General features: G+C 50.6%; 6 protein-coding genes, 3 long non-coding RNA genes and 1 pseudogene across 17 annotated transcripts; 3 read left to right on the top strand and 7 right to left on the bottom strand.

The window, feature by feature from the left end:
* Nucleotides 1–4,987: 4,987 nt before the first annotated feature.
* Nucleotides 4,988–8,587, bottom strand: LOC120683091 (sphingolipid delta(4)-desaturase DES1-like). Its single transcript, XM_039965108.1, has 2 exons — nucleotides 8,115–8,587; nucleotides 4,988–5,977 (listed from the first exon to the last, which is right to left on the bottom strand). The coding sequence occupies exons 1-2, from the start codon at nucleotides 8,268–8,270 to the stop codon at nucleotides 5,156–5,158; spliced, it is 978 nt and encodes a 325-aa protein (XP_039821042.1). The 5' UTR covers nucleotides 8,271–8,587; the 3' UTR covers nucleotides 4,988–5,155.
* Nucleotides 8,588–26,333: 17,746 nt separating this feature from the next.
* LOC120683394 (expansin-B17-like) lies at nucleotides 26,334–30,784 on the bottom strand. Of its 2 annotated transcripts, none has more exons than XM_039965473.1 (4): nucleotides 30,254–30,784; nucleotides 29,213–29,519; nucleotides 28,251–28,407; nucleotides 26,334–27,163 (listed from the first exon to the last, which is right to left on the bottom strand). In XM_039965473.1, the coding sequence occupies exons 1-4, from the start codon at nucleotides 30,432–30,434 to the stop codon at nucleotides 26,960–26,962; spliced, it is 849 nt and encodes a 282-aa protein (XP_039821407.1). In that variant the 5' UTR covers nucleotides 30,435–30,784; the 3' UTR covers nucleotides 26,334–26,959. The 2 variants fall into 2 exon arrangements, with proteins under 2 accessions (XP_039821407.1, XP_039821408.1); XM_039965474.1 differs by having other exon boundaries at nucleotides 28,251–28,380; nucleotides 30,254–30,781.
* Nucleotides 30,785–33,710: 2,926 nt separating this feature from the next.
* LOC120681522 lies at nucleotides 33,711–34,629 on the top strand. Its single transcript, XR_005677905.1, has 2 exons — nucleotides 33,711–33,874; nucleotides 34,253–34,629. It is a non-coding gene; the product is annotated as an uncharacterized LOC120681522 (long non-coding RNA).
* Nucleotides 34,630–35,159: 530 nt separating this feature from the next.
* LOC120681519 (probable polyol transporter 4) lies at nucleotides 35,160–39,560 on the top strand. Of its 2 annotated transcripts, XM_039963035.1 has the most exons (3): nucleotides 35,160–35,298; nucleotides 35,376–35,589; nucleotides 37,782–39,493. In XM_039963035.1, exons 1-3 carry the CDS (start codon nucleotides 35,293–35,295, stop codon nucleotides 39,182–39,184), a joined length of 1,623 nt encoding a protein of 540 aa, XP_039818969.1. In that variant the 5' UTR covers nucleotides 35,160–35,292; the 3' UTR covers nucleotides 39,185–39,493. The 2 variants fall into 2 exon arrangements, with proteins under 2 accessions (XP_039818969.1, XP_039818970.1); XM_039963036.1 differs by lacking the exons at nucleotides 35,160–35,298; nucleotides 35,376–35,589 and adding an exon at nucleotides 36,440–37,305 and having other exon boundaries at nucleotides 37,782–39,560.
* A 54-nt stretch (nucleotides 39,561–39,614) lies between these two features.
* LOC120681520 lies at nucleotides 39,615–41,349 on the bottom strand (annotated as a pseudogene).
* Nucleotides 41,350–42,911: 1,562 nt separating this feature from the next.
* LOC120682715 (lanC-like protein GCL2) lies at nucleotides 42,912–45,849 on the bottom strand. Of its 2 annotated transcripts, none has more exons than XM_039964712.1 (6): nucleotides 45,551–45,846; nucleotides 45,283–45,467; nucleotides 45,090–45,201; nucleotides 44,181–44,297; nucleotides 43,777–44,088; nucleotides 42,912–43,531 (listed from the first exon to the last, which is right to left on the bottom strand). In XM_039964712.1, exons 1-6 carry the CDS (start codon nucleotides 45,731–45,733, stop codon nucleotides 43,193–43,195), a joined length of 1,248 nt encoding a protein of 415 aa, XP_039820646.1. In that variant the 5' UTR covers nucleotides 45,734–45,846; the 3' UTR covers nucleotides 42,912–43,192. The 2 variants fall into 2 exon arrangements, with proteins under 2 accessions (XP_039820646.1, XP_039820647.1); XM_039964713.1 differs by having other exon boundaries at nucleotides 43,063–43,531; nucleotides 45,563–45,849.
* A 13,103-nt stretch (nucleotides 45,850–58,952) lies between these two features.
* Nucleotides 58,953–74,837, bottom strand: LOC120681656 (RNA polymerase II C-terminal domain phosphatase-like 1). Of its 6 annotated transcripts, XM_039963244.1 has the most exons (18): nucleotides 74,167–74,300; nucleotides 73,535–73,772; nucleotides 72,597–73,076; nucleotides 71,851–72,061; nucleotides 71,526–71,683; nucleotides 71,362–71,432; nucleotides 71,124–71,229; nucleotides 70,954–71,040; nucleotides 62,764–63,327; nucleotides 62,599–62,665; nucleotides 61,792–61,922; nucleotides 61,661–61,714; nucleotides 61,323–61,419; nucleotides 60,649–60,854; nucleotides 60,493–60,573; nucleotides 60,171–60,236; nucleotides 59,708–59,781; nucleotides 58,953–59,540 (listed from the first exon to the last, which is right to left on the bottom strand). In XM_039963244.1, exons 2-18 carry the CDS (start codon nucleotides 73,613–73,615, stop codon nucleotides 59,435–59,437), a joined length of 2,640 nt encoding a protein of 879 aa, XP_039819178.1. In that variant the 5' UTR covers nucleotides 73,616–73,772; nucleotides 74,167–74,300; the 3' UTR covers nucleotides 58,953–59,434. The 6 variants fall into 6 exon arrangements, 5 of the variants coding, with proteins under 5 accessions (XP_039819178.1, XP_039819176.1, XP_039819177.1 ...); XR_005677994.1 differs by lacking the exon at nucleotides 73,535–73,772 and having other exon boundaries at nucleotides 60,513–60,573; nucleotides 74,167–74,836; XM_039963242.1 differs by lacking the exon at nucleotides 73,535–73,772 and having other exon boundaries at nucleotides 74,167–74,836.
* A 5,238-nt stretch (nucleotides 74,838–80,075) lies between these two features.
* On the bottom strand, nucleotides 80,076–85,780 carry LOC120681840 (WD repeat-containing protein 44-like). Its single transcript, XM_039963479.1, has 7 exons — nucleotides 84,047–85,780; nucleotides 82,603–82,693; nucleotides 82,357–82,514; nucleotides 82,224–82,275; nucleotides 82,054–82,136; nucleotides 81,864–81,957; nucleotides 80,076–81,242 (listed from the first exon to the last, which is right to left on the bottom strand). The coding sequence occupies exons 1-7, from the start codon at nucleotides 85,358–85,360 to the stop codon at nucleotides 80,686–80,688; spliced, it is 2,349 nt and encodes a 782-aa protein (XP_039819413.1). The 5' UTR covers nucleotides 85,361–85,780; the 3' UTR covers nucleotides 80,076–80,685.
* A 506-nt stretch (nucleotides 85,781–86,286) lies between these two features.
* On the bottom strand, nucleotides 86,287–88,826 carry LOC120682874. Its single transcript, XR_005678626.1, has 2 exons — nucleotides 88,752–88,826; nucleotides 86,287–86,748 (listed from the first exon to the last, which is right to left on the bottom strand). It is a non-coding gene; the product is annotated as an uncharacterized LOC120682874 (long non-coding RNA).
* Nucleotides 88,827–101,527: 12,701 nt separating this feature from the next.
* Nucleotides 101,528–103,497, top strand: LOC120682752. The gene is made up of 2 exons (XR_005678595.1): nucleotides 101,528–102,583; nucleotides 103,205–103,497. It is a non-coding gene; the product is annotated as an uncharacterized LOC120682752 (long non-coding RNA).
* The last annotated feature ends 953 nt before the right edge of the window (nucleotides 103,498–104,450 follow it).

Here is a 104,450-nt window from a genome sequence, read left to right as displayed (position 1 = left end):
CAGTCTAACATGAATCTTTAGGGTCGTTTGGCAGGGCTCCAGCTCCGGCTCCCTGAACGGCTCCGGCTCCTGCTGGAGCCCTACCAAATATTCTGGAAGTGAAGCGGTTCCATACTGTAGTATGTGAGAAGATAAAGCACCGGTTTTGCCTGCGAAAAAGTGGAACCGGTGGAGCCATAAAAACCAGCTCCACCTGCTCCAGCTCCGACTCCACCTTTTTTGCAAGGAGCCGGAGCCCTCCCAAACAGAGCCTTACATAGTGTATTTCCTTCAAATATGGAATCCTGACACCTCAGCAAAAGCTTTAAAGAAGGAAATTAGCACCTCAGCGAAAGATTGGTAGCTCAAGAACTGGAGAGATGGCGGATACGTGCAGCCATTTTCTTTTGCGAGACGTGTGCAGTCATTTGATAAGCTCAAAAAAAGCAGCATTCAGGACTGAAAGCAAAAATCGAATGCAGAAGCTTTGAGCAGCACATATGTCTGCAAATAAAGCGAGTTAAGATGTTGACAAAAGCTAGAGTGCGAGAGCACTCCACCATCGTGTCACGACCCAAAATTTATAAACGTGCTTACCAAATAATCAAGAGCATCATGAGTGCATAATGTAGCATCATGTGCATGTGTTGCATGTTTTATTTAATATTTGTGCTTGCTTGTAATGAATGCTTGTGAAGAAAGTTTGAATTTTGCTATAGAACTGTGCCCCCAAAATTTTTATTCAAATACTAGATTTCAAATGTCGAATTTAAATATTTTTTTGGAATTTTAGAACCTTTGAACCGAGCCACAAAATTCTTGGAAAACTTGAAAACAACTGTTTTGTTTATTTTACTGCGACCAATCTACAAAATATTTTTGGGTGATTCTTGTTGCAAAATATTTTTGGTGATTTTATCTAGCTTCAGTAAAACTTTCGTGAATTTTTGAGCCCAGGAACACCTTGTTTTGAATTTCAAACTTCAACCGTCGTTCCACCTCGCCCGGGCACACCGGTCATCCCCTCCATCCGCCTTCACCGCGCCTAGGGGTGGTAATGGGCCATGGCCCTAGTGGCCTCTTCACAGCCCAATAAAGCCCTTAAATTTTTTAGTTCAAAAATACATATGTTTATAGCCCGGCCCTTTTAGGGCCCGATCCTTAGATTTTCTAGTTCAAAATGTTGGGCCCTTTACCACCCCTAACCGCGCCTCTTCGCTCCCTGGTTGGGCAGCAGGGGCGGCGGCGCCCCACCGCTGGCCGCTGGCTGGGCCAGCGTGGCCTGGACGCCACAGCGCCGAGCCCCCTCCTCGCCTTTATAAGCCGGCCGACCGTTGTGCCCAAACCCTAGCCCCATTTGTCCCCAAACCTCCATAGCCACCGCCACCCCCGAGCTCCGTCGCCTCCGCGATTCGCCGCCCTCGGTGAGCCCCTCGCCGATTCCTCGCGGGAGCAGCTTCTCCTCCCTCCCCTCCATCAATTTGGGCCCTCAACCGGCCTTCTCACATGCTGTGCAGGGCCCCCGGCGGAGCTCGCCGTCGGCCGCCGCCCCTCTCCGTCGCACTACCCCTTCGCCGGCGTTCCCCGCCGTCTAGGATGCCGGTGAGCTTTGCCTTCGCCGGGAACATCCCCTGCGCCCGCGTCCTCGCCGCCCCGCCTCCTTGCGCCGCCACTCGGCCGCTGCCGGCGCGCGTGCCCGCGCGACGCGCGTGCCCTAGCCTGGTCAAGGCAAGCCAGTGGCCTTGACCTGGGCTTGGGGAGCCCCCTGTGCCCACCTGTCGGTGGCCGGGGTGCCTGCTGTGTGTGGATCTAGTCTTTTTGAGGAAGTTGTGTTGTGCTGAGATCTCATAAAATGTGTATAAATTCATATATATCTCCAAAAATTATGAAACTTGATTTTTTCGATTCTCCTTGCTTAGATCTATCATGGAAAAATATTGTTTTGCATGTTACTTTCCTGTATATTTACTTATGATTTATTGTTGGAAGAGTGAATAAAATGCTTATTTAATTATTTACTGCTCTAAAAATGTCAAAATAATTTTTTTTAGAATCCTTTTGAACTGATATTTCCATTAGTGCCACTTTTTTTTCATGCACCTTTACTTTTTAATAGAGTTTGAGTATGTTTTCTTGCTTGCTTTCTGAAAGCTATTTTAGTATATAACTTCTTACTTAAAATGTTAAAACTAGTTCTGTTAGCTTCATTTACATGTTTAGTATCTATGGTAATTTTCTAAGATTTCTTAAATAAAGTTTACATGTGTTTTATGAATTATCTTGATTAGTGTAGCTGAATCTTGCCATGCTTGTACTTAATTCTAGAAAAATGTTTTCATTGCAAATCCAACTCTCATGAGTTTTTTTTTGATGTCCTATGTATGTTAAATTTGTTTCATGGTTTATGCTTGCTGTTAGAATTTGTTTGTCAATTCTTACTTATGGTTTTCTTGTTTAAGTGCTAGATGAGCGTGATTGGTGTTGTTTATGTTGGTGTTGTGCATCATCACATGTGGTACTACTCTTTATTCATGACATATCATTTCATGAACCAACCATAGCATCACACTAATTCATGCATCTCATTCATGCATTATAGTGACCCGACCGTCAGAGAACGAGCCCGTTGAGCCCACCGAGTCCGTCGAACCCGAGCCCGGTGTTGAGTTTGTGGTTGAGCCCGAAGAAACTCAAGGCAAGCAGCTAAGCATGATTCCTTGCACTTATTTAATTTTGAGTAATTTAGTTATTTCAATTGGGTATTTATGGGATTTGTATATTATGTTATCTATTGCATTCTTTTACCTATATTTATGCATTACCCTTCCTTGAGATTATTTTATCCTTGTCCTTGTCACATGTTAGTTAATTAAATACTCAACTTGATTAGATGCTTAGCTATGCTTAGAATGGATCTATGACTTGTAAGGAAAACTCTTGGAATAGGATCACACTATACCCACTTGGTTACACTTGATCGCACATGTTTGGTTTAGGTCATGTTGGAAAGGTTGGGATGGTTATGTTGGAAAGTTGGTTTCGTGGTTTGGGCGCAAGAATAGGGCCTAGAGAAAGGAGTCTCGGAGGCATAGTCCGCTTGAACCGATTAAGGACCGTCCGTGGATGACCTCGACTTTGAGCATTTTTATCGTGCTACCACATATCCTAAATAATAATATAGATGAGCCAATTACCTTCTTTGACTTGGTCTTTGAGGCCCGGTCCCAGATGCGTGGCTAAGGGGCTATGTAGGGAGGCTTAGGGGTGTCCCCGGTGGGCTATGTTGATAGGTTTAGTTGTGTCCTCGGTGGACCTAAGTTACTCCACGGGCAAGCTGGGCGTACCCTCAACGGTTGAGTCTTGTTGGAAACGGTTGACGCGAGTACCTCTTTATCCAACTTTGGCCGGTTGGGTGAGTCGCATGGTCCTTGCGTCGTGTGGATAAAGTAGTACACCCTTGCAAGGTTTAAATCAATTCGAATTGCTGCGCTCTCGGATATGAGCACGCTCTTTGTCCGACGAATTCTTCGTAGAAAGTCTCGTTTATGTTGGAAATGGTTTATGGCACCTTTATGATGAATTATTTTATTCTTGTTGTAAATAATTGAAATTTGTGGTGGGTTGGGCAAGCTTAATTAATTTTGCTAGAGAGCTAAATGTTGGTTAGGATGCTCATGCTTGTGCAATAATAACTTAACCTTAAAGCCTCTTTGAGCCTCTTGCATGATCCTTGATTATCTAATTTGCGTAAGTCTTGCGAGTACCTTTGTACTCATCTTGATTTTATTTTAAAACTAAGTTGCAGGTGATCCTGAGGTTGTGTTCGGTTGATGTGGCCGCAATGGTGCCCTTGAGCAAGACGCCATTGTTTTGTTACGCTTTTATCGATTTATCCGTTGCGTATGTGAGAGCATGTTGAAACACTAAACTTTAGTTTCCTATCTCTTTTATGTCAATCGTGAGCCCAAGGCTTGTAATTGGAACCTTTAATTTCAGATTTGAACTATCCTTGTCATGAACTTGTAATCCCTAATGTTGAATTCTTGTAATGACTAAAATTGCATCTTTATGGTTCATTGATGATGTATCTATTGTAAACGGTACGTGTGTTCAATCCTGGGTACGTGGCAAACACGTACTGGGACTACCGGATTTGATATTATTTTGGACAAATGATATGTCGGTTGATTGTGTCTTTAGATGTGGGTTAACATGTGGCATGCTCTCGAGCGAGCACATGTTAGCTCTCATCTGGTTAACATGTGGCATGCTCTCGAGCGAGCACATGTTAGCTCTCATCTTTATGATAATGACCGATGATTTGCCTAAAATAGTGTCAAATTGAGCGGTTCTTACACATTGTGAGCAGCCGCACCCAAACATCGCGGGCACGATAGCGCCAGTCCGGAGCCCTCCTGCGCACCTCAGCGGACAGGGCGAGGAGGCGACAGACGCACAGCTTGGATGATCACTCATCTTTCCTGGATCACAGCAAGGAAGAGCTTTTACAATGTTTAATCACAGACAATGATATTACGATTCAGAATGGTGTGATGGATGCATTTCTCACAGTTCATACTGCAATGGCTGCAACTGTACTTGCATCTAATCCTATGATGAATCTTTACAGCATGTCTACTGCACTTGCATCCAGCTCAATGCTGAATCTTTACAACATGTTCCTTTACAAGTTTCATCAAATTATTCCAATTTTGAACTCCAGAAAGTCTACATGTGTACATCTGTCAAGTTTCGATGAGCAATTCGAACTCTTCATCACCCACCGTCCCACCGTCAGAACGTGGGCACCCAATAACAGTACCCTTTGGCCCTCAGGATTGGCTGCACTCACGTTGGTTGCACTGCCAGGTGCCAGCAGCCGCGATCAGCAAGCAGGCTGCCGCAGGATCGCAAGTTCGCAACTCACGGAGCGAGCGAGGGGAAAGGAGTGCACGATGCATCAGGTTTTAAAGAACCGTGGCCATCTTGTAATTCACCATACATCAAGTGACACACAATGGAAAGTATACCTCTGGAACGTGTAAAAATTACTCGCAGAACTTGTGGTAGCACGCAGTTCCAACGCATCGTCAGGTTTGCACCAACAGAAACATCTCTGCTAGAGTTCGTACACGACAAAAAAAAAATCCACCCACAGGCAGGAGGAAGTAATCAACTACGAGTCTTTCTTCGGCGCCTTCCTCTTCATCCGGCTGAACGGCCCCACTGTCTGGTCCATGATGTACATGTAGATCACCTGACTCCACGACCTGTACGACCTCAGGCCCTCGTAGTACTCCGGCGCGATCTCCTTCACCTTGTGCAGCCTCGTGCCGGGGATCCTCGGGAAGTCGTGGTGCTCATTGTGGTACCCCACGTGCCAGGTCATCAGGTTCAGGGGCCCGTAGTACGAGTAGGTCTCCTGGTCGGGGCTGAACACGTAGTGCTCCGAGATGAAGTGGCCCGCCATGGGGTGCATCCCGCCGCCGACGAACGTCGAGAGGATCAAGTAGGCCAGCGACCTCCAGCCGTGGAGGTAGACCAGGCCGGCGTCCAGCGCGACCTGGATGGCTAGGTTGGTGAACTCCCACAGGCCCGGGGGCTTCGGCTTCAGGAAGAGCGGCCTCAGCGCGTAGAAGAAGAGCTGGAGCATCACCCACACGGATTTGCTGATGGTGTTCTTCACGGCGTGCGCCTCGGCCTGGCTGGGGATGTCCATGTCGATGCCATCCACGCCTTGGAACCGGTGGTGCTCCAGGTGGTACTTTTGGAATGTTATGGACATGGGGACACCGATGGGGAGGTTTGCAAAGATGCCTAGCCAGTGATTCAGGGATGGGGTTGTGAAGGCGAGGTTGTGGCTCAGCTCATGGATAGCAAGGAACAGGTTGTGGTTCAGGAAGGAGCCGAAGAAGTAGGCGACTGTCAGGAGCTTCAACCAGCTGGCATCTCGGAGGAATGTAGCAGTCCACAGCTGAAGTGAAACAACCACAGCAATCTGCAGATAAAGTTGGCACTGCCGTCAGAAAACAGTACTGGTAAAACTCAATGAAAAAGGTCTACAATTTGCAGTGATATCTTACTAATGAAATCAAATGCCAAATTTATATTCAGTCCGCTGAAAGATGGGACCATAGTGTGTCATACAGGTATGCACGAACTTACAGCACAACAAAACAAATCAAGCTAATACAATTTATGGAGAGGATGATAAGCCCACTGATTTTTCAAACAAGGGTCATGAAACTGTGGCTGTGGCCTCGTTTAGTTGCGCCCGTAAATTTTTTGAAATGTAATCTTTGCACATTTGAAGTATTAAACATAGACTAATTACAAAACTAATTACAGAACTTGTCTGTAAACTACGAGACGAATCTAATGAGTCTAAGTAATTCATCATTAGAGCATGTGTACTGTAGCAATTACTGTATCAATTTAGTGTTTAATCATAGTCTAGTTAGACTCATTAGATTCGTCTCGCAATTTACAAGCAAACTATGCAATTCGTTTTTTATTTCATTTAGATTTAATACTTCATGCATGTAAAAATCTCTTTCGATGTGATAGATTTGGAATTTTGAATTTTGCAACTAAACAAGGGCTGTTTCAAGTTGCTAGTTTCCATTGCCAGAGTTCAATGGCCAGCACAACAGCTGTTGGTGAAAGGGATATATGAATACCAGTTTTGCATAGGAATCCGAAATTTCTTACTAGCAAGGAGAGAGAACAGGGATACTCTGTTTCGAACAGCTGCAGAGCAATGGTGCAGGGCACTGTAACTTCAGTGAGTTTGTGCCTGTGCTTATAAATTCAAATTGTATTGAAACCTACAGATATAGATCATCTGAGAATTCTATCATGTTCAAGTAGTAGCAAAGATGTCTGAGTGGATCCTTATTTCTCGCAAAATGACCTTCTATACAGGAAAAAAAGAAATATACTTTTCTCAAATGCTTCCTATTGTTGTTAGTCCCACTATGAGACACCACCAAGATATGTTTGCATCTTACGGTTGGTTTCAAAAGTTACCATGCCAAATTGGTGATGCAAGACAGAACATGCAGCAGGCTTAGCAGGCAGATATATCGATGGGCATAGTGATTGGGGGCTTATCCTTTAAAGAAAAAAAGTTAGGGCTAATTTCCTTCCTAGCACCCACATTCAAATCAAATAAGTAAAACCATAGATAAGCAGACGTTAGAGTCAAAGGAGGAGCTTGACACAATGAATCTTATCATTTATTGGTTGGTCCTGATGTCATTATTGTCATAATAATTAACAGCATACGGCCTGTTTGGATGGGTTAAAGTTTTTGAGTTTGGCTAAAGTTTAGCCCACTCCTGTTTGGATGAGCTAGTGCTAAACTTTGGCACTTTTGGGCATTTGGTACTTGGATCAGAACACCCCTTATTCCATGCCTTGAAAGGAAGTGCATGGTAGCCAACCGGAAGAAGCAACTACCATTTCAGGCTTGAAAGTTACTGGTGGAAGTGTAGGCAGGACCAACAAGAAAGTTTGGGCAGAATTGTCAGGCCAGCTTATGGCGCCTAAACAAACTCTATGAAGCTCGTTATGGCTGGATAAGACAGCTTAATGGAAGAAGCTCCCGCTTTAAATGTATTGCTTAGTTACTACTAGTTACTATTCCGTTTTGAACCATAAATCCCAAGCTTAACAGTTTCCAAGCGCATTAAATTTTCAGGTAGAAGACGCGGGTAACAAGTTAACTGTTACATAAACAAGCAATTAACAAAAGAAAATGGGTAAATCAAAACAACTATGGCTGCAATCTTTCCTTTAAAAAGTATATCTGCAATCACTTTGTCATAGTGGAGAATGGAGATTCCTGAGAATAACTCTGGTAATGTAAGCACTAGAAGCTGAACACTGCCAAACTAATCCCCCTACTGAAACAGTAAAGAACCGTATACTGATTCTTAATTCAGGTACGGCAATTAGAGATCTCGGCTTTAAGGCTACCCAACTTACAATTCACGCAAACGCCAAGCATCGTAGGGAAAAAAAACAATATGAATTACACTTTCCGGCAAACTCAATCCCCAATTCCTCATTGCTGCACACGAGGAGAGAACAGACGCACAGAGCCGGGCAAAAAAAGAGGCAGATCACGGCACCTTGAGGAAGGCCCACGGATCCGGGCCGAAGAGCTCCTTGATCTGCGGGTACTTGGCCAGGATCTCCCGGCGGCGCGACGCGTGCGGCTCGTCCGTGTACGACCAGAAGAAGTTCGTCGCCATCACCCCTTCGTCCGCCTCCATCCCCGCGCCCATTGCTCCCTCCCTCTGGCCCCGCGAATGGGCGGCGGTCCGCGGACGCAGTGGCAATGGCACGGGGTGGCGCCCGAGCCCGAATGCGGGTGGGTGGATTCGTCGCCTCCTTTTCCCACGGGCGGTTCAGGGGCGGCGCGAATCCTGTGTGCTATGCTATCCTTGATGAAACTATCTCCCACTCCTCCAGGCTATGGGTGGAGCCGTGCAGGCAGCGGCGGAGGGTGAGAGATTTGTCTATTGCAGGGAATCCGGGCGGGGCGGGGGTGACGACGACCATGAACGTGCCCTGGCTGGAAGAGAACGTGACGCGCCGGTCGTGGGTGATGTCAAGCTGGCACTGTGGGGTCTCCATGTCATTGACTACGCAACAGGGGTTGAACCCGCCCCAAATCCGCCTCTACTCATATTTCAAGAGTTCTAACTACCATCCGTCCTGTCGGTACCCTATAGCAGGGATATCCACTCCTACTGCAGCAAGGTAAGACTCGCGTAGTCATCCGTAACTACGCCGTGAGGGGCGGAGTAGTCAGGCCCCACGGGTCAGTCTTTTTCCTCACCGGGCCAACGGCCCCAGACCCGCTCTCCGCTCTGGGACAGGTCCAGAGACGCCACGTGTCCCAGAGGAGGGGAAGCTCCGAGCCAACAGCCGAGGCCGCAGACCCCCCATAGGGGTCCGGGACCCTGCGTCCATTCGGACCTCCCACGCGCGTAGAACCAACGTACCGCCGGGGGGTCCGGAGCCGCCACGTGTCCCGCAGGCGCGGGCGCGGGCGCGGGTCTTCCGCTGGAAGACTCGCCCACCCACTACATTCAATGCGGGTGGTTGAGGCGTGCTCTGCCGCCGCGGCACGCGGGGTAGCCTTTGTCAGGCCTCATTGTAGACCGCGTATTACCGAGATACACAGTGCAGCCGCCTGCGCCACATCCGCGCAAAGTCCATCTGCCACATTAATTGGATACGATGGCACGACACTTTTCCATCATACCGCCTGCGTCGCAAGCTACACGGCCCGTTCAGCTATGCTGCAGGCAACGCCGCAAGCTACACCCTGACGCCGTTTCGACAAGACAGGACATGGATATGCTGGACGGAGGAATCCCGCGGGCAGGCAATGAAATCCAGGAATGAGGCCTCCTTCGCTTGCAACGCCATAATATATGAACAATACATTATTTTATACTACATCGATTGGGCCCACCTGTTGAGGACCCAACGGCCATGTACGCGCCTCCCTTGAGATATAAAAGGGAGGCGCTCGCTGCACACACCAAGTTTTTTCAAGCTCTCACACACACTCTCCAGACTCTCTCGGGACGAAAAGAGCACAAGAAATACAACACACAGTGTGCGTAGGGTATTACGCTCCGGCGGTCCGAACCACTCTAAATCAGCTGTGTTCATCGTGTTCTTCCAGCAAGATCGAACTAGTCCTAGTTAACCCCCGAGTACTCACCCTCTGGGCATAGGCGGGTGCATTCTGCCACCCGGCTGTGATTTACCACACCACGACATTTGGCGCGCCAAGTAGGGGAATATAGCTGGTTTTAGTTCATCTCTTGCTCATCTCCATGGTTCGGGTGGCGGAGCACGCCCACCACGACGATGACGTAGAGATGATGGAGGGTGTGGCGTCATCCGCGCCATACGCCTCTCGCTAAGGAGCTGGGGTACCAATCCCCCGCTAAGGAGCTGAAGGGCGTTTACCGCCACGACAACTCCGACTCCGACAACGAGGAGCGCCGCAAGAAGCTGTACGTAATGTACGACAGAAGCTGAGAGCTTGTCTCCCGGCGGGACGTGAAGACCCTTCGCCGAGAGGTCCTTTCGGTGAAGCCGGGGGTCCCAAAGGCGGCGCCGCACCACAGGTGGATGAACACCATCTCTTTCGGGCCATCCGACTGCCCGGAGAACATGGCTGGGGCTGGTGTACTATCTCTAGTCACCGCCCCTGTCATAGCCAACATCAGGCTCTATCACGTGCTGATAGACGGTGGGGCCGGCCTCAACGTCATCAGCTACGCAGCGTTCAAGCAGCTGCATATCCTGGAGTCCAAGCTGACTCCCTCTCGCCCCTTCTCCGGAGTGGGCCCACATCCGGTGTTCCCTCTGGGGAGCATCACTCTGCCGGTCACGTTCGGGACCGAGGAGAACTTCCACACAGAGAGCGTCCAGTTCGATGTTGCGGAAGTAAACCTCCCGTTCAATGCCATCATTGGCCGGCCGGCACTCTACCGCTTTATGGTCATTGCCCATTACGGGTATATGGTCCTGAAGATGCCTTCCTCTGCCGGTGTCCTCACCGTGCGGGGTGACCGCACCGCTGCCGTCGCTGCAGTTGAGAGACTGCATGCTCTGGCGGCAGAGGCTGCACATTCCGAGGAGGACCCATCCTCTTTGCAACCCAGGGCGCCTGCAAAGGCACCTAGGGTTCTGCCGTCTAATCCGGACGATGTTCCCGTGAAGACGGTGCAGATTGGAGCGGACTCCTCCAGGACCACCCGCATCGCGGGGAACCTGGAGGAGAAATAGAAAGACGCGCTCATCACTTTCCTCCGGGCAAATGTGGACGTGTTCGCCTGGGAACCGTCACAGATGCCCGGGATCCCCAGATAAGTGATCGAGCACAATCTGAGGATCTACCCTGACGCCACGCCGGTACGCCAGAGGCCTCGGAAGCAGTCCGTGGAGCGGCAGAACTTCATCCGTGAAGAAGTCTGCAAGCTGCTACACGCTGGCTTCATCGAGGAGGTCCACCACCCCGAGTGGTTGGCCAATCCGGTCGTCGTCCCAAAGGCCAACGGGAAGCTTCGGATGTGCATCGACTACACCAGCCTCAACATGGCATGTCCTAGAGACCCTATCCTCTTCCACGTATCGATCAGATCATGGACTCCACCTCCGGGTGCGACCTTTTGTCTTTCCTAGATGCATACTCTGGTTTCCACCAGGTTCAGATGTCTAGAGAGGATAGGAAGCATACTGCTTTTGTAACAGTGGATGCACTTTATTGCTATATTGTCATGGCATATGGTCTACGGAATGCCTTATCCACGTTTGTACGAGCTATGAACAAAACTTTCTGTAATCTAATTAGAGATATTGTTGAGGTGTATGTTGATGACATTGTGGTCAAGACTAAGGTAGGGTCAACACTAGTTGAGGACCTATCCCTCGTCTTCGACCGACTTCGCGCCATGCGCACGAAGCTGAATCCCGAGAAATGCATCTTCGGCGTCTCGGCAGGGAAGCTGCTGGGTTTCCTGGTCTCACATCGAGGCATCGAGGCAAACTCAGCCAAGATCAAGGCGATCGAGGCGATGAGGCCTCCTGGCCGCATCAAGGACGTCCAGAAGCTTACTGGATCTCTGGCCACTCTTATCCGCTTCATATCGAGGCTGGCTGAGAGGGCCCTCCCCTTCTTCAAGATATTGAGGAGGTCTGGTCCATTCTCTTGGACCGAAGAGGCTGAACAAGCCTTCCAGGAGCTGAAGCAGCACCTCACCTCACTGCCAGTATTGGTGGCTCCCGAGCCAGGTGAGACGTTGTTTTTGTATCTTGCTACGTCTGCAGAGGCGGTTAGCATGGTGCTGGTCGCCGAGAGGACGGAGCAAGCTCGCCAGGGGGACACCAGGGTCTCCCCGGCCAACGATGGTGAGCCGGACCCCGGACATGGGGGTCCGGCAGCCACTCCTCTGTCTGAAGGTCCGGACCCCAGACAAGGGGGTCCGGAGGAGCCTCATCCCAGTGGGAACCCAGAACCGATGGGGGCCCAAGGACCTGATGTGGTGAACAAGGGCGAGCCAGACCCGGTCGCCAGGGTCCGGACCATCCAAAAACCAGTCTACTACGTCAGCGAAGTCCTCCAGGGTCCGCCCTCATAAACCCGGCCTCTGGCATCCATCGCGCAAGCTATGTATATCAAGTTGCAAAGGAAAGATTTGCTCCCAGTTCTGTCTTTGTGTCAAATTTTATTTCGCATTTCGATTCTCGAGATTTTCTCTTTCTAACCCCCGCGCGGACTTCCACTCTTCTCGCTACAGCTAAGGTCTGTATTGAGTTGCCGGACTGCCGTACAGGTACGGACCCCCTTGCTGCTGGGAGAAGGGGTCCGGACCCCTAGGGACCTTCTCTGGAGAGGGGGTGCTTGTTTCCTGCTGTGGTCCGGAGTCCTGTGTAGCCGCTTAGCCGGTTTCGTACCCAAAGCCTACACACTCCACCACCCTGTAACCAGTGCTCTAGTACCCGGAGCTGGGTAATTAGGGGCCCGGACCTCGATCTAGCTCAAGGGCTGGCTTCCTAAGTCCTACACGGCAGTTCCTGCTCCATATCTCAAAGGATCGAGTACGGCAAAATGACCTCACCCGCTGCTAGGGAGGGGTCCGGAACGTCGGAGCCAGGTCCAGTCAAGTCGTGTTGTTTCCTGGAGTGGTCCGGAGCCCTGTGTAGCGCCTTAGCCTGGTTCCGCACCCGAAGCCTACACACTCCACCACTCTGTAACAAGCATTGAACTGCCTGGACCTGCGTATCTGGAGCCCCGGACCTCGTACTAGCCTGGGGCCGGTCCAGAATAGGTCCCGTGGGCCTGCTACTAAGCTGTGACTTTGAGTGGTATGCAGGTTAGGCCTAGACTGGTGGTAGCTAGCCTCAAACCATTGAGCCTACCTACCAGGGGGTCCCGGCATCTGCTTTAAAGACTTCATGCAGATCGACGTCCAGTCTCGGTGGTAGACAGACTCAGAACAACTGAGCCTGTGTCCCAAGGGGCCCGGAGCGTTCGCTTTGAGCCACACACCACGAATCGATTCTGCATGCGTCAAACAGCTAAGTTGCAGTATCATACAAGCGAGTTGATTTTCCTCTCTGTAGTTTTTTCTACAATATAGGGAATAAGTCACTCGTCCGAGTTGCAAATTATACTACACCTATGTCCAAGGATGCTTGCTCAACCTCATATGGGGGTCCGGAGTGTCTTCTTCGGCTCCGATGGCAGATAGGTCCTAACAACTGAACCTATCTGCCAGGTGGCCAGGGCGTCGGGGTGCTGCATACCGCAAACCAAAGCAACGGACAAACAGCTAAGTTGAAATTTTCTTCTATTTAAAATTTCAACAAGTACAATGTTTGTTACATAACACAAAAAAAACAAAAGTACAATGTCCAGCTCAGGGATCTGCAGGCTCCTGCTTGAAGTAAGCAGCGACGAAGTTGACGACGTCCCGCATGCTTTCTCGAGCAGAGGCCTCCGTCTCCGCCACTGGACCATCGACCACGGGGGCTAGCGAGATGGCAGGTCAGAATGTGCTCCGCCACCATCCGGATCAGCTCGCGGCCCTCGGCTTCAAGCTGGCCAGCAAGGATCGGCTCTAGACGTCGGAGTCTGTCTGAAGTAGAGTTCAGCACTAGGAGGGCGTCAGCAATCGAAGCAGAGTTCAGTACCAGCGCTGAGCTCGCTTCACTCGCCCAGTCGACGATCCATTGGGCCCTCCTGCGCTGGTCCTCCTGCAGCTTCCGGACCGCCTCCAGGACCGCCTCCTGCACTCGGGTGTCCAGTGCTGCCAGGGCCGCTTCCACCTCGCGGGTCCTCTCCTCGAGCTTGGCCTCCTTCTTCACCGTCGACTCCTTCAGGGACTTGAGGGCCTCGCGCTGGGATTCCCGCTTTGCAAGGGACCTCCTATCCTCCTCGAGCTCCATCTCGGCAGCAGCTTGCTTGCTGGCAGTCTCCTGCAGCTCCTGGCACCATTGGTGCAGAGACTCGGAGAGCTTGTCGAGCGCCAGCTTGCGGACCCCAAGGCCCTGGCTGCGAGACTCGAACTCCGATCGCTGAGCCGTGAGGCTGGCCTCCTCCTTGGCAATGGCCTCCTCCCGCAGCGCCAGGACCTTTTCCCGACTCGCCACCGCAAACTCCCGGTCGAACACCTTCCGAAGATTGGCTCGGTAGGACTCAAGGTCAGCCTTGAGTTCTGTCGGTACCCCAGGACTGGGGTACCCCCTCTTGTTGTGTCTAGGCAAGAGTCTCGTAGTTATCCTTAACTACGCCTTGACGGCCGAGCAGCCGGACCCCTGTGGTCCTGAGCCCTACTCTCCCGGCAAGCGGCCCCGGACCCGCTCCCCGCTTGGGGAGGGTCCGGTGACGCCACATATCCCGGAGGAGGTAGCCCTCAGCCAAAACAGCTGGGGGCCCCGGACCTCCCAGGGAGTTCCGGACCCCCGCCGGGTCCCGGACCCCATATACTATCCGGACCCCTCAGCAGGGAGGAACCGACACCCCGCCTGGGGCAGGTCCGGAGCCGCCACATGTCAGTGAGAGCGGCCACGCACGCAGGACCGCGTGGCTTCCCCTGGAAGACTCGTCTACCAACAGCATTCAATGCGGAAGGCGGAGCAGAGCCCGACGCAGTTTTTGCTCAGTTGCACTGTTGGTCGCGTGTTACCGAGGCGCACAGTGCAGTCGCTGGCGCCGCCCACGCCGCGTATGTCAGTTTATGATGCCAGTTGGACACGACGGCTCGGTTTCGCCCAATATGACGCCTGCACGGTAGCCTCGACAGACTACGCCGCAAGCTATACTGCCTCAACAGGCGCCTCGCCGATGGGACAGGAGCAGACCCCCCTCGGTCAGAGAGTCTACAAGATGATGAAGAGTATCCGGCAAAAGATTCTCTATCACTATACCACCATTAGTATCTATCTAGTACAAATACATCATTGTTGGGCCCACCTGTCGGGGTCCAACACCTGTGTACGCGTCCTCCTTGCTCTATAAACAGGAGACGCCCGTTAGAGAAGGACTCAGGCCCGGGAGAAGCCGGGGGCAGAGGATAGACTCATTCATACTAAGAGCAATACACCACACAGTGGATGTAGGGTATTACGTTCCGGCGGCCTGAACCACTCTAAATCCGTGTGTACTTGTGTTCATGCCCCCAAGCTAGATCGGCCTAATCGCTTAGCACCTTCCCGAGTACTCCCCCTCGGGGAATAGGTGGGTGCGTTCCGCCACCCGGCTGTAGGTACCCCCAAAAGCCTGCGCCATTTGGCGCTGTCCGTGGGGAAGGGAGCAAGTGTTGGCTAGATCTCCAGGCTTCTGAGGCTGAGCTCATCCTCTCCAACGGTGACGAGAAGATGAAGAGGAGCATGGCGGCACCTACGCCGCATGACATAGTGCCGAGGCAGCAGCGCCCTCGGTGCGGTGGCGCGCGGCAGCGGCGCCTGCTATGCGTCGCCACTGCGACATCTCAGAGCCGGCGCAGTGGCGCGCAGCGGAGACGCCCGCTGTGCGCCACCCTACAACACCCCCGCGTCGGCTCAAGGTTTTCTCTCAAGCAACCACCAGGACTCCCCTGCGGCGACATGGCATCGGCTCAAGGCTTTCTCTCAATGTGAAGCCTGGGGCCGACCACTGTGGCCCGGGGGAAGTTTACCGTCGTCTCCTCCCTCGCCAGGACCGAGTCTCTCTTGGTGCTGCTGCAGACAGGATTCTGCCACCAGGCATGGGGGCCTAATGCCAGCACCAAGGTCGAGCCGGCGAATGACCGCCCTTCTCCACGCTCCGTGCTCACCCAAATAAGCACCCATCTCATGCTGAGCAATCATCGGGCTAGCTTCCGACGGCAGACGGCAGCGGCAGGGCCACTCCCATTGAAAGCCAAAGAATTTGTTCTCATGCTATCTGAGCGTGGAATAGTTCTTGTGCTGGGAAGGGCTCCGCAAGCTCCCGAGGTGATGCTGGATGATTTTGTATAGGCACGTCCAGACCGCCTTCACCCCCAACAACTGAGGAGTTCCCAAGGTGGCAGTTCCACTCCGACCAGGGATGAGCATGACTCACAGGGCGACGGCTGAAGAGCGGTAAAGATCCGCCCTTGTAAGCCCGACCTCTAGCTTCATCAGGCAACACCAACAAGTGGTCCAGAGCGGCAGAGATAGAGTTGATGGCCAGTGGTCAGGTTGGAATGCCCCTTCTAGCTGGAAGGCAGTTCGGACCCCTAGGGACCTGCTCAGGAGAAGTGGTGCCCGTATCCTGGGGAAGAGAAGCTCCGCGTGGCTTAGCCTGGTAATGTACCCTAAGCCTACGTACTTTCCTGCCCTGTTACGAGTCCCCTAGTATCCGAGGTTGCTGTTCCTAGGGGTCCCGGGCTCCGTTCTAGTATAAGGCTTGGTTTCCAGTACCATACCGCTAGGTCCGGATACATATCTCGACGGATCGATGGCAACGCTCCAAGTCCACTCCGGTGGCCCGCTCCGTCGGAGACCGCTCGCCGCGGTCACTCCAAGTCCACTCCGGTGGCCCGCTCCGGCGAAGACCGCTCGCCGCGGTCGCTCCAAGTCCACTCTGGTGGCCCGCTCCGGCGGAGACCGCTCGCCGCGGTCGCTCCAAGTCCACTCCGGTGGCCCGCTCCGGCGAAGACCGCTCGCCGCGGTCGCTCCAAGTCCACTCCGGAGGCCTGCTCCGGCGGAGATCGCTCGCCGCGGTCGCTCCAAGTCCACTCCGGTGGCCCGCTCCGGCGGAGACCGCTCGCCGCGGTCGCTCCAAGTCCACTCCGGTGGCCCGCTCCGGCGGAGACCGCTCGCCGCGGTCGCTCCAAGTCCACTCCGGTGGCCCGCCACGGTCGCCACTGCCAGGTCCGGGGGAGTTTCTCGCCAACTGAGCGGTCTGAGGTCCGTGTAGCCGCTTGGCTTGGTTCCATACCCCAAGTCTACACCTTCGCCGCCCTAAGAAAAGCGCTCTAGTACCTGAACCTGGCAACAGGTGTTCCGGCTTCCAAGGGGCCGGAGCACCCGCTCTCGACATGAGCACGCCGACACAGCCAAGTTATGTGGAAACACATCACAATAGTGGCCCCACCCGCGGGTTCGTACCTCTCCCGAGGTGGGCCCGGGGGCCACTGTCGGTACCCCAGGACTGGGGTACCCCCTCTTGCTGTGTCTAGGCAAGAGTCTTGTAGTTATCCTTAACTACGCCCTGACAGCCGAGCAGCCGGACCCCTGTGGTCCTGAGCCCTACTCTCCTGGCAAGCGGCCCCGGACCCGCTCCCAGCTTGGGGAGGGTCCGGTGACGCCACGTATCCCGGAGGAGGTAGCCCTCAGCCAAAACAGCTGGGGGCCCCGGACCTCCCAGGGAGTTCCGGACCCCCACCGAGTCCCGGACCCCATATACTATCCGGACCCCTCAGCAGGGAGGAACCGACACCCTGCCTGGGGCAGGTCCGGAGCCGCCACATGTCAGTGAGTGCGGCCACGCACGCAGGACCGCGTGGCTTCCCCTGGAAGACTCGTCTACCAACGGCATTCAATGCGGAAGGCGGAGCAGAGCCCGACTCGGTTTTTGCTCGGTTGCACTGTTGGTCGCGTGTTACCGAGGCGCACAGTGCAGTCGCTGGCGCCGCCCACGCCGCGTATGTCAGTCTATGATGCCAGTTGGACACGACGGCTCGGTTTCGCCCATTATGACGCCTTCATGGTAGCCTCGACAGACTACGCCGCAAGCTACACTACCTCAACGGGCGCCTCGCCGATGGGACAGGAGCAGACCCCCTCGGTCAGAGAGTCTACAAGACGATGAAGAGTATCCAGCAAGAGATTCTCTATCACTATACCACCATTAGTATCTATCTAGTACAAATACATCATTGTTGGGCCCACCTGTCGGGGTCCAACGCCTGTGTACGCGTCCTCCTTGCTCTATAAAAGGGAGACGCCCGTTAGAGAAGGACTCAGGCCCGGGAGAAGCCGGGGGCAGAGGATAGACTCATTCATACTAAGAGCAATACACCACACAGTGGATGTAGGGTATTACGCTCCGGCGGCCCGAACCACTCTAAATCCGTATGTACTTGTGTTCATGCCCCCAAGCTAGATCGGGCTAATCGCTTAGCACTTTCCCGAGTACTCCCCCTCGGGGAATATGTGGGTGTGTTCCGCCACCCGGCTGTAGGTACCCCCAAAAGCCTGCGACAAGTTCGGATCGAACACGCGCCGCATGGGAGGTTTCGGCCTTCGTGCGCCCCTCCAGGCGGGTGTGCCAGTCGCCGAGGTGCTGGCGCTCGCCCTCCAGGGCAGCTCACTATCGTCGAAAGGCCGCCTCGGCGGTAGAGGTCGCCTCCTCTATCATCTGCCGGACCCGGACCAGCACCTGGGGGAGGGAAGCCGCTTCCTCCTCCGAGGGACCCTACAGGGGTCGCCTCCCAGAGACCTCCTCCAGCTCTTCCTTTGCCGCAGGTTGGCTGCTGGGGGAGGGGACGTCCGATACAGGCGTCGGGACCTCAGGAACCGAGGTGCTCGCCGACGCCGCGCCCGCTGCCGCCGTGCTCGCCGTTGCCGAGCCCGCTGCCGCTATGCTCGCCGTCGCCCAGCCCGGTGTCGGCGCGATTGCTGCCGTAGCTGGGGGCTCGGGGGCCACCGCGTCGGGTGTGGCTGCGCCCGGCACTGGTGCATCTGCCGCCGCCGCGTCGGACGTTGCTGCGCCTAGCGTTGGCAAAGCCGCCGCCGCCGCCGCCGCACCCGAGCTCCCCGCACTCGCCGTCGCTTCTGCCGTCACCGCAGAGGCCCCGGTCGCCTGGACCCCCGCCGACGAGCCAGCGGCGGTGGAAGAGCTGCCTGGGCGAGAGGCCCTGGCAAACAAAGAGAAGAAGCCTTCAGCAAAAAGCGAAGCACCGAGAATAAGGGGAGTGAACAGAAGAAAACTTACCCTGAAGCACCGGGCCTCCAGCATCCACGGAGGCTAGGCGACTGCTTCTGCAACTGCTGCTGCTTCCGTGGCAGCGGCGGAGGCGCACCTTGCTGCTGCTGCTGCTCCCGGGGCGGCGGCGGAGGCGCACCTTGGGGCTGCTGCTGCTGGTGCTGCTGCTGCTCCCGAGGCGGAGGTGCACCTCGTGGCTGCTGCTGCTGCTGCTCCCGAGGCGGCGGCGGAGGCGCACCCCGCGGCTGTTGCTGCCGCCGCCGCTGCTGCTGCTGTTGCTGCCGGGGGTGGCATCTCCCGGTGGTGGTGGCGGCACGGCTACTCCGGGGTCCCGCGAGGGCCGGGGGCCTGGGAACTACCCTGGCCTGCGTCCTCTGTGGTCCTCTGACGCTTCGTGGCGGGTTCCATAACTGGGGTCCCGTCGCCCCGGTGCAACCTGCGCCGGCCCGCTTCCCCCGACGACGCGCCGGAGCTGCTCTGGGCCTGGCTGGGACCGCTCGTGGTGGCGCTACCAACCACGGACTGCTTGCCCTTGGCAGAAGGGCCGGATCCCGTGGTGCTCGGCACGGCCTGTTCCCCGGACGCACTAGGGATCCGGATCCCACGGTCCGGGTCGCCTCCAGTCTGGCGCGCTACCAGCCCACCGTTGTCGAGGGTCGGTAGGGTAGCCAGCACCGCGGTCCTCAGGCTTGAGTCCTCGCAGAGGGGGACGACACCCTGAGGAAGGATCAGGTGCTCCGGGATGAAGATCTCCCCGGTCACCGCCCGCAACAGGACCTCCAAGGCTTCCTGGGTCAGGTCGCTGTCCTCCCCGCGGTGGGTCCTGCTGCAGTCTTGAGGCCCGGTGAAGCTCTAGGCAGGACGCGGCCGCTTCTTCAGAGGGGCGATCCGGCGCTTCAGGAAGTCCCCGAGCACGTGCAGCGAGGTGAGGCTGCCCTCCGCCAGTGCCCTGATCTTGCTCAGAACGGAGTCGAACTTCGACGGCAGGGACGGCTTGGCCCTCCAGGACTGACGGTCGGAGGCGGGTCCCTCGGTCGGCATGACCAGACGCTCGTTGGTTTCGGTGGTGGAGATCACCCACTCCCTGCGCCAATCCTCCCACTTCCCGCCAGTGAGCCCGGGGATGTACGGCGTCCGCAGGTCGCTCCTCGTCTGGAAGTAATACGCCCCTACTTCGTCTTTGCCCTTCCCGAACTTCACCAAGACGAAGAAGTACCGGAAAAGGATGACGCAGGGCCGCACCCCCACGAACATCTCGCACAGGTGGACGAAGATGGCCGTCAGGAGGATGGAGTGCGGCGTGAGATGTTGAAGCTGGAGGCCAAAATCTTCCAGCAGCAGCAGAAAGAACGACGAGATCGGCAGCCCCAAGCCGGTGGAAATGTGCGAGATGAACAGCACAAATTCCCCGGCGCGCAGGTCGCCGAGGGGAACCGAGCCTGCTCGAATGCCCCAGGCAGTCTCCTGTGGGCTCCACCCAAGCAGGCGGCGCACCGTGTTCAGCTCCTCCTCGGTCTGGAAGCGACGGGGAAAAACGAGGGACGCCATCTTACTATGGAGGTGAGGATCAATCTACGCAGGAGAGCAAGGGGCGAGGAGGCTCGAAAGCAAAGGGGTGCAAAGGTTGGAAGGAAGAAGGCGAATGCGGAAAGGTAACCGCGGTATGCGGTTCGTCCCTTTATGAAGCCTGACCCAACCGGCGCGCCGCGGAACCGTCGCTGGAACCTAAGTGACGCTCATGCATGGTGTTAACCGCCCAGTCCATGACAAGGGGGCCCAGTCCCGCCTGTCAGGGAGGGCGGGTAACCACAAAGGTGTGAAAAGGCGGGATCTGAACCATCGCCCGCGCGCGAAGCGAGGCGGAAGCAGAGCTTACGTGCACGCATAAAGCGCTGGCATGACCAGACTTTTCGGGAACTGCGCTGGTGGTAAATACCCCGTTTACTCCGGCCGCAACAATGCCGAGCGTCGCTCGCGTGACTAGGTGTACCACTGTATGTGGAGACCACGAGTCAGTAAGCCGTTGCGATGTGATGAGGCTGCGGAAAACCCGATGGATGGTCAAAACCGGTTAAGACTCCTACAGTATGCATAAGTCTAACGCTAGACTTCAAAATATGCAGAGCCAAATCACAGTAGTGGCCCCACCTGCGGGTTCGTCACCTCTCCCGAGGTGGGCCCGGGTGCCACTTTCGGTACCCTGTAGCAAGGATACCCACTCCTACTGCAGCAAGGCAGGACTCACATAGTCATCCGTAACTACGCCGTGAGGGGCAAAGCAGCCAGGCCCCACGGGTCAGACTCTTTCCTCACCGGGACAACGGCCCCGGACCCGCTCCCCGCTCTGGGACAGGTCCCGAGACGCCACATGTCCCAGAGGAGGGGAAGCTCCGAGCCAACAGCCGAGGCCGCGGACCCCCATAGGGGGTCCGGGACCCCCTGCGTCCATCCGGACCTCCCACGCGCGTAGAACCAACGTACCGCCGGGGGGGGTCCGGAGCCGCCACGTGTCCTGCAGGCGCGGGCGCGGGTCTTCCGCTGGAAGACTCGCCCACCCACCGCATTCAATGCGGGTGGTTGAGGCATGCTCTGCCGCCGCGGCACACGGGGCAGTCTTTGTCAGGCCTCACAGTAGACCGTGTATTACCGAGGTACACAGTGCAGCCGCCTGCGCCGCATCCGCGCAGAGTCCGTCTGTCACATTAATTGGATACGATGGCACGGCACTTTTCCATCATACCGCCTACGCCGCAAGCTCTACGGCCCGTTCAGTTATGCTGCAGGCAACGCCGCAAGCTACACTTTGGCGCCGTTTCGACAAGACAGGGCATGGATATGCTAGACGGAGGAATCCCGCGGGCAGGCAAGGAAATCCAGGAATGAGATCTCCTTCGCTTGCAATGCCATAATGTATGAACAGTACGTTATTTTATACTACATCGATTGCGTCCACCTGTTGAGGACCCAACGGCCATGTACACGCCTCCCTTGAGATATAAAAGGGAGACGCTCGCTGCACACACCAAGTTTTTTCGAGCTCTCACACACACTCTCCAGACTCTCTCGGGACGAGAAGAGCACAAGCAAGACAACACACAGTGGATGTAGGGTATTACGCTCCGGCGGCCCGAACCACTCTAAACTAGCTGTGCTCATCGTGTTCTTCCAGCAAGATCGAACTAGTCCTAGCTAATCCCCGATTACTCACCCTCTGGGTTAGGCGGGTGCATTCCGCCACCCGGCTGTGGTTTACCACACCACGACCCGCCCCGACCTATCCGTCGGCCCAATGCCCCAACCCACCTCAATCCGAAGTCACGACGGAAGATGATATGCGACTTACGCGCCGATCTACTACCATAGCGTCCCAACCCGTCCCAATCTGTCTTTGTCGTCAACCCAACCCGCCTCAATCCGTTTCATACTGTCACCTGTTTCTACTCATTCAATAGTACCCATATTAAAACCCATAAGCCCCGCCCCATTAGCAGGAGTACCATTGACAGCGATGACCGTGGCTCAGGGTGTGATTTGGGCCTTTGGGCCTGAGAGTACGTGTGAGAGGTCGGCTCTACAAATGGTCCATGTGAGGCCTAGGAAGTCACGGGCCCTGTGGACCGCGCACCACTTCAACTGAGATGAAAACGGTTGGAAAAGATATCATCTTTAACAATTCTCGTTAGTCCAGGAATTTACATTTTTTCCGACTTAACAACTTCATGCCTATTGCAATTTGCAATACGCGCTCAAAGAATTCTTTTAAGAAATCTTATATATATAGCTAGAAACACCGAAACAGAGATCGTTTTCAATTTCTAGTTAGTCAGATTTTTCATCACTACTTTCACAATTTTCCAATACAAATGGTCGGTTTTATGTATCAACTTATTTCGCTTGGTTAATCTCACCGTGCCGGAGACCGGAGTTAGAGAGGAAGCAGTCCAATGCAGTATCAAAGGATGAAAAATCGAGTGCTGAAGGCCGCCCAAACACTCGAGGGTGAGATAGTTTTTCCCTTGCATCATCATTAATTTTTACCAAACTGACATAACTATACAACCCATACAATCAAAGAAAGTATATTACTTTAGTAAATTTACTTTGATCAGTCCCGAAACATCTATGTCCTTGTATTCTGTTAACCAATGTTGGCGATTTTCAGAATGACATCATGTGCGGTCATTTTAGAAACTGCATACATGCTTAAATATTGACATTACATCTAGTCTTCACATAAATATTGGACATAGTTAGTCTTGCGACCCAAACAAATTTTCTTTTAATAGGAACAGAGCCGACCTCACTTGTTATTGCCATCTCTAACCTCGCCCTTGTGAAACGGAGTTGCCGTTGGTCATACCCTATGATACGTGGATACTTCGCAAAACTCACGTACCGGTATCGGATACCCGTACTCCACGGATACGTATTCCGTAAGTATCGGACTATTTAGGTATTTTCAAATAATAAAAATAAATCGGATACTCGTGGGATACCTGTCCGATACCTTCAAACCCTAACAACACCACTCAATCGCTTTGTATAAAGGTCATCGTTTAGCTGTGCCACCCTCTCATCCCCACTCGCGCAGCCGCAGGCCCGCAGCAGCCTCGCACGGCTCCCTTGCTGTCACCGCCGCTCGGCCACCCGCCCACGCCTCCTCCTGCTCCTTTCCCGCTGCTCATCGCTCCCTTGTCGTCACCGCCGCTCGGCCACCCGCCCGTGCCTCCTCTTGCTCCTTCCCCATCGCTCGTCGCTCCCTTGCCGTCACCTCCGCCCGCCCACCCGTCCGTGCCTCCTACTGCTCCAGCGGCTGCGCAGCCTGTCCAGACAGAGGCATGCACATCTGTTAAAGCACTATTTAGGGTGGTACTGCGCTGCTGGAGCTCACCGCTGGCGGGCCGTCACGGCCGCCGGAGCGCGACTCTGGACGGCCCGCGCGGCCGCTAGAGAGGGAGAGGATGAGCCGCGGCCTTCGAAGAGGGAGAGGAGGAGCCGCGACAGCCGAAGTTAGCCGCTACACTGAGAAAGAGAGAGAGTGTGCCGGAGGTTTGGGGAAGAAGACGACAGACATCTATTCGTGGAACAGACGAACATGTAAGAATAAGATAAGGTTGGTTCTTTTTTCCTTTGCCCCTTTCATTTTCTAATAATTATAGAACATATGAATATATGAGTTTATGACGCATTATAGTCCCTGAAACTTCTATTTTCTCACATTCTAGTTCCTGAAACTTTTATTTTTTTATTTTTTTATATATTGGCGTATCCCTGTATCCTTGTTTTTGAAAAAATGGCGTATCGGAGTATCCCGTATCGCATACCGGTATCCGTATCCGCGTATCCGGGCAACATAGGTCATACCCTTGTTCTTTTCCTGACCTTGACCAGGTGCACACTGCTCATCATCACTACCACCGCGCCAGCATTAGGTCCTGTTTGTTACTCCAGTAGCATGAGTAGCACAAACTTTGATTAAAAATTAGAGGTACTAAATAAAGGTAGTTTGCAAAACTAACTCCACAATCCCTGCGCTACTTCGCGAGACGAATCTAATGAGGCCTTTGGCCGCACGATTAGAAGTTGGTTACTGTAGCAGCACTGTGGCCAATAATCGATTAATTACAGTCATTAGATTCGTCGCGAAAAGTTACATCCATCCGTAAAAAAGTTTTGCAAATAAAATTCATTTAGTGCTTCATGCAGACAAGATTTTTTTTGTGCTACTCATGCTAGTGTCATCCAAACGGGCCCAGTGGATATCTCTTTGAGTAAATTCCTTGTATGCCATTGGAAAATGTAACCCATCCCTTCTATGCCATTGAAAATTACCTCATCCCTTCAATGCCATTGTTTTTAATTTTCTATTCCCTCTATGCCATTGGTGTCAAAAATACTAACGGAGCAGTTAAACTGAAAGACAAAAGGACAATAATACCCCTGGCTCCTATTCCTTGCCCTCTCTCTACTACCACTGACGTGTGGGACCCACACGTCAGATTAATCTTCCGGCCGCCGGCAGAGGAAGCAGGGACAGCAGCCGCCGTGTGAGCCCGCCGTGCGAGCCCGCCGTGCGAGCCCGCCGTAGCTCGCCATGGCCGGCGCGAGCGGAGGGAGGGAGGGAGGAGGGGGCGCGCGCGGCCGGCCAGCGGGAGGGAGCAAAGAAGGGGAGGCCGTCCGCCGCCGTCCCGCTAACCGCCGCCACAGCGGCCCCATGCCGCGGCCGGGGGAGGGGAGGCGAATAGCCGAGGGGCAGGCGTGCTCGCGCAGGCCGGCAGCGCTCCGAGGAGGACGGCCGCGCGCCGGCGGGAGGCGTGGCCGGACCAGCCATGGCCACGCGTGGCTCTGGCCGCCGCCGCCATCCCCGCAGCTCGCCATGGCCACGCGCGGCTCCGTCCCCGAGCAGGGGAGGGGGCGGCACGCGGGGGGGGGGGGGGGGCGACGAGGCCAGGCAGGGGAGGGCGCGGCGACGAGGCCCGGCTTGGGAGGGGGCCACCGCGCCGTCGAGGGCCGAATCGAGGGGGGAGGAGGAGAGGGCCGTGCCGCGCGGGTGGAAGGAAGGAAGGAGGAGGAGCGGCGCCGTGCGTGTGGGAGGAAGGAAGGAGGAGGCGCTCGCCAGCCACCTTCGCCCCGCCTCGCGCTCGCCGGCGAGGGAGCAGGGAAGGAGAGGAGAGGGAGGACGGAGAGGGAGAGAAGAGGCGGAGGGGAGGGAGGAGCGCCCCTCCTCCCTCGCCGTTGGGCGAGCTCGCGCCGCCGCCCCTCCTTGTCTTCCTCCCTCGCCGCGGGGGACCCCGGCGGCGGCGAGCTCCGCCGAGCTCCTTGAGCATGCGCGCGCCTCGCCATGGCCGCAGATCCGCGCGGCGGCGGAGCTCGATGGCCGCTACCTCCCCTGCGGCCGGCGGCGACCTCATGCGCAGTGAATCGAGGCGGCGAGCACGCGCGGGCGCAGCCGTGGGCGTGCACGAGCGGCGAGCGGAAGGCGGCCCGCGTGCGTGCGCGGCGGAAGGCGGCGGGGGGAGCGCGTCGAGGCGTGGCGGGATGGCGGCCGGGTGAACTGCGTCGAGGGGCGGGGCGCTCGGGGAAAAAAATTGCGGTGAGGAAACGGAGGGGTATTATTGTCTTTTTCTCTGTACCTTTTAACGGATCTGTTAGAGAAATTAACGGCAATGGCATGGAAGGGATGGAAAATTATAAATGATGGCATAGAAGGGATGAGGTAATTTTCAATGGCATAGAAGGGATGGGTTACATTTTTCAATGGCATACAGGGAATTTACTCTATCTCTTTCCATCTCCACGCATGCCTGAACAAACAATCACATCCGCCGAAAACTGCCTTTGACTGGCAAGGCAGCAAGAGAATGAACAGGGCAACATTCTGGCATTCACATGGAAAAGCGCAGGGTCATTCTGAGCGCCACACACATTCCTCATTGCGGATCCTGACATTTGTCACGAACCCTGCATTTCAATCCGGGAAAACACAAAGCAGAAACACCAGAACAAGCGAACAGGACGCCACGACCACGACCACGACCCACGAGGGATCCAAAACCCTCACACGGTCCGAGTCCGACCAAGCTTCCGCATCGGATTCCTGGCCTCTAAGACCGAAGCCGAGCAAGCAGCGAACGCTCTCTCTCCTTTGGAGACGGCGGCTGCTTGGTTGGTACCTCCGTACCTGGCCCAGCTCCTGAACTCTACTCACAACCAAAATTACTAGCACCACACACGTCTGATACTCTGAATCTCTGATGCATAAGCATCACCACACAGCCACACACTAGCTAGCTATACTACTATCAGGCCAAGCTGCCTGAATACAGAAAAAACAATATAATCTGCCGATCCATCCAATAGGAATAGGCAAAGGTTCCTGCCTGGCTGCCTGCCAAGCGGGCCACCAGCCTTTGCGGGCCCACATGGCAGTGTCCGGGGCCGATAAAACGTGGGCCCCGGGGTGCCGCGCCTCCTCCGGCCGGCCGGCGGGCTGGGGGCTGCTCCTCTTTTCTAGAGGGACGGCTCGAAGTTGAGGCGCGAGGTGTAGGTAGCCTTGGGCGCCCAGGTCCTGGGGATGACGTCCCGGGCCGTGAGCGTCTTCTTGGCGGACAGCGTGGTCAGCCTCACGGAGAAGGGCCCCACGAGCGGGCCCCGCACCAGGCACCACGTGGCCCCCCACACGTGCTTCATGTCCAGCCACTCCACCGAGTTGGCCTGCAAAGCGCAAAGCAAGGTGAATGGAAGAGCAGTCGGTCAGCAGCTCTGCAGCTGTAACTACTAGGCAAAACATAGCAGCTCGAGTTGTTACTGTTAAGTGTTAACCCACACCACTAGGCAAAGCACAGCAGCAGCATCTGAAGCTTTGCAAGGCAACAAAAAGCAATAGCACGGTTGCATGGGATTCCATGGCATCTTTGGATTCCCCAGCCCACTAGGCCACACGACGAGCCCACAACCCACGAGAGCGTGCCGCCACAGGGCACAGGATGGCTGTCAGGCCTCACTGAACAACCACCGTGAAAGCACTCACTAGTGCAACGCAAAAAGCAAAGCAAGCATGAGGACGCCATCAGACTGTAGTCTTGATGCTGGTCGTCTTAAGCAGGGAGGCCGAGCTGAAGAAACAGCATCATGGGGACATGGCGGCTAGGGTTCAGGCGATGCCGCTTTTCCAACACATTCAAGAACGGGAATCATTCGGGAGGAAGACGGTCATGCGTGTGTGGCTGTGCGTAACCCTTTGTGCAAAGCATTGACTAGGGGTTTCTTTGTAGTGGTAGACAGAGCAACAAGAAAGTAGAAAAGCACTAGCACGCCTTCATGCCTGGCCAGTGGCCACGCGTGCCTTGTCTTCCCTAATCGAGATAAGGTGCTGCCCTTTCGTTGTGTGTAACCTTAGAATGGGTAAACAAGGGAAGAGATTTTTGACTGCCAGGACTTTTGGCCTCACTTCTTCAGGTCGATCTGCAACTAGTACAAGGACAGGGTAGCAGAGGCCAAACAACTGCAGCACGCGCGTGTCCAGCATGCTCGGTAAGGCAATGCCGCTGTGGGCTGTGGCCCTCTCTTGGTCCCGTGCATCTGGAGGAATGGCCCTAGCACTAAAGGTTGTTTTTTTTTTCGATCAAGCACTAAAGGTTGTTAAGGGCAAGAGATAGCCTTCTTTTCCCAATCGCTTTGTGGCGAAAGGGCCGTGCAAGAAAGAGAAGAGGCTAAGAAGCGAGCTAGGGTGGTGAGGTCTGAAACTCTGAATCCGGTGGAGGGAAATGTCATAGGAGGATTCGGCGGTGCTGTTGGTTACCTGCTTTATCTGCATGGATCCAATGTCGCCTTCGCCGTCCTCGAACTCGACGAGCAGCGAGAGCCAGAAGCTGGTCGAGCCCTCGTTCACACGGAATGCGATGTTCTTCCCGCCGTACTTGCAGACAGTCCTGGAGTATATGCACAGACAAACGACACTGCGCCGGTCAGTTTCTGAAACAAGACGAAACGGGGAATCTCCCTGCTAGTTAACTGAATTTTAATCACAAGTCTTTTCCTCTCTGAGGAGATTGATCAGGAGATGTTCAAAGATGATTAGGTGCTAACTCTGACTGAGTTACGTCAGGCACAGGCATGTTTAAGTTTAACTACTCGGCCGCAGACCTGAGACTGAAAGGCAGCTGGGCTGCATTCTCTCCCATTTAACCCTGGAGAATTAAATTCACTGCGCCTCATCAGGATTCAGGATCATAGTACTACTCCTTCAGATCGAGGAAATCATGGTACCAGCGTTAGGCCAGCGATGCTTTTTTGAATTTTCAGCACCACATCACGGTTCACGAGACACTGTTTCTAGTCTACCTGTCCACTGCTAGCAAGCACCCGGTCGCAGAGTCGGTGCGTAACGGAAAAAAAAAATCACATCGAATATTTCGACACATACATGGAGTACTAAATGAAGTTTATTTATAAAATATTTTATATGAATGGGCTGTAAATCGCGAGACGAATCTAATGAGCCTAATTAATCCATGATTTGCAACAGTAATGCTACAGTACTATCTGCTAATTATAAATTAATCATAGATTAATTAGCATCATTAGATTCGTCTCGCGATTTATAACTCATCTGTGCAAAAAATTTTGTAAATAGATTTCATTTAGTACTTCAAATTAGCAAGATTCCTTCGCAAATTTTTTTTTTGCAAAACATCTGGACACGGCCTATACCAACAGGACAGAGGACGGGCCAGAGTCAGAGTGCTGCGGCGCGCGGCTCACCTTCTGTAGACGATGTTGAGCTGTCCCCGGTCGCGCAGGCGGCCGCCGGCGCCGGCGACGGCCATCCTGCTGAAGGCGGCGCCGCTGAGGTCGAAGTGCGTGTGGCCGAACGCGCAGAGGCCGCCGGGGCACTCGTCGGTGACGATGACCGTCACGGCCCGGCGCGAGCAGATGCCGCGGTCCAGGCACTTGACCTTGTAGCAGGCGCCGCAGCCCTCGCCGTCCTTGAACAGCACGGGGCTCACCGACCCCACCCGCGCCTTCATCGGCACCACGTCCACCAGCGTCCCGTACCCGCACGCGCCGCCTGCAAACGGTCAAGCAATCAGATGGTGATGGACAAGTCGCGGGGCTCACGGGCGTGGCACTGTTCCGAATCCGTTACGAGACGGGTCAAACAAACAGGACGACAAAACTGAAGGTCATCTACTGCACGGCGTACCCCCCAGCACAGTGTGCTCAGCCGGGACGGTGTAGAGTAAATGCTAGCAGTAATAACAGCGAGAGCTCATGGTCTTGGTCCGGATTAACTTGTGTGGTAGAATCAAGGTTACCGGCAGTGTCGGTGGCGTGGCGGCTTGGCCGTGCCAGGCAGTGTGCAATGCTGCATTAATGATGTCGTGCTGGGAGCTTTGCCGCCGGAGCCGGACGAGGAGACGACGAAGCGGCGGCCGGCGGCAGCGCGAGCGGAGCGCCTGGCCGTTTGACAGGTGTGCCGGGACCCGGAGCGGGGCCCACCGAAATTCGCTCCGGGATTCATGGGATCCGCAGGCAGAGGTCCCGCCAAAAAAAAAATGTCGCAACGGGAGGAAGGAATTCTTCTTCTGCTGCTACCCCGAAAGAAAAACTTCGCTTCTAGCCGCGGTAAAGGAAATTCTGCAACGGCCAGTGCTGAATAATCAATCCACCCAGCGAACGAATACTCGTTCTGAGTATTTTGCTAGCATGGTAATGGCGTGCTCCCGGTGAATGCTAGGCCAAGACCGCCGTGTGGTGTCGCGAGGACGAGGAGGAGCTGAGCTGAGAGATGAGAGCGCGTACCGTCGCTGCCGTCGCCCTCGGCGTCGCCGTACCACGTCGCGGTGGCCGGCCGCCACTCCATGTCCAGGCCCGCCGCCGCGGCCGGCTTCCCGCCGCCGAAGAGCAATGCGGCTGATATGGGCGGCGCCGGCGCAGCCAGAATGCAGAGCAGGAAGAGGGCGAGGGAGCGCGGGGAAGCCATTGGGGGTTTGGGTTGGGTTGGGTATTGGTTCCTCGGCGCCCCGTTCTTCCCCGGCTGCGCTGCGCCCGCCCCCCTTCCCTTGCTGGACTCGCTGGAGTGGTGGTACACTGCGGCTGCTGCGAGAGCTGGTTTTACTTTGGTAGGCTTCTTTCTGGGTCTCTCTCTCTTATATGGCTTCGAGAAAATCCCCAGCCCCAATGAGTCTCAGTCAGAGCTCACCATACCACAGAGCCAGAGGTGCTCGCTGGTTGTGCTGGCTGGCTTGGCAAGAGCTAAAGTCTGCACAAATGGCAACACGGGCATGGGCGGCAGGGCAATGAGGAGTGGTCTACCGTAATGGTGGCTGATTTAAGCTGGATCCCGTTGGTGGCTATCTGTTGGTGATCAAGGGTCGTCGTTTGGGTGTCGCGCGGCTGCTCGCAGCGGACCACGGCGGCCGACGTTGCTTCGCAATTGTCGGTTCGGTGTGGGACAGCGTCTGGAGGACGGTGCTTGTGGCAATGGCATCGGGAGACGACTTGGCCTGTAGCGGATCGCGGTGAGTAGGTCAACATGGCTGAGCCTAATCGGTGCGGTACAACGTTGGAAGACGGCACAGGTGACAACCTTGATCTGCGGCGGCTTCGTGCAGGAGAAGGTTACGTGTTGAAGTTGAGACCACGGCGACGGTCTGTTGTTCTGGTAAAGTTCCTTGGAGGCGGGGCGGCTATGCTCGCTATCTCGACGGCAACTTAAGGAACGAGTTCGAGCATGGAGTTGTGGCGGGATTGGCGAGGCCCCCGCGCACGAGAGAGAAGGCGTCCAACGGCGGATGCGGCGAGGCCCCCGCACGTTTGGTTTGCTCGGACTCGATATTTCTCATCCCGTCGGATAGGTTCTGCTTTGTTGCAACGCCCAATGAAGGTGTCTGCCTCTATTGTTCCTTCACCAGCGCCGGATCACGTCGGAGTCTCGATGACTGCAAGGGTGCGGTACGTGGGTCGGAGATGCGGTTCGTTTCTCTCCGCTGTCGTCTTTATGTGTGGGGCTGACGCCGATGGGTGGATATGAGTGGTACCCCGCGTTGATGTCCCAATCTAACCGGGTGAGTATAGTTGCTTTTTTTTCTTTTCTTTTCTTGTCTGTTTCCCCGACTATGGCCTCCCAGGGCTGTAGTCTTGTATTTTCTACTATATTAATAGAAACGCACTCGTCGAGTGCCGTTCGTTCAAAAAAAGTGAAAGAGCACCGTGAAGAAACCGCAGATGTGTGTACTGTTGAGGTCAAGTGAGCAGCGTCAGTGTGTGTGTGTCACAGTGCATTGAGAGCGGATAGCTAGTGGAAGCGGAGCCCTCTCCTTGCCCTCTGTCTCTGACAGGCGGGCGTAACCGCGAAACGGGAACGGCCACTCGTGCTGTCGCAGCAGGCCGTTTCAGGACCGCGACCAGATCGTGCAGGTGCAGGTAGGATGTTTGTTTAGTTTTCTCCCAGCGTGGTTAAGCACTTGCCCTTGGGGTAAAGTAAGCTGCAATTTGCAAGCGTGGCCAATGGCCCCATCGGCATTCCTCCTTTTGCCGTTGCGTTGCCCTCGACTTGCCCCATGCCACCACCACCCATGTGCGGCCGCGGACCTCGCAGGCAGCGCAGTAGTGCGGCAAGCTGGAATGACGGAAGAGCCCCTCGCTCCTCGGGCCTGGGAAGACCGTTGACGTTGGCTCGCTTGACCGTTGCCGTTGGCCCGTTGCACAGTGACGAAGCGAAAGCTAACGGAAGCGGTTGCCATGCCGCCGCCACGGGCACCTACCTCCCAGATTGCCAGTCGCGCGGGGGCGACACGGGAGCGGGATGGGATCCCGGTGACCCGGGGGTCGGTATGCCGGGCCGCTGGCCGTTAGGTCTGGCAGCCTTTGCCGTGCCTGCGTGTGTTGGGTGAACCGAGCGAGCTGTTCGGCTGTTCCTTCCTCCGGAGAGCGAGAGCCTGGGCTGGAGGCTTCGGAGTTTGGAGATCGAATCGTGAACCCCCCGAGCCATCTGTCTGGAATCTCAACGCCAGCGCCGGCAAAGAAATCACTCACCAGAGTCAAATGGCTAACCACGGCATGCGCAGCGCATCATCATCGTGTGCTCGTACCAGGCGGCAGCATCGTACCCTTCGGTTATCGCATCAGTCGCTTGTCTCTCTGTTGAGCAAAGGCCCAGGCATGACCAGGGTTAACCAAACCTGTGGGAACCGGTCCGGTTTCGGTTTGGACCGGTACCAAACCGGCTTAAATTTAAAATTCAAATTTGAATTCAAAAAAATAAAAAATTTAAAAAATTTCTAAAAATACTTCAAGGTGCGACGAATTTAATGGTGTCAAATTTTCTCAAAAAATCGTCCATTTAGTATAGTTTGCGGGCATATGAAGTTAAATAAAAAAAGAAAAAAAATAGGCCGGCCCATTAAGGCCCACCGCATAGGGCGACCGGTAAACCGGTCAAACCAGCAAACCACTTTTAAACTGTCGGATTTTTTAGTTAAAACACCGGTAACCAGTCAGACCAGACTGGTAAACCGGTCGGTACACCAGTCGAAACCAGTTACACATGTGCTTTTGAATTTGGATTTGAATTTAATCGGTTTCCACCAGTTTCCAGTCAAACCGGTCTGGTAAACCGCTATCGGAGGGCGGCGGTTTGACCGGACCGGTCGGTTTTGTAAACCCTGGGCATGACACCATCAATTTCTGCAGTTCACTGCCCTGGTCGAGATGAGCCTCTCCATGCGTCCAAAACCTTCCGGCATCGCGGGCGACGCGGGGAAATCTATTCGTCACACGAGCTGCTGGCGCGCGAGCTGTCGCAGAAGAGGGCAGCGCTCGTTGCAGGTGGGCCCGCGTGGCAATGTACTTCTTCTTCCTCTCGATGTCGCTAGGGTGATGGCCGTGGGGTTGGGGGAGGGGGTGGCCAGGGCCTGGGGGTGGTACGTGGGGGGGAGTGGCCGCCGGCGAGGTCGCCGGCGGCCGGGGTGGTGGCGGGCGGCGGCGGTCTTTAGGTTCCGAATTGCCAGGGCTCCAATGGCCACCGGACCTAGAGGAGGGGTTCGGAGGCGGTGGCGGCGGGTTGGCCGGCGGAGGGCGAGGCGGCACTCTCCCTCGCCGGCGGGGCGGGGCCGGACCCCGGTGGGCGGTGTCGGCGGCGGGGGCAAGAAGAAGGCGGTGCGGCAGCTGCTGGACGGCGCGACGGCGAGCTCAGTTGGCGTTGGCGGCGGTGGAGGGTGGCGGCAGAGGCGGCGGGGGGGGGGGGGGGGGGGGGCTTCTTAACCGTTAACCCCCAAAAATGCCTAGACATTTCCAATCCGGACCTTTACACTTCATGCTCTAACCTGTTTACCGAGTGTGCTAGTACTAATGACCAGGTTTAATGACAGGTTGGAGAATACGAAGAAAGTGTTGGCACATGCTATTTATTTTCTGAAAGTGGTAAGTACCACTGAAACTAGCCTCCCTCTTCTAATAGTTGGCAAATATATTTCTTTATTGCTTGTTAAACTTTCCCAGTATGGATCTGATACTGTGTGAGTATGGTGCTCTTGTTTCCTGAAGATTTCAGATGTTTATTTCATATAGTTTCATATGAGGTTGGCTTTGTTTGTCCTTAATGCACCCTGTTATATGGGTATGATCGAACCAGTGAGTATAATTTTCATGTATTGACTTTGTCGGTCATGCAATAATTAATGTCAACTCTTGCAGTTCTTTGGGAACCTCATTTGCGCAGAATCTGTGAAACTCTATTGTTTGACCTAATGCAGTTCTTCACAGTAGACCCGTTCATTATTTTTCCTCTTCTATTGTCAGATGCCGAATCAAAGCCCCCTAGTGACGAGACCACACCCTCCGATGAAAATACGAACAAACCAGCAGGCAGCAGCAAGCAAGCTCCGTCCAAGGAGGTGAATCATCTCGCCAGCGTTCAAAAGATCCTCAAATTTCGGCCAATCAACGCAGAAGCACCCGCAGCACAGAGCATATCAGGATAAGGACTAGGAAATCTGAAACAAAAACATGTAGCTCCGTAGCTGCCATTTCTTCTTCAACGCCTTCAGTGTACAGTAAGGTGATCATTGATCCCCCGAACTGGATTGTACACTAGCTGAATTCATCTAGTGGACAACAACCACTTGATGAATATATTTGCGCTATCATATTGGTTTTAGTCCATATTGTTTCCCTCTAATCACTCACATACTATGCATTATGGCAAACAAATCACCAGGTCTCGAGATCTGGGAGCTTGTGAACTCTACGATGCCGTTCTGTACTTCTGTTGAAAGGTCACTGCCGTCTCCGATACTTTTGTGCCACTAGTATTAGGCCTTGTTTAGATGCGAAAAATTTTGGGTGTAAAGTACTGTAGTATTTTCGTTTGTATTTAGTAATTATTGTCCCACCATGAGTTAAGTAGGCTCAAAAAATTCGTCTCGCAAATTATAGTCAAACTATGTAATTAGTTATCTAGTTTAGCTACATTTAATATTTCATGCATGCGTTCAAAGATTCAATGTGATGGGAAATTTTGTAAAGTTTTGGAATTTTGGGTGCAACTAAACAAGGCTAAAACTCAAACCGTCCTCGTCAAGGGCAGTCAAACGGATCTGAACTTCTGAAACCTTACTTTGAGACCGGCACATCTGATGGCAACTTGGGAGCTGTACCCGTGCCACTTGCAGCATAGAGTAAGGAAAAAAAAAAGAAGGCCTGCCGTGAACGTGGAGGCGACTCTAAAATAAGCTCGACATGTCCTCGAGTAACCATTCTTTTTGCGATGAAACGGAGCAGGCGAACGCTAGAGCCAGGCGTGCATTTGGAGCCCTGGCATTAGATCTGAGGAAGATCACATGCAGGTCTCGGCCTCACAACACAGTAGCTAGCTACCGGCGGTAGCTCTTGACACTCCATCCTCTGTGTCTCTCGCGCGCAGACACGGCGGATGGAGTCGGTGAAGATGAGGCCGGGGACGGCGACGACGAAGCGGGAGTACAGGAGGATGGAGGTCGGCGAGGAGGGGGAGGAGCTGGACGAGGCGGAGTGGCTGCACCGCGCCGAGGCGCAGAGCCAGCGGCGCCGGCGGGGCCAGTGCTACGCCTTCGGCTGCGCGCTCTTCGCGTCGCTCAACGGCATCCTCCTCGGCTACGGTCAGCCATCCATTCTTCAGCCTTCATCCACACTTACCTCTGCGCTTCTTCTTCCTCCTCTTTTGCAATTTGCATGGACAACGATTCTACGAATTGCAATCATTTTTTTTTATTTTGGCTTCTCCTCTGGGGGCATGCGATTTTTGCATGCTAGGATTGAACGAATAGATGACAGCGTCTGTTTCTGCGGATCCTTTGGTGCTGGTACCTAGCGTACCTGCTGCAAGTCATTCGTTGAGAAGGCGCCGTCCGGTGTGGTAACCTGTGAGACGTGAGTTTAAGCCTATCAAGACACATTGTTTGGTTTACGTCCAACTAAAATTTGGCACATCTGACCAATTTTTGCCACCATTTGGTTGGATGTCAAATTTTTGCATGGTGCCCATCTCCTTGGCTGCCCGCCGTAGTTTATTTTGGTGGCACAAATGAGGACTAAAATTTACCAAACGTTAACTTGACCATTCGGTGACAAGTTTTAGTCCGCGCGACCGAACTCGCGATCGCCTGGTCGCGACCGTACGGCATATGCCGGTTGTTTGACTTGTTCCACGCCAAGAGCGTCGCCGCTACTCTCCTCTGTCTTACCCTCCAGCTGCCAACCTTGTGCTGGTGCTAACAACTACTGTTCAAGAACTGGGGCCAGGCCAAACCATCCAGTCCTAAAAAAAATAAGGAAAAGAGTGGTGTCTTTATCAAACTGTTCTGCCGTCAGTGTTCGGCAAATTCAGGCGAGGCGAAGCTTCTGACGAGAATTCTCAAGGCAATGGAACGGGGGCACCGGCTTTCATGATGCGGACCCGGGAGCTTTCTGATATTTTCCGCTCGTACTCGCGGATTGATTAGTCCAAACCACCATGCTTTGCTTTAAACTCGTACGAAAGCGACTCCCCCGGAAGAAGCCAGCCAAAAAGGTATGAGCAGTGGTTACGTTTTGTAACTGACACAAATCCTAAGCTACTACTATACAATCTTTATTGTCCACACCCAGCATCGGATTTTAGGCCGCTAAACCATCTCATTTTCCAAGATCATTAAGCTAATCTGGCTTGTAATTTTTTAGACCCAATGGAATAGTCTCACCCCTGCCGGGGAAGACGGGAGAAGGTCAGAACACGGCTCTGTCCAAGTCCTGCTTCTGACAAATTTTCCATGTCAAAAACGAGTGCTTGACCCGGACAAAACTACCGAAATGCCAAGAAGAACCTCAGCAGAAACCGAAATTGTAGTTTCATCCCTGCTAATCTAGGGCATTTTACAGGAAAGGATCTTTTTGAAAAGGATTTGTAGTCTTGAGGATTTCTTCGATAAGAAATGGAAACCATCGTCACCTACCGAAGAAACAGGCAAAACAGGGGAGCGAAAGAAAACGGAGCAAGAACAGCGCCACATCGACATCTCCCCCCTTCCTCGGGCTCCATTGGATTTGGGGAGCTCGGGGGCGCCGGCCGCTGATGAACTCCGAACCGAGCACCAATCCGCGGCGAGGAGGCTCCACCGGGTAGCTGGGGGCACGGAGCGAGGCGATGGCGGGTGCCGGCGCGGCGGCCAATGGCGGCAGGAACGGGTACGCGGTTCTTGATCGGAGCGAGGAGCAGGACCTGGAGCTGGACGCGCGGCGAAGGCCGCCGGTGCCCGAGAGCGAGAGGAGGAGGAGGGAGCGGTTCGTGTACGCCTGCGCGGTCTTCGCCTCGCTCAACGCCATCCTCCTCGGCTACGGTGAGTGCTTGCAATGACGCGGTGCGCCTGGGATCCGATCTTGGGACAAAAATGTTGCCGTCCTCTTTTCCTTTGCGAAACAAAATCCCGCGCCCCGTCAATAGAATCGTAGCATGATTCCGACAGTGATAGCAGTTTGCAAGTTGTCGGAAATGTTTTTCATGCCTTCCACGAGAATTTCCTGATTTCATTCTGTACGGTAGTACTAGCAACGATAGTGGATAACTTTTGGAGATTCGTGGCAACTTTCTCATGACTCGAGTTGAGGTCCTTAACTTTCTGTTTTCCTTGATGTTCTATTGTCCTACGAGTTGGATTTTGATACCTTTCTGTTCTGATTGTACAAGTCAGCGTTTGGAACAAAGCTGATTGAGCTTGCCATGGGTATCGACAATCAGTCAATCACGCTGCTCAGAAATTCACTCCTCTTGCTGTGTAACACTTTTCTGATCCGAGTTTCCTGTTTTTATCTGCAGATGTTGGTGTCATGAGTGGCTGCATCATCTACATGCAGAAAGATCTCCACATAACCGAGTTTCAGCAAGAAATACTAGTAGGCTGTCTGAGCGTGGTCTCACTCGTGGGAAGCCTATCAGGGGGACGAACATCTGATGTAATTGGCAGGAAATGGACAATGGGCCTCGGTGCAATTGTGTTCCAATTAGGCGCCGCCATCATGACGTTTGCTCCATCATTCACTGTGCTTATGATCGGGAGGCTCCTAGCTGGAGTAGGCATTGGCTTTGGTGCCATGGTATCTGGAGTGTACATTGCTGAGATCTCCCCTGCTGGTGCCCGTGGGACTCTCACGTCCCTTCCTGAGATATGCATCAATTTGGGGATCCTCCTCGGCTATGTTTCCAATTATGCCTTTTCGGGCCTTTCTGAGCATATCAATTGGAGGATTATGCTCGGTGTCGGTATCCTTCCATCTGTCTTCATTGGCTTTGCACTTTTCGTGATTCCAGAGTCCCCTAGGTGGTTGGTGATGGAGAAGAGAGTTTCAGAAGCCAGGGCAGTGCTGCTACAAATAAGTGAGTCTGAAGCTGAAGTTGAAGAACGGCTGGCTGAGATTGAGGAAGCCGCAGGTCTTATGAAATCAACGAAATCTGAGGAGAAGGAAGTGTGGAGAGAGCTTCTGAACCCTTCTCCTGCTGTTCGTCGGATGCTGTATGCTGGCTGTGGTATCCAATTATTCCAACAGATTACTGGAATTGATGCTACTGTCTATTACAGCCCAACAATTTTCAAGGATGCTGGGATCAAGTCTGATCAGGAGCTTCTTGCTGCGACCGTCGCTGTGGGTTTCACCAAGACAGTGTTCATCTTGGTTGCAATTTTCCTCATTGATAAAGTTGGCCGGAAGCCACTTCTTTATGTCAGCACAATTGGCATGACTATATGCTTGTTTCTCCTGGGAGTGGCACTTACATTGCAAAAGCATGCTGCGGGGCTTATGTCTCCACGTATTGGGATCGATCTAGCAATTTTTGCAGTGTGTGGGAATGTGGCGTTCTTTTCAATTGGCATAGGACCAATATGTTGGGTCTTGTCATCAGAGGTATTTCCTTTGAGATTACGAGCTCAGGGATCAGCGCTTGGTCAAGTGGGTGGTAGAGTGAGCAGTGGTTTGGTTTCCATGTCGTTCCTTTCTATGGCCCGTGCTATATCAGTGGCAGGAATGTTCTTCGTCTTTGCTGCAATATCAGTTGTCTCTGTCCTGTTTGTGTACTTTTGTGTGCCAGAAACAAAAGGGAAAACACTGGAGCAGATTGAAATGATGTTTGAAAGTGGGGACGAATGGAGAGGAGGTGAAATTGAGCTTGAGGATACACAGCATCTAATACCTAGTAACAAGAAGTCTGTACCTCTCGGCTGATATCGGTACGGTATCAACAAGAAGTCTATAGCTCCATGTTTCAATGACAAGCCAGCCTCATCCTGCTTTCATCTCTGCTGGATTCAAACATCAGTTTCAAAAATGATCAGGCTGCAGTGAACTATGACCGACTTCGAGGATACAGAAGGCATTGGTACTTTAGTAGGCATAGAGGTGACAGTAGATTGATTATGTTGTTAGTCTAAAAGTTTCCTCATATTGTTATACGACTGGTGTATCTTCCAGACATCCACAAAAGAATATACTTGCTAAAAAAATCTTTCTACAAATCCCATTCTTTTATACTCCTTCAGAGTGAATGTATTTCTTCAGGTTTGTCATTCCATTTCCTGACAATCAATATTCCCACTGTTCCTGTCGGTATAGTTCAATACTTCAATCAGAACACCAACAATTAAGCTAGCTGCCATTTCTCTGAAAGAGCTTCAATTAAGATAGTTTCTGATACTTACAAGTTCATTGCCTGCAAATAAGATACACATCATCTCACAAATACCAACCTCTCAATTCATCTATCTGCTGCAGCTGAAAACGTACATAATCTCCTGCAGCTACTCCTGCTTTACAAACATGGAAGAATTGCAGAACAGGCAGCTGTCTGAAATCAACCTGCCAATGACACTGCCCTCCTCCATTTCCAGCCTCCTGCTCTCCCTGTTCCATAGGTGAATGCCAAAGCTCTCGCCTCTGATGTTCTCCACCTTGGCCTTCACCCACCTCTCACCTTTCCTGTCCTTGGGTGCAACGAACAAGCCGCCAATCTTGCTCCAGTGCACGGGGTAGAAGGCCCGCGGCGGCAGCACCGTCAAGTTGAGCCCAGGGCCCCGGTGGCGCAGCCTCGCCGCCACCCGGGACACTAGGTACGGCCCGTTGTGGCCCCACTTGCTCCCGTCGAACGCGGCGGCGAACTCGGCGATGAACTCGCGCAGCAGCGGGTGCGCCCTGTCGAACACCATCACGGCGTTGTTCAGCCGCCTCCAGTCGCCCGTGGCCTCGTCCACGGCCTGCGCGCCGATGGCGTTGCGAAGGCCGGAGAAGGGCCTGAGGACGACGACGTCGGCGTCGAGGTAGACGCCGCCGTACCTGTAGAGCAGCGCGAGGCGGAGGAGGTTGGAGAGGTTCTGCCCGAGCGGGACGCTCCCGGGGCTGACGCCGCCGCGCTGCACCGCGCCCAGCCACGCCTCGGCGGGGGTGCCGTTCAGGAGGTAGGTGAAGTCCGGCGAGGCGGCGGCGACGCGGAGGCCGCGGTCGAGGAACGGCCTCAGCCTGTCCCTGCCGCCCGCGGAGTCCATGGTGTCGGAGGCGACCAGGAGGCAGGCGCCGCGGTGCCACCTGAAGAGGCTCTCCAGGACGAGGAGCTCGCGGCGGCCGAACTGCGCGAGCGGGGAGAGCCACGTCATGAAGAAGCGGTCCGCGCACGGCGCCGCGAAGAGCTCGTCCGCGCGCGCCGCGAACCGCCGCGTCTGCGGTGTGCTCCTTAGCAGTAGCTTGAGGAGGCTCTTGTTCCTCTTCGCGGACACCTTCTTGCTGTTGCGGCTGATCGTAAGAGCTGAAGCAGGAGCAGCCGGCAACGGCGGCGGCGGTGCCGCAGCCACCGAGGCATGGAAAGCTTGCACTTGCACGGTCTTGTCCGTGGAGACACCAAGGCTGGCACCACTGCTACTGGTGGTGACCGTCGCATTGCGCACTGAAGGGGGCGGCGGCGTCGAGGCATGGAAGGCTTGCATGGTCCTGTCCATGGAGGCACCAAGGCTGTCGCTGCTACCACTACCCTGGTGGTCGTCGTCGCATTGCGCCGCGAAGGCGGCAGTGGGAGGAGAGGGCAGATGAGGAAGCTAAAGGTGGTGTGCGAGAGGAGGAAGACGAGGGAGAGCAGCAGGAGGAGGGCGGGCAGCGAGAGGGAGAGCAGGAGCAGGTGCAGCGGCTTCCGAGCCAGCGGCGGCATCGTCGTCGGACTTGGAGACGCGGGAGGAGCGACAACCATGGAGCTCGCGGCTTGCTGCGCCTTGGCCGCTGCCGCCATGTGCACGTACGCGATCGACCTTGGCTTTGTGTACGTGATGAGCCACCTCGATCCGGTCTCCGCATTGTAGCGGGGGAAGGCAAGGGGCGCCGTTCGCATGAGCTGCCGCTGACAGGTTAAAATTAAGTGCACTTGCTACTTGCCACTCGCTAGCTTAGAGTTTGTTTAGACTTCAGAGCCACTGGTGATGTGTGATGTCATTTTTTTTTAAATTTTGGCTTCTCCTCTGGGGGACATGCGATTTTTGCATGCTAGGATTGAACGAGTAGCTGGTTATCTAGTAGATGGATTGGCCCAGTTTGATCGTGTTTTACATTTTTTTGTTTGTCAATCTACTTGTAAGCCGTAGTGCTTTACAACTTGTTCTTGGTGGTTTGAGTTGAACGATGTAATAATTGTTCTGATTCTACTTCGGTAGATGAAGCCGGATTTTTATCCTTTATCCAAAAAAAAAAGGATTGAACGAATAGATGACAGCGTCTGTTTCTGCGGATCCTTTGGTGCTCGTACCTAGCGTAACTGCTGCAAATCATTCGTTGAGAAGGCGCCATCCGGTGTGGTAACCCGTGAGACGAGTTCAAACCTATCAAGACACATTGTTTGGTTTACGTCCAACTAAAATTTGGCACATCTGATCAAATTTTGCCACCATTTACCAAATTTTAACTTGACCATTCGGTGATAAGTTTTAGACTTCTAGTTGGCGCGACCGAACTCGTGATCGCCTGGTCGCGACCGTACGGCATATGCCGGTTGTTTGACTTGTTCCACGCCACCCTCCAGCTGCCAACCTTGTACTAGTGCTAACAACCACTATTCAAGAATTGTGGCCAGGCCAAACCATCTAGTATTAAAAAAAAAGAAAAAGAATGGTGTCTATCAAACTGTTCTGCCGTCAGTGTTCGGCAAATTCAGGCGAGGCGAAGCTTCTGACGATAATTCTCATGGCAATGGAACGGGGGCAACCTGCCTTCATGATGTGGACCCGGGAGCTTTCTGATATTTTCCGCTCGTACTCGCGGATTGATTAGTCCAAACCACCATGCTTTGCTTAAACTCGTACGAAAGCGACTCCCCCGGAAGAAGCCAGCCAAAAAGCAGTGGCGAATCTAGTTAAAAAATATAGAGGGGGCTCATGTCTGCTTTCTTTTTCTTTCTCCCCTTCTCTTCTTCTTCCTCCCCTCTTCTTCTTCATTGTTTCATCTCAAAAATGAAGAGGGAGCTTAGGGGGGTATCCATGGGTCTTATATTCTTTCTTTCCATATATGAGAAAGGATATTTGCTCCAGCTGTGCACTTTGGAGAAATATGAAATATTGCAGTTTTTATTTCATTAGTATATATATACAGTCTCGAGGATCTTAAAGCTTATTCTTTTTGAGTCCCATGCACGCACGTTCAAACGTGGGCACATGTTGAATCTCAGGAGCTGTTCTTTCACATCACCAGAACTCTGCTTCTTCTTCAGAGTAGCAGCCAGGGAACGAAATTGGATAAGGTGGTAACATTTAAGTTTCACTGTTTCAGTGAAGTATGTCCACTGTCAGCGGTCAAGTGGACCGAAACAGAGTGCAGCGAAGTAGTTAAAACAAAGAATCGGAATCATGACATCAGGGTTTAGAGAACACATACAGATAAGCACTCTGCTAGTCTTCAGCAATTGCACCCTTCCAGAGTTCAGTGATGAGTTACCAATGTGAAGCTGTCGGCATCCCGGTTCTTGTTGCAGCAGAAATAAAAGTCTTCTCCATGCAACAGATAGAGCCGTCACAAGAGGACGACAGAATTAGGATTTGATGCAAAACACCAAACAGGTCTACCCACAAACGCATACCTTGGGTTACTTCACCCTTTGGTTTGCAGTTTACAACAACAACATACCTTTGGTTTGCAGTTTCTACAAATATAATTTGACATACATGTAAACTGATGCGTTAGGGCATTGAATAACTGAGCATGTGCAGTTCAAAGTTCATAAGCTGGAAACCCAGATTCAAGGGGGTTAATCATGTCTAGAAACAGATATGCCATTCCAGCTTGTCCTTCAAATAGCGAATATGGCTCATCACCACCGTGCATGATGCCTTCTGCAATTAGCTTGATAGCTCGGTCAAGGAGAAAACAAGCAAAAGCTTTAGCACGGTAGAGGTACTCCTTTTTCTTCGTAAGGCGGTAAAGTGACAGAAATGTGTAGGCATTCCCACTTATTCCATGACATATCCCAACTCTTTTGAGAAGCCCCCGATTCCAAACGACCTCAGCTGCATCTGCCGCTGCCTCCAAAAATCGCTCTTCTGGGAACACCTGAGAACACAGTGCTTTTACTATCAAAGGGAAAATTCGATTCATGCCACCACAACTCCGTGAAATTGGGTTTCATGTTCAAAATCATGCCACTCAATGGCATGGATTTCAACATGAAATCCAATTTCAAGAAGTTGTAGTGGCATGGATCCAACTGACCCTACTATCAAAGCTCCATATCGCAAAGAATAAAAAGCAGCAGCACACAATAAAGGCTTAAGCTCATTTAAGATTAAAAAGGAAACCTGAGAAGCCTTTGCTAAGGTGAGGGAAACACCAGGAGCGCCATGGCACCAGTGCACAAGGCAATCATAATTATCACCTTCGGTGCAAGGGTAATTCCCACTAGGCAAGCGGTTCTGAATCATGTATCGCAAAGTTCCCTTCACGTATTCCTTGTCATTTTCTGTCAAGTCCATGTCTAGCAAAACATGCATAATCCCTGCAAGACCATGAGCAGCACCCCAATATTTTTCACCATACCATTCATACATCAATGGGCAGCTTTTTGTAGACAACCTTCTACCATCTTTGATAATCTCTCTCACAACCATGTCCTGTAAAATTTCAGTTTGGTGAATTACTAATCAGCTCCAATGAATATGAAGAATGTTTAACTAAGGTAGTTATGATTGAAATGCATACTTACTGTGGTGGTTGGCTGTATCGTGTTTTCACCAAGGTGTTTGTTTAGGAAGGAGCAGGCCCACAAATATCCAGTTTTTCCATATAAGAGCTCATCAGGGAATTTACTAGAAATTTTGATCTGTTTCAGGAGAATTAAGTTATTGACAGCATGGTGGAGAAACATCTGATGTGCTTAAAAATGCAATATTTGATAGATAACCTGTCAAATTTATTAATCAAAAGCTGAGAAGCCTGCTACAATATATTCTAAATACATAGCTGCACTCAGATTGCACTAAATACCAGTTCTATGAGAAGGTAAAAGAACATAAATACTTCTTTTCTCATGGCTTCTCTTCATATGATCTTATGGTGGGTCGCTGACTTGCTTGTACTTTTTATAGTAGGAAATGCTGCTGTATATGGCAATAAAATACTTGTCCTAAGAAGCATTGTAGCTGTGTTTGCATAGATTCTGAGTGAAGTATAATTTGCAGGTAATTCCTATACAAGTTAACTCAATCTAGAAGGGCAACCATTACATTTAGGTCTACAATCAACTGGTGAAATTGCCATTTCATACATCAAAAACGGAAAATTGAATGTGTTTCATTTAACATTCTACACAGATAAGTTATGTTTCAAAGGACAAAGGGGGCAAAGGATAGTAAGCATAATATAGCACATCAAAAGAGATCCCAATCTGCAGTTTGAACAGGGTATGGCCACCATTAATCACTAATAATGAAGTAATGCATTATGCTATACTAATTTTCATCAGAGGTGAATCTACAGCTGTAGCACCCTCATCCTCCGAGTCAAAGCGAGCGAGTTTGCCAAGGTTGAACAAGAGGAACATCAAACATCAATTGATCTAGAGAATCCAGTGTCGCAACTCACAATCAGCATTCATCCCGTCGCACCCAGTTACCTGCTTAAACGAGTTCAGGTAACGCGCGACGGTGGCCACGTCTCCGGCGTGCTTCGCCACCACCGCACCGAGCGCACAGATCCCAGCCCGTCCGCATATGAACGTCACGAACCTGCAGGGGTCCCAAATCAACTCCACCAAAGCAACCAGATGAAGCGGCGGACTGGCGGTGAACACGCGACCATACACTTACTCCTCGCCCGCAGGTGCAGACGCCGCGTCGCAAGCGGCCACGATCTCGGCGCAGGTGGCGAGGTCGGCGCGGTCTCCGGTGACCGAATAGGCCCTGAAGAGCAGGAGCGCAGTGCCAAGCGCGCCGGTGTAGAGCGTGAAGTCCCCCGCCGCTCGCTGCCGCATCTCCCAACTCTCGTGCACAACCTGAGACGGCAGATAACGACAAAAATCGTCACCACACGAGCCGGCGAGCGCGCGGCAGCATGCAATCTAGGGAGCGTCGGCACGTAATATGTTGCCTTCTGCTTGAGTTGGAGCGCGGCGTGGAGGAAGCGGGCGGCGAGGACGGGGTAGGGGAGGGATAGGAGTGTGTGGAGCGAGGACGAGGATGAGAGTTCGGCGGCCGGAGCGGGCGCGGCTTCTTCCTCGACGTACCCGGGCATGTCGTTGGGGAAGAAGCGGTCGGCCATAGCGGCTTCCGGCTGGAAATTGGAATCCGGCGAGCACGGCGGCGGCGAGGTGAGCTTTGATTCTGCCGGACAGCCGGCCCGCTCGCTGCCACGTGGGCCCAGAATGTCGGCGGGTGTGGGTTTAGAAATTCCGCGTAGGAACAATTTGATAATAAAGAATTAAAGATGATGAGCACCTGGTCGAGACTCGAGAGGCAGACCGGGAAACTGGCTGAGTTATACAACTGACTTGATCAGCAGTTCAGCACTAGAAAGTTAAATCAGATTATATCCCAAAATTTATTCAGATTACATCCCGACTTATTGTTGACGCAAAAATCAACACACTGAAATCAAAGTGTTCACCAAGCACGAAAAAGTTAACCAAGCGTGCCAGTTTTTTTGGTAACCAAGCGTGCCACTCAATTTAACCTGAAATTAACAAGTGAGAAAACAAAGTCAAATTCGAGAGCGTATCGGCTGGGATTCCGAATATCTCTCAGATGGGCGTATCGGCAAGCTTTGCCGATACTATAGACGACAAAAAATATTAAATGCGAGTACATAATAAACAAACGTATCGGCAGGATCGGCCGATACACTAAACGACAAAAATCGACTTTGAACAGCCGATCGTGTATGTATGACAAGATCTGAACTACGAATGTATAGCTCAGATGATGTGAAGCTAAAAACAGATCTAAACCCGATTTTGAGATAACAAAAGTGTTACTCCAAAACCTAAAACCGATCTAATATGTTTTTAGATTTGATAATGGCCAAAAAGCATAGGCAAACCTACAAATCTAGCCGATATCAATAATTGGTGAATAAATCTAGACGAGACGACAGCGATACGCCCGGAAGTCAAAGCTTAGATAAACTCGATAATTTTTGAATAGATTTGAACGAAGCCACAGCGATGCGCCCGGTAGCTAAAGCTCAAATATACTCGATAAAACGAAAACTCACCAGCAAATCAAGTCGCTCGAATGTGAGGCGTCATTGATCAACTTGAAAGAACTCGTCGAAAAAAGAAGAGAAAAGACGAAGTCGCCGAAAAAGTGCAAATGAATTGTAAAGTTTGTTGTATTGGATGTGTATCAATTTTTTCCGGTCCCTTACAATTGATATATATAGCCTAGCGCTATCAAGTCCTAGACGATTACGGCAAACATTACTTGACCCTAAAGAAAAGACTATTTAAAAGATAAAATATTTAAAATATTACAATCGAATCATCAAGATTTTCGTAGAGTCCGGATCCTCTTCTCCTTCCTTGACTTCATCAGCAACTCTTTATCGGCCGAGTACCAGAGTGGACTAATCAGCATCTTCGCAGAATATTCTCCTGGCCCATCGGACGGACTCCATCGGCCGATTCCAACACTGTGCAACTTTTGTTTTCTTCTAAATCGGCCACCTCCTCTTCACAAAAATAATCTTCCTTGACATGTGTCAAAAAACGATGGCAACACATGCCCCCTAGTTTCGGAGTAATAGATCTGTTGCTCCGAAATTATTGTTAATCATTACTGCCAACGCTCAAATTCATCTAAATCTCCCAATCAGATGGTGTATCGAATCCCCATTTTGCCCTCGAGCCAAGGTTATAAATATCTCCATCTTCTTTTCCGCTGGCACTTCTCCTGTAGCACCTCCGCTTCCTTCTCTGTTCAAGAACACACTCGCTTTGCCGACGCCACTGCAGCTTCCTAGGGTTTCAAGGATCCAAATCCAAGAACTCCCCCTCCGGCAATGGCTTCCATCTCCGATATTCCAGAGGTACGTCTTTTTCCTCTATCTGCATCTTTGCCCCCCCATTCTTTTTCCGATTCCTGAGTCGCATTTCTTATTTCCGCCTTCATTTTTTAGAATCTTAGGGGTAACGCAATCATCCCACTAGAAAACCAATCCGGCATGATTTGCTTAGGTCCCATGGGAGATCCAGATCCAACTAGTATAATTAACCTGGAAACTAGCAGGATCCCTCTTAAGTCCTCCAACATGAACCTAGATTGGACTCCAACCTTCAGATCTTGGCCGAATGTTACTCCCGGATGGAGAAATTGGTTCTGCAGAATAGCGAGTTCCCAAAGGACCAATTGGGAACAGTACGATATTAGCCAATGCCTGAACCTATCTTTATCGGAGATGATTAGGAACGAGCCGATGCTCATATCGGCCTCTTACTTCTGGTCTGATGCCCTCAACGCATTCATGTTTAACCATGGACCAATGACACCAACCCTGATTGATGTTGTGATGCTCACTGGCCTGAACATTCATGCTGCCGATAGACCTTTTTGTTTGCTAGAAAAAACATCTTTCAAGATTGAAACCAAAAGCATTGGCGGGTAGAAAGGATATATCGGCAAGAACATGAAGACTGGATCAGTATCTGTTAGAGAGCATACTGCTTTTCTCAACATGTGGCTTGAGAAATTCATCTTTTGTGGCAAAGCAGTTGGTCCAACAAACAATAATCTCAAGCTGGTAGAAAATCTGGCTACTGGCAATCCTGTCCCTCTCGGCAAACATCTTCTAGGGTCAGTTTACCACCTGCTTCATCAAGTATCATCCAGACTCAGAATGAACCAGCCGGTCACCAACTTGGGAGGCCCCTGGTGGTTTATTCAGTTGTGGCTGCACATGTACATTGTAACGCCCGCGTTTTTCAATCCATAACAAGTCACCCTCTAAACCACTCGTCGATTTGCAAAACCTTTAGCCGCCGACTGTACCCCTCCCTCTTTATCCTCACCACCGTCCTATCCCGCGCCGCTCGGCTGCCCGTGCGCGACCGCCGACCGTGAATCCCGCCGGCGTGCTCTCTCTCCCCCCATTTTTTTTCTTCATTTTCTTTTCCCCTTTTTATTTTTTCTTTTCCCTCCTCCTTCCTTCTCCTTCTTCCTGCTTCTCTCCCGCACGCGCGGCGCACCGAGCGCGCCCAGCCCGCGCGCCCCGCCTTCCCTGCCCACGCGCACACGCCCCCCTCTGGCCCGTGCACCCAGCCGCGCCGAGCACCCCCTGGGCCGTGCGCACGCGCGCGTGCATGCACGCGCTCGCCGCGCTCGGCGCACCGAGCCACGCACGCCGCGCTCGGCGCACCGAGCCACGCACGCCGCGACGCCCATGCCACGCCACGGCCGCTTGCTCACGCGCCGCGCGCGCGCCCTGTGCGTCCACGCGCACCCCGCGGCCGCACCGCCCGTCGTCTAGTACCGCCACCGCCTTCGTGTGCCCCGCCTCGCCGTCGAGCCGCAATGCTCGTGCACAGCTGCCGGCCCTCCCCAACGTGCGCCTTCCCGAGCCGTTTTGTCGTCCTGTGCCAGCCTCGCCGCCCGCACGCCGCTCCGCGACGCCCGCAAGCGGCCGAACGCCATTAAAGGCGCCCCGCGAAGCTCGCCGACCGAACACCTCCGCGGCCACCGCCCCACCGCTCTACCCACCGCCTTACTCGGCCTATAAAGAGACCCCCGCGCCGCTCCCCAGTTCCACAACCACCTCCACCGCCGCGCGCCCTCCTCCTCTGCGCAGCAGCGCCGCCGCCGCGAGCCTGCTCCGCCCGCCGCGCCTGCTTCCCGTGGCCGGCCCGCCCCGCCGCCTCCCTGCTCAAGCCAAGGGCCGAGCTAGGTGCCCTGGCCCTCCCTCTCCCCGACCGCCGCCGAGGCCCAGGACGCCGGCCACAGGGCCGCCGGCGCCCCGTTCCCCCCTCCTCTGTTCCTGCCGAGAGGAAGAAGAAAGGGGGCATTTTTGCCTTAGCCCCCTGCTCTTCTTCCTTTTCTATTAAAGCCCCCTCTCTCTAGTTCTTTTTCAAAAAAAGCCCCTCCTTTATTTCTTTTCAAGAATAGGTCCCCCATTGAATAGAAAATATTTACAAGTAGATCCTGGCACTTTTCAAAAGCAACCCTGACATTTTCCAATATTATAATCAAGTCCCTTCATTCTCAAAACTAATTACAAACAAACCCCTAAACCCCGGTTTAACCCCGAACCCCCCTTTAACTCGTCATTTCATGCGCCAAAAATCCTCCAATCACCCCGAAACTTTACCACGCCATTCCTAATACAGTTTTGGCCGTGCCATTAGAGAACCGCCCAAAAATATTACTCCTATTCATATATCTTAATTGTTTCCGATTCGAGCTCAGTGACAAAATTTTTATTTCTTTTTGTTGATTGTGTGCTTGCTTGTGTGCGTCGTAGATCACGGTGTGAACGAGGGAGAACCCATCGATGAGCAGTACTGCGAGCAAGTGAACGAGGACCAGTACCGCGACCCCGAACCCGAAGGACAGTATCTCGATCAAGACTTCCCGGAAGGCTTTGAGAACGGCAAGTTCAATCCCGCCCTTTGATGCATGTTTTGTCCTAGTTTTTATAAACACAATCTATTGGCCTGTTTTATAAAACTGCATATGTTTTGACTGCTGAAAACATGGTTGGATAGCCAAACCTTGATTTGTTATAACCATTCCTTGACCACCTAGATTAATGTCTGAATATGATTTATTCTATTTGGATGTTAATCGCTGCTAGAACGCTTAGGACCTCGAACACGGTACAACTTGTTTTATAAAAGGAAAATGTGTGAGTGTGTGGGAAGGGAAAATGTGTAATTTTCGAAAGATGAGTTTAGACAGGATGGATGGCACTTCTGTATGAATTGCCGAATGGTGTGCTCGTACCTGTGTGGTTGAGCAAGGTTGGGAGATATCCATCTTGTCACAATTAAGGACCGATTTGATGTGTCATCATGCCTAACTCCACTATCGTGCAAACCACTCGACCGTTGTATGGGCAACGACTTAGCATAAACCCCACTAGTTAGTCTGATAGCCATCAGGAGAGCTGAGAGCAACTGGTGACCAAGGAGAAGGGATAAGCTCTGTGTTACTGATGCCCCGGTTAAACCTCGGTGATAGGTCAATAGCGTCTTGGTGGATCCCGTGGTGGCTAGTCAGGTCTAGCTAAGGTGGGTAATGACTTTGTTGGGATATGCACCGACACTAAGGTGATCGTGCTGTGGTACCCCGCTTGTGGGTAAAGTTGCACACCTCTGCAGAGTTAAAATCTATTTGAATAGCCGTGCCCACGGGACTGGGCGAGTTACGGTTTGGTCACACAACTAGTGTTTTTTTTTCTGGGAATGGATGGGTTGACGTGAGTTGTTTTGGAAAAGTGTCCGGCAGCTGTGCCGAGTGCTACGGTGGATTAGGAGTCCGATAGCAATTTAAAACTGGAATTCTATGTGGATCAACCCTACGTGTTACTCAGTGCAAGATAATTGCTTTTGAAACCCCTTTCTTTCAAATAAACCCCTGCATAAAAATTAGTTTTCTGCAAATTAAACCTTAGCCTTATCCTTGATTTATCCTGTGCATTATATTCTGTTTATACCCCCTCCGTGGGTGTGGTAGGACTTGCTGAGTACGTTTATACTCACCCCATTCTTAATTTTTATAGAGGAAGATCCAGACTTCGTTCCCGAAGACGTTGAGTAGAGATTCCGTCCTGCACCCAACCTTGCCTATTAATAGGGTCACCCGCAGGAAGCTCCGTATGGTGCAAGACTCTGATGACCTCTTCGTAGTTAATGTCGTTGTGTGGGTTTTAGTTGTTATCCTCGTGATAGTGGCGCTCCACTGCCCATTACCGTGTAGTGTTGTACGGTGATGTACCATCTGATGTAATAAATGTGTTATTAGCCTCATGGGACTGATATTGTATCACATTTAAGTCTTCTCTTATGAGGGGACGCTTCATACATGCACAAAACTATGACAGTCGAATTGTCAGAGATAGAATTCCCATCAGAAAACTTCTCTGAAGAAGAAGAAACCATCACTTGCCGATGCACATCATTCGGTGAAGCAGCTATCATAATTGCCAATGATCCCAAGACCCTTGGCATTACTGACTTTTTCAAGTCTTTCTACAATGGGTTCCCAGAAATCTCCACTATCTGGTTCGCATATCAGGACGAAAAAGTCATGTATGAAAACCCCTTCTAGTTCCAGCTCGACTCATGGAAGACCGATGAAGAAGCCACCAAGATCATGAAGAAAATAATTTCCCCAAGAATTCTGCCAATTAACTTTACAGCTGGCAAAGATACCCCTAGCTATGAGTTTTATAATCCATCAGTGGCAGCCAGGCAATTGGGATTTGGCCACGTGCCCTCTTTTCCCTTCTTTGCTAGCAAAGTTCAGTTTAGAGGAGCCCTTGACAATAGCTCTCTCTCTTACAGTCGGTTGAAAGACCTGGAACCTGACGTAGATATGACACTTCTAGCCGATTGGCAGATTGCACCTTTTTCCACTACCCCTTTCATCCAATGGTGGTCTGAATGGCAAGAGCATATCTTCTGCAAATCGGCCAACTTATACTGCATCGCTCTAGACAACAATTATCAATCAGGCAAGCATGAGGTACAAGCAAAATCAACCCCCACAATGTCTTTTAGCACTTCTTGCTTGCAGCCTTTAACTTATCCTCTTTGCAGGATGATGATCGGAATCCTCCAACAATTAGTAAGAGTGGGCAGCCGATCAAATACGCTCTGCCAGCCGATAAGCCAAATATCGGCTACGGTGCTCCAACTCTAACAGATGTGGCCACTGGGAGAAAATGTAAGGTATCTTATACCAAGGTGACAACCCGTAAGAAAAAGAAATCTCCAGGCCAATCTTCAGCAGTAACAGCACATCAAACAGATGTTCTGGTTGATTTTCCTTCTTCCTCTTCAGAAGGTAAAAATCTGAACTCTTATGATTTCACTTTATCTGAATGACTAATCATATTTTGCTTCACAATTAAGATATTCCTGAACATCAATCTGGAGGGGAAGAAGATCCTCAACGCACACCTCCTTCTCCATCACCCATCATTCAGCTATGTTTCTGTTTAATCAGTAAGTATGTAAGTCTTTCCATGATCCTGAATCTGGTATTATTTCCTTTTGTTTTCATCAGGCACAGCATTCACCTCCAACTCCCAGAAAATCCAGGGCAGAGTCTCCATAGATACAGGTATGATTTCAGAACTTGCTCATGAACATATTCTGTATATTTCTGACAATCATCCTTTAGCTTGCCGACCATGCACTATCTGAATTACTTGGCCAGCCAAACACCGCAATCCCGATCTCTTCATTGCAACCCCTCATTCATGCTGGCTCCAATTTAGGAGAAATACACCCGAAGCAGGTAAGCATCCTCCCCTTGGCCGATTTCATCATCCCTTTGCCTTCATCAGCCATCCTAATCACATCTCCCTGTCAGGCACAAGAATCTCCAGACAATAGTCTGTTTTCTTTTCAAATTGGAGCCACTCCCCAGGAAGAAGGAGACGAAGTAACATCAGCCGATTCAGTTGTATTGTCGGATGAAATCAAGGCCAAACTCCAAGAATCCCTCCAATTCCTAAATCAAGACATCGGCCAACTGATCAAGAATGCACAGCCGATCCGCACCATTTTAGAAGAACTGGAGGGCAAGCTTCTAGAATCGATCGAAGAGGCGTTAATTCCTGCAGCCTTTGTCGAGAGTCATCGTGCAGAATTCAATAAGGCCCAGAAACAACTCGCCGGTCGTCTTCAGCAGGAAGAAATTATCAAGCAAAGGGATAACTTCAAAGCTTTAGTAGAATCGGCCATTGGTGAGATCAAATCTCTGAATGATACCCAGGCCAGCATTCTGAGAAATAAGGCAGCATTGGAAGCTGAACGGGATCGTCTTCTGCAAGAACTTAATCGAGTAAACCAAGCAATAGACATCGCAGATCACAATCTTTCTCAGATTCCACCGGCCATTGACAAACTCGAGGAAGATAAGCAAAAGCATGCTCGTCAAGCATACCAACTTCACAAGAGTTTGTGGCCGATATCTGGCTCATCAGTAGATAACAACCAAGTAATTGAAAACATTGATCAAATCCGCCTGCGCGCGATAAAAGTAATCCTGTAAGCTCTAGGATTACTGTAAAAACATCTCGTGTAATCTTCAGAATCGGCAGGCAACTTAATCTCAACCCAGAAACTTGTCTTTATGATTTATTGCTCTAAGGGTGACTCATATCATGTCGGCCATGTTACAACCGATGCATCTGACTTGCAAATCGGCTTTCACCTATTTTTTGCACTAAAGGCAATACTTCCTAGTATTGGCTATAATTTACAAAATCCGGCTGATACTACAATCGGCCATACCCTTCTTTGATCAAGACTCATCCGAAGAATCTCCTAAGTTCACCGATGTGACTTCATAATCAGCCATCCGAAAGAAATCTTTCTCCCATGATTGACCAGAAAGACAATTCATCCGATCATAACTAACTATATGGGCTTCAGCCGATGCCACACTGAATGACGAATCGGCCGATACTAATTCAACAGTATCGTCAACCCACTGAATCAAACATTGATGCATAGTAGATAGAATGCAACAATTGGCATGTATCCAGTCCCGACCCAACAGTAAAATATATGAACCTTTGCCATTAATAACGAAGAAAGTAGTGAGAAGGGTCTTACTGCCAATTGTGAGATTGACGCACAATGCCCCTAAAGCAGGAGATACGACTCCTTCGAAATCCTTAAGCATCATATCAGTCTTCGTCAGATCATCCTGATTCTTCCTAAGCTTGCGCAACATAACATAGGGCATTATATTCACGGCTGCACCTCCATCAACCAACATCTTCATAACAGGCTTGCCATCAACGAATCCTTCCAGGAACAGTGCCTTAAGATGCTGCCTCTTATCATCTTCTGGCTTCTCCAATGTTGCTGGCAATGGTTCCAAATTTAACTGTGCCATGGCTTTCTCTAATTCTGGTTCATGATCTTCATCATCTGGCACCATAAACTCTTTCGGCATTATGAAAACCATATTAATTGGCGCAGCCGATGATCCAGAATTTTGATCACTATCGGCTCTGGGTTTAGCACGCCAAACTTGTGACCTGATCCCTTTCTTGTGCAGATTCTGTTCTTATTCTTCCTCAATAATCTCCAGCTGGCGTAACCTCTGAATACGTCGCTTCTGAGACCTGGTCAAACCTCCTGGACACCATTGGGATTGATCCGTGCGATCGGGCTCACGTTCTGGATCTCTCCACATCGGCTGATCATCTTGCACTCTGTCATCGGCCATGTGTTCTAGCCGATCATGTCCAGGCACTCTTCTTCCAGCAGAATCACGTAGCATGGTCCTGCCCCCCAGTCGATCATGAACCGATACCCTTTTTCCTAGCCGATCATGCACAGGAGTGCGCTCATGCCGATAGGGCTCATGACGTGACCCCTCATATGATCGGCTGCCTTGACCATTGCATTCGGGACAATTGTATGACGATGGTAATGTCAACCCTTCTTCCCAGCAGTAGACAAAGAAAAGACACCTCCAATGATCTTGCTCGTGTCGCTCCTCTTCTTCTCTACGCTGCCACCTTTCACGATCATGCTGAAACTTGTTCAACAGCATTTGAGATGTTACACGTCTACGTGGTGCCGATGAACGTTCAGCATCCCTCATCGGACCTTTTCCTTTGACCTCATCGGCCGCTATCTGCGCTTTAGGATCAACAGCCCCAGATTTCTTGGCCGATGGTGACGTCAGAATCGTAGCTTGAGAAGAACCTTCATCTCTGGCCACATCAACCATGTTCGTAGCGAAAGGATGTCCATCGATCTTCATCGTCTTCTTGGGAGCCTCAAACTTCAATCTCCCTTGTTCGAAAGCCATCTGAATCTGCTGTCGGAAGACCTTGCACTCATTTGTATCATACGATGTGGCATTGTGCCACTTGCAGTACTTTATATTCTTGAGCTCGTCCTCCGATGGAATCTTGTGATATGGCTTCAACTTGATCAATCCTTCTGACAATAACAAGTCAAAGATCTTGTCGGCTTTGGTGATGTCAAATCCATACGACTCAGACTCTTTCTTTCCAAACAGACACGTCACCGGCTTCTTGCTGTTTTGTATCCACTCAGCCGATGCGACCGTTTCTTGCTCCTCTTCAGATTCATCATTAACAGAATATTCCACATAGTTGATCTTCTTCTGAAAAAGCTTCTTGGACTTGTAGGATCGAGCCTCTCCTGTCATCCGACTCGCAATCTGGCTAATACTTTCAAACTCCTGCGATGCATATTTATCTTTAATGTGCGGCAAGAGTCCATTAAATGCTGCATCGGCCAACTGCTGATCGGACAGAACCAAACTGTAACATCAGTTCTTGACATCTCTGAACCTTTGGATAAAAGCAGCAACCGATTCATCGTTTCTTTGTCTTAAGCCGGTCAAATCGGTCAACTTTAACTCAATAATCCCAGAGAAGAAGAACTGATGAAATTGTCTCTCTAGATCGGCCTAATATAATATGGAGTTTGCTGGCAAAGTGGTGAACCAAGCAAAGGCCGATCTAGACAAAGACAAGGAGAACAAACGGACTCTGAGTGCATCCTAGTTGCCCGCTTCTCCCAACTGTAGAAGGAACCTATTAACATATTCCATCGTAGAAACTTCTCCCTGCCCTGAGAACTTCGTAAAGTCATGCATCTTGTACTTGTGTGGGAGAGGAATCTGATCATAAGCCGTAGGATAGGGAGTCTTGTACATAATGGATTGCTGCTTTGACCTCAAATCAAACTGCTCCCTCATCACTTCAGCTATCTTCATGCTCCAATCAATTTGCGGCTCAACTATTGGCATTTGCTGAGAGAAAACCGTACTCGCTGCATTAGTCATCATCGCAAGTTGTTGAGCTACATGGTTCATCGGCTGTCCAGCCGATTGCATCTGCTGTGTTTGCTGGGTTATCCTATTAGGTGTCTGCTGAGTCATCGTCGGTTGTGTAGCTGATGGGTTAGCCGATTGTTGATCAGCAATATCCACGTACGGCACATTGACATACCGTATCTGTCCAGTTGTTTGATTGTGGAATACCCAGTTGATTCCCTTCTGATGCGGAGATTGCGACAATAACACTTTTGAAGGAGACTGGGGCTGGAGCAGGATAGTAAGACGTTGCTGTGGGGTCATCGGCGGTGGCGCCGATGCATTAGCTTGTGCCATCTGTTGTGGCCTCCATGCGCCTTGTGCATTTGGCTGTGTTGCCAATGCATCCTGCTGTGCACCCATCAGCTGAACGGTCGATGGGTCAGGCTGAGAGGCTATCGGCTGAGAAGCCGACGCATTAAACTGCATCTTGGGTGGCGTAGAAAAGAAATCCGGATGCATACCATACCCAGTAGCAGGATCCCATCCTTTAGTAAATACGGATGCAGATACACCTTGCACAGTTGTAGCAATCGGCGATGTGGTCGAGTAGATAGGATATGTCGTACCCGCCAATGTTGCAGTAGTCATCTGGGGTGGAGTTTGACTGTTGCTTGTTCCTGCCTGGCTATTTTGAGCCGACAGGGCTGCTGCCATAGACACCTCCAAGGAAATATATTGCATCTGATCTGGTTGTATATAGCAAGGACCCATGCACCCTGGTAACGTGACTTCAGCAAAAGTCTTGACCACTGCATTGTGCATCGTGTTGCCCATGACTGTTGCACTCTTGATGAAGGCTTGTGCCACAGCCTGGCCAACTTTGTCTATCATCTTGCTTTCACGTTTGAGCCTCTGTCAATGGCTGGAAAGATAGAAGATCAAACTTCTTGATCACCTCACCAGATCTATTGATGATGTATGATTTGAGGCATTCACGCTTGAATCTCTCCACCAACTCTTCATATTCCTTCTTTTGTTCTTCTTTGAGCTTATCTTTAGGAACAGGAATCTGATTTTCTTCGCAAACTGCAGATTTATCAGTAAGTTCCACTATGTTGAAGCTTTTCAGGTCCCACCGGGCGTGCCAAAAGAAGTGTTGACGCAAAAATCAACACACTGGAATCCGAGGGCAAGTGTTCTCCAAGCACGGAAAAGTCAACCAATCGTGCTAGTCAATTTGACCTGAAATTGACAAAGGAGAAAACAAAGTCAAATTCGAGAGCGTATCGGCTGGGATTCCGAATATCTCTCAAATAGGCGTATCGGCAAGCTTTGCCGATACTATAGACGACAAAAAAATATTAAATGCGAGTACGTAATAAACAAGCGTATCGGCAGGATCAGCCGATACACTAAACGACAAAACCGGCTTTGAACAACCGATCGTGTATGTATGACATGATCTGAACTACGAATGTGTAGCTCAAATGATGTGAAACTAAAAACAGATCTAAATCGGCTTTTGAGATAAGAAAAGTGTTACTCCAAAACCTAAAGCCGATCTAATATGTTTTTAGATATGATAATGGCCAAAAAAGCATAGGAAAATCTACAAATCTAGCCGATATCAATAATTGGTGAATAAATCTAAACGAGACGACAGCTATACATCCGGAAGTCAAAGTCTAGATAAACTCGATAACTTTTGAATAGATTTGAACGAAACCACAGCGATGCGCCCGGTAGCTAAAGCTCAAATATACTCGGTAAAACGAAAACTCACCAGCAAATCAAATCGCTCGAATGTGAGGTGTCCTTGATCAACTTGAAAGAACTCGTCGAAAAAAGAAAAGGTGAAGTCGCCGAAAAAATGCAAAGGAATTGTAAAGTTTGTTGTATTGGATTTGTATCAATTTTTTCCGGTCCCTTACAACTGATATATATAGCCTAGCGCTATCAAGTCCTAGCCGATTACGGCAAATATTACTTGACCCTAAAGAAAAGACTATCTAAAAGATAAACTACTTAAAATATTACAACCGAATTATCAAGATTTTCGTAGAGTCCAGATCCTCTTCTCCTTCCTTGACTTCATCGGCAACTCTTTATCGGACGAGTACCAAAGTGGACTAATCAGCATCTTCGCGGAATATTCTCCTGACCCATCGGACGGACTCCATCGGCCGATTACAACACTGTGCAACTTTTGTTTTCTTCTAAATCGGCCACCTCCTCTTCACAAAAATCACCTTATTTGACACGTGTCAAAAAACAGTATCAACACTTGTTAAGCCACATCTAAAGTGTCAAAAAAATTATTAAACTCACTTTAGATGTGATTTGTGAACTGCGTTACAGACCTTACAGGTGTGCCTTTTACTTATACATTTGATTCATGAAGTATCCAACTATTTTAATTCATAAAATGTTAAGCATGTATTATTCAACTATTTTAATCCACTTCTGTTTTCAACACCGATCAGACTGTTTCTAACATCATAAAAAATCCATATCCATCATCACATCCTTATAACTGCACATCCGGCAAAACAAAAAAATGGATTAGCATACAAAAAGGTATTATCCAATCTGATCTGATCAGCTTTCATCCCCACGAATACAAATAACCACTAGCCTAATCTCATCTTGGTGTGCACAAAAAATGGTAATCGACGCAAACAGCATCAGGAATTTACACTCTAAGATCTACTATCAGTTCCGGCATCAGAAATATACGGATTCGACACAAGTCAGAACACATCTCTACGAGCTCAATTCAGATCAGGTTACAACAGTTGAAATCACGGATAACGGCCGCTTGAAGAAGATGATGGTTAGAAGAAACCTGTACACGAAACTAAAACGCGGTACATAGGCGTCATCACGTGCAACTCTGGCCCCTCCCACACTCGCAAAATTTTGAGGGGCAACGTTCTGCCAAGGTTTCCTGATTCTTCCCATGAGGTTAAGAAGTGCATACTTGAGACTACTGTCAAGGAAAACGATTGTCGTCTCTAGAATATCTGCCTGATGGAATCCTTTGCATTGTCTGCGAGAAATCTGGCTTGAAGCGCTTATTAAAATTGGGCGCAAATGACCTGTCCAAGGAGAAAATTATTGTAGAGCAAGCTTGCTAAGACTTGAGACGTTGTACAAGAACCAATATCCACCCTAACCAGTGCCAAGAAATTATGGTCATTGATAGAAAGCTAAACCTCGATAACCACTGAATAAATGAAAAACAGACACAGTACCAAACCATCACCTTGGAGATGCAGGCTGTCTTTGAGCAAGTTGACCGAGCATGGATTTTAATGTTCCATAAGCCTCATCAGCAGCCTATTAAGAGGAATTATGTAAATGAAAAGGTGTAGATGAACTGCACAATTCATTTAAAATAAAAGGCTCCCTTTTGTACAAAAACAAGATCATGCAATTTCTGTAATTTATCACATTGCACAATAGGGCAGTACTTTTAATCTGTTTTTTCATGTATCTTAAAAAGCAATACTTCAGCGATTACTTTGATTCCAAACCAGCTAGTAGCAAATGCTGTTCAATGTGCAAACTAACTTTTGACTGAAACAAGACAATCAGTTGCCTAATAGAGAGAAAAATCCTCCTTCGCCGAATACAAGTGAAAATAAAGACCCAGGCTTATTTTTATCATTTCAAAACCCCCAAGAACAAAAGAAAGGATTGAACTATTTATTCCATCTGCTTACAACCTGCAGCTTAGCTTCCTCCCATGTTGCTCCAACTCCTTTCCCTAGGATTTGCCCACCTATTTCTACCTGAAAAGCCAAACGCAATTTCAGAATAAGAAGAATGAGCTACACTTAGCATGAAAGCAAACAAGATTCTATGTTTAAGACATCGGATCAAATTGAATCAAAAAGAAGAAAAACACTTGACCAATGACAATAGCATACAACAAAATCATGTACTATCACAAGGTTAAATAGTAGCAGGCCTACTTTCACTAATTGATCTTACAATATCAAGATATACTAGACATGCTACATGATCATTCCATCCAGATGTACTGACCTGAGCACCAACTTCTTTACCTGCTGAACCATCTGTAGAAGGCTGGGATAGGAATACTAAATTATACCCTTCAACCGTACACTGCAATGTACCATAACATCCTTTAGTTAAAAGAGCCTAATTGTCTAAGAGCTGGTAATTAAGGAAGCAACTTACAAGCTCCTTAAGAGCAGCAACAGAACCACCAGGTTTTCTTAGGTTGTCAATTCTGTCATTCATATATCTAGACTCATCTGAAGTGCTTGCAACTGGTAACATATCATCTCTATTGCTTCCTGGATATCTGTGTGAGTTTGGATAGCTATTAAAACCATTTTCCTTCGCAACTGTCATCTTATCTGGGTCCCATGATAGAAATTTGTCTACAATTGAAGTTGAAGTCAAATATATGCATGTTTTAAACAAAAGGAAGAGAGACTTATGCAAAGCTTTATAAGAAGATTGCTGGATTCTGTATTTTCCACCCTTTCGTAGAGGCATTCTGTACCTAATTCAGGAAGGAAAGAGCAAGATTCCGCATACTAGAATCATTTCATCAAACAAAATGCAAATAGGTAGAAAAATCCGAACACACAAACATTTAAGCAACCTTAGATTAGCAAAACATCATTCAAGAACCAGAATGATAAAACTATTCCACAGTTTCGACACTTCGAACCTCAGAAAGTCAGGAGTCAACTACTGAAAATAAAACTACCCATGGCCCATCAAGTATAAAATATACCCCATATGAAAAGTTACTATCCAAATCCCCCCCCTACCCCCTATTACGTTGCACATTAGCAACTCCAGCTGAGAATAAAAAGAACAGGGGGTCGATCTCAATTCACCTGCCAGATTTCTTAAGGATGTATCAGCAGCTTGACACTGTGCTTCCTTCCTTGTTTTTCCAATTCCTTCACCTATTTTTTCTCCAAAAATCCAAACCTGAGAGGTATAGCAGAGGGTTTGAATAGAAAACATGAGACAAGCATAGAGTGATTTGCAATCAGTCACAAAGTTAAACAGTTGGTAATAAAAATAATACATGCTTTGAGCTATAGATCAGCAAAGGATCATGCACAATGTAATGTCTGCTTTCAAGATTACTTCCCGAAGCCTATATCTTCATAACTCCCAATATCTTAACATCCTATATGAAAATTAGATAGTAACATATTGAATCTACCTCAATGGAGAATTGCAACTCTGCCGTATCACATAAAGTTGATCGGTACTCCACCTAGGTGAACAAATATGAGATATATTAAGATATAAGATAAAGAATAATAGCAATATGATTTTTCATCTTAAAAATACCTTAAATCCACACTTTACTGCAATCTCCTCCAACACACCCGTGATTCCGCCATATTGTACGAAGTATCTTCCTGATTCCATTTGGCTGCTTCTTTGTCTTGAAGGAGCATGACAAGTTACTATGTCCTCGCCTTCACATTGCAAATCAAGTTCAGAATACTGTAAAGCACGCATCCACAATATTCCAAGAAAAGAAGTTGCATAATAGCAACAATAGGGATTTCAGCCAAACCATGTTTGACGACTAGACCATACACAATAGAACATGCAAAATATAACAGGCAGCTAAATTAACTCAGAAGAGGTAGACCTCAATTTCTAGCCAAATATATAGTCTCTTCTCATTTGGTTTAGAAATTAAAACCAAAAACTAGTGAACAAACTAACAAACTGCAAGCTGTTTACATAACAGTGGCAAAAGAAAATACAAGTGCAAAGCTTGCATTGAGAAAAGTGGAAACACACATAACTCTAAAGGGACAGTTTGAGATGAGAGACAAGTAGGTTAGCATACACTATGGATCTTAAGATATTGTAAGATTGGGTATAATGCGTGGGATGTATTGCATTGAGCATCTAGGGCGAATATATAGGAGTACATGGATTGGAGAGCAAGTAGCCTAACCTAGAGATAAGAAAGGTTATCCCGGGATTACAATCAATCCTAAACTAACCATATCCAGAGTTGCCTAAACATATATGATAAGCAAGCACAAAGAAAGACACGCACTGTAGACTGTACAATATGATCAACAGCTGCAACTGCAAGAGGAACACCATAACCATCGAAAGTAGAGAAAAATATACCAGAAAAGGATCTATATGTTGCTGGTGCATGGTTATGAAGCACTTGATGATCTTCACTGTGAAGTGGCTGCATAAATAAAGCATGTGTCACCATATCATCCAGACACCTCATTAACAAAGATCAATTAAAAAAATATGAATTCTGATAAAAAAATGATCACTAACCTGAGGATATCTCTGGTTCTTATAGCTATATTTATCTGCAGATGTAGGATTGTCCCCAACAGGGAAGTATGATGGATGCTGCGGTTGCTTCTTATCATAATGTACAGAGTCGGATTCTAAATGAAACTCTGTTGAAGGCTTGTTCAGGTTCCTTGGATTCATCTCCTCTAAGGAAAACCAATTTCCATGAGATTGCACTGGCGGTACTGAGACTTGTGCAGGAGGTCCAGCAGGAAATGGCGGTGCAGCTTCTCTTGTGTCTTGACCATGCTGTAATATGAGAAGCCTTCTCCGAGTGTCAGGATCCAACTCAGACTCAGGAACCTCACCCTCTTCTCTAGCTGGAGAACCTTGTGAAGGATCCACAAGAACAGATTGAGCAACTAGCTGGCTGAATGAAGGAGGCTGGGGAACATGCTCATTATTCAAAGGAATCATGCCCCGTGGTGGTGCTATTGGGGTAGATGAGAATGCAGGTGTAACAGAGTGCTCTTTAGCAGCTACTGTCATCGCATGGACGTCAGTTGTTATTGGATTCACAACTTGAAAGCTGGAAGAAGCTTCCTGAAAATTTCAGACACAAACAAGGTGCAATGTTTTATAAGAATGCTAAAACCATTAGCAGTTGCTAGCAAAATTGAAGCTCATTGGATGTTCGAACAAAACCCTAGGAAGCAGTTGAATAAATAGGAATTATTTAGAATGACCATTTGGTTGTTAGGTGGAAGAAGATGATACAAATAGAATAATGCCATACATAATGTGTTTCTTTTTTGAAGAATTGATTGGATACTATAGATCAAACTTCCCCAAAAAAATCTGCTGCAATTGCGCCTCTCAGAATTTTGTAGTAGAGCTTACAATGTCTCTTGCATTCTTGCTAAAGAAATGTGCCCACTGTTGAGTTCCAGGTTATGCATTTTATGCTCATAAAAACTGTAAAAATTATAAGATTGTATTTGCAATCCATTTTTAAGGTATAACATAAATGAAGGTGTTGGAGTATATTGAGCCCATGTATAGAGGCCCATTAAGAGGCCCATGTATAGGTCTATATATACCCACCCATCTAGGGTTTGGAGGAATACATCAATTATTTCCTTCCAACATGGTATCAGCCTAGATTCTTTTTTTTTTCTCCTCCTCCCTACCCGGGCGCCGCCCCTCCCGGCGCCGTCCCTCCTCTCCCCTTCCTCCTTCCCTCCCCTCATCTTCCTCTGCTACCGCGCAGCAGGCGCTGAGCTCTGCTGGCGCCCTCCCCTCCTCTGTCTGGGCTGCAGCGGCCTCCTGGCCGCAGATCCGGCCTGCTGCCGCCCTGCAGCCCGTCGCCGCCGCCGCTGCAGCAGCTGGCGCGGGCGCGGGTGCCGGGCCCAGGCCGGCCGCCGCCCTGGTCTCCTCCCTGCCGCCGCCGCCGCGGGTGCAGGCGCGGGGGGAGCGCCGCCGCCCAGCTGCCGCCTCCCTTGCAGCAGGCGCTGAGCTCTGCTGGCGCCCAGCTGCCGCCTCCCCTGCAGCCGGCGCTGCAAGTGCAGCCCGAGACGCAGCGGCCCACGGCCGCCGCCCAGAGCGCCCGCGCTGCTGCCCAGCGAACCGCCGCCGTCGATCCGGCCGTCCTGCGGGCCGCGGCACAGCTGCTGCAGGCCGCGGGCGTGGTCCGGGCTCGGGATGTCGCCCGCGGATGCGCCGCTCTCCGCCGCTGCCCTCCGCGGGCAGCAGGCCGACGCCACTCTCGCCGCGGCCCTCCTCGCCGCAAAGTCGGAGGCCTCGGCGGCCCAGGAGCGGGTCCGTGTGGCTGCCCTCGCATGGGAGCGCGAGCGCGTCGCGGCCGACGCCTCCGCGCTCCAGGTCGCCGAGGCGGAGCGCTTCCTCCGCGTCTCCTCTGACCAGCTGCCTGTCGATTCCGAGCCCGGCGCATCTTCCTCCCGCCGTGGCCCGCAAGCTGGATCTGGAGCCCGGTACGACCCGACCGACCCCATGGTCGCCCAGCTCCACCTCCAAGCCGCCGGTGTCCAGAACATCAGGGCTCTGGTCACCGTCCTCCTCGACCCGACGTCCTCCTCCTACGGACGCTGGCGGGACCAGGTCCTGCTCGCCCTCTGCCGCTACGCCCTCGACGACCACGTCCTCCTCGACACGCCGATCGAGGCACAGGACATGGCGTGGCTGCGCCTCGATAGCGTCGCTTTGTCCTGGATCTTCGGGACCATCTCCCTAGATCTTCAGGACCTCGTCAGGACCCACGGCGGCACCGCGCGGCAGGCTCGGATGGCGCTCGAGGGATAGTTCCTCGGCAACGCCGAGTACCGCGCCCTCCAGCTCGACGCCACCTTCCGCACCTTCGTGCAGGGGGACCTCTCCGTCGGTGAGTACTGCCGGAGGATGAAGGGCATGGCCGATGCTCTTCACGACCTCGGGGATCCGGTGTCCGATCGGGTCTTGGTGCTCAATGTCCTGCGGGGCCTGAGCAGCACCTACGACCACCTGAAGTGCTGGATCACCCGGCAGAGGCCCTTCCCCTCCTTCCTGCAGGTCAGGGACGACCTCGCCCTCGAGATCACCAGGGGTCTCGCGCCCGGATCGTCCTCGTCCACCTCCACCGCGCTCGTCGCTGCTCCACCGGCTTCCTCCGCCCCTGCCACCTCTCTCCTTGGTGCTGCTCCCGCCGGGCAGACCGGAGGTGGGGGGGGGGGGGGGGAGTCGTGGACGTCGCCGGCGGGGGGGCCGTGGTGGCACTGGTGGCTCTACTTCTGGTTCTGGGGGTACCGGTACCGGTGGGGGCCGTCGGGGCGCGCCGACTCCGCCTCCGACTCCCGCTCCTGCCCCTACCCCTGGAGGTATGCCCTGGCCATCCTTCAGCAACCCATGGTCAGGGCGCATCTCGATGTGGCCGTTCCAGGGTCCGGGAGGGGGGCCTCGTCCTCAGCTCCAGCCGGCGGCCATGTTCACTGGCGCTGCTCCAGTCTTCGCGCCGTCCTGGACCCCGCCCGCTCAGCCCGGCCAGCAGCCGACCTGGCCTGGGGGGTGGGACCAAGCAGCTCTGGCACAGTCCTTCAGCACCATGGGACTAACGCCGCCGGCCAGCACTGAGTGGATTGCCGACTCGGGTGCCTCGTTCCACACCACTCCTGATGCTGGTATCCTCTCTTCTGTCCGACCCCCACACCCTTCTTGTCCTTCTATCATGGTGGTGATGGGTCTTGCCTTCCTGTCACCGCCGTGGGTTCTGCTCCTTGTCTTACTAACGTTTTTGTTGCTCCTCAAATGGTTCACAACCTTCTTTCTATTCGCCAGTTTACTGCTGACAATTCCTGTTCTATCGAATTTGACTCTTCTGGTCTTACTGTGAAGGATTCGGCTTCCCGGCGTCCGCTCCTCCGATGTGACAGCCCGGGGCCCCTTTACACTCTTCGGCTTCCTGCTTCCGCTGCCTCGCCTTCGGCTTCTTCGTCTGCTGTTTTTGCCGTGACGCCTTCTTCCACCACCTGGCATCGCCGGCTTGGTCACCCCGACCGCGACGTTTTGGCTCAGCTTAGCCGTAGTACCGATGTTCCATGTACTAGGGCTCCTGCTGAGCACCTCTGTCATGCGTGCTAGTTAGGTCGTCATGTTAGACTTCCGTTTTCTTTTTGATCTGATTCACCGTGACCTGTGGACATCTCCTGTACTCAGCATGTCTGGTTATAAATATTATCTGGTCATTGTTGATGATTTTTCTCATTACTCTTGGAATTTTCCTTTGCGCGCCAAGTCTGAGACCTTCTCCACCCTCCTCCACTTCTTTGCCTGGGTGTCCACTCAGTTCGACCTCACCGTTAAGGCCGTCCAGTGTGACGACGGGCGGGAGTTCGATAACTCCACCTCCCGGTCCTTCTTCCTGTCTCGGGGTGTTCAGCTGCGTATGTCTTGTCCGTATACCTCTCCTCAGAACGGCAAGGCTGAGCGGATGATTTGCACGACGAACGACGTCGTGCGCACCCTTCTGATCCAGGCCTCTCTGCACCCGCGCTTCTGGGCTGAGAGCCTCCACACCGCCACCTACCTGCTCAACCGCCTTCCGTCCACTGCTTCTCCTGCTCCCACTCCACACCACGCTCTCTTCGGTACCCCTCCTCGCTACGACCACCTTCGGGTCTTCGGGTGTGCGTGTTACCCTAACACCTCCGCCACCGCTTCTCACAAGCTGGCGCCCCACTCGACTCGTTGTGTGTTCCTCGGGTACTCCCCTGACCACAAGAGGTACTGATGTTTTGACCTCACTTCTCGCCGCGTTCTGATCTCCCGACACGTCGTCTTTGACGAGTCGGATTTCCCCTACTCCACCTCCTCCACACCTTCTCCTGACCCCGAGCTGGAGTCTCTGTTTCCGACTGACCCGGTGGTTCAGCCATCGTTACCTGTCTGTCCTTTTTCTGCAGATTTTCCCGGCACGGCGGCACCGCTTCCGGTGATCCCTGCTGCGCCGAGCGCGGCCCCGATGCCCGCGGTCGCGCCACGCGCGGCTCCCGGACCTCCGGTCGTGCCGCGCGCGGACCCGGTGTCTCCCGCTACGCCATGCGCAGCCCCGGTGCCTTCCCCTACACCTGCGCGGTACGCTCAGCCGGTGCAGGTGTCCCGGCGTCGCTCGGTGCCGACTCCAGCGCCGCAGCAGTACGCTGAGCCGGTGCAGGTGTACCGGAGTCGTTCGGCGTCGACACCGGCGCCGCCTCCTGCTCCGGAGGCTCCTGCGACGCCGACACCGGAGCCGCCGCCGCCACCGCCTCCCCCGGCTCCCTCTCGAGCCGAGCCGGAGGTGTACCACCCGCCAGTCATCCATCAGGATCCTCGGCATATCCATCCCATGGTGACTCGGCGAATGGCGTCTCAGGCCGCGACTCTCGCCGCCACCGAGGGAGAGCCACGGGTCTCTCCGGTACCCTCCTCTGTCCGCGACGCCTTGGCGGATCTCACTGGCGTCGCGCGATGGAAGAGGAGTACGCGGCTCTCCTTGCCAACCAGACGTGGGACCTCGTGCCGCGTCCGTCTGGCTGCAATGTGGTGACTGGCAAGTGGATCTGGACGCATAAGCGTCGAGCTAATGGCAAACTGGAGCGATACAAGTCTCGCTGGGTTCTCCGGGGTTTCACTCAGCGACCTGGTGTGGACTATGATGAGACCTTCAATCCAGTTGTGAAGCCCGCTACGGTGCGCACGGTCCTCTCGCTTGCGCTCTCGCGCTCTTGGCCTGTGCACCAGCTGGACGTGAAGAATGCGTTTCTTCACGGCACTCTGTCAGAGACTGTCTACTGCTCTCAGCCAGCGGGATTTGTGGACTCGAGTCGTCCGGATATGGTCTGCCGGCTTAACAAGTCTCTCTATGGTCTGAAGCAGGCTCCTCGGGCTTGGTACTCTCGGTTCGCCACGTTCTTGCTGACACTGGGGTTCACCGAGGCTAAGTCTGACACGTCTCTCTTCGTCTACCGCCGTGGGGATGAGACTGACTATCTGCTGCTCTGCGTCGATGACATTGTGCTCACAGCTTCCAGTAAGCGGTTGCTTCAGAGTGTCATCTCCTCTCTGCAGCAGGAGTTTGCTATGAAGGATCTCGGTCAGCTCCACCACTTCTTGGGCGTCACTGTTGAGCCTCGCCCGTCTGGTCTTCTCCTTCACCAGCGGCAGTACGCACTCGATATTCTGGAGCGGGCTGGGATGACTGATTGCAAACCCTGCTCCACTCCTGTCGACACTCAGGCAAAGCTATCTGCTGATCTGGGAGATCCGGTGGCTGATCCTACTGCGTACCGGAGTCTGGCCGGCGCTTTGCAGTACCTCACCTTCACCAGGCCGGATCTCACCTATGCTGTCCAACAGGTCTGTCTCCATATGCATGATCCCCGGGAGTCACACCTTGCTTCCCTGAAGCGTCTCCTCCGCTACGTCCGTGGCACTATGGACCTCGGCCTGGTGCTTCACCGCTCGTCCTCAGTTGAGCTGGTTGTCTACACCGATGCCGACTGGACTGGCTGCCCGGACACTCGCCACTCCACTTCCGGCTACGCCGTCTTCCTGGGCGGCAACCTGGTCTCCTGGTCGTCCAAGCGGCAGCCGGTTGTCTCCCGCTTCAGTGCCGAGGCGGAGTACCGTGCCGTCGCTAACGGCGTGGCGGAGGCGTCCTGGCTACGACAGCTCTTGGCGGAGCTCCACAGCCCGCTCGCCAAGAGCACGCTCGTCTACTGCGACAACGTCAGCGCCGTGTATCTCTCCACCAACCCCGTCTAGTATCAGCGGACGAAGCATGTGGAGATCGGACCTACACTTCGTGCGCGACAGAGTCGCCATCGGCGATGTTCGGGTACTCCATGTCCCGACTACCTCTCAGTTTGCTGACATCTTCACCAAAGGACTGCCCTCCTCGACCTTCTCGGAGTTTCGCTCCAGCCTCAACGTAGCCGGTGGCTAGTTGTGGCTGCGGGGGGGGGGGGTATTTGCCCTTTGTACTCTATTTGTACTCTCTTTTTGTCCAGTCTTGAACACCGCTGCGCCGGTTGTTCAGACTGCGGGAGGGTGTTGGCTTTCTTGTTGTCCAGTCTTGAACACCGCTGCGCCGGTAGTTCAGACTGCGGGGGGTGTTGGAGTATATTGAGCCCATGTATAGAGGCCCATGTATAGAGGCCCATTAAGAGGCCCATGTATAGGTCTATATATACACACTCATCTAGGGTTCGGAGGAATACATCAATTATTTCCTTCCAACAGAAGGAAAACCGCACATAAGTACTAAACAGTTACATCTTTGATATTCAAAAATGGATGATTTAACTCTAGGAACAAATATCCTAAATGAACACTAAGCATGCTGCAAGACATGTTGTGCAGGGAAAAGTCTACTTAATCCCCTAAAGTATTGGTGCTCGTCTAATTAACCCCCTTATAACTATAATCTATAAAACCAGATATTGAGCCCTCTAAAGTATTCAATACCGTCTAAATATCCCCTAAGGCGGTTGTGGAGGCAGTTTTGCCACCATAGCAAGTTACATGTACGATGACATGGCAGGAAATCAGCATATCAGTCCCATCCCTATCACTTTATCTCTACTACACTCAGGTCCCACATGTCATCTTCCATCCTCTTGTTCCTTTCTCTGTTTTATATCTCCTGCCCCCAATGATACTAAAAGAACAATAGATGTCATTCAACTGTGCTCCTAGCTGCTCCACAACGCTCACCAAAGCCCCCCACTTCTACCGCGTGTGGTTGACTTAGGCGGAAAAGAGAAGAGCATGCTGAGGGAGCTGTACCACGGCGATGGTGCCAGGTAGACACCAAAGAACAAGAAGACTACACAAGCACACTGAAAAAGAAAAAAAAATACACATCAATCAATTGGCTTGGAGCGAAATGGTGATGTACTGATGTAATTCTTCTAGAGCAGCAATCATGACAAGCTATACTACCCAAAATCATGACAAGCTATACTACCCAAATCACATTATTAATCAGTTAATGAGTGGAGTTCGCATCAGATCGACTTGGAAGTCCAATTGGAGCCAGCTTCCCTTGCTGACGTCGCATGCCTGGTCTCCAACCTAGAATCTGCTGCCATCTGATCCTCACCCTCAAGGCCTCAACAGCTTGCCGTTCGTACAGTGCCGCCATATCTACCTGCGTTCATGACGGCCTCGACAACACGGCATCAGCAACAACCATGTGCTCATGCTGCCTGCTTTGCGAGCCCTTGGCCTGCCGGCGTGTGGTACCATCTAATTTGCGCATCAGATGGCCTACTGCTCTCGTGGTGCTGCCTAATGCCTGATTCATGCACCCGTGTCAGAGCAAGAAAAGAAGGAACGTAGAGGGATGTTAAGTAGGACCGAGTGTCTGAAAAAGGAGAAGAGATGACCGGTTGAGTCGGCGCCACATCATTGTCCGTGTCATGCACTAGGGTGGCAAAACCACCATCAAAAGTAAAAACTACCTAATGAGTTATTTAGACAGAATAGAAACCTTAGGGTCTCAAATATCCGGTTTCATACTTTTAAGGGGTTATGCAATCACACCTAGATAGTTCAGGGGTGAAATGAAGCATCATACTTCATTTCACACTGCATTCAATTTGATTTCTGATAATAGAACCATATTTGCTTCATCTCTATTAACTTCGAAATTTATGCACTGTAGCCTAATACCCAGAACAAGGCAGTAAAGGTGCAAACCTTCATCCTCTTCTCAACCTCTACATCTGCCATACCATCAAAAGCATGTGGATCTTTGTTTGCATTCGAAATTGCAGCATTCTCATCCTAGCAAAGGGAAAATTAATGTTTCTTGGTAGAAAGTAGGCACTAGGTAGTCAATCTGAAGCGTTTTCCTTTATGAAGTTTACCTCTGAAATTAAATAATTGCTAACATCGGGAGCAGAAGGGATGCCATCCATTTCATCTTCATAACGAACCTCACTAATCCGGGGTAGGATGCCCTCATCAAAATCTCTGCCAATAGAATGAATCATAAAACTTATCTTAGGCAAAAGATAGTACTGGACCGTTTGCATGGCAGCAGATACAGGACAATGTCATGACAATTAAAAACTTCGAAGATCATATAGACAAATATGTCCATACTTGAAGAAACCACCCCTAACATTGCATGCAACATTTCGGGCAACGCAAAGAACTGGAATAGGGAAGTTTGCCTGAAAATTGAAGAAAAAGGTGACAAGGAACCCTCAGTAACCCATAAAATAAGATAGGTTTATGTTGCTATAAAGTAAAAAATCGACCACTACCTCTGCCTGAGGGGCGTAATATGGAGCAAATGCAGGAACAACGTGAACTCTACGCTGATCCTTCTCATCCCAAACTTTCAAACGGTCGTCAATAACAAGGGCCATTCCAGGGTGACAAGATCCATCATGGAATACATTTAGCAATGATTTTTTTGACCCTAGATGAGTAAATGTAGCATTAAACATCAAAAGGCTGGAAAGATCACAAGAAATTAAGTCCATGCACATGGAAATTTGTAGAAGGGAGTAATACTATCAACAAACTTAGAGTTTAGCAGTGACATTATGCTTCTGATGTTTGTATTTAAGAAAAAATGAAACATACCAGATTTGACACAGACAAGTCTGTCAAGAAGTTGGACAGAGTTTATCAATTTTGAATCTGGATCGAGCAACCTCCACATTTCCAAAGCATAGTCCCTCTCAGCCATTGTGCACACATACACCTCAAAACGTTTGCGACCCCTTGCAATTAAGTAGCTCCGAAGGTCGTCCCATGCTGGTCTTAACCGTACCAGGACACTAGTATCTCTTATCTAGAAAACAGAAGGGGTGTGAAAATAATCCAGGAAGTCAATTGGCATGCAAATGTAGTTGAATCAAAGCCTGGTAGGTACAGATATTACTACTATCAAAATTTTCAGCTCTACAAGAGAGAAGAAAGAAAGGTTAAACTTTTGGTTAGACACAACCCCTTACCCATGTAACTTGGCCCTAACAGTATGGTAAGCCCTGCGTGCTAATCAAGCACATAAAGCAACTGTCTAATGAATAAAATAGCAACAATCAGATCTGTGTATTATTTTCTTCTCCATTAAAAAATCATGCCAAGTAAAATCAGGTAAATGAGATGCTTGAAAAATATAATAAGATAACTTGTGGTGGTACAATTCAGTTTAGAACATCATGCAAAATAAACTGAATAAGGCAATAGATTTCTATGCTTGCCAAAAGAATGGTGTGATTAATAACAAAAAGTGGAAGCAACATACATTTTAACATCACATGTTTTTAGAACAAAATTTTCTTTTGAACATTTTTAGAGCAAAGCTGATGTTATGAGTTACGTACCGATGGATTTATACGTGTCAAGATAATATTTTTCTCTTGTAACCTTATAACCGGGCGTGTCATAGGTTGTTGATGATTGTCAGCTAAGGGTGGGATGACCTCGGATTGTACTTTATACACTTCGCCACCATCAGAAACCTGATCACTTTCTATATACTGCTTTAGTATAGACTTGTCATCTTGGTACCTCTTGATCTCTGCCAACATACCACTGATGCGCTGAGGATCAGTCTCAATACCCAATTTTCTTTGAAGTGCATCTATCCTGTCTTCAAAAGACCGAGTGGTATTGGCAATAATTAATGTTTCATCAAGGTCAAACACAATGCCAAGACATCGAAGATTCAACATGCTCAAGCACGAGTTGTATAATCCCAATGGTACTTTATATCCCCAAAAACATGCATGATTTGGCAAGTTCGTCTTAGAAGTCATCGCCACTAAGTGTATCTCTTCCGCTCCAAGTGGAAAAACCGCTGTCTGCAAACAAAATGATGTATCAAAGGGAACAAGATCAAACACAGAATAAATGTTTTCCACTTAGGGAATAAAGTGTGAAAACTTTGAAGCGCACAATGAAAGACATGGAATTTCACAAGGCACTTATAGCATATGTAAAGTTTCCATAAAAGAGCCTTGCATATCAGAGTAACATGCACACAGTAGACCAGGTATAGAAAACTGGTAGAAAAAAATGCATTGTTGTAAATTTTTGAAGCAGGGATTAGATGGACACCATTTACATCTAAAATGTTGGAAAAATAAAACAAAAATTTCACAGTGGTGATAAATTTCACTAACAAAAATTTCACAGTGGTGATAAATTTCACTACTCAGAGGACCCTCAGGGACCAAAATAGTATCAAGAATATTTCTTAATACGTATGCACTCTTTAGAGAATACAGGTCCGATGAAATCCAGCAACATATTAACTTGCCAGTAGATGATTGCCATGGACATTAATGTGTTCAAATTCGAGTAATGCTTCGCTCATTTCCTCAAATAGCTCTGTGAGCATATGTGAAGTTCAGATGTCGAGATGTCAACTGCTGAATAACACCAAATTCTTCATAACCTCCAGCACGTCTCAACAACCAAATGACCAATATGTCGCATTCAAGATCTCAAAATATATTTTGATGTTTGCTCCATTTCTGAAAAACGGAACTCTGTTCCTGAAACTCATCCATTGAGCAATCAGGCCAGGTTCTATAATTGCATCAGTTCTATTAATTGAGATCAAGTCAAAACCAAGTCCATTGTCCTCAAAACATTATGTATAAAAGTGAATTCTCAGATAAGTTCCAGTCAGTATTTTTAATCAGGTCACATCTTTGTCAAAAATACCAGTCCGCCGATAGATAAAATTGTTCATGCTGAATACAATAGCCATTAATGCAGTAAATATTCCTGAAATAATTGATTCGCTAGTTTTTCTTCCGCTAATTAAGACTCATGGTGTGGCTAAGGCTGTCCACGTAAAGTTAAGAGGTTCGATTTGTTCATTTATTCCATTATTTCTCTTTGCTGTTTCCTTGTTTCAGTTCCAAGAATGATTCACATGTATACCTTGTTGTCCCTGAGGCAAGCGGTGTGCATGGCGACGAGCGGCGGTGGGGGCTCGTCAGCCGTGGATGTGGGACTGGACTCCATCACGAGGCAACGGGCGCCGGCCGCGACGGCGTGCAGCACGGCGAGCGGCGGGCACCGCTCGCTGGGCGGCGACAGGCGGTCCACCCGGATCGCCCGCGCCCATGACAGGTCCGTCAGGCCCTTGGGCCACAACTCCGCCTCCCCGACGGGGATGTTCCCGTAATAAACCACGGACTTGATCATGTCCGATGCACCGGCGGAATCAGATCGCACCAGGCGAATCAGATCCCAAATCCGAGTGGTTCCAGAGATACAAATCCTCGGTTCAGCAGAGTCTGTTGCGCACGTCCACTCACCGCGCGCGAACAGGTTGACGGATCTGCGCGCCGGTGGATCTGTTCTTATCGAGTCTCCAGAACCAGAAGGAATTTAGCGATAGATAGATGCGCGCGTGCTGCTGCGTTTATGGTGCTTCTTCAGATCGCATTCGAGTTCTTCGCAGATAACGGACGGATTTTGGTGCCTCGGGGTGGGTTGAGGATGGGTTTTGCGCAGCTCGTGCTAAGCCCCGGCAATGGCGGTAGCGGGGACGCTCGGGGACGGGGAGGAGAAGGGAAGGGGGCGGGGGGTAGGCGGCGACTTGCAAACCCTAGGATGTTAGATATATGGGCCGAGCCCATAAATAACTTACTATCTCAAAGGTATATTTAAAGGTAACATGCAACATCCAGGGAAAATCGATTGACATCGTAAAACGAAAATCAGTCGTCAAAGTAACCTGTCTTTGGGCCAAGAGGAGGAGCCGGCCTGGCCCAAAGTCGAGCACCCTACCATCGAAATCAATCAGAGTGACTGCGGCCCACGGCGTGAACAAATGATCCAGCCTATTACCTTCCTACTTATTGTGCGCCGCCGCCGCCGACTCTACTCAAATCCCGCCGCCCTCGACATCAACAGCCAGTCAGCCGGATCTGCCGTCCTCCTCATCTTTGATTTGAATCTTTGAGCTGGATTTCTCTAAAAAAATATCTTTTCCCCCATTTTGAATCGAGATGCAGGCCGGGGCATCTTGCTGCGGGGAGAGGAGAGATGATGAACTTGCGGCGTCGGTTTGTGAACCTGGTGGCCGAGTGCTACTTGAGCAGCGTGTGTTCGCTGCACCGCCTGGATGTCTCGCAGCATCTTTTCTACCCATCGACGGCTGAAGCAGAAGCGGCGGCCAAACCAGCGGTCTTCAGGCTATCGCTTCCCGCGCCGACCTACAACTTGCAACCGGCAGAGCGTGGTATGAACGTAGACCAGCATCTTTTCGGTCTGGCGAACCCCCGGATCAGCGAGAGCAGGATCCTCTGGAGAAGCCAGGAGGGGAACACCTTCGTCTACGACGCCGACTCGCACACCGCCTGGTCGATGCCCAGTGGCCTCCGCTACATGGGTAACAGGCCCATCGTCATCTCCGCCCCCATCCCCGTCGCCGATGCCCCTGGGGAAGCAGAGGACCTCTTCGTCATGTCCTCCAACTGTGGCTACCTCGTCTTCCAGGTGCTCAGATTCGACCACTCCAAGCAAAAACCTTTCAACGGAGTAATTTACTTTCCATCATGGAAATGGGAACGTCTTCCACCGCCGCCGCTGTCCGGGGGCTCCTCCGTCTACAGCCACGCGGTGCTGGACGGCGGCCGCATCATATGTGTGTCGGCCTACCCCTTCGGCGGCACCTACCTGTTTGACACGGTGAGGCGCGAGTGGATGCGGCAGGCCACCAGAGACTGGCAAATGCCCTTCTTCGGTGCGCCCCAGTACGTCCCCGGCCTCGATCTCAGGCTGGGCGCCTCCTGGTCCGGCGACGACGAGGACGACAGCGACAGGCACCACCTGTGTGCGTCGTCGGACCTCGGTGCCGCCGTCGCCGCCGTCGCCGCAGCCGCAAGGGGTTACAGACCCTCAGTGACACTGAAGCATCACTGGAAGAAAGGCCTCGAGACGCCCGAAGGGTGGAACACGTCCTCGGCTCAACTCCTCGACCTTGGCGACGGCAGGTTTTGCATTGCCAAGCTCATGCATGAGGTGGTGACGGAGGACGATTACGGCACTGAGTACCAGAGTATAGGTAGGAGGGCAGTTCTGCTCACTGGTGTGGAGATGGTTCGTGGCGCAGGCGATTGTTGCAGTTCCAATCCCTCTTCCTCTTCTTCGGAAGAAGAAGGGTTCAGGATGGTGGTGCATGCACAAGTCACTGCGTTACATGTTCTATCAAGAACGTCTCAAGTGGGTGCTATAAATCAAATCAAATAATCGTTGCCTCCCATATATCGTAGTTGTTGGTTGTTCCTTCTAGTATTAGAAATGAATGAATAAAGGACTTGTTTTATGAGTACTAAGTCGTAGTTTCCTCCTTCCTGTGTGCCAGCCAGTACTAGCTAGATGTAGATGCGCCGTCATCTATCTGTATCGTCAGTACCTTATTGTTATCTTGCTTGTGTGTGGATGAGTGACTCATAGATTCACTCTAATAATAAAACTCTTGTCGGTCAGCAATTCTTGCTTCTTTTTATTTTTCCACGTGATGTGTGTTATTTCAGCCTACTACTACTGCTACTTTGCATTTTTTTTTCTTATTAAAAAGACATGTGCGGACGGCTATCGAAGCATATGCATACCAAGATGTATTTTCATATACTGAGTGACAAATTCGCTGTGTTCTCTTGGCTGTGGCTGATGGCTGGTGCTAATTTGTTATGAGAGAACAGTACTTGTTGGTAGCAGAGAACAGTACTGCTGGCCGGTTGGCTGACAAGCCAAACGAACACGGCGAATTTTCATACACTGCCAAGCACCGGTCTTTTTTTTTTGTTTTAGAGTTCAGAACCCATTTATTTAGATTGAATTCATATTAATTCGTAACAAACCTAGCATCCTCTGCGATCCTTTGGCTATCATCTCATATACATCATATTGTCCATTGCTCTTCATAATTATTACGGATAGAAGTTAGTATAATGCACACGCTAGTTGATCGATTATTACATTTAGACGTAGGATTTTTATTATGGATTTTTCTAACGGCTTAATCAAAATGTTTTACTAAACAAGCACATATGGTTTTTTCTGGAGCCAAAACTAAGGCAAAATTGATGAAGCCGGAGCCACAACATCACAGTAAATGAGATGAGTGAGCCACTCCTTCATATTTCATTGTAATCAAAGGCCTTTAGGTATTCTCCATCAAATCTGCTCGCAAAAAAAAAAAGCGATCTCAATAGGAGGCAAGTAAGCAAGCCAGAAAGGAAAAAGTCTGTATAATCCTCACACCTTTGGCATTGGGGCTACTACATCTCTAACCTTTAATCAGTCTAACGAATACATTACAGTTTCCCTAACCGTTTAATTAACCTCCTGGAGTGGGTTTGGCACCTGGTTTTGCCTGTGTCACTCCAACCTGGCAGCGAAAGACACACTACTGGCGTGGCCTAGTAGATATGAAGCTATCAGTCCCCTTCACCCCCAAATACTGACGCCTTGACACGGTTGCAGCCTCAGTCGCTCGCGACTGTTTCCATGCAGATGCCTTGACCCAGCGGCGGCCTCTTGGATCGTGAGAGCGTGCGTGGTGCAAAAGTGGCGGCGGCGCGAGGCTGTGGCCGTAGCAGCGACAGTAGCGGCCGAGTGAGGCTGTGCCGTGAGCAGTCGAGGCCAAGAGCAGCGAGGAGGGCCACCATGCCTGGTATACTTACACTAGCGCGGCAAGTCAATCACCTTAATGATATGATTGCGCACGTAATTACTTACCTTAGCGACGACGTGTGTATATATTGGGATAAGACGTCGTCCTCAGTGTAGACACAATTCGTCTCTCTCGTGCCACAGTGCTGCATGCGCTACATGTCATCGGCGTCGGAAGAGCGGGTCTCCGAAACCTACATCCTCTCGTATCCCGGCACGGGGTAGGGGCCGTATCAGATTTTTGGGAAGCCCCATTATGACTGCTCGTTGAATGTCTTCTCTCTACGCCGGTGTTCGTGGGTCTTCATTGACGATCTACTTCGTTTAATTTTGCGCCATTTCTAGTACTGACAACCCCAATGTAAGAGTGTATCTACCTTGTCTTTGCGTTCCTTCTTTTACTAGCATTAGTGTATTTGGGTTCGCCTCAAAACATAGTGCTAGTGCCTTCAGTCTATGATCATCTAAAACATGCAGCTGCTCTTTTTTGCCTTATCGGAATTAATTTACGCATCACTATATTGCTATTATTTTCAAAACCGGTTCGGTCTTTTAGCGGTCCGACTACTTGTTTGGTTCAGTCCTACTAGCTACAGTTTTTCTTTCGTGCATGAACTTCCGCATACGTTATTCTTCAATTTTCTTGTCTCTCTACGATGAAAATGATTGGAAACGGACCAAAAAGGCCCAAATTATTTTCGTGTGTCTGTTGTTTGATTATAGTTGGGTGTGGTGGTTTGGGAGAACGCAGGCTCCGTTGAGGCCCACCACTTGACTGGGTATTAGTGTGAGAAGATCTTCCCATATCGGGAGAGTCGAGAACTAATGTGGTAAATAAAAAATATTAGGAGTGAAAAATCTATTGGAGGACCATTGATGCGAGACATCTTTTCTAGAAACGGAGACTGCTGGATATGTTTGAGTATATTTTTAGGAGGATAATTAGTTATATAAGGGCAAAATTTATGGTGGTAAAGGTTGTTCGTCAAGCTAAGCATAAACAGTGGTATAATTCAATGACTAAGATATATCACAATTAGGTTTCCCCTAATGTTTTCCTTTAAAAAAGCCATAAGGATATGTTGGATGTCATCGAACAAAATATATTTATTTAGTAAGTATTATGAATCAGAATACCCGCCATATGCTTGTAACTAAGAGGCAACCTTTGCTATTGTGTTCCTTTGATGGCTTAAGCGTAATTAGCATACCTTCCATTTTATAAAGTGCCACTGGGGAATTGTTTCTTTTGTTGTTACTCTCTTTGTTCTAAACGTCTAACGTCCTAACAAGCATGAGTACTGTCATGAGAATATTTATAATTAGCGATAGTATATATCTTTATTTTAATTGCATAATTCATACTAGAACCAGTTGGTCCATTACTCCATTCCTGTGTCTGAATCCGCATACATTTACCAGCAGAAGGCGTTTTTTGGATATAATTTTTAATGGTGATTTCTTTAGACGTACTCTTTTTCTCTTTTCCCTTTATATATGCTTTTTCTTAAGTTGTTTGACCAAACCGTCTGACCTTACCGAAAGAGAAGAGCCCACCTCACCAAATGTTCGCGCTTGTGGGGTCCTGGATGGTTGGATCGGTGATGAGGCATTGAGGCCGACAAATTTGTTTGTGTGGTCCTAAAGATACAGTTCAGAGGCGTCAGCATCAACACTGCGTGGCACAGTCCTCCTTTTTCTATCTTTTCTTTTAATAAAAGAAGTTGCACAATACATATGCCAAGCACAATCTTCCAAGTCAAAGGAAAGCATGAAAAAACCACACTGATTACCTTCGTCAAGATAATTCCAGTTGATTTTACCTGTTTGTTCGGCACATCGCATCAAACGATTCAGAGAATCACCGAAACGCTGTTCCTGATTCCTGTTGGTGCACGAGACGGGCCTGAGAGCTTTCGCATCAGCTTCGATAGGCACGTCGATGAGATCACCCAAATATCTGGAGGACCAAAGTCGTGGGGAGCCGGATTTCTTTTGCCGCGAGCAAGATCGGCACTCGCCGCCAAACATTTGAACAGTTGAAGTCCAAGGAAATTGAGTAGTTTTCTCCAGCGACCACAAGAAAAATGGACGCATGCAGTGCACAGACACCACGCGACACAACGGGAAAAGAGCATGTAGCAATGATCGAAGACAGAGAGTGCATAACAAATTTGTTGGATAGCGGGGAGTTGGACACCAGATATACATCAGAAATGCACTGGGCCAACCTGGTCCAGAAGCAAAGTCCAAAAGCTTCAGAACTCAAAATTTTTGCATCTCTTCGTAGTCTCTATTACTTCCTATACTCATGTACCCATTAACTTCTCAAGCCTGCTATACCAGTACAACGAATTCATCACTCTGTGCAACTCTTTTTAGCTTTTCTTTTTCTGTAGAACTGAGATTTCTTCTTACAAGAATATATAATAAAGGGGTAAACATCAAGAGAAAATCTAAACTGGACTCAATGGAGAAAACAGATGGAAAAGATGGTGGCAAAAGATCCCAATGATCACGCTCCAACCGGCCGACGCCTGTCGTCCTTCCCGGGCTCCATTCTCATGTACAATTCCGGGCAAACGAATTCGCCGTGCCTGGAGTGCCAGGTCGTAGGTTAGTTGAAGTTCACAAGCAGGTGCACCTAGGAGCAACAAAATCCCACATCCCAGACTGCTGTGCAAATCACCCAAATTTTCACCTATCTATACACAAAAATCACCCGGCTTGCTGCAGAGCAGATGCCGAGTCCAGGCAGCAGCCTCATAGCTACTAGACTCGAGCAGGAAACCCAAAATTTTGAAATGTTCTGATCTGACCTCCACGTCCTGCCGTGGCAATGACCATTCCCCAGGCGGACCGACTCGGAGCTTGACCAGCACCATTAGGAAGACTGGCACTAGACCGAGGGCTCTGCTTTGTTGGCGTCATGAGCTCTTCAGGCCAAGTTGCTCTATCACCACTGTGATTTGAACTGGTGCTTAGGATATTGCCACTTTGGGCTTGGAAGTCACAGGAAGCTTGCAGTTTCTCAGGGACAACATGCAAAAGATGATGCTCGGATACACAGTCCTGCTCATCGTGCTTCCTGGAGTTTGTCCTGGATACCATTGCCGAGCCAGTAGATGGCAAAGCAACAGCTACTGTCACATCCTGGCAGTGGAAATATTCATAGGAATTGGTGACAGTAACATTCCCCTTGCTTCTGCCTTGTTCAAGATTATCATCGTTTCTCCATATATATACATGGGAATCCTCACTTGCAGAGATCACATACCTCCCATTAGCAGCTAAACAGGCTGAGATTTGGCTGGTAGTATTTCGGAAACCTGAAAGAGTACAGAACAAAGAGTCAAGAGCCCTTGTACTAGAAACAACTAGAAAATTAAGCATCATTGCTTCAGTGGGAAAAAAATGCATATTGGACCCATCAATGAGCTGATATAACTGTGTTATCATGTTAAGTGAACACGAAGACCTATCACCTCAACAAAGTGGAGATTGACAAGTTTTGTCACTTTGTTGAAAGCTAGGAGATGACAGGAGAAATGCAAAAACGCTAAATGATTCAATCAAGGAAACAGGGAAATATTTTATTGATGAACAGATGATCGCAAGATGATTTGATTGGTGTGGATCTACCATAAGCCTATCACACTACATCAGGATTGTAACACATCACATAAATCTTCTAAATGAAATGATACACGGCTCTCCAGCGTTACTAGAGAAAATACAGCGCCAAGCTTAAGAGTAGCAAATCAGGAATAGATTGTTAACATGTAAAGAACCAGATAATTGGTACTATTAGTAGAAATTCAATTTCATAAATAAATAAATTATTAGAAGCAGAGAAAGACACTGTAGCAGTATAGAACTATGCCTTAAAAAAGGTCTAATATGATAAGCCTCCTACTCTTAGAAAAGTTCCCAGACTCAAAATTTGATACCTTTGTACTTGTGAACTAGATTTAGGCCATCAACAACCCTGATTCTTGAATCTGCTGATGTAATAAGCACTCTTGAAGCATTTCCTGGGAGAAACTATTCAAGAAACTATTATTCAGTAAGACCGGGCCTTAATGACAAAAAAAAATACTGTGCTTGTAAAGTATACACAAATTTATTTCTACTAAGCACCTGAAACCCAGTGATTTTCTTCTGACTGGACTTCTTTTTCTTATTTTGCAGATCAATTTGTTTCTTTTGAATAAGTCTATTATCTGATCAGAAAAGTAAAAAAAAAAGTAAGGTCAAAGCCAAAGAAAAAACATGGAAACATGACGATCATGTTACAGGTGGAGAGGTACCTGATGTATCATAAATATGGCAGCTGCCTTTATGGGAACCAATTAAAGCACTCTACAAATAAGAAAGAAACATGTTAGACCTTAATATGAAGAAGATATTTAGACCAAATGATGAAGTATGGATGATTTGAACCTGTCCATCTGGGGTATAGCAAGCAGCCGTGACCATTTCATGCAAATCATTCCAATCAACAATTTCACGGTTTTGAATGCTCCATATCCGGACTTTTTCATCCAGTGAACCACTAATGAAGTATCTATCATCAACAGGGTTGAACTGAATGCACGTCACTGGGATACAGGTTCAACATAGGAAAATTTAGGATAATGCTGGCTGAGTGAGAAACAATACATGGTGCAAGGGGTGGATAACTCTTACCATAGTCACTATGTGAGAATGTTTTCAGACATGAAGTGCTCGAGATATGCCACAACTTCACTGTTTTATCCATTGAAGATGAAAGTAAGTACTGCAAAGCATTTGAAAAATGTGTTACTTGGGAAATTTTGTAATGACAGAAGAATCATAGTGGCTACAGGATAACCATAGTGATCTTTTTTTTCTGTAAGGCATAGGTAGAACTTTAGCTATCATAGTTGGTAATGAATTTATGAAAGCACTGTTGGCGAGCATAAGTCCTGCTATGTAGCGAGCATAGGGAGGTATGGAGCATAGGCCATAGAGTATCACTGTAAATCCAGGAATATATGTCTCGAAGTGCTAACTTAATGCTTAAGTCAACATATTTTATGCATCTACTCATGCTGTCATGCATTTGTGCTCTTGGAGGCAACTGGTTGGTAGTGAATTGCAATCAAAATCCCTTCATAAATGTGTCTACTGAGGGATAACACACTTGCAAAACCTGATAAATTGTATAGTACTTACTGATTCCTTAATGCCATGTGACTTAGTTTCAGGCTGTTTGGAAGATGACTAACAAGGATAAAATGTGTGTCCTAAGATACCATAAATTGAGAGTTGAGACCCCACGGCTTGATGCAACATGACTTATTGCCATATGGCTGGTTTTTCTGATTCATGATATTACATATAAATTGTGAGCAGTGAACGAAGTCCCTTTTATACATTTAGGTAGTCGATATAAATGTTTGAAAAAATGAAAACACATGATGAAGCAAGATAACTCTTAATTTCTAGAAGTTCAAATGCCTAGTTCATAAACTATTGTGGAACACATGATATTTATAAACTATTGTGGAACACATGATATTTATATTACTGCCTAAACAAGAAAAGAAAATGGGAGGTACCATGTTACCAAAACTTAGAAACTTATAAATCATCAAGGGTCTCAAAACTTCACCGCTATGTGCAATTTGGTACTCATTTAACATCATAAGACAAAATTCTGCAAGCATTTGCCATGACTTGATAATGGTTATATGCTGAAAAAATTGCCAATATGTGTATCTAGATACAAAAAGAAAAAAAATGGAGGAAGAACACTAATGGTAGCTAGCAGACACAATCGCATTTATGCATTGCAATCTATTGACTTAAACTTTGGAGCTCATTACACTGTAAATGCGTTAAACTATGTTGGGTCTTGGAGTAACAGCCAAAGCATATTTCTGTCCTGACATGGTTGGACTTGATTACCACAAAAATAGAAGGCTGAGCTTCATAAAAAGTTTCCATTAACATTTCCAGAGTAAAATAAAAACAAGAACTAAGCAATCACTGTCTATTATAATTTTTATACTATTTATGGCATGCTTCTAAATTTCAGAATTCATCAGGTTGATCGTCAAATATCAACTAGGGACAACTTTAAAACAAATGGCTATGCTAGAATTACCTGAGATTTGGACCAACAGAGATCAAGCACATCTTCTGAATGCCCCACAAAGGTTCGGATTGGCTTTTCTGACAATGCAAACACATGCTCTGGCACCATGAGCCGGTCCGAACTCACAGACCTCCGACTCTCCAAGAACCTTGCCCGACGCTTCTTCTCACTATTGCTTGCATCCAAACTGGCCAACGCTAATGTTGGCTCTGGCGAACCATTGCACACCATGGCAACAAAAGGATTGCACACCCCATTCTCCTCGCGTTTCCTCTCGAACTCGGACACTTCCCAGACATGGATCACGCAGTCCTCACCAGCACTCGCGAGGTATTGGCCATCTGGACTAAACCTGATGCTCCAGATGGACCCATTGTGAGCCTGTATCTCCTGGTTCATGAAAAGACCACTGAGTTCCTTGTACGACTTTCCATACTGCCGGACCTTAACGCGCACGGGGCCATGGTGCACGGCTCCGGCACTGTCCTGGCTGTCATCTGTGGCTGAGCTGGACCGGCGGCCACCTTTCTCCGAGCACGTGTCCTTCTCGTCGCTGCTGCGGCGGTCGCGGGAGCTGACCACCATGGAGCCGGCAACGTTCCGGATGCTCCGAAGCCAGCTGCTACGCCGCCTGTGTCGTGTTGCTCCGTTGCTGGAGCCGGAGTTGGACCTCTGGATGGGGGTGGACGGGTCGTTGTTTGAGCCGGAGTTGGCAACATTCTCGCGTCGCATGAGCTCCTGGACGATGGGCGAGCGACCGACGCAGAGGTCAACAAACTCCTCCATGGTGAGCTGCCGACCCGTGCCGACCTCGCGGAGGTCGAACTCCTCCTTGACCACGAACTCGCTGCCGTCGTCGAGGTTTCGGATTAGGCACCTCGGGTCGGCCTCCTCCCCCTCGGGCGTGGCCTCGGAGGAGCCCGACGACGCCTGGCGCGACCGGGCCCCCAGCGGGGGCTTTGTCGGGACGGCGCCATCTGATCTGGATCGGGAAATGGGCGAGACTGGCGCCGGGCGTACGGGCCCGTCGTAGGAGGCTGATCGGCCCATCTCATGGCGCGCGAGGGCGGGGTCCCCGGCGAGCCCCATCATCTGGAGCAGCTTCCGGCGGCGCTCCTGCACGGGGGCCGGCTCGGAGGTCCACACGTCGAGCGCCGCCGCTGCCGCCGCGGCGGAGGCGCCCCCATCCCGGCGCCGGCGCGGGTGGTCGTGGTCGTCGTCGTCCGAAGCGGAGGTGGAGGAGCAGGAGGAGGAGAGCACGCGGTCCAGCGACTCGTAGAACACCTCCTCCTCCTCTTCCTCCTCCCCGCCGCCGGCGCTCATCTCCGCGCCCGCATTGACCGCGGAGCCCGGGGCAGATCGAATGGACACGGCGCCGCCCACCCGCGGGGAATCGCCCGGCCGGCACGCGCCGACGACGCGGCGGCGAGGACCGAGGGGGAAGAAGCGGAGCGACCGCGACCGCGCCCGCGCGCGGGGGGTGGCGTCAGATCCACCACGAGCACGAGGCCGCGACCGGTTCTTCGTCGGACGGGCCAATCGCGACGGGTTCCTGCCCCGTGCCGCGCGCCTGCCTCCGTCCGTGCCTGCGCCTGCGCCTGCCCTCGTAAAGTGGTGGTTGGCGCTGGTGCCGTCGTCGTTGTTATTGCGGTGGTGATGCCACCCGCCCCCTCCCCCCCTTCCTCCCCTTCCCCGCTGCGTGCGTCGTTGTTGGTGGCGGTGTTTACCAGCGGTTACTGTTTACTGTCGGGGACGACCGGGAGGGAAGGGAAGTTAAAAACCCGGCGGCAGCGGGGCCCAGCCGTCAGCCGGAGCCCCCGGGCGCGACAAGACCGAAGACCCCTGCCGTTTCGGGGAAGTGGATTAGTGCCAGGGGCAGGTAGGGAAGGCCATCGGTTTTTCTTTATTTTATTTGTTTTTCTTTCGATCGAGAGAGAGGGGGAGGAAAAAGAAAAGTCCATCAATTTGTCTTGTTTAGTTGTGCTGTGTAAAATTTTTAAAAAAATATCTTTTTACATTTGAAGTACTAAACATAGACTAATCACAAAATAAATTACAGAACTCGTTTGTAAATCGTGAGACGAATCTAATGAGCCTAATTAATTTATTGTTAGAGGTTGTTTATTATAGTATTACTGTAGCAATTTAGCGGCTGATTACGGCCTAATTAGGTTCATTAGATTCGTCTCGCAATTTACAGGCAAACTGTGCAATATGTTTTTTATTTCGTCTAGATTTAAGTCGCCATGTAGGTACCGGAAATTTTTTTGGAATTTTGAAATTTATAACTAAACAAGAGTTTGGGGTCGTGTTTTGGGAGTTTTAAAGTGAAGTGGCGTGCTGTACAGGCGGGCGCAGCGGGAGTACGCCTGGGTTCTTTTTTACTTTTCGGTTGCGAGGAATATAAAAGATGCCTATCGCATCGCATCTCCGGCCTCTGCTCCTCTCTGGTGAAGGTCTCATGCCGTCCGACGCTTTGACGACGTCACCTGTTCCCGAGTCCTTCCGTCCACCCACGGGCTTTTGATTTGTCGTCTTTCTCCTTTTTTTTTCTCTCAGAAGGTGGAAATGACTTCTTCTGGCGAAACGAAACAGCGACCGGGCAGCAGGCAGACAGTATCCGGGTGAAGGTGTCAATGAAGCCCACTTTCGTGCAAGAGCTGCTCGCACAATCGCTCGCACTTGCAGAAATGAAGATGGCGACCCCAAATCTTTCAACCAAAAAAACAAGAAGAAGAAGTCAGTGGTGAGCCAAAAGCACGTAAAAATTAAGGGTGATTTTGCTCCAGGACATCGTAGAAATATGATATTTGTCAATGGACATCCTTTAAAACTAAATTTGCTGATAGACACTGCTCTTTTAAATTTATTTGCCACAAGACATAGAAAAGATTAAAATATTCATTTTTTTGTTTGGGGAGGGATAAAGACGATGAAAAGTCCATTGTACTCTTATTGAAGTGAATCCCGTATCAGTAGCTTCTAGCCCCTGTATTTTTTTTAGTTTCTATACATCTTGCGTTGGATATGACTGCCACGGTGGCAAGAAGCGGCGTTCACTGTTGCAAGACCAGCAGCCCAGGAAGGCACCCGCCGCCGGAGCTGCTGGTACGCCGCGCGGAGCTGCTGGTAACCACCAGGAAGAGTTCGGGAGCAGCGTCAACGACGGCGCCCGGACACTGATTCTGTTGTTCCAGGCTCCGGTTCAGCCTCGCCCCCCGCGGCTGGGCCCCTGCATCTACGTCGGCACCGTGGCTCCTCTGCGCCGGCTCACCTCCAAGGATGACCCGAAGATGCGCACGCTGCTGGCGGAGACCGGCGCCATGCCCCTGCTCGCTGCGCAGCTCTCGACGGCCGCGGGCGTGGACGTCGCTGCCGCGCTCCTCAACATCTCCATCTCCGCGCAGGAGCAGATGGTGTCCGTGACGGGTCTCCTCGACGCAACTGTCGCGCTCCGCACCGGCGCCACCGTGCACAACCTCTTCTGTGATGAGGCCCACCGCGTCGGCATCGGCGCGAGGTGGCCGCTCTTTTCCCGGCCGTTAAACTCCGCCGCCGAGTCCTCCGTTCCGCACGGTAGGGTGAGTGCGACCGAGGCAGCGCAGAGGGTGGGGAGAAGCACCATGAGGCCGGTGTGCCGTGCACGGAGGTGGGTGGCACAAAGGCCAGCGCGGTGGCGCGTGGCCATAGCCAACGGTACAGGCGGAGGCGTGCCACAGGCTGGGCAGGCGGATGCGCGGCGGCGGCCGCAGGGGAGCGCGAGGAGGTGCCGCAGTGGCCCGCACGGGCACGGGCGGATGTATGGCCGCCGCGAAGGCGAGCGACCAAGCGGCCATGGCGGCAAAGTGGGGAAGGGGCAGACGCGGGGCCGATAGGCTGATTTTAAAATTAAAAAAAAAGAAGAGGCTGACGGGTTGGAAGTAATGGTGGGCCGGAGGGGCATTTTTGTCCATTGACTATTTTCTCTCCCCCCTATACTCTAAAAAATCATTACTTTATTAGTTTGGTGTCTTGAAGCAAATATTTGTATTTGAATGATGTCTTCTAGCAAAGACAAATTTGAATGGTGTCCACTAGCAAATATCAACATTCAAGAGTGTCTTCTAGCAAAATTACCCAAAAATTAAAGAGCACGCACAGGGCGCCATATGCCACGGCTAGCAGATTGGCACCACATGCGGCGTGTCAGGACCATCGCGCAACAGTTCACCAGGAATCCACCCAAGTCTCCCCGCGGCCGCGGCAGGCAGGCGTCCGATGCTGGCAGCACCAGCACGCCGCCGCGCCTCCCACTCCACTCCACCACCACCCCTCCCGTCCCTCTCAATAAGCATGGATCTAGACATTCGAATTCTTAAAACAAATTTGATATTTTAAAATAGATGTTTTTAAAATTTTATGCTAATTTTTTTTATATTATCAAGCATATTATTACACATAAGAATAAAATTTTGTATAGGTTTTTTATGTATTATTTGCTCCATACAATTAAAAAGGTGAAAAAAGATTCGAATCCGTATCCGATCCGTATTCGAATTTTTATATCTATTATTTGAGAATATATATGATAAATTTGAGGTTTAGTTTTTATGAATCTTTACAAGATCAATGTTAAATAGGCTATAAATTTACATAGTAAATTCTATATCTTATTTGTCTATAATCAAAGAAAAATGACAAAAAATCTGAAATAAACATCTGAATCTATCCTTACCTCTCAAGCCCCTCTCGCCAGCGCAAACCCCGAAGCCGCAGGCGGCGACACGCCCAGCTCCCTCCCCCCGTCCCCATCTTCGACTCTTCGTCCCGCTCCGCGCGGCACGACGGCGAGACGCGACGATTGACTCCGGAGTCCTCCGAACTTCCCCCTCCCGGAGCGCGTGCCGCGCACCCGCAAACGTACGACCGCGTGCCGCCGCGCCGCGCGGTCCCGGGGATGGCAGGGGGGCGCGCGGCTGAACGCACGCATCTGGTGTTCCTTCGGTCCCTGGCGCACGACCGCGGGCCGCCGGCCGCCGGGGGGGCGCCGCGCCGGCGCGGCGCGCGCGACATGATTGAGCAGGGCGCGCAGGCGCAAGAGCCAAGGCCACAGCCCCGGCGCCGGCGGCCGCCGCGCTCGCGCCCCGACGATTGCTAGGAATCGCAGCCGGTGGGCGGACCACCGTCCCTCGCTCCTCCGGCCGGGTCCCCGCGGCAATTACCCGCGCTGTCGGAGCAGCCAGGGGCAGCTGGGATGTCCATGCTACTAGCCGCTGCCCCTCTAGACCCAGCTAGCTAAAGATGCTCGTTTATCCCGGGATCACTGTTCCGGAGCGCATACGCGCACCGGACGTACCAGAGAGGCCAGACGACCGTCGCCTCTTTCTACAGGCGATCCCCGTACGCCCAAACCCAGCCAAAAAAAAAACAGCGCGTGTCCATGTCTCCTCGCATCGCATGCACAGGTTACTGCTCACGCATGGCCGGCATGATTTGGTGGACAGGTTTAAGGGACCCGAGCTGATAAAGCAGCTTCTCGTGGGCTCGTGGCGGACAACGACGTGGTGAAAACAAGTTTCCATTTAGCGAGCGCGGGCGGCGGTGTGGCGTCGCGGGTTTTGTCCGCTTTGCCCTTGAGCCCCTCCATGTTTGGCCGGCCTTGCTCACGCGATGACCGACCGGCCGGCGCGGTCTCTCTCCTTCCGGTGAATCCACACCCGCCATCCCTGGTATGTATGGCTCGAGCACCATGGATACAGAAAGCTGGAAATCATTGCGGCGCAACAAAGCGTGCCCATACCGTCGATGCTTTCTTCCTCGATACGGCCGGGCCCCCTTTTTGTACATGTCCAGAAAAGGACCGGGCAGCGAACAGGTGTTCTAACGCAAGGGTATTTTAGCGAAACAGGGAACTTCCATACCGAAGATCGTATCAGCAGACAAACAGCTCCCTGCAGATTGTATATGACATCCATACCCCGTTGTCCACTTTATCCCTTCCCTTGAAATTGCCTTCTAGTATGTAGACTTTGCTGCTCTAAGCAGATAAAAGCAAATCCCCGAAGCTGAAGCTGATCTCCAACATCCCAGAAGAAAATCCCAGCTCAGCACTAGCAATGTCCTGCTCATACTTTTTTTTCCAGCATGTGAGCCGAATACTACTACTTAAATCCCGTCCCAAGTCGCGCACATGACAAGGACGATGCTGGAGAATACATTAGTCGCAAAGCAAATCCCCAACGTGCTAGCTATATAGTATAACCCTCTCTAGCTTTTAGCCTGGGATCTCGTACAATAAGTTTAGAGCACAGGAGTTTTGACTAATAACCAAGGGTGGTTGACGACGACATAACCGTAACTCTCAGCGCGCACTAGACTGGGGAGTGGGGACCCGTGAACAAGAGCTTTGCCAGCAAGGAAGGCCGACAATGGATAAGATGAGTGCGCCCTCCGTAGTCCAAGCAGCATTAGATTAACCCAAACACGATTACAGCGAACCATGCATGCTAGCTGCTGGTGCCTGGTGCTGCTGCTAACAGCTTTTGCTTGTTGACAAAAGTGGATAGAGGGTGTGCCGGAGCAGTAGCCCTGCTTGGGGAGGCAGGCTGGGGAAAGCCTAGCGCCGTAGCCCGCGTAGGCGGAGGGTGGTACCGGCCGGAAAAGCCTGAAAAGAGCCCCACTGAAAACATGTGTCCCCATCAACGCAGACGCTGCTGCTGCCGATGGCTGCCGCATGCATGACCCGTTGCCATCCCCGAACAGTGCCGCGCGCGTCGCCGTCGTCGGCTCGTCGCCCCGGCAGACTCCGAGCTCTGCATGCCCGGCGGCTGCCCCAGACGGCACAGGGCACATGAACCTCCTGAGACTGCTGAGCGAGGCGCCCGTACCGGCCCGGGCCCGCCCGTGCTTTGACGCCAAAGTCCAAGAGCTGCGTCGCAGGGGCGCGCGCGGTACGGCGCTGTTCGCCGGCCGATCCGGCTAGCCGACAGATCCCCTCATCAGTGACGCCACCGCCGCGGCGACGGCTGAGGAGCACGGGCGACAGCAGCAGGTTCCCGAAAGTGCAAAGCGCAAACAGAAACCGAGCACAGCGCGCGCGGCCAGCACTGTTCCGGCGAGGCGATGCATGGTGCATGCCGCCCACAGTGGCAGCTCGCCCGACAATCGTTTTCCGAGCTAAGCAGGCCATTACTGTCGGAGCGAAAACGTCGGTACGTGGTGCTCGCCTGCTCGGGCTACAGGGCGCGTGCCTGCCTTCCGAAGAGCCGCGGCGCTTCGACTGTCCCGGGACGGCAGTGGCGGAGCTACATGTCAGCAAAAGAGGCCTATGCCCCCCTTGTCCAAATGAAATTACATAGGTATATGCAAAATTGAAATATTGAAGGTCCATCTTGTGTGCATCAAATTATCCAGGCTGGCAGCCACGCAAGAAGTTGCAGACAGCACGTAGCATCGGAGTGACGACCGCATCGTCGCTTACGCCTCATCAGCCCCCTACAGCCCCCTCCCCCTAGTCTGCGGTCTCCATCATCTGCTGCTCGCCCGCCTCCGCAGCGTGGCTGTGAGATGAATCGGACTTCGGTTGTCGCAATCCACTAATTCCAATCGATTTGTGGTTCGTCCAATCACTAGCGCCACCTACTAAGGGCAGGCTTCTTCCTACTTGGTTCTTAGTCAGGGAAAAATAGCCTCCCCTACCGTTCAATTCTAAGTCAAGGAAAAATAGCCTCCCCTACAGTTCAGTTCTAGCTCCGCCACTGCGGGACGGGGAGGCATCGTGCCCCCCCCCCCCCCCCCCCCCGCCAGCGCTGCCGATCACGCGCGGGCATGCATGCCGGGGCGGCATCGGTTCCGCTGTTGCAAGTCAGTGCGCGCGCTCGCTCGAGCACATGGTGCAATGGATGTAGAAAGCCTGCAGCAGCTGGCCGCGCTCCGCCGGCTCGCTGCGGCCGATCGCGATCCTTGTGGCGTGGCCGTGCAGGGTGTCGGTCGGCGCGTAATCCTTCTGCTGTGCAGTTCTTCAGCACGCGCTTCTGCGTGGATAGCATAGCATAATCCTAAGCTTTAAGATGCAGCTCAGCGCCAAGAGAAACCTCCGACCAGAAAAGCAAAGACGTGCCCTAACTGCACAAAAGAAGTAAACCATGGTGGTAGAGCGTGAAGCCTCCGTCTTATGATCTTTTGAAAGCTGAATACACTACTAAACTTTAGCATATATTATCACTCGTACTTCTTGCTAAAATTTTAAAATTTTATCTAAAGTCTAGCTCACACACATTAACATTAGCATTTGGCTTCAAATAATGTGACGGCATATACCGCAAAACTCATGTGACGACCTACGGGCAATGCGTCGCTAATATTTTAAGCACGGGACAAGAGTACGTACGGACGATATGAATCTCGGGACCATGCGCTCCATGCTCCACTGTAGGCGAGAGCATATTGCGCCATGCGGAACAGGTACCCTCCGCTGTAGAGGATAAAAGCGGCCGGTCACTCTGGCAATCGGTGATCCCTCCCTCCCTCTCCCCTCATCGCTTGCCCGACCTAATCATGGGCCCTCGGCCTGCCCCTGCAGAACGTTGGTTAGGGAGCGCCCCCCCCCCCCCCCCCCCCCCGCGCCGCGACGTACCGCAGCCGTGTGTTGGTCTGTCGAGAGGAGCCGAAGACATGCATGCCGCTCGCCGCGGCTTTGCCGCATGCCGATCCGTGCGCTTGCCGCTCGATCGGCAGGGCGCTTGCTCATGCGCATGCGTGACCGGCCGGCCGGTCGGTCGATCTCACCGCGCGCGCGCAGGCCATGAGCGCGCTCGTACCACCGGTGCTTTACCAATCGCCGGCCGTACGCCCTGCCGCCGCTCGGTCGCTAGCGGCTAAGCCTTGTTTGTTTGGGTCGGCAAGAATTCTAGCGCGCATGTTTCCCGAAAAAAGAATTTCACATGCATTGTGTACTAAATAAAATTTATTTGTAAATTTTTTTAGGAATGGATGTACTAAATGAAGTTTATTTGTAAAATCTTTTTAGGGATGGGCGTAACTTTTCGCAACCAATCTAATGACAGTAATTAATCAATGATTTGCTACAGTGATGCTACAGTACTGTACTCTAATCGCGCGGTCAAAGGTCTCATTAGATTCTTCAGGATCACTAGCGCGGGGTTCTAGAGTTAGTTTTGTAAACTGACTTTGTTCGACACTGTAATTAATAGTCAAAGTGTCACTATTCACTAGCGCCACAAAACTAAACTAGCGCCAACCAAACATGGCCTGGTCCACCCGCGCGCCAGCTGCCTGCCTGCCGGTCTCACCAACCGTGCATGTAAGCTAAGGGAAAGATCAACGGCCCGGGGCTTAGCTAAAGAGGGTGTGCCAAGCCAAAAGGCCAGTCTCCCGGCCTAGAAGGGCTTAGATATGCGATAGGGACATTAGGACACGCGTAGGGTATGCTAGCTAGCTAGGGAGAGGATTAATTAGTTGGACCGGCCGGGGACGTACCGTACGAATGGGATCCTGGACGTCCGGTTGGTGGTGGCGTGATGGAGCTAGCTCGATGCTTGGCTTAATTGTGCTCTTCAATTATCGATGGATTGTTTCTTCAGGAAAAAAAAATTGATGGATTGCGTGCGCACGGATGGAAAATATTAATCGAGCAGCGATAGCTTACGGACGGACCAAATTGAACCGCTCGCTCGTATCGTATCCGTGCAGGTTACCACAATCAGGTGTCATCCGGTCATATTACCTGACCGATTATCGGCAGCACTGTTGTGGGCTTAACTGCTTATTACGGTGGACCTGACTCTATTATGCTCCAGCGGCCTCCAGTCAACAAGTAGTATTTTTCTCTCACACCACTCCAGCAGCAACCTCTAGCACCAGCCAGCCAACAGTGTTTTTCTCTCACACCACTCCAGCACCAGCCAAGTAACACGGCCAGACTTCCGCACCGAAGACCTGTCCCTTTTATGTTCCTTCAGAAAAGAAGACCTGTCCCTTTTGCCGGCGGCGGTGCTCGTCCCGGCCTCTCTCCAGTCGCCGTAACGGCCGCCGGATCTGACCTTTCCGCGGCTACCTGGTCGATCGACCCGCTCTGACCGGTGACTAGCACCGGTACTCCACCGATCCGTGATGCCGCCCTGACAGAGCAGAACCGGGAACGTCCGTCCTCGTCCCCTCAAAGGAAGGAGCAACGCGACGCCACATCATGGGACGCAGAGGCAGCCACTCGCTGCTGGCCAGCCCCGGCCCGGGGCCGGCCCGGCCGGACGGAGCGCCTCCGCCGCATTATTGTACCGCCAAAGGATCACGTACAGCGCTCGTAAAGGTGGCTAGAAGCCCAGAACACCAACGGCCGGATCGATCCGTCGGCCGGCCACCACCACCACTCTTTCACCTGCCAATAATTCCCCGATCCGCGCGCATGCATGCATGCACGCGCCCGATCCCGAACCCCTCCTCCCCACTCCGTCCGCTGCGCGCGCGATCTGATCATCCATCCCGGCACGGGCGCACGGCATGGGCGGTGTGCCGTACGCGCACCCCGGCCGATCGATCGGCCGGCGCCCCAGCAGCGGTACGGACTCGGCGCTGCCGCTCGCGCACGCGCCCCCGCGGCATGGCGCGCGCTCCGCCGCCCGCGCCCGCACGGCACCAGGCGTGCGTGCGTGCACGGCCCTGCCGCCGATGCGGGGAGGCAGGATCCGTGGATCGACCCGACCCGGGCCGTGCGTGGCGCGAGTAAAAGCCATCGAATGATGGGGGCGCTGTGGCGAGCCCGTCCGTCCGTTCCCCGTGGACCGGGCATAGGCGTAGGTGGCGCGCCCACGCCGGCCGGCGGCATGGATCGATCGCATTAACGCCCGCGCGCCGGGTCAGAACTCAGAAGTGGTCGATCAGCTAGCCACGAGCAGCTACCCGATTGGTCAGTGCTAGGCTAGCGCCGAGGACCGGCCCGGCTGATGGAGTCTAGCCAGCGGCTGCGCAACCAACAGGGCCGGCCTTTAGCTGCGGTCCTGGACGACGTAGGCTCTGCTCTACTACACGAGAACGGACCGGACCCTTTTTCTTTTTTGGCAGGTCTTTAAGCTCGCGTACTGCTCCTCTGTTCTGGTCCATGGGCTAGGTAGTAGAGTGTGCCAACTCTAGCCCGCTCGTTAGCTTGAAGAAAAGAATGACGCATGGGTACAGTAGCACGTATGTGCGTACGGTACACTGCGTGGATGGCCATTGAGAAAAATCGACACTGCAGATTGATCCTCACAGTCACATGCACCGGGTTTGTCCACGGACTTCGGAGATGATTCTACCGTCGCGTTAATGCAATGCACATGCCTGACCATGCATTTTCTTTCAAGACCGATCTAATTTTGTCACAGAATCTCCTTTTCTCGCACATAGCTCGCAGGTGCTACGAAGCTACGGGGTACAAAAAGCTGATGAATCTCCATAGTTCGTATATAGCTCTAGATTTTTGGAAAGTTTCAGTGAAATCAAATCTGTTTGGGCGTTTGGGGCCATCTAATTCAGTAGTTTAGACCACAAAACGAATTGGTGCTCTCCTTCACCTCCCTCCTCTCTTTCCTCCCTCTTGGAGGAGAGGAGAGAAGAGGGGGCCCCAAGAACCGGACCCCAAACGCCATGAAGCTACCCCAGTCTCTCGCACCCTCTCGAACCGGCTACAGCTGAGAGAGGCGGAAAAGGGGGCGACGCCGTTTCCGGCGGCGATTCCGCCGGTCTCCTTCCACTCCGATGACCGGAGAGCCGTCGGAGAGGGAGTGAGACTGCGGGATTGCCGTGCGGATGTATATAGGGTAGGTAGTTGTGCTAGTCCTAGGTTGTGTTTGCCGTCGGTCGTCGGAGGCGGAGCTAAGTTTTGCCGAGGGGTGTTCCTCTGCGGCTTGGCTTTCTTGGCGGCGTCGACAAGGCGATGGCGACGGCGGCGCAGGGGAATAAGGTTTCCAGGCCTCTTCCTCGCCCCGGTGTTGCTATGCTCCAGCTTCATCGGCGAGGTCGTGGGGTTCTGCTTCAGAGCCTGCGGTCGGTGAGTCTCCCTTCCTACCTGATGGGGTGGCTGCTGGCCTTCTTTTGCTTCAAGGATGCAGCGATGGCTGCGGGTGGTGTGGCTGTTTGGCGGTGGATTCCGACTCGGTCTTCCCTCGACGGTGGTCGTCGACAGCGAGGTTGGATCCAGGACTTGGAGGAGTTGGGGCGTGTCCCCGGTCGATGGGCGTTTCGCCGATGGCTTCTTACACTGCGACTCCAACAAAAGCCTGTGTGCGATGGGCTTCTTCGGTTCATGGCGGTACTCGGTTTCTTCTCCGGCGGCGATGTCCGGCGGCGACGAGTTTGAGTGCTGGTGGCTCGCGAAGGTTCCAGGGGTCTCTTTGTATTTTTCAGTTTGTTCAGGGTCCTTTTGCGTAGTTTGGTGGAAACAGTTGTCCATGTATCCTTCATGTATGTTTCTGTATTTCTTTGTGTATTTGTACTTTATCCTTAACTAAAGGAATACAGAAGCATATTATCAAAAAAATAAGAATTGGTGCATGTTTTCCTCATTAGATTAGCTTTTAAAAAAGGTTTGAACAAAAACTTCTTTAAAAAGGCAGGCGTTACCACATTTGACATGCTTGGAGCATCTCCAAGAGTTCCCCATCCCAGGTTGTCATTTTTATTTTTTTTGGCAAAAACAGAAAAAACCTTCTCCAATAGTTCCCATCCCATGTTGTCATTTATGCCAAGTTCGGAAAAAGAGCCTCCGCTCGCGTATATATGCGCGCTCGTATCCGCGGCGCATCCGTCCATATCAGAAGTGGTGGAAGGACATAAAAATAATTTTGTTTCTGTCTCAGGTTTCTGATGTAAGTTTTCATGAGGTGGAAGTGCATAAACATAATTTGTTTCTCTCTCAAGTTTTTTATGTAAGTTATATCTGGGTTTGGCAAGTGAATTATACCAAATTATTGGAGATGAACTCTTTTTTTACTTAGCATATTTTTTTAAAAGTTGGCAAAACACAAGATTTGCCAAGTAAAATTTGTTAAACTCTTGGAGATGCTCTGTTGATAAGCAGTGTGCGCATAGTAATTGGGATCCGATCAGGGACCCATCAACGAAGTGTGCCTCATGCACGCGTTCGACCTCCTGATCGTGCGACGGAACCCACCCAGAGGCCAGAGGCCCAGAGCTGCTCGCAGGGGTCCGGCCACCCGCGTCCGTTCCAGAACAGGCAACCTGTTTCGAAAGCGCACACGCATGATGGCGCGCATGTGGCGTGTATGGGCGATGGCCCAGCAGTTCCCGAACACGTCCATAAATTCAGAAAGGGGCGAGCAGTGGAGCAGGAAGCTAGCTAGCTGCAGAGGGGCGCGCAATAATGCCCGGCGAACTCACGAGCACCACTCCCACTCCTCGAGCTCGACGCTCGGACGGCACCGTGCTGTCGACCGGTGCGTGCGTGCCTGTGCCTGCTCGGGAGACGCCGGGGCGGCGTCGTGCCGGTGATCTCCCCCTGGCTCCATGCCCGTCCATGTCAGTGCGTTCAGGGCCCGGAAAGCCACTCCGCAACCACCGCTGAGCCCAGGCCCTGCTGCAGTATCGCGAGCGATAGGGGCGCGTGGGGCAGGGATGGGCAGAGCCCAGATGGCGGCGTGGCGGGCAGGTCGCCCACGCCCATGTCCGGCCAGGGCCGTGCCGGTATAAAGCGGTGCCCTGTGTGGAAAATATGATAATTTTCATATCATGTCGCATAACTTCCCAGGTGCTGCCGTCTGGTTGTCGCGCGGCGTCATGATATTGTCTGCCGCCTATTGTCGTCGCTTACTGTTACTGCCGTTTTGTCGGCTTTGAGCGCGTGTTATGATTGTGTGAAGATGAATCGCCAAATGCAAGACTCTTGAGGGCAACAGAGCAAGCTAGCAGGTCTTTTGGCTATGGGCGCATGTTCAATGTCTGTCACTCACATTTGGATCGGCTAGGAGCAACTCCAGCAACAGCCCTTAAATCAGATCCTCTAAGCGCTAAATGGGTCTGCCTCTATTTTTAGAGGCCTCTAAATTTACTCCAACTCTATCAATAGCTCTCAGTTTTAACTTAGGATAGAGGACTCCGTAGAGCCCACTAGGAATGTAGAAAGAAAAAGGAAATTTGGAGGCCTCCTTGAAATAAAGGGTCTAGTAGAGAGTCTGCTAGAGTATATTTTTTTAGTTTTATACTCTAAATTTGAGATAGGAGTCTGCTTAAAAGATATGCTGAAATTGCTTTTAGAAACAAGACAGAATCTAACTAATAATTGTTGGGTTAATAAGATGAAGTGTGATGGGTTACGGATAAATTTTGGGGCCCAGAAAATAGAGGCCCTGTGCGGCCGCACCCCCCCCCCCCGGCCTGGATCCGGTCGGCGGTTGCCGACGTCGCGCGCTGTGGCGGGGCACTGGCATCATGAGGTGTTGTTACTGTTACCAATCCTAGGTGCCAGTCAGATTCGGCCGCTGCCTCTCCTGTCGCTTGTGCCGCACTGCCGGCCGGTTCTTTTCTGCGCATTCTTTTTCAAGGAACCTTCTCGTATCGTATACATGGTGTTCAAACAAACAAAACGCATATACTTTGATGCAGCTTTAGCTGCGTGCGAAGAAAAGATAACCTGAAAGTGACGGTGACTGAGGCACCGGATCGAAATCTGGAGCACTGCCGCGCCAGTCGGAGAGCGAAAGGTTGTCCTGGGCTCCTGGCATCAGCTGCATCGTACGCGTACTACTACCGCGTGCTCGAGATTTGCAAAACCAAACTGTTCGAGCGAGCAGTACTCCGCTTAAACTGTCGTTAGGAATCTAGGATGGTCCGCAGGGACCACGACAATCAGGTTTCTGGTGCTGCGCCTCTGCGCTCGCCGGGGTCACTTTCCCCCATCGCGCCCTATTCACCGGATGCACGGCGGTCGTGCGTACGCTGGGGATGCGTGACATCGGGTGGGTTCCTGGCTCCGGCAAGGCCTCTGGTGCTAATCAGAGAGCGGGGGCGTGCCGGCCGCGCTGATGGTGGTTGACACTGCGAGAACATGCCCGAGCAGCATGCCCGGCGAATGCGACTGGTTTATTATTATTATTACCAGCTAGTACTAGTTTGCTGTCCATTTCTAAAAGGAGTGGAGCTCCTTTTATGAGTCCCAGGGCATTTTTGCCATGTACTTAGCTACAGCCTACAGTACATCTGCATGGCTGCACCAAGAGAACTGAAGCGGCGTATTCCTCATGCTCATTTCTGAATTCTGATCACGTAGGAATAGGATAGGAGTACTGCAGGCACTGGCCCAATTTCGCATTGCGCATTTTAGCGACGACGCGAAACATGCCGAGTTACCCGCCTCCACCGCGCACGCATTCGATGTGACTCCTCCACCACAGTCGATATGACTGAACAGTTGTGTGAGCTAGCTCAATGATTGTGCGCGCTCTGTCGTTCGTGACTGCTCCTCCCGGGCACGGAGCGATCGAGACGGGCGGCGGCGACAAGCGGAAGGAACTGCCGCGCGAGGGGGACAGCGATCGCGTAGGGCGCCCAGCGGCTGGATCCTAGGTTAGCCTTTTTTCATTTTTATATTAAAAAAAACAAAATTTCAAAAATATATGTCGAATTAGGAAATTTTCAAAAATGGGTGGGCGACAGGAAATTTTTTTACATTTAGGACCTGGCGCTCAGGACGCATTAAACAGTAAATTTGTAAAATTGATATAAAATCGTAAAAAAAATCAAAAAAATACAAACTCAACTATTCTTGATTCTATGAAATAATATCTATAACTTTTGTTACATAAAGTTTTTCATTTGATCAATGTATCTAAATCAAGAAAAATAGTTCTTGTACCTAGAAAAATCTGAAATAATTCATTTGGTCTAGTTGTGCTTATATAAAATTTACCAAACTTTTTTTATATCTCTTAGGAAATAAAATAATGGTACCGTAAAAGTTATGGCTTCTAATACTCAGTATAACAGCATGGATAAATAACCCATTTAAACTAGACATATTGCAAGATTTAATTTAAAAACTTATTCTAGAAATGTTTTCTGGGCCTACCAATTTTGTATAAGCCTATGCTCACCATATGCAACACTCTGGCCAAAGATGACATGCATATAAAGGATGGATCTTGAGATTTAAATAAAAGTGCATTAAACTGGTATTTAAAATAGAGCAAGATACATTGATCAAATGAAAAACTTTATGTAACAAAAGTTGTATATCTTGTTTCATAGAATCCAGAACAGTTGAGTTTGTATTTTTTTATTTTTCTACGATTTTATATCAATTTTACAAGTTCACTGTTTAATGCGCCTTAGGCGCCAGGACCTAAATATAATTTTTTTTACATTTAGGTCCTGTCGCCCACTGGATGGGCGACAGGCACCTATTTTTGAAAATTTCTCGATTCGGTATATATTTTTGAAATTTTATTTTTTTAATATAAAAATGAAAAAAGCGCCCTAGGCTGACGTGTGCGTCCGCTGGTTAGCTCAGGTGGCAGAAGAGGCCGTCGACGCCGCGAGACCATCAGAGAGATGTCGCCCAAGCCCAAAGTCCACAGGCCCCGGTCGCGATTCGTGGATGCTGGCAGGTTGGTGAGGGGCAAGCGGCTCGGCGCGTGGTGCTCGGACCGGGCCCCCAGCCGCCCAAAGCCCCCAAGAGTGAGGTGACACCACTGCGGAGCAGGGGGATGGGCCTCTCGCCGAACGCTGACCACACGGCGCGGCTGGGATTCTGCGGTTAGTGCAGCCGGGACTTGCATGACCAATTTAGTAGCGCTAGATTACTATAGCAAATTTTAATCATCAATTAGAGGCAATAAATAAAAGCAGTTTACAAAACTAACTCCACAACTCCTGCGCTACTTCGCGAGACGAATCTAATGAGACCTTTGATCGTTTAATTAGAGAATGATTAATGTAGCATTACTGTAGATAATCATGAATTAATTAAGCTTATTAGATTCGTCGCGCAAAGTTGCACTTATCTGTGAAATTTTTTGCAAATAAATTTAGTTTAGTATTTCATACATGCAAGATTCTCTTATAGCGCTAGGTGTGCTAGCGCGAACCAAATAAAACCAGCTGGCACTCGGTTTGTTTTGGAGATTTACATGGTCGTGATTGGTGAAGGCCGCGGTCTCTCGACTCCTCGCTGCGGTCTCTTGACTCCTCGGCACTCGAGCTGCATGTGCGTTTTAGACAAGTCTCAGTGAGAGTTTTATGAGCACAGTTATCTAGACTGGGAACTAGATAACTGTACTAGATGAGTTTTATGGTAATGAAACTCTCCTCACATTCCATGAAACTCCATCCTTCTCTTTTTGTCATGTCAGCAAAATTAATGATATTTAATGCTATGAAACCCTCCATAAAACTCTCATTGAGACTGGCTTAGTAACACAATGATATAATGGCAGGTTGACATGGAATTAGTGGACACTCTACTGATGAACTGTTGCACATGGAAAAAATACTCCTACAGTCCTATCTCTAACGAACGAAATCTGCACCATACGCTCAGGCTTCTCATTCGACCACGTCACTAGCAATTCTCATCCATTGGATTTTGATCGAACGGTCCACGTCACTAGCAGCAGCCGCACAGCAGCTGAACGGGGGTGTCTTGTGTCTAGATACTTCATCCCGAGCTGCTGAGCTGGACTGGACTCGTTGCTGCCGCCTTCTTCCGACCATAGCCGCCTTCCCCTCGCCTCCCGCGGCTGTCGAGGTGCAAGAGGAAGCTCTCCCCGATCCACTTCAACCAGCACCATCGAGCTTCCCACCTTGTCGCTCGCGGTGGCACTGCTTTCACCAAACTGGCTAACCCTCCTCCGCACCCGTCCTCCATCCCTCCAGCAGTCACCGATCAACTTTGCTATGCCTCCATCCTCAAGCGCCGTCAGCCTCTTCCGCGATTGTTGTTTGATGTCCACACTCCTCACACAGCTTGCGAGCCGCGGTGTCTACGCCGGCACCGTGCAAGATCCGGCGACAAAGAAGGCAAGTGGCACCAGTGCTGTGCAGCTCCCCGGCACCCCCCCCCCCCCCGTGGAACCTCCTGAACCTCCAGAGCACGCCGGGTAGAGCTCATAAAGACGTAGGGCCATAGGGGGCATCGACAGACTATGCACAGCAACTGCTCGAGGAAATGCCTCCAAGGTAAGTGCTCATTAAGTAGCTTGTGTTTTCATGACTAGAACTTGCAGAGCCCATTTAGCATGAAACATGGAAATGTGACTCTGATTCAAAGGAGTATGATACAAGTTTTCTCACAGTATTAAGATTTCCTTTGCGACAACATTTCTTCGTGAAAGTACAAATATAATTTTCGTTGTCCTAATGCTTCAGTGCATAGTTTCTCCAGATATAGTTGTTTGCAAGCCCACCTGGTATGAAATTATTTTGGATATATAATGCCATTGATTATTGCTATGAGAATGAGATTCATTTTTTATCTACTAAATCATCAACAAGTTACAGAAATCAACGGGGATCAGATATAGCCTGATTGCAATATCCAAGACATTCCTGACGCCATGAAAGGTATGTTCTTATGTTCAATACTTCAGTTACCAATTGCACTCTTTACTTTCATAGGTATGAATTCGAAATTTATAAACATCATAGCTGCCAGCTTTGCCTTGGTCCCTTGGGTAGCTACTGACAATGTGAATTTCATTTAATATGTACATATTCAGTTAAAGCTGATTGGGGCATCCTAACATTTTACTCCAGTTCTAGGCAGTACTTATATACTACTATTCATGTAGGAAATCTCCCAACAATAGCAATCACCTAATGAAACGAAGGTCTTGCTTATTACTTCCTACTAAACACCTGATTTCCAAATGTAACATTCCCTATCCAAGTATCAGACCACTTGTTACAATGCAGAATTATTAGGATTCTTATCAAACATTTGTACACAATAGAGATTGCCAAATTGATTAGCGCACTGCTTTCTTAGGATTTGATTGGCACATGTTGAGTATTTACAAGCTGCCAAATATTGCCAAACCCACCAAGGTCAACCTTCAGTTCTTGCCTCCTCGTTGGCAGTATTGTTCTTGCTCTCATATGGCATTTCCAAAGTTGAACTTGAGAAGTCAGTCTTTTCAGTTACAAGTAGCCTTCTCAACTTGCATCTGGTATTTCTACGTACAGGCTATTCATTCTCAAGTCTTGGTTTTGACATAGGAAATAGAGGTTGAACGGCAACAAAGTTTCTCGATTGAAATTCTAAAGTGGGAATTGGAGTACTTTCACAGAAATAGGAATACCCATGATTTTGTGGATGGTTCATCCCTATGACAGCTCCGTATGTAAATGTTGCATTAGCATTTGGTGCCCTTTTAGAAGATTGTAATATCTCTTGTCTAAAGTCAAAATTTGATATGCATGCTGGTTTTGTAGTAATGTTTCTTCCTTCAAAAGTTTTGGGATACTGTTAACATGTTTTTGAGGTAGACGTAGCTATCTCGATCAGTAGTCAAAACAGCAGAGACAGGTAGTACACGACGGGGATGCATATCCATACTATGTCTTGGCTAAGCTAATTTACTCAGAGGAGAAGCGAAACAAAACAGGGAGCACCAAGTCTCTAATCAAAATCTCGTCCTATTACAAATAAAGCATGTGAAAATCTCATGTGGATCATTCGCGCATATGTTGTACTATTTTGATGCTCCCACATGCTGACGACACTGCAAAGCACTCGTGACATAATTAGCTTACACGAAAACACTGGCCAAACAATTAGCTTACAAGAAGAAAACACTGGCCAGACTAAGAACGGCACGGCAACGCCGCGCCCAGAGTTCTAGTTTATAAACGCGAATTGCCTAGAGAGATATTCTCCTGAAATACATTTAATACATTTGAGATTCCAACTAAATATATATTTTTAATTCACTTATATAGTACCTGTGTGTTACTACGGATAATATAATAGACTCACATAATACCATAATCTTTATATTCATTCACTTTATGTGTACTGTAATACCATAACAGAATGATATAATGGCTGGTTGACAGGGAATTGGACACTCTAGTGACGAACTATTGCGCATGTCAAAAATACTCCTACATTCATACTCCTAAATGCGAATTGCCTAGAAAGATAATCTCGTGAAATACATTATAATACATTTAGGATTCCTACTAAATGTATATTTTTTAATACACTAGCATAAGACACGTGCGCTGTTATGGGTAATATAATAGATCCACGTAATATCATTTGTGGTCGTTCACTTCGTGTACAAGTTGTGTCGTAATTGTGCGAGATATTGTTTGCCTTGTTCGATTGGGATTCCAATTGATTTTGTTTAGATTCCGATTAGAACTCGAATTGATTTATCTAGGCTCCAATTAGGATTCCGATTGACGGATCAATGAAACATTGCTT

Source organism: Panicum virgatum, chromosome 7N, assembly GCF_016808335.1.
Source record: "Panicum virgatum strain AP13 chromosome 7N, P.virgatum_v5, whole genome shotgun sequence".
Lineage (NCBI taxonomy): Eukaryota > Viridiplantae > Streptophyta > Magnoliopsida > Poales > Poaceae > Panicum > Panicum virgatum.
The sequence above is the reverse complement of the archived record's forward strand: the minus strand, read 5'-3'. Positions and strand labels throughout refer to the sequence as shown.

Bases quoted from the DNA above. Each gene is read 5' to 3' on its own strand.
- LOC120683091 (XM_039965108.1), bottom strand. From the start codon at position 8,270: ATGGGCGCGGGGATGGAGGCGGACGAAGGGGTGATGGCGACGAACTTC. The intron at 5,978-8,114 runs GTGCCGTGATCT...CTTTATCTGCAG, and splicing joins ATCCGTGGGCCTTCCTCAAG to ATTGCTGTGGTTGTTTCACT.
- LOC120683394 (XM_039965473.1), bottom strand. From the start codon at position 30,434: ATGGCTTCCCCGCGCTCCCTCGCCCTCTTCCTGCTCTGCATTCTGGCT. The intron at 28,408-29,212 runs GTGAGCCGCGCG...TGACCGGCGCAG, and splicing joins CTCAACATCGTCTACAGAAG to TGTCGTTTGTCTGTGCATAT. The intron at 27,164-28,250 runs GTAACCAACAGC...TGCGCTTTGCAG, and splicing joins GATCCATGCAGATAAAGCAG to GCCAACTCGGTGGAGTGGCT.
- LOC120681519 (XM_039963035.1), top strand. The intron at 35,590-37,781 runs GTCAGCCATCCA...TTTTATCTGCAG, and splicing joins CGGCATCCTCCTCGGCTACG to ATGTTGGTGTCATGAGTGGC.
- LOC120682715 (XM_039964712.1), bottom strand. From the start codon at position 45,733: ATGGCCGACCGCTTCTTCCCCAACGACATGCCCGGGTACGTCGAGGAA. The intron at 44,089-44,180 runs GTAAGTATGCAT...GAAATTTTACAG, and splicing joins CGATACAGCCAACCACCACA to GACATGGTTGTGAGAGAGAT. The intron at 43,532-43,776 runs GTTTCCTTTTTA...CTGTGTTCTCAG, and splicing joins CCTTAGCAAAGGCTTCTCAG to GTGTTCCCAGAAGAGCGATT.
- LOC120681656 (XM_039963242.1), bottom strand. From the start codon at position 74,433: ATGATCAAGTCCGTGGTTTATTACGGGAACATCCCCGTCGGGGAGGCG. The intron at 62,666-62,763 runs GTTAGTGATCAT...TTATTTATGCAG, and splicing joins AGAACCAGAGATATCCTCAG to CCACTTCACAGTGAAGATCA. The intron at 60,237-60,492 runs GTCAGTACATCT...TTGGCTTTTCAG, and splicing joins GTAAAGAAGTTGGTGCTCAG to GTAGAAATAGGTGGGCAAAT.
- LOC120681840 (XM_039963479.1), bottom strand. From the start codon at position 85,360: ATGAGCGCCGGCGGCGGGGAGGAGGAAGAGGAGGAGGAGGTGTTCTAC. The intron at 82,515-82,602 runs GTAAGAGTTATC...CCTGTATCCCAG, and splicing joins ATTCTCACATAGTGACTATG to TGACGTGCATTCAGTTCAAC. The intron at 82,137-82,223 runs GTACCTCTCCAC...TTTTCTGATCAG, and splicing joins CCATATTTATGATACATCAG to ATAATAGACTTATTCAAAAG.